At 43.8% G+C, this 102,500-nt stretch overlaps 6 protein-coding genes across 7 annotated transcripts in view; 1 reads left to right on the forward strand and 5 right to left on the reverse strand.

The window, feature by feature from the left end:
• Positions 1-12,950, reverse strand: part of LOC121959176 (brain-specific angiogenesis inhibitor 1-associated protein 2-like) — a 65,334-nt gene extending 52,384 nt beyond the window's left edge. The window contains 1 exon segment of the mRNA XM_042508387.1: positions 12,685-12,950. Coding sequence (XP_042364321.1) covers positions 12,685-12,759 — 75 coding nt within the window. The 5' untranslated portion in view covers positions 12,760-12,950.
• A 6,131-nt stretch (positions 12,951-19,081) lies between these two features.
• Positions 19,082-22,925, reverse strand: LOC121958787 (charged multivesicular body protein 6-like). The gene is made up of 8 exons (XM_042507907.1): positions 22,739-22,925; positions 21,656-21,765; positions 20,922-21,009; positions 20,743-20,829; positions 20,595-20,660; positions 20,432-20,512; positions 20,199-20,271; positions 19,082-19,575 (listed from the first exon to the last, which is right to left on the reverse strand). The coding sequence occupies exons 1-8, from the start codon at positions 22,799-22,801 to the stop codon at positions 19,526-19,528; spliced, it is 618 nt and encodes a 205-aa protein (XP_042363841.1). The 5' UTR covers positions 22,802-22,925; the 3' UTR covers positions 19,082-19,525.
• A 4,945-nt stretch (positions 22,926-27,870) lies between these two features.
• Positions 27,871-46,972, reverse strand: abca5 (ATP-binding cassette, sub-family A (ABC1), member 5). Its single transcript, XM_042507688.1, has 38 exons — positions 46,899-46,972; positions 45,793-45,962; positions 45,335-45,521; positions 44,253-44,426; positions 43,673-43,770; positions 42,807-43,033; positions 42,561-42,702; positions 41,497-41,685; positions 41,066-41,213; positions 40,269-40,446; positions 39,787-39,845; positions 38,801-39,087; positions 38,306-38,425; positions 38,090-38,228; positions 37,926-38,016; positions 37,285-37,424; positions 36,737-36,856; positions 36,456-36,657; positions 36,191-36,357; positions 35,799-35,926; positions 35,195-35,332; positions 35,001-35,114; positions 34,425-34,595; positions 33,765-33,878; positions 33,285-33,422; positions 32,975-33,043; positions 32,794-32,885; positions 32,515-32,638; positions 32,069-32,186; positions 31,832-31,923; positions 31,459-31,634; positions 31,095-31,170; positions 30,566-30,660; positions 29,874-29,993; positions 29,637-29,789; positions 29,381-29,460; positions 29,242-29,297; positions 27,871-28,325 (listed from the first exon to the last, which is right to left on the reverse strand). Exons 1-38 carry the CDS (start codon positions 46,909-46,911, stop codon positions 28,185-28,187), a joined length of 5,046 nt encoding a protein of 1,681 aa, XP_042363622.1. The 5' UTR covers positions 46,912-46,972; the 3' UTR covers positions 27,871-28,184.
• A 1,656-nt stretch (positions 46,973-48,628) lies between these two features.
• Positions 48,629-54,611, reverse strand: LOC121958841 (ankyrin repeat and SOCS box protein 3-like). The gene is given in 12 exon segments (XM_042507987.1): positions 48,629-48,784; positions 48,787-48,948; positions 49,685-49,824; positions 50,258-50,560; positions 50,944-51,162; positions 51,282-51,313; positions 51,315-51,463; positions 51,827-51,959; positions 52,036-52,148; positions 52,265-52,435; positions 53,339-53,543; positions 54,565-54,611. Coding segments are annotated over 11 exon segments (1,695 nt in total). The 5' UTR covers positions 53,541-53,543; positions 54,565-54,611; the 3' UTR covers positions 48,629-48,713.
• A 29-nt stretch (positions 54,612-54,640) lies between these two features.
• On the forward strand, positions 54,641-64,921 carry LOC121959364 (ATPase PAAT-like). The gene is given in 11 exon segments (XM_042508639.1): positions 54,641-54,817; positions 55,481-55,495; positions 55,892-56,075; positions 56,450-56,514; positions 56,517-56,640; positions 56,790-56,859; positions 58,199-58,390; positions 58,541-58,666; positions 59,215-59,374; positions 60,241-60,433; positions 64,115-64,921. Coding segments are annotated over 9 exon segments (1,257 nt in total). The 5' UTR covers positions 54,641-54,817; positions 55,481-55,495; positions 55,892-55,953; the 3' UTR covers positions 64,320-64,921.
• Positions 64,922-68,627: 3,706 nt separating this feature from the next.
• LOC121958845 (serine protease HTRA1B-like) lies at positions 68,628-87,282 on the reverse strand. 2 transcript variants are annotated; one of them, XR_006106866.1, is made up of 11 exons: positions 86,693-87,282; positions 80,878-80,977; positions 80,183-80,297; positions 79,942-80,031; positions 73,477-73,671; positions 72,408-72,440; positions 71,521-71,635; positions 70,955-71,012; positions 70,688-70,783; positions 69,071-69,343; positions 68,628-68,828 (listed from the first exon to the last, which is right to left on the reverse strand). XR_006106866.1 is itself a non-coding variant. In XM_042507992.1 (10 exons), the coding sequence occupies exons 1-10, from the start codon at positions 87,150-87,152 to the stop codon at positions 69,175-69,177; spliced, it is 1,431 nt and encodes a 476-aa protein (XP_042363926.1). In that variant the 5' UTR covers positions 87,153-87,282; the 3' UTR covers positions 68,680-69,174. The 2 variants fall into 2 exon arrangements, 1 of the variants encoding a protein (XP_042363926.1); XM_042507992.1 differs by having other exon boundaries at positions 68,680-69,343.
• Between the last annotated feature and the right edge of the window lie 15,218 nt (positions 87,283-102,500).

The raw sequence follows: 102,500 nt of genomic DNA on the forward strand, positions 1-102,500 counted from the left end.
CTGAGATTACATTAATAATAATAATAAATATATTTATTTTACTATAATGTCAGACTCTCAGAGCTTCATTCAAACAGCTCAGAAGAGGCTCTGAATGTTAAAGCGGCTGAGTGCAGCCCTGACATTATATATTATGCTTGGACGTGTGAGTTCCTGCAGTTTGTGTTTTCATGCTTCGTTATCAGACTCAGCAGTCGTTTCTTTACTTTAAGCCACATTCCTCACGTCCTGTTCTGCTCCGAAACTCCCGATAAACTCAGAGGTGTTTTTATTCCCACCAACTCTGACGGAAACGTTCCAAACGGATCAGACTGGATGTTCCTGAATCCTTCACCTCCCGAGCTTTAACCTCTTATTCATCGGTGTGTTAATGTAACACGTGAGCACAAGTTTAAGTCTCAGAACTTACACGTGATCCGCTTTTGAAGAGTTTGGACAAATATGGCTTTTTAAAATTGCCTGAAATACCACCTCATGCCACCTCTTGCGAAGTTTTTCTTAAATTGTGTTTCCATTGGCCGTATTTTATATTTGCAGTTTCAATTTGCGCAAGTTTAAGGTTGATGGAAACCTTCCTAAAGAGACGCCTGCGAAACTGCAGACCGCTGTCAGAGACCAGCGAACAAAAGCACTTCTGCTGCATTTCCAGCAGCTTTTTAGGCATGAAAAGAGGTTGTTTATGACAGAGACGTCGCTGCATATCTGCCGTTACAGTGCCACTAAAAGCAGGTTTTTACATTGAGACATTGCTGCGTTTCAGGCACAAAAAGCACTTTTTCTAACTAAAATATTGCTTTTCTTGCTGGGATAGTGACTGAAAAGGAAGTGGTTTTTGTGACCTTAGAGAGCAATCAGATCTGTGACAGAAGCCTGCCTTGTGTCACGTTCCAAACGCTGATTTGAGACATTGATTTAAGGTTACAGAAACGTACATTTTCATCTGGCAACTGGCACAAACGTGTGTGGATACAAATGTCCAAATACTTTAGGCCACATAGTGTAACATCCTTAAACCAGCCCCAGCTGGATTGTGGTGGTCTGCAAACCCATTTTGACTGATTACGCTCCGTCTGATCTGCACCTGACTGAACTGTGCTGCTGAGGACTCGACCTCGACCCCCGGACGTTTAACGGACGTTTAACGGACACCTGCACAATCTGATGCATCGCCAAGAGGTGTGAAACGTGCACACACAGCTGCAGTGAAACATCAGAGCCCCGGCTGCTGCACGCTGTGTGTGTGTGTGTGGGGGGGGCGATAAGCTGATGTAGAGACATTATGTCCATTTGCTGCTGTCCCTCATTATTCCGTGTCGCAGGAAATGGACATTATTTGCTTGTGCTCAGCCAGTGTGACAATCAGCGCTAAAGCTGCACCGCTCCAACGCCCACAGGAGATGAAATTCACCGCCTATCTGTGTGTGTGTGTGTGTGTGTGTGTGTGTGTTTGAACTCAGCCAATTTCCCTTTCAGATGAGCTCTTATCTGCGAGCGGAGGCAGAGTCAGCGCCCCTGTTCCGCCGCTTCACCAGGGGAAGAGACAGGAGGGAGGGGGCCACTTCCGCCGCCATATATGGGCGTGCTGGAATCCCCCCCCCCCCTGACAGGACAGCCCCTCTTTATTCAGAGCACGTCCGGCTCACACCGACGGGGTGGTGGGCGAGCAGGGAGGGAGGGACGGAGGGAGGGACGGAGTCATCACCGCCACCAGCATCGCCTCAGAGTGACGCGGCGGCTTTTATCGACGCTTTTCATTCACGCACGTGAGCGAGCTCGCAGGAAAAAAAACGCTGAGGAGCGTTCATTCACAAATATCAAGGTCAGGAGGAAAAAGAGATGCAAACGTTTCCTGTGCTAAGACACGACGTACGCAGGTGTGTCTGAATGTGTGATGTGCTGCAGAGCGTGCACCTGTGAGCGTGTGAGCGTGTGTGTGTGTGTGTGTGTGTGTGTGAGATTAAAGAGGATGCATCCTGCAGTGAGATGAAGGAGCATTTCACCTTTCAAGTCCAGGAAAAGCAAAAATAAATATGTGTAATGAGTTTTTCACACGACAGAAAAACTTCATGAAGATTTTTTAAAAATCCCCAAATCTATGAAATTAGGTTTCAAAATCGTGAAAAACTGAACAGAATTGTGTTCTCTATTCTGTGCTGCTGCTGAGTTAGCTGCTGACAAGAATCGGCACCCCAAGTCGCTCTCTTGTTCTGCAACTTGTTGGAGGCGTGCTCTTTGTGCTACTGCGTTAGCTGCTAACAAGAGTTTGTAGCTTCAAGTTGAAATGTCGTTTTTTTTTTTTTAGCTAATGAGTTAACAGCTAACAAGACTCATTCTGCATCTCAGGAGGTTGCATATTAACATGCTACTGAGTTAGCAGCTGACAAGAGTCAGTCGCTGGGCGTCAGCTCGCTCTTCTTAAAGGGCTGCATGTGTTTTGAGCTAACATTAGCTGCTAACAGGAGTCTGTAACCACGCAACAGCTCTTGTTCTTTGGCTTAGGGTGTGTATGTTACTGTGCTACTGAGTTAGCTGCTAACAAGAGTCTATAGCTGCACGGTGGCTCGTTCTTTGTCTCGGGGGATGTGTGTGCTTTGTGCTAACGAGAGTCTGTAGCTCTGTAGCAGCTCCTTCATTTTTATAGAGTAGGAGGATTTTAGGCTTTTCTGCCCGTCCTAATAAGGCGTGGACACATGAAAACAGGCGGTTTTACGTCACAGTTTCTCGTCTTTTCACGGGTTTTTAACAAATGTTTTGATATTTCTGTTTCTGATATTTAAAATGTGTTTAGAAAGAAATCAATTCATTTTGCTTTTCCCAGACTTTAACTCCGTCCCTCCTCCTCTCCGTCCCTCCGGTTCTCCTCAGATTACAGATTAAACGTCTCTGCTGCTGCTGCAGCGTGAGGAGCTGCAGCAGCAGCATCTTCCCCTCTCCTCAGTCTCTCCTAAACTTCAGTCCGATTAGTCGGAGAACAACAATGGATCAACGCTCTCGTCTCCGCTTTCATTTATTCTGTTTGGTCCTCCGTCTCTCTGCAGAGATCCGTCCCACTAACTGTCCTTTCATCCTGTGCCAGCCTCCTGCTCCCTGACAGCCTCCTCCTCTCCTCCCGACTCCCTGCAGCTCTGGTTAGATAACTTACAGATGTGCTAAAGGCTGCCGACGCTCTGCACGCGCACACACACACACACACACACACACACACACACACACACACACACACACACACAGCAGATGCCAACAGTTATGCTGTGTGACAGCTGAGAGAGTCGGCTGGTAACAGAGCTCAGGGTGAAATGTGGAAAATAAAAAGCACATAAGCACGTAAATGGCCAAACGTGCAAAAAACCTGTTTTTTTGTGTATAATTGACAGAAACCAGTGGAATATGTCGGGTTTGTGTACTGAAGCTCATGAGTTTTTTTAGGAGGACGAGATGTGTGTGTTTGCCATAAAGTTTATGGTTTTTTTGGGACAACAAGTGAAGCATATTGTGTTTGTAAACTAAAGTCCATGTGATTTTTGGGGTGATGAGTTGTGTTAGTTTAGTTCATGTAGTTTTGGGGGTGACGAGAGGAAACATGGCAGATTAAGTCTCTCAACAAAACATTTTAGATTTGAAACTTTTGTCGGCCACAGAGTTTCCATTTATGTGTCGCTCGCTTTGAAAGCGAAATCTTCAGTCTGATCTCGAGCACACAGCTGATAGCTGCGTGGTTTGTTTACATGCAAAAATAGAAATGCATATTTTTTGGATTGAGTGTGGACAGAAAGCTCCGATTTTTCAGGACAGTCAGGTACTTGTTTTCTGTTGGGACACGATGTCAAAGTACATCAGCTGGTAAAATTCGGTACGCCGTTCTGGTCCGACTCTTAATACCAAACTGTTTGGAACATTTTTACACCGAGCCAACCGCAGCTGACAAAACCAACGAGGCTTTTATGAATAAGATGTAAACGATTCTAAACGAGACCAAAACTACAACATTTAACGCAGGTTAAAGTGCACAACTGCACTGTTCCCCTCTTACATAACACAACCAAACATCCCACGACCCTGTCAGACGGCGTCACGGTGACGCTCGCCAACATCAAGGGCGCCCAGAGATCAAACCGCAGAGCGAACATCGGCCGCAGCCTGAGGATGAAGAAGATTCTGTGGGGACACGAAGCCGGCGACTAATCAGAGAGGAAGAATCAGCGGTTTGAAACAATCCTGTTGCAGAAATCCTGCCCGAGCGAGCGGAGCGTTTGGATTCACGAGCAGAGAGGCGAGAGTTTCACCTCAGACGACCTCGAACAAAAGGAAGACGCAGCAGAGCGGCTCCATCTGTCTGCACACGACACCAAAGCATCTTTTCATGGTGTGAAAGAGAGGAGAAAACATAGAGCTGAACCCTCCTCCTCCTCCTCCTCCTCCTCCTCTGCTGCACTCCATCTTTCCCCGAGCAGACGCCGTCTCTCACCTGCAGCTCTGCCTGCAGCCGTCTGCACAACACGCATCCAGCAGGCCATGAAACCAGATCAGCAGTGAAATATTAATGCAGCGCTGGCTCGTGTGCATAAACTGTATATGAGTTCTGTTGCCGCGTGTTGGAGAAATCAGCTGCTGACTGATTTTTGAAATGATAAAAAGCTCCGGAGGAGAAGAACTCGAGCAGATCGTCTGTGAGCGGCTGCGAGGATCAAGTGTTCGGCAGCGTTACTCACATTGGACGGCGATGCGTCCCTCGAGGACAGACAGTTTGGGCTCCACAGGAGCGCTGCAGTAGCCGCGTGTCACGTGAAAATATGACAATATTTACAGCGGCTCCGATCACTTGAGGACGCTCGCCAGTGACCATTAGCGAAACCAATACGCCGTTTCTGTGAAGCTTTTGTAAGAGACACGTGATTCAACAACTTCTGTTTTACAACCTTATTAAAGAAACGATTTAGGCCACATTTAGACGAGGACATCCTGACTAAAAACGGAAAGGTCTTCCCTTTGCATTTTTTAAAATCTGAAAACACCAGTAGTTGGTGGTGTAACTTTGAAATGACACACCACAGAAGAAGAACATGCGCCTGCACATAAAGGCGTTCTTCTCCAGAGCGGGGAGCATAAACGAACAAGAACACGATGGCGAACGCAGGAGAAACCACAGCTGTTGCTGTTGTTGTCCTGCTCGCCGTGCTGTGTTTCCAGATTGGAAATGTCAAACTAGCGTACCAGAGGATCAAAATGATCCTATTTTTAGAAAAAATATCGTACGCTCGCCACAGTTATGAGAACAAAAAGATTAAATTTATCACTTTAGTAAACAAGTATTCAAACGACTCACAGCGGCCAATTTATCGGTCATTAAGGCAATTTTGGATTTATCGGTCGCACATCGTACAGAGGGCAAAATTATTGTACAAATATGATAATTATCATACATCTGGCAACGCTGTCGCCACGGCTGTTTGTCTGAACCGTGAGGTGTGAAGTAATTGGTGCATTGCCGGCTCACGTTTGATCGGAGAGCTGCTGATGTGTGCACGAGCTCTGAGCAGACGATGGTATTTGCAGTAAACGTTTCGTTTCAGGTACGTAACGTCAGCCCACAAAGTAAAATCATTTTCTTGAAAGTGAGAATGTCAGATGTCTTTACTGATGAGGTCGGTCAGTGCTGAGTCACGGTGGTAGCGGACGGGTTTAGCTAACGTTGTCCGGCGTGAACCCGTGAAACGGCTCGCTTTAATCACTTTCAACGCGAATAACATCGAGATTGAACTCAAGAGATTGAAACACGTCTGAAACTAACAAGTGAGCAGCAGCGACTGATGTTACAAAGACCCTCAGGAGATCACATTTATGAAGGTTAATTATGTTTCCTGATGGTAGACACACACACACACACACACACACACACACACACACACACAGTACAAAGAGAGAAAATCAATAGATGGAGCAGCTGATCCGTCCAACACAATGTGCAGGCGGCCCCGCCCTGACACTCGAGCTTCATTCAACACACGGCGCCTGCAGCTCTGTTGGGATTACATCACTCGGCTGAATACACTCCTCAACAAACACACAGATGGTGCTTGTTCAGCAACCACAACAACCTGAGGACTTTAACACGCCGTCAGCGAGCGCGTCCAAACTTTAACTCCAGAGGGACGTCTGTCCTCACGCCTCAGTCCCACAGCTGAAGGGACGCTGTGATTCTGTGTCTGTGTTACAGACGGCGGCACGGTGCTGACAAACAGGCAAAAAACACACACAGTCGTGAGACACTGCCCACACACACACACACACACACACACACACACATTCATCCAGCAGTGTGAGTCATCCAAACATGACATTCAGCCTGCAGCAGGTCAAGGCTTCGCTGTTGATTCTCAGATATTATTTTCTGATGATAATAATAAAAAAAACGAAGAAAACAAACTGCACACGGAGCTGCTGGGAAATAAAATCAGAGACGCCTCGTCACGCTCACATCGATCCACCTGCACGACTAACAGGTGTTTCATCAGCGACATATCGCTGGACTCAGCAGGGGTCGTGACCCCAAAACAGCGATTTTAAACCAAAACATGAAGCTTTTCCAAACCATGAACATGACAACATTTTAACCCATAGACGGATTATTCAACAGGCCCACCAGGCACAGGACCAGGGGCCCCAAGTGTAAGGAGGCCCCTGGTCCTTAACTTGAAAAATGTCCCTCAAACAAACGTGCTGACCAGAAAGAGACACAAAACAACTACAAGGAGACATAAAATGAGTATAAAGAGACACATAACAACAACAACAGCAGCAACAAAGAGACACAAACTGACTACAAAGAGGCAAAATGCAACTACAAGGAGACACAACACGACCACAAAGAGACACAAAATTACAAAAGACATAAAATGACAAAAAGATGCATAATGACTACAATGTAAAACCACCACAAACTCCTGTATTTTTTCTGTAGGTAGTCGAGGGGCCCTTTGCACGTCTCTGCTCAGGGGCCCCGTCTCATGATCCGCCCACGCGTTCACCGCAGCGTTGCTGAAAGGTAAAGTATCAGCTACATAATAACGTATAAATGTAACGTACTCGTGATTTGCAGAAACGTACATTTTTCCGTTGCTGACGCTGAGTGACCGTCTGCAGTCGTAGGACGGATGACGCAGACTCACGTTTTTAGTCTTCGTGGTAAAAACACTGATATTTACAGACAGGCTTTAATGTCTCCGGCATCGGACTGTCCCCCTCTCTGTGCATCTGGATGCAGATTAAACACGTTTCCCAAAAGTCAGAGCTGCAGCGAGCCGTCTGAGCGCTTCCTGCCTCCTCGCTGTGACATTATGTTCCCGATCTGATCCTCGGCTCTGTGCTGCAACGGTTAATCGCTGACATTTCACCGTCTCTCGGAGGAGGAGAAACAGACCTGAGCGTTACCTAATGGGAGCTGACACCTCTGGGCCTCCTCGTCCTCCTCCTCCTCATCTTTAATGAATTAATAAAGAGCTGTTTAAACAGAGCCGCACACACGGCGCAGGAGCACCGGGGGGGCCATCACTGCAGCGCCCACCCACCACCTCCTCTACGGCCTCCTACAACCAGCACCTCCTCTACGGCCTCCTACAACCAGCACCTCCTCTACGGCCTCCTACAACCAGCACCTCCTCCCTCCTGCTGGCTCCGTAATGAAGCAGCCTGCTGATGGCAGGAAGATACCCCACTGCTGCTGCTGCTGCTGCTGCTGCTGCTGCTGCTGCTGCTGCTGCTGCTGCTGGTGCTGATGATGATGATGATGAAGATGATGATGAAGATGATGCATTTCTGCACGCTGGCATTTTTATTCTCGAGCAGTCTGCCTGACAACAAAAGCTCAGCTCGTCTTATTGGTTACGTCTCTTTTCCAATTAATCTTTAAAAATCATCAGCTGGAAAATAATGTACCTTTTTCTAAATAAACCACTGAACCACTTGAAGCACGACAACATTGGCTTCATTTTAAAATTAAATTATTAAATCTAAATTAAATTAAACATGGGAAAAAGGCAATGAGCAGCTATAAAAGAAATGTGCTGTTTGTGCATTTGCTGATGGTGTTTGTTTATATTTGTATTCTTATACTGCTGCTCTATAAAATCAGTTAGATGTTTCAAAAATGTGATTTCTCTCTGCAAAATCATTTTAAATATTTAATTATAATATTTAGAAATATCTTTTTTTGCAATTTGCAGAACATTTATTACCAACGTGCTCATTGCAGTTACATTTTTTTCAAATCAATCTAATTTTCTCAGCATCATTCAGAGGTTTAAATGCTTGTGAAAATGTGTTTGAAAGCAGCACAGGAAAACGGATGTGGATCCAGATGTTAAAGGGTTAATCTGTCATCGACCGATCATTAAAAACACATTCACACTAATGCACTTTCATCTTCCTCCTCCTCCTCCTCCTCCTCCTCATCGGAGTCTTTTCACAGAAACTCTGAGTGTGTTTGTGTGTTTTCATGCAGCTTAAAGTGGCTAAAATGACTCCTGAGTTCTCATGTCAAGTGACACCATCCTGCAGCCGTGAACTCCTGCTGACCCGAACTCCTCAGTGAGCCGCCGCCGCCCCCTCCTCCTCCTCCTCCTCCTCCTCCTCCTACTCCTCCTCCTCCTCCTCCTCCTCCTGCTGCTGCTGCTGCTACACCTCCTCTGAGTCAGGAAGCTCAGGCTCTGAGCGAGCGCTCTCATGGAGGCGGGTCGAACTCACATAAAGGAAATCTCTTGTCGTGCTTCCACTGCTGAAATCTAGCTCACCTGGAGAGATGCCCTGAGAGAGGGAAACAGGAGTAACACCCCCACCTCCTCCACCTCCTCAGCCTCCTCAGCCTCCTCTCCTCAGCCTCCTCAGCCCAACCTCCTCAGCCTCCTCAGCCTCCTCAGCCTCCTCACTCTCCTCAGCCTCCTCCCCTCCTCAGCCTCCTCACTCTCCTCAGCCTCCTCACTCCTCACCTCCTCAGCCTCCTCACCTCCTCACCCTCCTCACTCTCAGCCTCCTCAGCCTCCTCAGCCTCCTCACTCTCCTCAGCCTCCTCACTCTCCTCACTCTCCTCAGTCCCCCACCTCCTCAGCCTCCTCACCTCCTCAGCCTCCTCACTCTCCTCACTCTCCTCAGCCTCCTCACTCTCCTCAGCCTCCTCACTCTCCTCAGCCTCCTCAGCCCTCCTCCTCTCCTCAGCCTCCTCACTCTCCTCAGCCTCCTCAGCCTCCTCACCTCCTCACCTCCACAGCCTCCTCAGCCTCCTCAGCCTCCTCACTCTCCTCAGCCTCCTCACCTCCTCAGCCTCCTCACTCTCCTCAGCCTCCTCACTCTCCTCAGCCTCCTCAGCCTCCTCACTCTCCTCAGCCTCCTCAGCCTCCTCTCCTCTCCTCAGCCTCCTCAGCCTCCTCACTCTCCTCACTCTCCTCAGCCTCCTCACTCTCCTCAGCCTCCTCAGCCTCCTCACTCTCCTCAGCCTCCTCAGCCTCCTCAGCCTCCTCACCCTCCTCAGCCTCCTCACTCTCCTCAGCCTCCTCAGCCTCCTCACTCTCCTCAACCTCCTCAGCCTCCTCACTCTCCTCAGCCTCCTCACTCTCCTCCTCCTCAGCCTCACCTCCTCAGGCCTCCTCACCTCCTCAGCCTCCTCAGCCTCCTCAGCCTCCTCACTCCCTCAGCTTCCTCAGCCTCCTCAGCTCCTCCTCACTCACCTCCTCACCTCCTCAGCCTCCTCACTCTCCTCACTCTCCTCCTCCTCACTCTCCTCACTCACCTCAGCCTCCTCACTCTCCTCAGCCTCCTCACTCTCCTCAGCCTCCTCACTCTCCTCAGCCTCCTCAGCCTCCTCACTCTCCTCAGCCTCCTCAGCCTCCTCAGCCTCCTCACTCTCCTCAGCCTCCTCAACCTCCTCAGCCTCCTCAGCCTCCTCACTCTCCTCAGCCTCCTCAGCCTCTCACTCTCCTCAGCCTCCTCAGCCTCCTCACTCTCCTCCTCCTCACCTCAGCCTCCTCCTCCTCAGCCTCCTCTCCTCACCTCCTCAGCCTCCTCAGCCTCCTCACCTCCTCAGCCTCCTCAGCCTCCTCTCCTCACCTCCTCACTCTCCTCAGCCTCCTCAGCCTCCTCACTCTCCTCAGCCTCCTCAGCCTCCTCAGCCTCCTCAGCCTCCTCACTCTCCTCAGCCTCCTCAGCCTCCTCACTCTCCTCACTCTCCTCAGCCTCCTCACTCTCCTCAGCCTCCTCACTCTCCTCAGCCTCCTCAGCCTCCTCACTCTCCTCACTCTCCTCAGCCTCCTCACTCTCCTCAGCCTCCTCACTCTCCTCAGCCTCCTCAGCCTCCTCACCTCCTCCTCAGCCTCCTCCTCCTCAGCCTCCTCAGCCTCCTCAGCCTCCTCAGCCTCCTCACTCTCCTCAGCCTCCTCAGCCTCCTCACTCTCCTCAGCCTCCTCAGCCTCCTCAGCCTCCTCACTCTCCTCAGCCTCCTCACTCTCCTCAGCCTCCTCAGCCTCCTCACTCTCCTCAGCCTCCTCAGCCTCCTCACTCTCCTCAGCCTCCTCACTCTCCTCTCCTCCTCCTCACTCTCCTCAGCCTCCTCAGCCTCCTCACTCTCCTCACTCTCTCAGCCTCCTCAGCCTCCTCACTCTCCTCAGCCTCCTCAGCCTCCTCACTCTCCTCAGCCTCCTCAGCCTCACTCTCCTCAGCCTCCTCAGCCTCCTCAGCCTCCTCAGCCTCCTCACTCTCCTCAGCCTCCTCCACCTCCTGCCTGCCTCTGCTGGAGATCATATTTTAAGAACTGAAGAATGGTTTTTTTTGGCTAAAGGGAGGGGCAAACAACTTTAAATGGCTGTACTTTCTTGCCATAAATTGCCAAAATTAAACCATTTATCATGACCAGAAAACTTTAAAAACTGTTGCTATTATTGGATATTCTTTTTTTTTCCTCAAATATTTAGAAGAAAAAAATTGACATTTATTTTTTCTTTGAAGATTTTTGCAATTTTTTTACTTGACAAAATTTTGGCAATTTTTCTTTCTTTAAAAAATTTTTATTTTTTATTCTTAAAAAATGTCTCTAAATGTTTCTCTAAAAACATGGCTATTTTGTTTTCTTCAAATTTATATATTTTTAATGAAAAAAAATTGGAGATTTTTTTGCTCTTAAAATTCATTAATTTTTTTTTCTGTTTAAAAACATTTGGGTTCTTGTTTTTTACATGTCTTTGGCAATGATTTTTCTGTATTTTTTTCTTTTTCTTTAAATTTTTTTCCTTTAAAAAATAATTGACTTCTTCACTCTTGATATTACCGTAGTTACCAGCTGCGTTACAAAAACCGCTGTCTGTTTGTGACTGTGTGCACTTCACCGCCTGCGCCTGCAGCGCTCTGTCTCTATACAAGACCAACCTCTGAAAGTGACGTTCACATTCATCACAGACATAAAAACACGAGAAAATAGGGCTCAGGTTGAAAAATACCAAAGTCACTCTTTGAAGCCTGAAAAACACACCAACGGCCACTAACATCCGACTTTAAATGTGATGAGAAAACCAGCGTTCACCTTCAGGTCACATGACTCTGCAGAGGTCAGAAATATTCATCACCTCCAGCTCTGATCAGCTGTGATGGAAACACGGCACTCACACGGCACTAATTTCAGCTCCTTAAGCAGCGAGACACAACAACGAGAAACCGTCCGTCTCCCACAAAACCGCTCAAACATCGAACCAGAGAGACTCAACCAGTCAGAGATAAAAAAGAAGAAACCACCGTGACATTTTCACTGGCCTCCATGCTGCTTTCTTCTGTTTACCAGCATGACACACACACACACACACACACACACACACAGAGAAAGGCACACTCATCTGCTGCAGAGCCGTGTACACAGCAACAATGTTAAAATGGTAAAAGCAGGAACATCTACTTAAAGTACCCAGTCCAGAAAAATATTCTTTAAAAGTATAATATATATATTTTTTTATCATTTCATCATTTTTTTCAATGAATAATAAATGTTTTATTTAAAATAAAGAGTTGCAAATTAATTTTCTGTCATAGGTGTTTAAATCTTTGAATATATATACATATATATATATATACATATACATATATATATATATATATATATATATATATCACCAATTTTACCATTTTCACCAATCAGATATAAAGACATGCTATTTTTTTTAATCACTAAAACTGTCGGATAAATGCAGTAAAAAGTAAAATATTTCCCTCTGACATTTAAAGTACAAATACCTTAAACTGAATCCAGTACTCTATTACTCAGTACTCTCTATTAGTTACATTCCAGCGCCGCTTGACCCATTACTGTAAAAATCGCATCATTAATCAATGAATCGATCCCGGTTCATTCCTCGATCACACGTGCGACCTGAGAAAGTGATTTAAGACGTCACCGTGTCTCCGATGTCTCCTGACAGCGTCAAACAGACTCAATAAATAACCGATTAACCGATAAAATGATCTGCTGTGCGTGAGAGCTCTGGTACCGAGCGGAGATCCAGCGTCTCACCGGAGAATGCCGGGAATAAACGATCAATCCGTCTCGTTAAATCGCATCAAAGTTGTCCCCTGCGTGTCCTCTACCGTCTGTCCCTCCCGGTGCAGGAGCAGCAGGTGTCCCTCCGCAACAAAAACAAACCGGAGCTCCGGTCTTACCTTGTAGACATTCTCCGTGATTCGGTGCACCTCGTCGGTCCGGGACATCCTTGTTGGAGCGTCGGTCAGAACCATAGACTGACGGTGAGGCTGACGGTAAGAACTGCCGGTAGGACAGAGAGGACACGGTGTCTCCGAGCTGCAGCTGTCGGCGGGGACACAGAGACAGGCTGCTCCGTCCGTGGGATCCCGGCTTTTATAGGAAAGTCCTCCGCTGCGCCCACACCGGCTCCCCACGCAGCCGTCAGTCCGCGGCGCTCCTCCGGTTGGAGCGCAGAGGCGGACTCACCGGAGAGGGGCGGGGCCGCGTTCACGGGCCGCGGGAAATAAGAGACACGGTCTGAAAACTGAGGACAAGGTCTGTTGGTATGGAGACAGATTTGTGTGTAGTTTTCTGTAAATATGAAACAGTTTACAAAAATACACAAGAAAGATTTGTAAACTCACCAAAATATTTTGCAAATAGAAAACAGATTTGAAGATTTACTCAAAAAAATTTAAAACGTTTTTTTTTTAAAACCTGAACTCTTTCAATGTATGTATTTAAATACATACTAAAGATACAATATGAATTAAATTCTTTAAAGAAAAAAATCATCAAATGTTTTAAAAGAAAAAAACATGAAATGATGAATGCCAGAAAAGAAAAAAAGGAAAAAAAAACGCACAAATGGGGACTTGACCAAAGTTTTAAATAAAAAAAACATCACCGACTGTTAAAATCGCCAAAAATATTTTAAGAAAGATTTTTTTGAAAATTATTTAGGAAAAAAATCTCCAAAGACAGGAACATCAAAAATTTAAAAGAAAATGAGTTTTTCAAGAAAAAAAAATCGCCAAATTTTTCAAGAGGAAAATTTATAGAGGAAAAACATTTCAAAAAGTTTAACAAATTCCCAAAAAACACATAAATACCACATTAACTGTGCATGAATGCAGATCCCTGAGAGTAGAATTGAGATTCATGTACGGAGACAGATTAGTGTCAGTATTATTTGTGTGAACAGATAAACCATAAACTTGTAATCTGTAAACATGAAACTTAAGTAAATAAGTTGTATACTTCAAAAAAAAATCCTTGTGGCTTTGCATTCATGCGCACTGATTGTTTTTTCTTTTTTGCGGAATTTATTGCAGATCTGCTTTTTAAACATAAACCAATTCCCTTTAAATCATCTTTTATTTGCTCTGTTTTTAGACACTGAATTGTTTTTTTCTTAATTTTAAAGCTGTGGATTTTATGACTTGAACGTTTTCTCTGCTGCCTTGTGAAGCACTTTATTTTTACAGTGATATACCAATAAAGTTTACTGTTAGAATTCCTGAAGAACTCAGTAAATGTGATTCAAATAATCATTTAATTAGAACATCACCTGTATATTCTCCTCTGCTGCACTGAGGCATCATTTTTACTGCCAATTAACCCTCACAACACTGAGCAGCAGAAAGTGGGAATTTACAGAGAGTCCCTGAATGCAGCACAGCATTTTTTTTTTTTAAAAGCCACGCCTCCTCCGCTGTGTCACGCGCAGCCCACGCGCCGCCTCTGCTACAACCATTGAGAAGAGCTGACCGAGCGCGCCACCTCAGTGCTACAGTACCATTACCCGCATCCAGAGCTACACACCGCAGTACATCATCTACACACCAGTACCGCATCCAGTACATCATCTACACACCAGTACCGCATCCAGTACATCATCTACACACCAGTACCGCATCTACACACCAGTACAGTCATCATACTACACACCAGTACCACATCCAGTACATCATCTACACACCAGTGTGTCCACCTGCAGGTCTTACCTTGCAGTTCTGTCTCTATGCAGCTCTGTCTCTATGCAGCTCTGTCTCCGTGCAGCTCTGTCTCTATGCAGCTCTGTCTCTATGCAGCTCTGTCTCCGTGCAGCTCTGTCTGCTATGCAGCTCTGTCTCTATGCAGCTCTGTCTCCGTGTCTCTATGCAACTCTGTTTCTGTGCGGCTCTGTCTCCGTGCGCTCTGTCTCTATGCAGCTCTGTCTCCGTGCGGCTCTATGCTGTGTCTATGCAGCTCTGTCTCTGTGCAGCTCCGTGCTGTCTGTCTCCGTGCGGCTCTGTGTCTATGCAGCTCTGTTTCTGTTCTGTCTCGGCGTCTCTGTCTCTGTGCGTCTCTGTCTCCGTGCAGCTCTGTCTCCGTGCAGCTCTGTCTCTATGCAGCTCTGCTTTCTGTGCAGCTCTGTCTCTGTGCAGCTCTGTCTCTATGCGTCTCTGTCTCCGTGCAGCTCTGTCCCTGTGTGGCTTTGTCTTTATGCAGCTCTGTCTCCGTGCAGCTCTGTCTCTATGCAGCCCTGTCTCCGTGCAGCTCTATCTCTATGCAGCTCTGTCCCTGTGTGGCTTTGTCTTTATGCAGCTCTGTCTCTTTGCAGCTCTGTCTCTGTACAGCTCCGGCTCTGTGCGGCTCTGTCTCTGTGCGTCTCGGTCTCCGTGCAGCTCTGTCCCTGTGTGGCTTTGTCTTTATGCAGCTCTGTCTCTTTGCAGCTCTGTCTCTGTACAGCTCTGTCCCTGTGCAGCTCTGGTCCCTCTGGCTCAGCGGTCTCGGGCTGCAGTGCGTGGGATGACGGAGCCACATTGTGTTTGATATCAAAGCTCCGTACGGTGGGCCGGGGAATCCCACTCATCACGATCTGAAGGGCTTTCAACCACAACTCAGCAAGAAAAGCAGAAGACAAAGTAGAAGACAAAACAGAAGACAAAGCAGAAGACAAAACAGAAGACAAAGCAGAAGACAAAACAGAAGACAAAGCAGAAGACAAAACAGAAGACAAAGCAGAAGACAAAGCAGAAGACAAAGCAGAAGACAAAACAGATGACAAAACAGAAGACAAAGCAGAAGACAAAGCAGAAGACAAAGCAGAGACAGCAGTGTGAAGGGACAGTCCCGCCTCCTCTGTTCAGCGATAAAAAGCGGAGATATTTCTGGATAATAACGGGGACGCAGCAGCGAGGACATCGATTCATTCAGACGCTGCAATTAGTTTCCATAATTAAACACATTTCATGATGTTTGCTGACTGCAGATCAGAATCACAACGACGACCGTTAATCACAGTCAGTTCAAACCGTTTAAAGTCACAACAACGAGGACCTGAGACTCGAGGACCTGAGACTCGAGGACCTGAGACTCGAGGAGAGACGAGAAAACACAGAAACTAAAGTCTCAAATTTTGACCTGGAGAGAAAAAAGCAGCTACAGATCCTGATTAAACAAACATTATTAGGACTGCGCAAAGACAGGATTTGGACCACGGATGGATTACGAACGGGCCTCCTGGGCTCAGGACCAGGAGCCCAGAGAGTCCCCGGACTTTCACCTGCAAAATATCACTCAAATTAACACAAATCGACAAGTAAGAGACATAAAAAGCCCAAGAAAAGACACAAAAATACTAAGAGACATAAAATAACTACTGAAAACAACAAACATAAAGAAAACTGACAAAAAAACACAAAACGAGCTCAGAGGCACAGCATGACTCCGAGAGGGGACAAAACGTCCAAAGTGAGACACGAAATGACCTAAGAGATAAAAATGAAGACACAGAGACCCAAAGAAGACACAAAAACCCCTTAAGACACACAAAAAGACAAAAAAACCCACAAAAACACAAAGACACAATAAAGAGACACAAAATAACTACAGAAAAGTAGTGAAAATGGCACGTCTGAGGGGTCCCAGTGTCTCATATCTGGATCCAGTTAAAACCGGACTTGTTAGATCGAGTCTTTGAGTTTCACATGATGTGAGACGGCAGTTGGACAATGAGAGTATATTCAGCACACAGTGGAGGTGGAGACAGGTGGGCAGGACACACACACGCACGCACGCACGCACACACACACGCACACACACACACACACACACACACACACAGACACACAGGTCCATTCAGCAGTTGATGTGTCTCTTAGCGAGCGTCCCACTCACCATCGTCCTCTCAGTCTATTGATCTACGCCGTGATTCATCAAACGCCACGCGCTGACATTCAGCCTCCTGAGTGTGTGTGTGTGTGTGTGTGTGTGTGTGTGTGTGTGTGCCGCCCACTCCCACGCTGACGGAGGCTCCATTCAGAGAGCGAGCATCACTTCAGGCTGATGGGAAAAAAAAACACTTCAAGGCTAAAGATAGAACATTAAAACTTGTCTTTTATTTTGAAAAGCTCCCACTGAGGCTGAGGTCACGCTGTGTCCCCTTGAGGTCATTTGATGTCTCTTTTAGTCATTCTGTATCTTCTTTGACCACTTTGTGTCTCTTTGTATTGATTTTGTGTCTTGTAGTTGTTTTGTCTCTTTGTAGTCCTGTTTTGTCTCCTTGTCTCTATGTTGTCCTGTCGTGTCTCTTTGTAGTCCTGCCATGTCTCTTTGTAGTCCTGCCATGTCTCTTTGTAGTCCTGTTTTGTCTCTTTGTAGTCCTGTCGTGTCTCTGTAGTCCTGCCGTGTCTCTTTGTAGTCCTGCAGTGTCTCTTTGTAGTCCTGTCGTGTCTCTTTTGTAGTCCTGTTTTGTCTCTTTGTAGTCCTGTTTTGTCTCTTTGTAGTCCTGCCGTGTCTCTTTGTAGTCCTGTTTTGTCTCTTTGTAGTCCTGCCGTGTCTCTTTGTAGTCCTGTTTTGTCTCTTTGTAGTCCTGTCGTGTCTCTTTGTAGTCCTGCAGTGTCTCTTTGTAGTCCTGTCGTGTCTCTTTTGTAGTCCTGTTTTGTCTCTTTGTAGTCCTGTTTTGTCTCTTTGTAGTCCTGCCGTGTCTCTTTGTAGTCCTGCCATGTCTCTTTGTAGTCCTGTCGTGTCTCTTTGTAATCCTGTTTTGTCTCTTTGTAATCCTGTTTTGTCTCTTTGTAGTCCTGCCGTGTCTCTTTGTAGTCTGTCAGTCTGAGATCTTTGTCTTAAACCTGAAGACTCTTTTTTGTTCGGTGTGAATTCAAACGTTACTGAAACATTCTGTTTTTGTCATTTCGTCAGTGTGAATCTCATCGTTTCTCCCAGACGTGATTTTCATTTTCAACTTGAGAAGCAGGGACAGCCGTCAGTGTCTCAGTGTGTCCACCACGTGTCCAACCTGCTGCAGCGACTCAACACAACAACACTGATGATGGCGATCAGGTCTGACTCTCGGTCCGTCATCATCATGAGACAGGACAGAGACAAACGGGGACAGTTTGACACCCTCAGCTGTGAGGAGACGCAGCTCAAACACAACAGAAACTCTCTGTCGCCCCCTCGTGTTCAACATGTGAACATCGAGCTGCACTTTGGCACCACGGCGACCGTTAAAGACGCTTCTTTTGTTAAAGCAAGAGTGGACAGACTGAGGGACAGAGACAGACAGAGGGACAGAGACAGAGGCACAGAGACAGACAGAGGGACAGAAAAAGAGGGACAGAGACAGACAGAGGAAAGAGACAGACAGAGGGACAGAAAAAGAGGGACAGAGACAGACAGAGGAACAGAGACAGACAGAGGGACAGAAAAAGAGGGACAGAGACAGACAGAGGAACAGAGACAGACAGAGGGACAGAAAGAGGGACAGAGACAGACAGAGGGACAGAGACAGATTGAAGAAATGAATTGAGGCTGTGAGTCACTGTGAGATTAACTGATTTACAGATTATCTGGATGGATCTTCAGATGGACTTTAAGCCTCAGAGATGGAGGCCGTCGTGTTTCCTGACGCACTTTTACGCACGAGAACGAAGCGCACGGTGAAATAACGGCAGGAGGAGGACACTTTCTGTCCAGTTTCAACGTTAAACAGATTACGGGCTGTTGTTGAGCCCGCGGACGAGCTGACGGGCCTTTTGTCTGCTGACAGCGAGCTAATCCACGAGGGGAGCGCAGATTTAACGAGTTAAGCCGCTTGTGAAGGGGGTCACACCGAGGGAAGGAGGTTTCACCGCTGCACAGAAACCCACCAGCCAGGAGGACCAGACCTGCAGCGCACCGGCAGACCTGCAGGACGTCCACCACACGAATCTAACTTTACTGTCCAAAAGAGCCAGAGAGCAGAAAACAGCATCAAAGTAGAGCTCGATCAAAACCAGAGCCAGACCAGGATCCACCACACCCCCGACAGAGGACACATCTGAGACACTGATGTCCTAGAATCATATGAATGTCCAGAAAGTTCTAAAATCCTGAAAACATCCTAAAATCTGAGAACTGTCCTAAAATCCTGAAAATGTCCTAAAATCCAATAAATGTGTGTAATGAGACAGTGTAATGTAGAAATGTAGGACATTTAGGACATCATGACGCAGTCAGAACTGCTGCATCACTGGTCCGTCCTGGACGTCCCAGTGAAATCTGTGGACAGCTGCGTCTGCGGAGCATCGTGAAATCTGCTGTCTGTAGAGAGATGCAGCTGCAGAGTTTTTATTAAATGTTGTTTTTTAATTTTTAAATGAAAGGAGAAAAACACAGAACACAGTCAGATAGAAACTATGAGGGATGATTTTGGGTGAACTGTCCCTTTAAGACGTAGCTGCGCTCGTTTGGAGCAGAATTTAATTATGATTGAGACAAACATGCATTAAAGTTACGGCGAGTAGAAAATGATTCGGTGGTTAGGCACAGTTATCTGATCTCACAGCTCTTCGCGGCTCCCGTCAGCGTCTCTCCACCGTCCCCGTCCCCGCTGCCGTCCTCGGGGACGGACGGCGGGCGACGGCGTGGAGGAAGACGCCGCGGACCTGACGTGGGCCGCCGTCTCTTCACCGCCGGCCGCTGCGGGACGGATGGGTCTCCAGCGGGCGTTTGAGTGTTGCGGGTGGATGAGGAGGAGGTCCGGCAGGTCGGCTGATGGAGGTCACGGTCCTACGCTGCGAGCATCTCTCGCTCCGGATTCTTCCGGGGACGCTCGCGCTCTGAGACGACAACACGGTCACACATTACAGCTCTCAGTCCACGCTCAGACATATTAATACTGTCAAATATTAGTACTCAGTCTGCCAAATATTAATGCTCAGTCTCTGAAATATTATACTCAGTCTGTGAAATATCAGTACTCAGTCTGTGAAATATTAGTACTCAGTCTGGCAAATATTAGTACTCAGTCTGTGAAATATTAGTACTCAGTAGGTCAAATATTAATACTCCGTCGGTCAAAAATTTGTACTCTGTCAGACATATATTAATACTCCACCGGCAAAATATTAATACTCAGTCGGTCAAATATGAATTTTTTTAACATCATGAAAACACACCAGGTACACACCGGGACCTTTAAATCACCAGATTTCAGAGTATTTCAGAGAGAACAATATTGTGGACGATAAGACAAAATACTGAAAAAATACAATAAATACATTTCAAGAACAAACAGTGAAATAAAATAAGATTTCCAGTTTTATATGTCAACATAAATGTGGGAGTCTAACTTCAAAACAAATATACATATGTATATATGTATGTATATATATATATATATATATATATATATATACACATAGATATTATTATTAAAGAGAGAGCGAGTGAGAGAACAAACCTGCTTTCTTCTCGGAGACCTCTGGGACGTCTGGAAGCTCGTCTGCAGGAACATCAGGAAGCTCAACTTCTCCCTGAGAGAGGACACACAGAAAAGACACATAGATAGGACACAGAGAGGACACCGAGAGAGGACACGCAGAGAGGACATGTGATTGGGTCGGAGCTGCTCATCTGAGCCTTTGACCTCCTTTTATTTTGAAAAACTCTGGCAGTGATGGCGATGGGACGGACCTGAGTGATGGCCTCCAGCTCAGCCAGGACGGCGTCCTCGTCCTCCTGTGACAGCGAGCCGGCCAGCATCTCGTCGATTTGCTGCGGGGACACAACCGTCTCTCAGTAAACAACAAACAAACAAACAAACAAAGACAGCCTCCGGTGGCGTCAGCAGACTCACCCTTTGGTACTCGATGGCGTCTTGAGTTTCATCCATGATCCGCTCGACCTCCTCGATGGACATCACCTGAGGACGGACACACAGACAATCATCAACAGGCACTGGCACAGGCGGACACGTTTATGAAGACGCTCCCTCGATGTCCCACCTCGTGCATCTTCTTCAGACACTCGTTTCCGACTTTCAGCCCCTGAATGACCTTCGCCTCGATCTGAGCGAACTCCAGGTCCTGGACCTGAAAGCAGAGAGGACACGTTAGTTTCTCCTCAGAGCCGTCCGCCCATCCGTCTTTCTGTCCGCGCCCCGTCCTCTCCTCCCGTCTCTCACCATGCGCTCCAGGTTCCCGATCTGGTTCTCGGTCTTGTCCAGCAGTTGATCCTGGTATCGTTTCTTCTTCAGCAGCAGGAGCGCCTTCCTGTTTGGACGCAGGAGTCGTGAGATCGGAATCACAGTCGGAGAAAATCAGAGACGAATAACGAGAAAAAAGACACGATCTCTGAGGAGAACGCGGCTCTCGTCTCGTTACTTTACAACATCCTGTTTCAAACAACCGTCTGTTCGGGGCTGATTTTATACTCCACGCGCTGAGCTGGAGGTCGAGATATTCAACGTCGTATTTTTTACTTTTACTTACTGTCAAAAGTAATTGTTGTTTTTTCTTTATTTTTCTATCATTCTGATTTGATTGATTTACTCCTTTTTCTATCTGCAAGTTTCTGTAAGAGAGAATTTCCTGCTGAGGGGTCTATAAAGTCTGAACCGAACTGACCGAACTGAACTGAACTGAACTGATCTGATCTTATATTTTGAGAGCAGGGCTTTTTCAATGAAGCTCAGATTTCTTGGCGGCGTTGAGGGAAAACGCCTCTGAGGCGGCGTCGAAGATAATGAAAGATGTCGAGACACACGAGGAAAAAATCTGTTGTTGTAACAATAAACTGAACTAAATATTTTTATTTAGTGAAAACACTTCTGATGAATAATGGAGATAAATGTGACACAACCAGTCAGATGATTTGATTTGTCAGATTTAAAAACAGTGAATATTTTTATTAACTCACTCTTTTTTCCCATTTTTCAGCAGCTGTTTGGCCAGCAGGCGCTCCTTCTCCAGCTGCAGGCTGATCCTCTTCTGATACTGTCGCAGTTTATCTCTCTGCTGCTTCAGTTGCTGCAGCGACAGCAGAGACACGGTGAGTTTGTGCAGGGAGGATTTTTTTTAAAAAAGGGAAAATGTCAACAACAACAACAACAAAAAAAATATATATAAATAATAATAATAATAATAATAATAATTATAAGTATTATTATTATTATTATTATAGTTGTATTTTTTAATTATATATACATTTTTTCTCATTTCTAGCACTTTTTCCAGCCCACTTCCTTGTTTGTTTTTCTTTTATGACTTATTTTCAGCAATTATAAACAAGCTAAAAAATATGAAATAATGCAAGGATTATACAGATATTACCACTAGTTTTTTTATTTCGTCAGAAATATCAATGGTAATATACATCATCAATCTATTCTTTATCCAACTTTTTTTACTTTTTAAAAATATTCTGACTTAAAAAGAAACTTTAGGAAAACTATTTTTTAACAATAAACTAAGGGAAAATGTCCAGAAAAATATAGCCATAATTATTATCTGTGTCTTTTTATTAAATTATGTTACAAAGGAGAAAAGTACACACATTGTTTGTTTGTTTCAATTTTCAGCACTTTTTTTCTGGTTATTTTTTGTTAGTTTGCTTTTGTTTTTCTTTTACTTTTTTTGGGCATACTTTCAGGTAATTTCGTGTAACTTATTGAGAAAAACTACTTCCTAACTAACTTTTGGGCCACGTCTTTTGACGTTGCTCGTGTATTTTTTATGTAACAAATCAAATCTTTCTTTATTTAAATACGAGTAACACCGTTACTGTTTGCCGGTGTGTCGGTGCCGGATCAGAGATAAGCCCACAGACCGCTGGATTATCGCAGCTGTGTTTTATAAAGTGACCGTGTGAAGAAGTTTGGGGCAGAAACGTTAAATCAGCTGATTTCTGACGGATGTTTGGTGTGTTCGGGGCGGGGCTAACGTTAGCCGTTAGCCGTTCGGCTAACGTTAGCCGCCGTTAGCTCGCGCGGGCTGCACTCACCAGAATAGCTTTGTCTTGTTCTGTCACGCGGCTCTGCTTCTTTTTTCCAAACAGGTTTCCCATCGTGACTCCGCATCACAGCCGCTCAGCGCCGCACCGACTCCGAGCCGCCGACACAACTTCTCTCAGGCCGCTGTTTACCGCAGCTGCTCCGCCATTACCGCTGTAGTCATCCGGCGTCCACACCCACAGCAGGAAGGACGGCGGCCGGCCGGGGACAAACTAAAAAAAAATAATCAAATATTCTGAAAAAAACAAGTTTATTTAAATAACAAATATCGTGTTCGCCGTTAACGAGCCTTTTGTTACGAATACTCTGCGTGTGAAATAAAAGAATTTAAAATATTTTTAAATACACTACAAAATGAGAGGGTGACGGTAGATCCCGCCTTACTCTGCCTTTCTCCGCCTCTGATTGGTTCAAACTGACTACTAACCAATGAAACCAACGAAGGCGACGAGCACTAGCCAATCACAAGTAGAGGAGGGCGGGACGTGTCGTCTCCAGAGTCATGCACGTTTACTGCCCTCGAGCGGTCAAAGAGGATAACTGCAGCACGTCAGCTGACGTCAACAACAACAACAACAACAACAATAATCGTAATAATGTATCTGTATTAGCAATCCATTCTTCATTTTTCATTTGACACATTTTCTTATTTGAAACTAACAAAACCTTTAGAGAACAATTTTTAAAAATAAGTTAAGATATTTTATTATTTTGTTCCTGCATGTGATTCATAATACTAGTATCTATTATATTTCTTATAATAATAACAACAATAAAATCAGTGTTATTAATTATAATAGCAACATTTCCATTCAGTGGCAGCACTTGCACTGTATTCTTGTGATTTTCTTTGAACAACTTCTGTATTTTATTATATTTTAGTTATGATATTCTACAGTGTGTTACTTTTTGTTGTCTGTCAGGGTTTTCTTTGCTTTATAAATGAACAATAAAATTAATGACAATAATATTTTTTTTTGTCTAACATTCAGGCGGGGGCATCATATTGAATTATTTAATTAATAATAATAAATCATTATTTGTTAATATCTATATTTCTATCCAGTAGCAGCACCTGTGCTGTATACTTGTGATTTTCCTGTACAAACTTCTGTATCGTATTTTATTATAATATTCTACGGTACATCACTTTTGGTTGCATGTATTTTTCTGTACATCAGGGTTTACTTGTGAAGTAATTTTTAAAAAATTTTAAAAATGTATATCCTCGCAGGCTGAATTGAAGGACCAAACAGCATTTTTTTGTCCTGTCCATCAAAAAAAGGACAAAACAAAGCTTTGGATTAACATTTATTCATGAAAAGGTCGCTCATTAGTGTCCATCCAGACATGAGTGATACAGGAGGAAGTACAGCACACAGCTAAACCACCGTCTTTTAAAAAATAAAATCAGTGCACACAGAATCTTACAAAGATTGCATAATATAAAGAAAGGTTAGAAAATTTCCCAGAAATAGTGCAATTCAAACCACCACCAGGAAAACAAAAGAGAAAAACCTGCTCCGCTTTCTTTGGGTGAAACTTTCCACCTGGACGAGATGCAGTTTGCTGAGGATGCAGGACGGGACGCGTGCAAAACAAGCCAGCGGCTACATGTCACTGAAGGTCACCGACAACAAACAGCCTTCATTGCACTTGGGAACGCAAATAGAAAATACGTGTAAATGTGACATCATCCGTCCTCGCCGCACATGTGGACGCAGAGCCAGTGTTTGAGTCTGTCCAGTTAAAAAGGGAACGAGGCTACATGTATGCAAAAAAACATCAAAAACAATAATGTGGAGAGCATTTAAATAAAGTTTTCACATTAAAAAAGACTGTAGTTTGTGAAGTGCGTCCTTTAAAAGTAAAACTGATATTCAATCAGCTGAGCTTCACTGAACGGAGACACAGGAAGTACAAACAGAATAAAATAAAATAAAATAAAATGCAATGACATAAATTAAAACAGACACAAGAATCCCAAACACCTGCTGTTAAAAAAACAAAAATAAAAATAAACGATAAAGCGTCTGTGTCATAAATCTGAGACATGACGCAGCTCGGGACGGAAAAAAATTCATGCTCAGTCTAAAAAGCATCTTTAACCCTTTGAAACCTGAGCTAATTGAGTTGATTACTTTGAAAAACAATGGAAGGCAACAAGCGACTCCTAAAGAAATGACACCAAAAATTAGAAGAAATTAATAAAAATACAAGAAAATTACCTGAAAAAACCCCACAAAAACAAGGAAATTACCCGAGAAAAGGGCTTAAAAAGTAACAAGAATTCTGTAACATAATTTTAAATACATAAATGTTGATTGATATAATATCATGAATATTATTATAAATATTTTTTTCTGGAGTTTTTTCAAAATTTTCTAAACTGACTTTTTGTATTTTGCAGGACATTTCTTCTACTTTTGAAAAAGACAAAGCAATTTGCACAGAAATGTCTCACAAATTGCAAACAATAAGTCAGTTAAAAAAATTATTTTAAAAAAAGTCCAGAAAAAAATTCTAATTATATTAATGATATTATATCAATTTTAACATCATATATTTGTTATTATGTGACTGAAATTTTTCAGGTAATTCCTTGATTTGTTTTTCGTGTGCTTTTCGGTCCTCTTCCTTTTTTTTATAATCGCTCTTTGTCCTTTTAACTTATGTTTCTTAAAAAGAATCTAAACCGATGAGTACAGACTTCGAAGGGTTAAATACTGTGAGAGGTGCCTGAACGCAGCACAAGAAAAGTGATCCAGGTTTCAAAGGGTTAAAACGAACTCTCAGCTTCGGCCTCTGAATGGTTTTAAAACGAGTCTACGCTCCTGACAGAGGTGGACAAAACAAACGCACCCTGAGATGCTCACCATGCGGGGGTCAGAGGTCAGGGGTCAGAGGTCACAGTTTTTCGGGGTTCTAAAACACATTTTGATCAGATTCAAAAGTTTTCCAGAATATTTTCACACATTTCTGTGATTCATCATCATTCATCAGTCTTTTTACTGTCAGCTGCCGACAGACAAACCCGACACACGGGAACAAAACACTTCAACGCCGTGACCTTTTGGGGAAAATAATAATGAGAATGACATGTTTCATGAGGTCACGGTGACCTTTGACCCCCAAAATGTAATCCGTTCATTGTTGAGTCCACGTGGACTGAACTTGAGGTGCTTTTGAGATTTTGTAGAATCGGACAAACGGACAAAAAAACCCCGAAAACATTACGTCTCCGCCTTCGGCTGTCGCCGCTGCAGAAACATAAAAATAACGATTTCATTAAAGGTCCGTTTCCATGGCAACAGTTCTCGCATGAAAACGTTAAACTTTTGTTGCGGTTTGGCCTTTCGTTCACACTGTAAACACAAATTTTTTAAACCGCCGCCCCTTCTGTCGCCGTGGAAACTGGAGATGATACTGTGAGGACCACGGGTGAGGACAGTGATGCGGTCTTCTTTGTACTGGCCTGGCGTGCAGGCTAAGTACTGTGCGTCGGTAACGTGACGCACACGGGCCCAGAGAGACTTTTTCACAATGACTTCCATCGGGAAGCGTTACCACGTGAACGCAGATTATTTTAAAAGGCAAAGTTAAGACTTTTCCTTCGTCGTTCTCGTGTAAACAGCTGAGTCACTTCCTGACTGCATCAGCTGTCCCTGTTATTTTGTCCACCTCCTCCCGACAGGCGAAGTGACAAATATCACATCGCCGTTAACGAAATAAAACACAGCCCGAAACCCGAAACTGTCCTCAAAGTGTCTGAACTTCCCTTTAACCCTTTCATCGCCCTCTCACCTCAGCGACATGAGAAAATTACAATTTATCGGTTTGCTGCTCGACGTCGCACCAACGACACCTGCATGCACAAATACGGAGATATGGAGAAAACGTGGATTAACACACACACACACACACACACACACACACACACACACACACACACACAGCTGCGTGATTCAAAGTGGCACCGCAGTGAAACAGGAGCTCCACAGAGCGCTCGCTGCCAAACGTACATTCAACTATCAGAAACTCCTCAGAGCGCCCTCTGGCTCCGCCTCTCCGCGGCTGAGGTCATCGGCCCACCTAACGTCCGACGAGGGCGTGTGCTACATCGACTGGTGTGCATATTCAACACTTACGGTCCCAAACAAACCCGCAGAGAGGAAGGCCACAGGGCAAAGGGCAAAGGTCAACCACCAACGTCCGTCTGTCCAAATAACCAACACGGCGTCCTAAAGGATGAGACCAAACCAGGGGCACTCCACCGGATTTACCCAGGGGTCAAATGACGGGAGGACAGGGGACAGATGACGAGAGGACAGGGGACAAATGACGGGAGGACAGGGGCCAGTCACAGCGGCCCCAAACATGGTGGTAGGATTAGAGGACATTTCTCAGATTTTAGGACAGTTCTAGGATTTTAGGATGTTTCTCAGATATTAGGACATTTGTCGGATTTTACAACACTTCCGGGATTTAAGGACATGTTTCAGTCAGTTAGGTCAATTAGGAAAGGTTCGGGGGTCCACTCGGCACCCTGTCGGTAAGTCTTCGGTTGAGCGCCCCTGGTTTAATGCGTGGACGTTACGATGTGCATGCTGGTGTAGAAAGAGGAGAAGGGACGTGTTGTTCGTTCTCTGCAGCACCTCCTCTCCCTCCACGTGGATAACACAACGATTTCTGAAGAACAAACACCGAAAACGCAGAAAAACGAAACCGGGACCCTGGGAGTCGGTGAGGAGGTGCGTGGTTCAGAGATGTGCTGCTTTGGTACGATCGTGGACGGATTCCAGTTTAAAAAAAACATTTTCACAAACACGGACGAGAGCACACGTACTGTAAGGCGCCCCGCACAGGAGAACGCACGGAAAGATTACAAAGCATAAATATCATATATTATTTATCCATATACGTCGTCGTTGTTGTTCTGACTCCCTGTGAAGATTAAAAAACACCAGTAGAAAGAGATGTCGCATCAGCGTGTCGAGAGAGACCGCGGGCCCCTCGGTCAGTGCGATTCAGAAAACACGGAGCACCAGTGGACGAGGGTCACACACACACACACAGCTCAGACCGCAGAGAGAGGCCGCACACACACACACACGTGCACGCACACACACACACACACACACACACACACACACAGTCAGAGCTCGTGTGTGCCAGCGCCCACACAGCTCGGACTGCAGAGAGAGGCCGCACACACACGCACGCACACACACACGCACGCACGCACACAGACACACACACACACACACACACACACACACACACACAGTCAGAGCTCGTGTGTGCCAGCGCCCACACAGCTCGGTCCGGTCACTGCAGGGCGGTGGCTTTGCGTGGAGCGTCGTGGCGCGTGCTGACGTGAGCCCTCGTGCAGGTCGGTCCCGGTCGGTCGGCGGCCGGCTCGCTCGCCGCCGCGGTTCACAGCTGGTGCACGATGCTGTCTGTGTGGTTGGCGGGGGCGGGGCCGTCCTGCCGCAGACGCTGCCACTGGAAGGTGGTGCTGAGCGAGCCGACCTCGTCCTCCTCGCCCTCCTGCTCCTTCGCAAACTCCATGAACACCTGCAGGAGGAAAACGGGACTCAGATGTAAAAACATTTACAGAACAACCGTTAGGATCGGTGTCTGAATTATTAACACGGCTGCCGGTTACGTGAATAACAAACGATATTTTAGGCGCCAACAGCGCAGCACTAATTCAGACTGCAGCCTCACTCACGCACCTGTGGACTTACAGTCATTTCAATCAATATTTCAATAAACTCAAATCGATCTAAGTGTTCCTTTATAAAGTCACACCCACAGACACAAAACCAACCCCGCCGATGTGAGGCGCGTCTGCTTCCTAACAGTGAAAACACCACGGTTTGCTTGTTGATCTAAATGTTTTATCTTTTCTTTTTAAACGATTTGAATTGAAATAAAATTTTTATCTTTTTCATATTATATAGTATAAATATTATTCCATACATCCCCTTTCTATGCTTCAATAAAAGCATTTATTGATCGATTTAAGGATTTTTCTCAGATTTTAGGACGTTTCTCAGATTTAAGGAGGTTTCTAGGATTATAATATGTTCCTATAATTTTAGGACATTTTTCGGGTTTTAGGGTGTTTTTAGGATTTGAATACGTTTGTAGGATTTTAGGACTTTTCTCAGATTTTAGGATGTTTCTAGGATCTGAGGCAAATTGTGATTTGTCATAATGGGCTTTAGAAATAGAAATATTTGAAAATTGATTGTCAGACGTTTCTCAGATTTGACGTCAGTTCTAGGATTTGATGAGTCATGTGAGTGTCGGTGTCCGCTGCTGATCTCAAACACACGAAAATCAGCCTGAGAGAAAAGCAGCAGATCGTCACACCGAGGAGGAAAAATGTTCAGAGCTTTTGTTCATGAAGACCAAACGATTATGAATCAGACATCAGGAAAACGTTTGTATTGTTGTTTCCGTGACGAGTTCGTGAATCACTCACCTGCTCCAAAGTCGACTGGGAGAAGTTGTACTCCTCAAAGTTGAACGTTTGTTTTGCTGAAAACAAACAGAGATTAAGAAATGAACGACCCTGAGTGAGTCAGCAGGAGTGTGTGTGTGTGTGTGTGTGTGAGACTCACCGCTCTCTAGCTGAGAGAAGGACTTGGCCAGTGACTTGACGTCCTCCATGGGGATCTTGTAAACCATCAGAGTGGCGAAGCTGCAGAGAAATCATCATCAGCTGAGTCAGTCCTGCACATTTCTTTAACATCCGCTGTGTTAGAAGGGGCTTTTATTTTGAAGGGTATCAGTTATATTTCCTACTTCCCACAGAACCAGAAAAGTGTCCTCAGTAACTTTGTGTCTTCATTTAACCTAATTTAATTAACTCCTCACCTCTCCTGCCGCGCCGCGTGGGGGAAGATTCGGAGGATCTCCTCGTGCAGCAGCGCCACCTGCTGGAGCCCCGTCAGCTCCTCTCGCAGCTTCACCTCCAGACCGTAACCTCGACCGTACTTCCCTTTCAGGTGCTGGATGGAGCCGATACACCTGAAAGACGGACGCAGCGTTTAGAGATCGGACATCTGAACGCGTGATCTGATGGATTTAAACCAATCAGCGGCGAGCGCCGACCTCAGCTGGCCCGACACCATGATGGCGACGCGGTCACACACGGCCTCGGCCTCCTCCATGTAGTGTGTGGTGAGGACGGCTCCACGCTGACGGTTCTTGAAAGCAGCTCGGATGGCCCTCCTGCGCGCGCGCACGCACGCACACACACACACACACACACACACACACACACACAGGTAAAGCTGTCAACAAACTGTGACTGAAATAAGATTAAATAAGAAAAATTGATTCATTAAAAAGGGCTGACCCGAATGCTTCGATTGTTGCCATGGTAACTGATGTTGTAATCAGTATTGGAAGGCTCCCTTGTTCTACACCACGACCCCAAAATTCCCAAAATTCCCAAAAAGCCCATAAATCAAGACATAGTTCTTGATTTATGGGCATCTAACATATCTAGCATTAATTATGAGTTCCTCCAGACGAGGACACTCAGATTTAGTGAGAGGACGATTTCTGTGACTGCGACAGTTGGACCGCTGTGACGGATCACAGATTCAGAATTTAAAAAATCTCGAGCCCGATACGACAAAGGAAACTGATTTACGTCCCAAATCTACATCCTGTCCGTCAAACTTCCTGCAGCTTCCATTCATCAGGAATGTTTATCACTGAAGCTTCAAAGACAAGAACCTGAATTCAGGACGGCGAGAAACGTTTCGGGACGTTGTTGTGTTCTTGTAAAGTCTCACCACATGCGCTGTTTGGATTTGGGGTCCATCCCCGATGACGGCTCGTCCAGTAAAACGATCTGAGGGTTCCCGATCATACTCAGGGCGAAGCACAACTGCAAACACACCACAGAGGAGTTTATTTCTAAATGTTCGTCCGTCTCTTCAATTTAATCCCCTTAATTTGCAACAAATTAATAAAATGTTACAAGAAAATTGCCAGAAAAACAGCAAAAAACAAAAAGCAGCAAAAAAGACCTGAAAATACAGTTTCTGGACATTTTTCCTTTTAAGTAAATGCTTCTAAGAATTTGCGCTCCTTTTTTAAACATTAATTCTCAGTTTATTTTATTTTCTTGGAATTTGCTCATTGCCTTTTCTCATGTTTATGAAGAGAATTAAAACTTGAAATATTTATCTGAGGTGTTTGAACGCAGCACAAGAAAAACAGACGTCTGACCAGGTTTCAAAGGGTTAAAATCTGGTGGATGCAGAGGTGAAATCACTGTAGGTTTCTGGAGTCTTTGTCTGTTTAAAACCTGTTCCTCACCTTCCTCTTGAGTCCTGCTGACAGTGTCTTGGCTTGTTTGTGCAGGTGGTCCTTCAGCTCCAGAGCGTTCACCACACTGCCGACAACAACAACAACAACAACAAAACAACAATGACACAAAACAACAACAGGTCAGCAGCTTCACGGTGCATCTCAAACCTCCTCCTCCTGAAACACCGTAAACAGACTTTAAAAACAGGTTTCGTGGTGCGCAGCGTCGTCTGGAGCTCCGTTAATCGTCAGATCAGAAGAATCACACACATCTGGAGGAGGACGCCGTCCTGTCTGTCCACGCACCCATCTGTCCGCTGAGCTCTGGTCCTCATGATTAAAATAAGTCCTGGTGGTCAAAGTGCGGTCTCACCGTTTGATGATCCCTGGGACGTCGTGTCCTTTCAGGCCCTTGATGGCGGCGTAGATCTCCAGGTGCTCCTGCAGGGTGATGCGGGGCCACAGGGGGTTCACCTGAGGACAGTAGCCCACGTGCTCCAGAGGACTGTCCACGGGACGAAACTCCGTGCTGTAGTCTCCCATCAGCACCTGGACAGAGACAAAAGGACGTCACTTCATGGTTCAGCAGCATCTCACTGATGTGACCGCTCGTCTGAACATGTTCAGTATGTTCTACGTGTCCTCTCAGCTCCTCTGACGCTCGCCTGATTAAAGCACCCAAAGTTAATTATTTCATTTGATTTATGGAGACGTGTGGAGTGTCTTCAGTGTTGTGTGGACTGTACCTGTCCTGCGGTGGGGTCGGTGTCCCCTGACAACATGTGCATGATGGTGCTCTTTCCGGCTCCGTTGGGGCCCAACAGTCCGAGAACTTCACCTGAACAGACAGTACTTTTATTTTCATTTATTTCTTTGTGTGTTTGCGGCAGGATGCAGTTTAGGATCCGGGCGGTCCGACACACTCAGCTTTGGTGAGCAGGACGTTAAAGTAAGAGTCCAGGCGAGGAACAGGCTGAACGTACCTTTACGAACGCAGAAGGAGACGTTCTTTGTGGCCACTTTCCTCCTCTTGTTGAGAGAAAAACCTTCTCTTCGGCCTTTGTACTGTTTCCTCAGGTTACTCACCACCACCGCCGGTTTCTGCAGGACACAGTGAGGAGAGACGCCTTGAACTGTGATCAGGAGACACTCAACGACAGCTTTACGAGTCTCTAGTATGTGCAGCCAAATTAACAGCAGCAGCAGACGACGTTATGGGCATAAAGGTTTTCTGCGTAGCTTTTGTGCTTTTCCGATTTCACGAGAGGATCCAGTTCTCTGCGGCCTGTTGCTCCGAGTCTGAATGTTTTTTACGGGTCACATCGCGTCTCACAGGACATTTTAGATCATTTTTAGAGCTCAAATATCAAAAACTAAATTTCAGCTGTTTTAAGACTTTTTAGGGGCCTGCAGGGACCCTGTCGCTGACCTCCTCACAGGACTGACAGCTGAGAGCCTCCTTCACTCTGGCCTTCTCCATCTGAACATCCTCATCCTCGTTCAGCCCTTCCTCCGGGTTTTTCTCCACTTTGGGTTTCGACTTGGACGAGATCCTAGAAATACAAAATCATCTTTAATCATTAAAACTTGAACTAACACGAGTGTCAGGCAGAGGAGCTTCCACTGTTGATGTGAAACATGATTAAATCTGTTAAAAACAGAATTTGCAGAGTCTGTGTGTAATCTGAGTCCTGAATCTGATCCGTACCTGCAGAACTGATCAGTTTTCATCGTCCTGCCTCCGTAACGGATCTCCAGCCAACGCAGCAGGAACAGCAGCAGGATGCACTGCAGGTACGGCTGAACACGCACACACACACGCACGCACGGTATTATAACTGAACACACACTCCTCTGAACACAGCAGTATTTTAAAACAATATACGTACAGCAACGACGGCGATGAGCAGGTTTTTCCACAGGAAGTTCTCCTCGTACAGAGAGGGGAGGAAAGTCGCCTGAAAACAGAGATTTCACATCAACATGTGACAGAGTGACGCTTCATACATGACAGAAAACGAAGGAGAGCAGGTAGAGTTTATGTTTTTCAGACAAAAATCAGACAGATGGAGCTGCAGGAGGAGCTGCAGGAGGAGCTACAGGAGGAGCTACAGGAGGAGCTACAGGAGGAGCTGCAGGAGGAGCTGCAGGAGGAGCTACAGGAGGAGCTGCAGGAGGAGCTGCAGGAGGAGCTGGTACCTTGGTGATGCAGTTGAGGCAGCCCATCAGCGGGTACAGAGGGTTGAAGAAACACAGGATGTTGTGCAGGTTTCTGGTCAGTCCTGGGTTATCGTTCACAAACGACAGCTGCACCAGGGAGGCCGACACCACACACACCTGACGCACAACACACACACACACATTCATGTGACTCTCATGATCTGAAACATTAACCCTTTCAAACCTGGAGTGACGTCAGTTTTCTTAATCTGCGTTAAAACGCCTTTTTTAAAATAATTTCTTGCTTATTTGGGGTAATTTCTGTTAAGTTTCTCTTTTGGCTTTAAGTTCTTGTGAAGTTTGAAAGATAAAGTTACATAAAAAATGTCGAGAGTGTGAAGCTGCAGCTCTTTCAGGATCGTCTCATGTTAAACTAAAATAAGCCTGTTTACTTTATATTCTGGGTCTGAAGCTGTTTGTATTTTCAGTCTGCAGAAACAAAGCGTCCTGAAGTCTCACCATCATGGAGATGACCGAGAAGAAATCTCTGTTGCTTTGGACGCGAGCGAAGCCAAAAGAAAACACGTAGGTGAAGAGGATCATGGCCGGACCGAAGCCGACTATACACAGGACCTGAGAGAGGACACAGACAAAAAACTAACTCAATGGAAATATTACATTTTTTATAAATGTAAACAGCAATATCAACATCATGTATTGTAGACTTTGGGATGTGTTTGAGGATTAATTAAGCATTTTGTGCCACGTGCCTGTTACCCGAAAGCAGCGTTCACTTTAAAATTCAGGTGGCTTTAAAAGAACTATTTTGGCTTTTTTTATTTAAAAAAAGGTAACTTTTAAAAGAAAAATTTGGCCTTATGTTTTTGTTGATGTTTAAAGAAAACGTGCCTCCAAATGTTTGTTTTCTTTAGAAATTTTTGAGGAAAACATGTCTGCCAAACCTGCACTTGGTTTAGTTATAAACATAAATTCAGACGGAGAGATAACTGCATTGCTAATGAATATTAGATTAGAAAATACAACATTTGCCCTGAAAGATGTGACTTTTGGTAAAAACCACATGTCCACTGTCTTCTGTCCGACTCCACAGACGGATCATTTTGCGGTTTGAGCAGATACAGATAACGAGGTCTCGGAGGGTCGTGTGTGCGTACGCACCACAGCGGTGAGGTTGCTGTTGGTGAGCAGGTTTCCAGTGTGGAAGGAGAAGAGGATGATGGTCATGCAGGACAGGATGAGGTAGTAGAAGGGGATGTCCACGGCCGCCTGGCCGCACCAGTACGCTGACGGCACCAAACCGGAGATACGCAGAGTGGAGCGACACTTGATCTGCAGGCAAAGAAATACAGAAATATCAGTGACGCACCATAACGATTATTTCAACCGATACCAATGTACCGATAATTTCCAGCTTCTCGTGGCTGATAAGATACCGATAATTTCTTTTTTGTTTGAAGCTGATTTAAAGACTTTTGCACTTTGGATGGGAGTGCGGACATTCAGAGACATTGCAGGATGACATCTCCTGTATTCATTATTATTATTGAAAAAAGGCAGCAGTAATGGGACTCTGCTGTTTCTCTGAAAATGTTGAAAACATCATTTTTAAGAAGTCCAGTATATAAATCAAAGCTGCGTGTGTTGAAGCTGTGAAGTGTAATATTTCCTCTCTGAGTGATGAATTTACTGCTGCAGAGTTAAAAACAGTTTTAGTCACAGGGAGCGAGCCATCACCTCTCGGTCTCTTGTGTGGTCCATCGCGAAATACGCCGGCATCCCAGCAGCCAGCATTCCCAGTATGATGGCCTCGATATACACCAGCGCGTAGGACGTAGCGTCCGGGATTTGCTGAGAAATGTCACAGCGGACACATTTAATATCGCACAATGAAAACAGGACAGATGTTGTTGCTGCGTTTAAACACTCACGTAGTCAAAGGGTTTGGTCCAGGTTCTGATCTGTCCGCTGCCGTTCAGACCTCTCAGGAGAGCGTTGCTCAGGACGTTGACAGCCATGGGCAACGAGTGAACTGTGGTGCTGTTGAACGCAACGCTGTACCTGAAACCCTGTGAGCAGACGGAAAATAATATGTTAGAGAGCCACATGTCGACAGGTGAAGTCCGCTCTCTGTGCTTTTAATTTGAAAAGCATTCACTTGTGATGTGCTGTGTGTAAAGATGCACATTTGCTCAACGCTATAATCTGGTGCGTTGCATCAAATGGTTACATTTATGTTTTAAACTGTTCATGGTCCCTTTGAAATAAAATAAAATAAAATAAATCCCAAATTTAAAGGGCACTCCCTTAAGGTGTTCTTCAGATATCCCGTTTGAGAGAGTGAGATACATCCAAGGTTACAGTGACCTCTGACCACCAAAATCTAACCCTTTTTTTTTTCGGACTCTAACTGGGCGTTGGTGCCAAATTAGAAGAAATCCCCTCGAGGCGCTCTTGAAATAAGTGCCTCTGACCGCGGATATCTCCGGCGTGGAGGTGTGAAAATAAATGAAATGTGTCTGAACATAAAGCAACCTTGCTGGATCCGGTGACGTTGATGGCGGCGCTGTGAGGAGCTGCGGACATGTAGTCGCTGTGCTTCATCATGTCCACCTTGATGTCCTGAGACTCCAGGTTGTGGACGAAGTCAGAAATATCAGAACCTGTTGGAATAAGAAAACAAAAACACTGCTGACCCTCGAGCAGGACAGGAAATGAGAGTAAAGAGATATTCAGCAGGTCATTATTGTCGAGGAGGTCGGTTAAAGTTGCACCAATGAGACGGTTTTTATCGACTGTCGTTTATGGTGTAACTTTAGAGCCGTGCTGCAGCCCGTGTGCCGTCACAACATTTACAGCACACAGCGCTTTCTGACTGAGAGGAGACCTGACGTCTCACTGAGGACAGTCACAGACGTTCGTCTCACCTGAGGAGTTCTGCACCAGCAGGCTGGTGGCGTATCTCCGCGGCGACTGGTTCCTCTTCAGGAGGTAAATGGGCAGAAACTGGCGGTCTGGGGAGTGAATCTGGATGTTTCCTGTGGCCAGAGACAGAACGAGCACCGCCGCCACAAACACCAGGAACAACGCCAGACTGCAGGAGACGGCGAGGACACACAGGACAAATAAATGGATGACAGAGACACAATGAGCCTCACGCAAGAAAGAATATAGGACGTCCTGCACACTCACGTGTAAACGAAGGCCTTCCTCTCCCGCCGCATGTTGAGCATGTGCAGCCAGGCCACCGTGCTGAACTGCTGCCGCCACAGAGCGTGACCCGACACCACGTCCGACTTGCTGTCTGAGAAGGTCAGCAGCCGCTGGTCGGTGTCGTCCAGAGAGGCGTTGTCGCATTCGTCCTCCGCCTGCTCCCGATTGAACACGCTGTAGTCTGCAGAAACAAACAGATTCATCAGGGACGAGTTTTGGGATATTTCTTTAATGTAACACTGTGTTGGCAACACACTGACCGGCCTGGTCCACCTCAGCCTCCGCCTCCAAACGCAGGAAAACATCCTCCAGTGTCGTCATGGAAACCCCGTAGTTGATGACTCCCAGTTCAGGGTGACAGTCGAGCTCCGAGAACAAACCTGTGAAAGATAAATTAATCCACTTTGTCAGTTTAGAAGGCAACAAGCAACTTAACACCACATGACCCAAAAATTTTAATAAAAAAAGAAAAAATTAAAATAAAAATAAATCAGTAATAAAGTTACAAATAAAGGAAAAAATAGAAATACATGTTTAATTTCATATATATTATTATATTTTTTCTGTAAATTTATCTTAGCGTTCATAAAATTATAAGTACCAATGTAGTTTTCTGGACATTTTTTTCTTTTTTTGATAATTTGTGGGTCATTGCCTTTTTTCCCACGTTTTCAAAAGAAGTCAAACCAATTCGCTCTGGTTTCAAACAGCTCGTGAAAGGCGTCTGAACGCGGCTAAAACAAAATGATGTTGATTCAGGTTTCAAAGGGTTAAAGGAAAGTGTTTACGGCAGATGATGTGATCGGACCTGGAAACGTGTCCATGCTCTCAAACGGCAGAGTGAACGTTAACTCCGCCTCGTGCTGTCGGGACAGCTTCGCTTTGGGAACGTGCTGTTTGACCAACGATGTGATCTTTTCGGCCTCACATCCCTCACCGATGGACATTCTGCAGGACGGAAAAACACAAAGTTACAAAATGAACCCTCGGTAAGTCGCAGCGAAACACAGCGTTCACAGAAATAAATGAATCATGCTTTTCCTCATTAAGCGGGTAATTTATGAAATGACTCAAAAAAATGGGCTGACAGGATTTTTTAAAAAATTTAAATAATATTGTTATCAGGTGTGTCTCAACCATAGCACGTCGAACCTGCAGCTCGAATATATCTCGATATGTCGATATTCTGGCTGCTGTTTGGGGTTAGCGTGCGGCTGGATGTCAAGCTTTGTTTCTCCTCATGTTTATGTTGTGTAAAGTTTGTTATGAATACACGGTGTGTAAACTTGTTGAACTTTGATAAAATGTTGTTGATTAAAAAAAATAATAAAAAATGAAAGTGAGGTTTTGCCTCAGTTTTCGGGACTGAGTGACACTGATGTGTGACTCTGAAGCTGTTTCAGCACAGATGAAACAATAAACTACAGCAGAGGAGTGAGATCGACTCGCCTGAGGTGATATCCGACGCCACACTTGACCTTGAGGAACAGCGAGGAGCCGACACACTTGAGCTGTCCCTGAGAGATGACAGCTTTACGATCTGCAGAAATAAAAACATCGTCAGCGTCTGCGATTCTGACGCTGGTTTCTAACAGAGTGGAGAGAGGTCGTACCGGCCAGGATGTCGGCCTCGTCCATGTAGTGCGTGCTGAGGACGGTGACTCTGCCGGCTCTGCGGCTCTTCAGCAGCGACCACACCTGGTGCCTGGAGCAGGGGTCCATACCTGCGGTGGGCTCGTCCAGCAGCAGGATCTGACGGAGAAAACACTGATCAGAGAATGAAGCTCGAGGCGATGATACTGATGATGATGTCGGTGCTACTCGGCTACCTTTGGGTCTCCCAGGATGGCGATGCCCACAGAGAGCTTCCTCTTTTGACCTCCGCTCAGATTCTTGGCCTGAGCAGTCATGATCTTCTCCAGGTCCAGATCCTTCAGCACTTTGGTGACCTGTCGGAGAGGAGGAGAACCAGCCATCATTTTAACACCAAAAAAAACTAAAGCTGTAAGACAGAGGCTTTAGATCAGTGATACCAAACGTACGTGTGGCCCCCCAAACATTTTCTAATTAACAATGAAAATAAAGTGACTGACACTGGGAATTGTAAATGTCCTCAAGTTGTAAAAGTGTCCTAAAATCCTAAAAATATCCTAAAGTCCTAGAAACGTCCTAAAACCCAATAAATGTCCTCAAGTTATATAAGTGTCCTGAAATCCTAGTAATGTCCGAAAGTCCTAGAAACACGTACGGGGCAGCTGTGATTGGCCCCTGACCTCCTCTCACCAGGGACGCCGAGCAGGTCGAGCGTCCCTGGTTCACGTTACCTCGGCGTCGATGTCGGACGGCGGGATCCCTTTGATGGCTGCGAAGATCCTGAGGTGCTCCTCCACCGTCAGCACGTCGAAGATGATGTTGAACTGCGGGCAGATTCCCACCAGCTGCTTCATCTCAGAGCCGTCTGCGATCTCGGCCACCGGCGAGCCGTAGATGGTGGCCGAGCCGCCGGTGGGCGGGCAGATACCGCACAGGATGTTCATCAGAGTGGACTTTCCTGCGCCGCTGTGACCCAGCAGAGCCGTGATCTGACCCTCGTAGATGTCAAAGGTCAAACCTAAAACAATCAATCAGAAAATACACATCAACACAATAATGTCTCAGAATGTCTCAGCTTCAATGTTTATCACGTAGACGTGCAACAACACAGACGAAGCAACGGAGGGCGCCTTTACACTACACGGTACCAGCTCTACTCTACTGTACTTTACTCTACTGTACTTTACTGTACTCTACTATACTTTACTGTACTCTTCTCTGCTCTACTCTACTGTACTTTACTGTACTCTTCTCTGCTCTACTCTACTGTACTCTACTCTACTGTACTCTGCTCTACTGTACTCTGCTCTACTCTGCTCTACTCTACTGTACTCTACTCTGCTCTGCTCTACTCTACTCTACTGTACTCTACTCTACTCTACTCTACTCTACTCTACTCTACTCTACTCTACTGTGCTGTACCGTACTCTACTCTACTCTACTCGCCTTTTTGGTTTTCCATTAGGAAAAAGTACCTGGTACCTCGTACCTGCAAAGATTGTTTATTCTTGAAGCAAAAATGTTATAATCTCTAACCAGCTTTTATTTCTGTGGTTACAGTTCTGAATACTATTAAGTTGCATTTTGCATAATTTCAAAATGTTTATTTTCCTCTCTCAACAGAGCAGCAAATAGTAAGAAAACTGCACACAAAATACAACAAAAAACTACAACAATGTGTGAGGAGCCTCCGACCTGAAGAGAGTTGATGACTCACCTCTGAGAGCCTCCACCACGTTGTCCTTCTCTTTGTACACTTTCTGGATGTTGTTGATGCTGCAGCAGAAGAAGCAGAAAACATTTTTAAAAACAGCAGCAGAGTCAGAGACAGGAGCAGCTCCCAGGTTAGCGGCTCGTCCTGCAGGCCGTCCTGCAGGCCGTCCTGCAGGCTGTCCTCAGCCGGACGGACCGAGCATCCACTCCACTGATATTTTACATTACAAATATTTTAGTACGGTTTGTTAAACCAGCAGGAAACTTTTAGTTGAGTGTTCAAAGTGAAATGATGATCTCATAAAAGCATCCACATATATGTATGTATGTATGTATATATATATATATATATATATATATATATATATATATACATACATACATATATATATAAAAGCAACTTATTCAGAAAAGAGTGGAATTTTCCAGAAGCACTTATTAAAAACAGAAATTTACTGATGTTCATATGAAAGTTGAGACTTTTACCGGATGGCTTCTTTCCCTCTGAACTCGGGAGAAACCGGCTCGACGCACTCGTCCCCTCCGGGAGCGCCTTTCACTTCGCTGTCGTACACCGAGCTCACTTCAACGTAGCGCTTCCTGCGTTTGGACCAATAGGATGGCTTCAGGAAGTAAATCAAGGACCTCCTCATCCCAAACTCTCCTGCATTTCAGACAAAATAAATTAAATTTAATAACAGCACTCAAACAGGGAGAGGTTAAACTCTAGTGACCCCACAGGGAAACTGGGCCTGCAGGACTGATTCGACTGTTTAACAGCACTGATTTAAAAATAGTTCAACTTAAGTGAAATAATAATACTAAAAGTAGACTAATCAAAGAGGATGATGAATATAAAAAAAATAGATAAATAAACCAAAAACAGTACAAAATAAGAAATATAGACCGATAAAAGATGAGTAAAACGACAAAATGATATAAAACAATAAAGATAAGATCGATAAACCAGGATATATCTGAGTCAAAACCAATAACATAAAAAATTAAACAGAAATATAGAATGAATAAATAAGATAAAATAAAAAAAAAATTTCTTGAACTTGGGGCACGTGTCAAGTCATTCGGTAAAATGTTCCAGCAGACTGAAGCATAAAAGCTAAAAGCACGTTCACCAAAATGTTCCCTCAGATAATAGCAGATCCTGATGTTTTTAGGACTTTCACCCTTTATACTGAATTCACAGCGAACTGTGACTTCTGCGTGCCATTGCATCGCCAGTGATACAGTTATTTTTGTAAATTAAATGATGTGCGTGTTCTCACCAGGCAGCACCTGGTCCAGGTAGACGGCCAGCAGCAGGTAGAGGATGCAGTCCACCACCAGCATGAGCAGGGGGACGTACAGAGGGTGAGGGCCGTTTGCCAGCGAGGAAAACACAGCACCGTCTCCCTGAGCCTCCAGGTAAACCACCTGACACACACACACACACACACACACACACACACACACACACACACACACACACACACACACACACACACACACACACACACACGCACGCACGCACGCACACGCACGCACACGCACGCACACAGATCAGCTATCCATGGACACAATAATTATACTTCCACAATGAGATCCCATCATGGTGGTCCACAGGGCAGGACAGACGTGGTGTGTGTGTGTGTGTGTGTGTGTGTGTGTGTGTGTGTGTGTGTGTGTGTGTGTGTGTGTGTGTGTCTCTCTCTCTCACCTGTGCAATGCCGATGGAGAAGGCGCTGGGGGAGAGCAGGCAGAGGAGCCAGACGAGCGGCTGAGGGAAGTCCTTCATGAGGACGGTGAAGAGCGACAGGCAGCCGAACACGACGGTCAGCATGGAGCCGACTGTGCTGGCAAACTTTGGCTTCTTAAAGAGCGGAGTCAGCATGAAGGAGAAAAAGATCTGCACACGAGAGGAGCACAAAATACAACGCAGAGGAGGAGGAGGGAGGAGAGTTAGTATTCAAAAAAATAGATAACAAATAAATGACTAGATGAATAAGATCATATGCTATTAAATGCAAAAAATAACATAAAAAGAAATGTAGATTAATTATTGAAATGTGACAAAAATAAATATATATTTGAATATGCATATTATTTATTTACCTTATTATATTTTCTAACCCTTGTATTACTTTCCCAAAAATTAAACATAATAAAATAAATACATTTAAAAATTAACAATTTAAAATAAAAAAAAAGATAATCCATCTAAAAAGAAATATATGTGAAAAATAAATAGGAAATTAAAATAAATAAAGATCAGCAATATTGATGTAAATCAGGTTTGATTTTTAATATTTTTTGCTATAATGACATATTATTAAAAGTTAATAATTCATTTTAATTATTAAATAAATTATTTTTATTTTGTCCTCTGTATGACATGGCCAGACAGACCTAGGGGTTAAAGAGAAGAATTTATTTATTTACCTTTGTATAACTTTCCTTACAGCCTAGAAAAAAATAATAAATACAGAAATAAATGTAAAGATGAATTAATATATTTAAAACGAATTAATAAATTTTTAAAAAAATCAATAAATCAATTGGAAAATTAAATAGGAAAGTAAATAAATGAATAAGAATCTGAAATATCAATTGATGACATTTTTTCGATTAATGCCTACATTTTTTAGGTTCATTTAATGGTATATTATTAAAAATTTATAAACAAATATGCATCTATATACAAATATTCATGTGTCTTTGTGAGCCTTTAACCGGAGCATCACGTCTGTGCGGGTTTAAACGTCCCGTCACAGCTCGACTCACCGATGATATTCCATAGAGGAAGATGAGGAAGAAGATGACGAAGAAGTCGCTGTTGGGGAACAGGGCGGTGTACGTGGCGATGATGGACATGAGGATGGACATGGTGGTCACCAGAGCGGCGTACAGGAGGCCCCACGACAGCCTGGTGTACGACACAAAATCTTCAGCACATACATGATGACATGCGCTCAGAGAGCAGGTCTGAGCTCATCGTTTTCAGATCCAAAAGACTTTAATTTCACTCACCAGAAGGCCGAGTCGTACAGCCCCATCATGGTCATGGTGTCTTTGAGGCGGTGCTCCTTCTCAGCCGCCACGTTGACGATGAGGAAGGTGACGAATGGCGTGAAGGCCAGGACCAGGTAGATGGAGATGAGGGCGTGCGGGAATTTCGGCACCTCCACGGAGCCCGGCTGACCCATCATCACAGCCTTCAGGTTCATCTCGCTCCACACCGAGCGCTTCGTCTGCATCTGAGGCGCCGCAAACATCATCGAACAGGACCGTGAGTCGTGATTATCTTTATTATAGATTATCAACTATCCGCTCTACCATCTGATAATCACAGGACGTAGAGGTCCTGGCTCATTTAACCCTTTAGAGCCCATTTTAATATTACATACACTCTTAACGCTCTGTGAAACAAAGTGCACTTTTCAAAATCAGACGTTTTTTAGACGGAAAAAAAAGAATCATTTTCAAAATGCTCAGCAATTTTTTTTTCCATCATCAAATCCTGGGATATGTCAATGATTAGCAGCAACATTGATTTTTATACAGTATAATTTTTTGTTGTGCAGCGTTAAATACTCACACTCATATCACTCTGCACACAAAATGCGCTTTTCAAAATCAGGTTAGAAAACAATAAATATCAAATAATCATTAAGTTCCAAAATTTTAACCATTTAAATGCTAGGTTTTTGTCATGAAAATGAATGATTTTCAATAAAAAATGAAAAATAAAAAGCACCTAAAATGCAGCAAATATTCTCTAAGGGTTAATTTCCTTGGGTTTTTTTAGACCAACAGACCAAAAAATATGTGACGGACAAAGAAATAAATCAGAGAGCTCTCTGGAGAACGTGGTTCTGCTCTGTGGCCCGGCTCACCTGGATGATGGCTGCGTCGATCACAGACTGCAGGCGGATGAAGCCGGAGTACCAGTAATTAGCCGCTCTGCAGTTCACCGAGCTGGTGAAACAGTTGGCTGCAGGGAAACAAACACGACAACACGGAAATGATCTGACATTTGAAAACATACCAAACTATGCCCCCACTGTGTATTAAAAACCCAACCGTTTATAACTAACAAAAAACTAAGTAAAAAAAATACCTAATAAATTAATATAAATATTTCAAAAAAAATGCAATAAATAAATAAATGAAGAATTAAATAAAACAAAATTATAAAATAATAATAATAATAAAAATAAATAAATACATGTATAAAAATCTAAATAGAAAAGTAAGTTAACAGATAAATGCAATATCCATTTATGTTACATTTGATCAATAAATTGCTACATTATTTTTAATATTATTTTTGGTACATTTAATTAAATTAAATTATTATTATCATAAATCCAAATCAATAACTGATTAATTGAACAAATTAATCGAAATTCATAAACAGTCGCACCCTTAAAAATATGTTTAAAACTTGAATACGTATAAATCCGGAGGCTGTACCGATAGACTCAGTGTAGTCGCTGGGGAGGGGCAGCTGGTTGTACGGGAAGCGCAGCCGGTAGGACGTGGCCGAGCTGTCCATGAAGACGACGCCGACGTAGCTGGACGGCTCGTACAGGCTGGCGTTCTCCAGGTCCTCCTCGCTGGCAAACATCTCCAGACTGTCCTGCAGGTCTGAGGAGGAAAAGATGATCATCCTGTTACCTCCTCGTCTCCATAGCAACCCTCACGTCTGATACAACAGCAGCCTCAGTACAAGATTCAAAGGTCAAAGGTCAAGGTTCCAGTCACTCCCAGTAGACCACACACACACAAAATGAACTATTTATCGCAGTGTGCAACTATTTTCCATGTGCGGCTGGTGTTAATATATTTTTTTAATCTGCTGAGTTTTACATCTTGTTTTTACTGTTTATATTGTTCTTTGTTCTATTTCTCTTGTATAAACTTTGCTGCTGTAATAAAGCAAAATTCCCCGCTGTGTGTCAAATAAATACTAATAACTAACACTAAAAAAGGACGACCTCATCTCATCGAGGCTTATATTTTATCCTTACTTATCTTAGAAAACAGGCATATTTGGAAGGCGTGTTTTATTTATACATTTTTGCTGAATTATTTCCCTTAAAGATACTAAGATAATACTTATACTTCTATAAGATAATATTTTTGCAACTGTTTTTCCTTTGTTTTGTGTGCGATCTTTAAAGAAAACCGAGGCATTTTTCAACACCAGGATTTCATCTTCTACTTTTGATTAAAATTAAATAACTCATTTATGGTGGAGAGTGGGTAATGCAACTAATTTTTGCAGACTTGTTGCAACTTTTTCTTTCTTTATAAATGTTTGTTTTTTTCTTCAAATTGTTTTTGTAATTTTTGTTTTCAAAGAGTTTTAGCAATTTTTTCTTGTAAGATTTTTTTGCGGGTTTTTTTGCAATTTTTAAAGAAAACCAAGGCTTTTTGTCGAATCCAGGATTTCATTTACTTTTGACTTTCAAAGATTAAAGTTCTAAAATCTAATAACTCATTTATGATGGAGGCTGAAGGTTGGGAAGGCGTGAACGTGAAGGGCGACGTACGCATCTCCTGGGCCACCTCCTCCATGATGTGGTTGGTGATGTTGGTGATGGGCGTGTAGCCCAGGCCCTTGAAGAAGAGGTCGTTGCGCTCCAGCTCCATGGTGCTGATGCCTCCGTAGTAAACGTGAGGGTTGAGGATGCTGATGAGGATGAGGAGGCCCAGCAGGAGCAGAGGGAGGATCAGTTCCTGCAGACAGACACACAGAGGGACGTGCTGCTGTTACTGATGCTGCTGCTTATGAACAAACGTGGAGACGGAGCGACAGGTGCACCGTAAAAACGGTATCATCGGCAGAGTAAACAAGAACATATTTGAAATTATTTTCAGATAATTTTTAAGTATTTTTCTATCATTTCTTGCATTGAAGTCTTTTGTTGTTGTTGTTGTTGTTGTTGTTGTTGTTGTGACAGATGAAGCTACAGACAGCAGAGCGGAGACATGTGGGGGGACGGAGCACCTGGAGACTCTGCTGCTTGGTCCTCCATTTGATCAGCAGGTTCTTGTAGAGAAGACTTCTGGTTTGGTGCCAGACTCCGGCGTCTCGTCTGAACACGGGCTGCATACTTCCTGCATGCCTCATCTGGATGACGTACGGACGAGAAAGTCGTCCCCTAATGCTGGCCTCAGCTGCACGAGAAACAAAAAAAAAAAAAAAGAAAAACTAGAAGACATTCAGCTCACCTGATCCATTTTTAGAAAACAAGCTTCGTTCAGGATTCATACACATTTAAAGAAGCATTTGTCGACACCAGAATATCATCTTCTACTTTTGACTTTCAAACATCAGTTCACAAATCCAATAACTAATTTCTGGTGGACGAAGGGTCATGTAAATCATTTTTTGCAACTTTTTTTTCCTTAAATGTTTGGTAACTTTTCAAGAAAAAAATTTTCTTTAAAAATGTTTTTGAATTATTTTTTTTCTCTATATTCTTTATTCTTCAAAATTTATTAGCAATTTTTTTTCTTTAAATAGTTTGAATGATTTTTTCCTACTTTAAAGATTTTTAGCATTTTTTCTTCATTTTTTCTGGGTGATTTTTAAAGAAAATGGGTTTGTATATATATTTTTTATTCCAGGATTTCGTCCTCTACTTCGCCTCCTCTGATAAATAGAGAACAGTCCCTAACGTTGCTCTCAGAGGCAGCGAGCTGCAGCTTCTCTCACTGCCTCGGTTAACTGTTTCGGGGCTGTCTGACACTCAGGTGACGCTGTGTGGACAGCTGACATCATGTCACGTGCAGCAGGTGTCTCTCCGCAGATACACCTGTCGTAACGTCACCTGTCTCATCGGTTAGCTCGTTACCTTCAACAGCTAGCTGTTAGCCTGAGAGCTAACCCGCTCTGCTGACTGAAATCACGACACAACATCAAACTGTTGGTTAAAATTGTTTCCCGCGATGTCTGAACATTTACAAAAAACGTGCACGCGAGTCCGTGCACAAAACAAACCGCCAGGAACGAGACGTTTGTTTTAGCCGAATCGAGCTAACAGGCTAACAGCAACACAGCCGACACCGAGCTCTAAAACACACACAAACACACACATTTAACGTACTCACGTATGAAATACATTAAGGCATATCCTTCCTCAGCGGCGGGTCAGCGGCCTCACATTACACGCGATGTTTAATGTCCCAAAAATCCAAAAACGAGCAGAGCTGCTGCTTTCTAACGTCGCTACTTCCGCCTGTCAAACACAAGGCGTGACGTTAACCAATCAGAGCTGGTCTACGTGTGATTGACAGCAGAATGAACCAATCAGAGCTCGAACGAATGTTTTTATTGTCACATCGCAAACAGAAACATTTTAATATGAAAGAAATAACAAAAAAACACCTTTTAGAAGAGAAAACACATATAAACTTAAACTCTTTAAAATCTGTCTTGACATCAGTTTTTTGTTCTGCGTTCAGATGCCTTTTCACAAGCTATTTAACCCTTTGAAACCTGAGTAAACACTGTATATTTAAAAAAAACACTGAAAATTAATGTTTTAAAAAAAGGTGAGATAGATTTTTTTTTATCAAAGAATAGTGAAAATGCCCAGAAAATATATTCATGATTATATATTTAAAAGGTGTTTCTGAATATATATATATATATATATATATATATATATATATATATATATATATATATATATATATAAACTTTTTTTAGCACTAATTTCAGGTAATTTCCTTGTATGTTTGTTTTTTTTACTTTTACTTTTTTTGTGTGCTAATAATCAATTTTCTTAAACTTCTTACTAATTCGCTGCTAAGTTATATGTCAATTCTTGTTCCGATGCTCCTTGCCTTCCTCCCATGTTTTTTTAAAGAAATCAAGTCGGTTTGCAAACTGGTTTGATTTCTTTAAAAAAAAAAACACACACAAAAAAAAACAACACAGGGATTGAGCTAAGCAAAAATTGGGAAGAAATGTCCCACAAATTGCAAGAAATGTCTAAAAGGTGACCAGGGAAAATACCTGAAAATTAGTTTTAGAAGGGGGGAAATAATAATTATTTATTTTAGACATTTTTTAAAAAAACTACGCAAAAAATATCCAATTATATTTCTGACCATTATAATTATACATCTTATATTATGTTACAGAAAAAAATAGATGTATATTTTTTTATTTTCTGCACTTTTTGAGTAATTTTCTTGTGTGCTAATCGTTTATTATTACTGTATTTATATTTTAATATTTTCATGTAGTTGTGCTAGTACTTATTTGTACTTACTATAATTTTTCACACTGATGTCAGAGCAACTGTAACAAACCACAATTTCCCCTGTGGATCAATAAAGTATTTCTGATTCTGATTTACCTTACCTTTGTTTGCGTATTTTCAGGTGTTTTCTTGTAACTTTTGACTTATTTCTCGTCTTTTTTTTTGGACCATGTATTGTTAAATTGCTCATTGCTAATTTTTCCCCATTTTTGAAATAAATGAAACCAATTTTCTCAAAGAGTTAAACCATAACTGCTGCTGGTCCACAGAGACAACCGAAAACAGACATCATTCAAACGAGCGAAACAATGTTTTAAGTATAAAAGATTAAATATCAGAAGACAGATTGTTTTCATTATCGATTAATTTGACCATTACTTTCTTCTCTTTTTTTTAAAAGATTATTTTGGGGCTTTTTATGTCTTTATTCCATAGGGCAGGTTGAGCGTGTTAGGGGGAGAGAGAGGGGATGACATGCAGCAAAGGGCCGAGGCCGGGATCGAACCCGCGGCCGCTACGGCGAGGACACAGCCTCCATACACGGGGCACCTGCTCACTGAGTCTGAAACATCCAAAATCTTTCCACTTTATTCTCATGAACAAACAAAACAGGCATCAAATCCTCACAGCAAAGATTCGGCTTCGTGGCTCTGGGTCAGAGGACGTGTCTGTGCTGGTGCGTGTTGCGGTATCTCTGTATTCGGTCAGAAAGCGGAGACGGCGGTGTGAGTGTGTGTAGGAGGCTGCTGGGATGTCTCTGAACCGGAGGAAGTCGTGGAGCGGGGACGGCACCGGGAGCTGCTGGACCACATCAGTCCTCATCAGGCGATCTGGGCCCAGCGCGGACCGAACCTGCAGCCGACAGATGTGAGACAGACGGGGGACGGAGTCTGGAGGGAGGAGGACATAAAAACTGTCTGAGTATGAATACCACCCTGTGAAAATACTGTTCCAAGTAAAAATTCTGCATTTAAAATTGTACTTAAATAAAAGTAAGTATAATCAGAAAATGTACTTCAAGTATTGAAAGTACCCAAAATCTACAAATAACAAAAATATATTTAAAAAATACAAAAATACTCCAAATATTATATTTTCAATATTATATTTCTTTTTTAAAAAAGCACCTAGAAAAACTCACAATTATTTTAAAAAGAAAAAACACCCAAAATATTAAAATGACAAAAAAACAAAAACAAAAACATCCAAAAAGTCAAAATTATTTTTAAAAAAAAACAACAAAAAAAAAACAAACAAACAAACAACAAAACCCTCAAATTTAAGGACAGAAATATTTAAAATGTTTAACAAAATAGTTGGAAATTAGTTTTCTGTGAATTGACTGACTGTTTGGTGGCTTAATTTATAACAAAACATCATATTTTATACTTTACACTATTCTTGTGTTTTTTATGCAAAAATCTTCATTAGTAAAGTCACTAAAGTTGTGAAGTAAAAAGTTCAATATTTCACTCTGAAATGTAGATGACTAAAAGCATAAAGTAACATGAAAAGGAAATACTCCAGTTAAGTACAAGTACCTCAGATTCATGCCTGAGTAAATGTACTTGATTACATTTGATCACCGAGCACAGATTAATAAAAGCAAATCTGCGTGTAACGAACCAAAATGTGGTTCCCAGGTTTTCTCTGCTCGTCTTCGATCCAGGACGAGTTTCAGCGACGGAGACAAAGTCGACCAGTTTACAAACTCCAGCAGGTAATTTAACACTTCACTGTCCCTGCTCCAACCTGCTGGAAGCAACCTGAAAAAACATGGAGGACAGAAAGTTACTGATCAGCTGCCTCGTATTTAAACAAAGAGTCCGAAAATCAGATGCCTGTTTAGAAAAATATTGGAGCTCAAACTCAGGTTTGCTGTGACACACAAATTAAATTAATATTGTGTATCACAGCAGGCCTCTCTCTGAACTGGAGAATCTGTATCTTTTTTAAAATTTTTTAAATGGTTATGACATCATGGTTTTATTTCATCGCTGCAATAATCTTCAGTTTAAATAATTTCACTGGTAAATGTATTTTTGCATCAGTGTGGAGTCTGAGAGCAGCCACAGACTGTTTTCTCGCTCGTGCATAAATACTGAAATAAACTGAAAATACGCAGAATAATACGGATGGGTGACGCAGGATGTAACGTTAGCGGCGATGACGTGGCTGAATCGCCTCAGCTCTCCTCACATGTGAGGCTGCAGCAGCAGAGGAGGTTCCAGTCCGGCCTGCAGCAGCAGAGGAAGCCAGCAGGCTGCAAAGTGGACTTGGTTTAGAGCCACGCAGAGCAGCTCCCTCACTTCCTGCAGCGTCAACACACTTTTCCCACGATGACGTGACACAGAGCAGCCCCGGGTCAGAGCGTCGGGTCGAGGGATCCACCGGTGCTCCAGGATCAGCTTCAGCAGGTCCGTTTTGTCGGTGGCCAAAGCGTAAATCCAGTCCTCCTCGCTCAGACTCGCTCCTGCAGCAACCAGCAGCCTCACAGATTCACTGCAAGAGATTTCAATCACAATCAAGGAAACGTGGGTTTAACCACAGCGCGACTGTGTGAAGGTCAAATGTCCGGGTTCCCAATTTTTTTTTTTTTTTACCCCCGCCAAAAGAAAAAAAATTAAAGACAAAAAACTGTGGTTCTCTTTAATAATAAATTAAAAGAAAAAACATTTTGAGTTTCTCTAAAAATTTCAAAGAAAATTAAATCGCCAAAAAGGGGACTCGTGTTTCTTTACTTTGGCGTAGGAGAGGCTCTCACAACTTTAAATGTCTGTATTTTGTAATAATTTTACAGCCAGTTTTTAAAGAAAACATGCAGGTGTTTTTCTCTAAATTTAAATTTGTGTTGTGGGATCTTTGGGATGTGCTCGGAAACAAACCTGTGTGTTTTATTGGACGTGCAGCACAGGGCGAAGGACAGCGGGGAGCGGATGCCCAGGATGTGGGTGCAGTCCTGGGCGTCCGGGCTGTAACCCTCCCTCAGGAGCAGATCCACGCTCTGGCTCTGGTGGCTGTGCACGGCCACGTACAGCGGGCTCACCATGCCGTCACCGCGGTCACACACGCGATCCGTGACGGCGATCAGCCGCCTCAGGATCCTGGATTCACCGAGTTACAGACGGTTAAAGGGACACTTTCACTTTCTGAGGACACACAGTCACTCTTTAGGTCAACAGCTCACACACGTGACGAGTCAAAGTCGAGAGAGGAGTCGTACCCGATGTGGCCAAACTCGGCGGCGGCGTGGATGGATGGGCAGCTGGGGCCAGTCGTGACTGCAGGCTGTGTTGGGATCCGCTCCGTGATCCAACAGGAAATCCACGCACGCCCGGTGGCCCTCCTGGGAGGCGATCAGCAGCGGCGTGGCCAGATCCGCCGCCTGGGTGTTCACGTTCGCTCCTAACGTGACGACAAAATCAGACACTGTTCACGATGTGTTTTACACTAAGGGAGGGCCAATCAACCTGCTTTGTTTAGGGGCCATTTTTGTTAAATGACAGGGGGCCAGAGGCCGAAGGCCAGGGGACGGGGGACGGGGGACGGGGGCCAGGGGCCAGGGGACGGAGGCCAGGGGCCAGGGGCCGGGGGCCGGGGGCCAGTCACAGCAGCCCCATGTTTCGATTTCAGTAACTTCCAAGGATTTTAGAAAGTTTCCTTGATTGTGGAAAGTTTCTAGGACTTTATGACGTCTAATTTAATTTCATTTTAGGACATTTCTAGGAATTCTAGAATTTTTTGATGTTTCAAGGAACAGCGATTTACCAGCACTGACGAGGATTTCCAGGCAGTCCTGCTGTCCGTACTGAGCCGCCACAAACAGAGGGGAGATCTTGTGGTCATCCAGCGCCTCCAGGTTGCACACGTTGACCAGTATGCGCACAATTTCACTGTGACCCTAAGAAAATAAATGAAACAACATCAGGAAACCCTTCACAGAGTTCAGTGTGTGTGTTTGAGTTCCTTTGAGTCACCTTATAAACGGCCTGATGAAGACAGGTCCAGCAGGACGCCGTGTGTGTCCTGTTGGCCTCCGCACCTTTTCTGACCAGCAGATCCACCACGTCCTGGTACCCGCCGTCTACCGCTGTCAGGAAACAGAGAGATCAGAACTGCAGAATGAATTCATCCAATCACATCGACGTGTTCGGTCGGAGGTGCGTACAGGAGTGGAACAGGTGTGAGAACGTGCCGGCGTCATACCTGCGTACAGAGGACAGGACAGGTCGTTTGTGAGCTGGTTGATGTTGGCGTTTGCTTTCAAGAGGAGTCGGACGACAGCCAGGTGTCCATGCTGCGCCGCCAGGTAACACGCAGATTCCCCCTCGTGTGTCAGAGAGTTCACGTAGGCACCACAGCCCCGGGAGGAGCCTGCTGCGCACCGCCACAAACACAGAAACACCAGCTGAGTCTGCCTGAAACCTGGCTCAATAAAACAACTCTGATAAGAGCGGAAGTAGCTAATCCACCTGAACTACAAAACACTCTCTGGTTCTTTACGTTACGCACGAGACTCAGAATGATCACAAAAAGACACCAAACAACCACAAAGAGACTCAAAACAGGAAGAAAAATACATAACACAACGACAAAAAGACACAAAACCACAGAGAGAGACTACAAAGAGACGTGAAACCACCACAGAGTCTGTGCGTCTTTTTCTCCTCTGTAGCAGAGGTGTTGCGGCCCTTCACATATCTGTGCCCAGGGGCCCGTTATCTCACGATACACCCATGTATTCACTTTACTGTCACAGAGTAAAAAAATATTCACATTTAAATTGTGACTTTTTTCCCCCTAAAAATCCACTCAAACCACAATTGATGATGATCAAATAAGTTAGCAATTAATGTAATAATTGACAACTAATCAAGTAATCAAGTGACCAATTAATTGTTGCAGCTCTAATTCAAGATATATTTTTCTAGTACTGCGCCTCATGCTTGTTCTGTTTCGTGTTGTTTTGTATCTGTATCTTCTTGTTTGCACCTTTCTGTGTTCACTCACTGCTTTTATTTTACGCCGCTGAGCAGCCAAACACCATTTCACTCCTCTATGTGCGGTATCACTATCGAATGTGAAGATTTGTTGCTTTTTGTGTCTCGATGATTGGAAATTTGAATATTTTGGGGTTTTAAACAATGAGTCCATTCAACGACATCTCATGGCAGAAAATGAACTGTTTATTATCTAGAAACAAAAAAAACAATCGCTCTCTGTTTCCAGCTCCTAAAATGTGAGAACTCTGACTGTGATTTGCACAATGACCTTTCTTACCGCCCGCAGCAGACAAAATCTCCTGCACGCACTCCTTGCTGCCAGCGGCCGCCGCCTCGTGCAGGGCGTTCCAGCCACGGTTGTCTCGACAGTCGACGCTGAAGCCTCTTTTGATCAGCCTCCTGAGCCGCTTCCTGCAGCCTGAGCGAGCCGCAGCAGCAACACTGGAGACGGTGTCTCTGTAGCACTCTGTGAAGTCCATCGCCTGCTTTCAACAGTTACACTCATTATTTGGGTAAAACTCTGGTAAATTAACAGAGGGCAAATCCAAATGTGCTGTTGGAAGGTAACTAAGCACAAAACAGGCTATAAAAATATTAGACATTAATATTATTTTCTACTACTTTCATCAATCCTAGTCAGAAATATCAAATATTCAGGAATTTGGGGAATTTTTGCCCTTTAAATGCCAGGTTTTTGTCATGATGCCACTATGTTTTTTTTTATTTAAAAATATATATATATATATTCTCAATATACTACATGCTAGGTAGATTACTTTTTTTTAAGATGACAGCCTGGGATATGTTTATGATTAGAAGTAAAAAATGCAAAATAAAACAAAATAAAAATGCAAAATAAAACTTGACAGTCTGTGAAATGTCAATGATTAGCAGCAGCATTGATTGTGACTGCACCTTTGCTAGGGAATTATTATTATTGTTATTATTATTATTAAGTACTTTTTCCATCTTTTCCAGATTATTTTCTCTTTTTTTATTTTATTTTTTTTTTAAATACATTGCTTTACTTTCTGGAATTTTTGTGCTAACTTTCGAGTAGTTTCCTTGATCTTCTTAATAATTTATTCTTTTGTTAATTATTGCCTTCTTCACATAATTTATTCCAGTTTCTGAGGGTTATGTATTTTACTTTAGCATGTTTGCTGACACTTGTTTTACTTTGTCTTTCTATGTAGGACTTTCCCTTGCAGTGGAGAATTCAACAGAGTGATATGAGCATTTTTAGTGCAGTAAAGAGTCTGAATATTTATTTTTTTTATTTCCAAACGGACCTTAAAAACATTAAAACACAACTTTAGCCTCCAGGCTAACTGTTAGCTCGGTTAGCTCCCATGCTAACGACAAAGATTCCTAAACTCATAGTTTAACTGACCGTCCGTGAACACATCACAAGCTTTAACACTAAAGAGCGTCGCATTTATTACTGACGCGGCTCGTAAAGTCATTTTTTAACTAATTCAAATAAAACATTTGTTTATTTACCGAAACAGAGTCCGGATCCTCATCTCAGGAGTCGCTCTTCAATGACGTCACACACAACAACATCCCGTCGCGCGCCTGACGCGTTGCGTTTAGCTTTAGCTCGAAGTCAGAAATTCGCCGATTTATCTCAAATTTTACCCCAAAACCAGGTTTATCTGGAGTTTTTTAAATAATGTGAAGACATGCGAAGACGTAGATTCATAAATCGGAGGATACAAAGCTAATCGACCGTTTCAGCGGGCGGGATTTAAAGGTAAAGCGGGTTAAAGTAGCTGGACATTAGCAGGTCTGTGGTGTGTAGTTACTGTGTTGTTATTATCAAGCAAAGACTTGATTTAACATCTGACGGAAAATATCACGTTAAACCGACAATTATCATCCCCAAAATAACCGAAAACTGTCGTCTGAACATCGTCAGATCTCAGCTGTCTGATTTTTATCCGCTAAGTAACAAAAATGGGAACATGAACAAAAAAGCTAAACCTGTACCAACAAATCACAGTTTTATCAGTGTTTATTTATAATAATAGTTATTATAATAATAATTATAAAGTCCAAACTTGCTCACAGACAGTCGTGATTTCAATCGTCTCCTTTCAGTTTATCCTCTCAATCAGTTTTAAGTAAGTTTTTACAAATTAGTTATTTTATTTGGTGTGCAACAATAATGTAATAATATAGCGAGAGAAAATTTTTTTTTAAAATTAATTATATACAAATGCTTCTATTATAGTCTTTAATCTATAAACGTATTTTACCTTCTCATAGATATTATATATGAAACAATGAAAACAAATGTATAATTATAGCAGCTCCACAGCCTGGGGTCGGGGACAGTTTTAGGAGCAAATTTGAAAATACAGAATGTTTTTACTACATAATGTGCAAGATGAATCTTTTGGTTTTGAACCCACAGATTCAAGCACCAAAGGTAAGACATGATCTCAGTGAGCTACCTGATGAGTGAGATACTGGAGACGCTTCACACTGTGACTGAGCCGACCAGCAGGGGGCAGGATATCAGCTGTCTGTGCATGGAAGGGCAGATTTCAAACTGCTGCCAAAATTTCACTCATCGAGACGAAACTGTGAGAATCTGCAGACTTCATGCCGACAGCAGAGAGATGCTGATCATTAGTTTTTACAAAGATTGATTTGATCCATCAGTGAAAAACTGATGTTTAAGGACGTTTTTCCCACAGACTGCAACAGTTTTATAGATTTTCAATGTTTTTTTTTTTTATTTAATTTTTTTTTTTTTTTTTTAATAATTTGAAGTTGTTGGACCTGTCTCTGAATTCGTTCTCGTCCACTCTTGTCTCCTCAGTTGTTTCCTGCTTTGTGTCCCAGCTCGTGTCCTGGTCAGGTCCCCGTGGCCTCGGCAGCATCATGGTGGACATCGCTGTGAAGAGCTGGGTGTGTCAGGGACATCAGCTGGCCGACATCCTGCGTCCCGTTCACGTCAAAGACGGTCATGAAGAGGAGCTCAGTCACACAGAGGAGACAAACTGGTGAGACGTTTTTTAAGTTTCTCTGTCTGAGGAAAATGTGTCTTGTTTGTGAACATTTGTGTTAAACGCTGCTGAAAAATTACAATTTTTGGCATGAAAATTGTTTGAACACAGCACAATGAAACTGATTCAGGTTTTAAAGGGTTAAATCAAATTTAATATCTTTGAGCTTGTAAATGTTTTGTTGCACAAAACAAGACATTTGCTGAAATTACATTAGGATCCAGGGCCATGTTTTCTCGCTGTGCACTCGTTTTATTGTAGAAGATGAATCTAAAACTCTACGGACTAAAAAGACCGTGATCATTATTCGCAGCACAGCTGATTGATCTGTGAATTTTGGGTGAACGGCACCTTTAACTCTTCCCTGTCAGCGGCGCCCCGGTGCTGCTGGAGCAGACGGAGGAGGGCACTCCTTGCGTCCTGTTGCTCCGCTGCAGCTCCCGACGGCCATCAGCCGCCTGCTGGTCATCAGCGAGGCCCGAACCCTGGAGGTGTACGACGAGATGGGAGAGTACTGCGGGACGGTACGGGGGGACAGAGACGACAGTGTCCAGACGGACAGGTACACACACAGTCAGCATCACCTGGGGCTCGTGTTTTACATGTTTTTCAAGCTGGAGCGTATTTTCTTCTGATTTTGTGTCTAAATCAGTTAACGGAGTTCGTTTTTTACTCAGCGAGCGGCTCACGTTGTTGTTCCGGTGTCCACAGCTCAGACAGAGGACCTTTCTACAGGAAACAGCTGATCCTGGAGCAGCCGTCCTCCGCCTGTGAGCTGAAGGTGAGTCCGAGCACAGGCTGAGATAATACTCATGCTGGAAGAAGTATTCACATCCTTTACTGCAGTAAAAAACATCCAAAAAACTTGAAATTATAAAAAAAAAAAAGTGTTTTTGTGTCTCTGTGTCTTTGTGTCTCTGTGTTTTTGTGTCTCTGTGTCTTTGTGTTGTCTCTGTCTTTGTCTCTGTGTCTTTGTGTCTCTCTGTGTCTCTGTGTCTTTGTGTTTCTGTGTCTCTGTGTTTCTGTGTCTCTGTGTTTCTGTGTTTCTGTCTCTGTGTTTCTGTGTCTGTGTTTGTGTCTGTGTCTCTGTGTTTCTGTGTCTCTGTGTCTCTGTGTTTCTGTGTCTCTGTGTTTCTGTGTCTCTGTGTCTGTTTCTGTGTCTCTGTGTCTTTCTGTGTCTCTGTGTCTCTGTGTTTCTGTGTCTGTGTTTTTTGTGTTTCTGTGTTTCTCTGTGTTTCTGTGTCTCTGTGTTTTTGTCTCTGTGTTCTGTGTCTCTGTGTCTGTGTCTGTGTCTGTGTCTGTGTGTCTCTGTTCTGTGTCTTCTGTCTCTGTGTTTGTGTCTCTGTGTTTCTCTCTGTGTTTCTGTGTCTCTGTGTTTTGTGTCTCTGTGTTTTTTTGTGTCTCTGTGTCTCTGTGTCTCTGTGTTTCTGTGTCTCTGTGTGTCTCTGTGTGTTTCTGTGTCTCTGTGTTTCTGTGTCTGTGTCTCTGTGCCTGTGTCTCTGTGTCTGTGTCTCTGTGCCTGTGTCTCTGTCTCTGTGTCTGTGTCTCTGTGTTTCTGTGTCTCTGTGTTTTTGTGCCTGTGTCTCTGTCTGTGTCTGTTCTCTGTGTTTCTGTGTCTCTGTGTCTCTGTGCTGTGTCTCTGTGCCTGTGTCTGTGTCTGTGTCTGTGTCTCTGTGTCTCTGTGTGTCTGTGTCTCTGTGTCTCTGTGTCTCTGTGTCTCTGTGTCTCTGTGTCTGTGTCTCTGTGTCTGTGTCTGTGTCTCTGTGTGTCTGTGACTCTGTGTCTCTATGTTTCTGTGTTTTTGTGTCTCTGTCTGTGTCTGTGTCTCTGTGTTTTGTGTCTCTGTGTGTCTCTGTGTTTCTGTGTTTTTGTGTCTCTGTCTGTGTCTGTGTCTCTGTGTTTCTGTGTCTCTGTGTTTCTGTGTCTCTGTGTCTCTGTGTTTCTGTGTTTTTGTGTCTTCCATGTCTCTGTCTCTGTCTCTGTGTGTCTGTGACTCTGTGTCTGTGTCTCTGTGTTTCTGTGTCTCTGTGTCTGTGTCTCTGTATCTCTGTGTTTCTGTGTTTTTGTGTCTCCATGTCTCTGTCTCTGTGTGTCTGTGACTCTGTGTCTCTGTGTCCCAGCTGCTCTCTCTGGGGGGCCGAAGCAGCGTCCTGGTGTTTCGTGTGGTGGCGGCTCTGCAGCCGTGCGGTCCCCGCGGCGCCGGCGGCCCCGGCATCGACCTGCAGCAGGTGCAGAGTCTGGTGGAGGACATGGGAGCGAGTCTTTCTCCGGGAGCCCAGAGCCTCATGGACATGGTGCACTTCCAGCAGAAGGTGGGAGGAAACGAGTCACCGTGACCTTTAATGACCTCTGAGGGCAGCGGCGGGTCGTACCCGGCTGACCGCGTGCCGTCGGGTTTCAGATCCACGCGTAGGCGAACTTTGGTTTCAGCTTCAGCTCACAGCGACTGTGTTTCTCTGCAGAACCAGAGCGGCTCTCTGAGCGGCTTCCTGCCGCTGCTGATGGGTGGAGGAGTTTTCTCCGCTCTGACTCGACGAGCCGACGTCTCTTCAGCCGTCACAGAGCAGCGCCCCCCGGCACGCTCCACGGTATCACTCTTATCTGTGCACGAGAGATTTTCTTTATGCAAGTGAAATAAAAATATTTCAGAATGTATAAAACAAAACATTTAAAAATAAATCCAATTGCACAATAAATAAATCACATGTAGGGAAAAGACTGAAAAGGCATTAATTTAAAATTACGGTCTTAATTAGTTTTAAAATGTCTTAAATCAATCTTTAAAAAGTCTTAAAAATGTTCAGGTATGGGAGGTGGGAGTTTTATGAATTGTTTTTATTGACATTGCATTTAAAAGCTAACAAAAAAGAGTAACTTTGAAAATAATTATAATTATTTACTAAATGTGTCTTGTCACCAAAAAGTCACATTTTATGTTAGAATAATTATTTGGGAGAAATTCTCCCTAACCTGTATTAATTTATGTTGATTCATGTTTTTTTTTCTTTCAATTTTGGCTTCTGTAAAATTTGTCTTAAATTTATTTCAAGTTCTGACGTGAGTGAAGTAATTTACTCGGTTCGTCCTGCGGACATCAGTCTGGAGTTCAGTCTCTGTGTCGTCTGCGTGTCCTCAGCCTCCGCTCGGCTCCGTCAGGCCTGCAGGCGAAGCTCCGCCGGCTCAGAACGGAGCGACGTCAGACGTCTCCTCCGTGTCCTCCGTCTCATCCGTGTCCTCCGTCTCATCCGTCTCCTCGCCGGAGCTGCAGCTTCCTGCCGTCAACATCAACAACACAAGTAAGATCATCAGGTATCATTTTTGTCTGGGCTCAAAGTATCAACTGACAGAGAAACTTTACATTCACGCTGATGTCTTTGACCTTTACAGATACAGAAAGACTTGTCTGCTTTTTTTTGTTTTTCTTCATGTTGGAAATAAAGATTCAAATATACAGAAAAGAGAAGATTTTTTGTGATATTTTATACAAATAATTTAGTTCATCTCACGCCTTTTCAAAGAGAGATTCCTTTAATACTGACGTAAAGAAGATCATTTTTTTCTTTTACACTAAAACAAAACTGTTCAGATGTAACACAGACGATGATTCGGCTCTTTAACTAACTTTGCTGACGAGACGAAACAACGGTGCATCACTCAAACATTTACAAAAATCAGTTTTATCTGGAGCCACTTTGAGCTTAAAGTGTCTCATTTGGAAATAAAAACATTCATTCAGTCTGTGAATGAAAACACTTTAAAACAGCTGAAGACAAGTCCTGACCATCGTGTCATCATCCATCTTTCATTTTTTGTGTTTCTTGTTTTTTTATGAGTTTTTTGTTATTTACGGGTACAGTTGAAAATCAGACAGCAAAACAATAATTCACACTTTTCTCAACTCATCAGATTCTTTCAAAAAGTCAGCAAACAAACAAGAGACACAACAGACAAACAGCAAAAGCAAAAAATGCAAGAACAGCACCTACAAAAGACAAAAAATACAAATTGGAAAAATAAAATTATTATATAGGTGTCAGTCTTACAGACCATAAACTTGCTCCCTAAAATATTTATTTGCTTCTTGTTATTCAGATCTGAACGTGTCTGATAGATTTTTCTCGGTTTGAAATCTCAACTGACCAGTTTGCGCTGTCGTCTCCAGCGAGCGGCCCGATGAGCCACGCCCAGCTGGCGGAGATGATGTCACACCTCCTGAAGGGCCAGGGGCCCGGCGAGGCCCCGAGCTGCGGCCCTGAGCTGCTGCCCGTGCTGCAGAGCCTCTGCGGTCAGGTGACCAAGCTGAGGCTGGACGACGCCGCGGCGCTGCAGGAGAACGGGATGAGGAACGCAGCGTGGTGAGTGACGACCTCTGTGTGCGGTTATCGTCTGATGGCGGCGCTCTGCGTGAAGACGGCGCCGCATTGTGACTCAGTCTCAGATTAAAGAGCTCCACCCTGTGACAGAAAGACATTACTGCACTAAAACCTGACATCAAATTATTAGTTATTATTGTTAATATTACTTAAATACTATGAACACACTACTATGAAATGATAACAGTGCTATTTGTGGAGATATTATTATTATTTATTGATTGATATAATTTATTTGATAGGGAACAAACAAGCTGCAGTAACTGATGTTTCACATACAGATTAAAGCTTTTGCTAGCTTCCAATTTAGTAAAGAAAAAGGAAAAAAACCTGAAGATTTTAAGTTTACGTATAATAACGCGCACTGAATAACAATTAAAAATAACAGGTAAAAAGAAGAGAAAGAGGTAAACATTGACATTGAGGTTAAATAGAATTACGACACAAAAAGGCACAAATGTCACCATAACAAGCTCTTACAGTAGAAACATTAGAAACGCAGAAACACGTATCAGCGCGTGCCCGCTTCAGCGTGTAGGTCACTACAGGAAGGTGCAAGCTGATACGTGTTGGTGTCTTTTAAATGCACCTGCATCTTTTACACCAGAGTTTGGGGTTTTTTGTTAAAAGTTCCTCCTTTTCATTAAAAACCACCAAACAAGAAGCGTCTGTACAGAGAGGACTCGTGAGAAACCATTTTCATCAGGTCAGACGTCAGAGGACGCCTGTGAAAATGTGTCGTGCTGTTTTTATTTAGCCTCCTTCATGAGAAGATGACGTGACGTGATTGGTACCACAGGATTCCTCAAAATAAAAATACTATTTAAAAATGTATTAAATCTGCTCTGAGGGACTCTGGAGCTGCTTCCAGATGGCGGTGCGTTCAGGAGCAGCTGGAGGATCTGGTCTGGTCTGGTCTGGTCCGGTCTGGTCCGTGCGGGGACGAGGCGGACACAGAGACAATAGAGCTCATTTATCAGCAGCGCTTCATGTTTAAACCCTGCAAATGTTCACAAACTGCAGCAAACCTCAGTGAACTATCAGCTTGTTTCTTTACTTTAACCTTGTTTCGCCGATGCAGCGGCTCAGGATCAGCTGACTGCACTTTGAGACTTTGTAATCAAAAACTTTGTCGTTAGAAACTTGTTTTCGGTGTGCAGTTTGATGAAAGAGGTTCTTTGTGCGAGCCGAGCCGCTCAGAGAGGACAGCTGACCGGAGGACAGCAGCTCGGCGGTACGTCTCTCCACGAACAGCAGCAGGTTGAATATTAAAAAGTGTTAAAATGAGACTGCAGATAGGAGGCAGAGACAGACTCTTATGCACTGACACACACACAGATGTGGTTTTTAGAAAACAGGAGCTCATTTTGGCTCATTTCAAAGATGCTAAGAACAGTTAGCTCGAGTGAAATTTGAAGTAATACTGAAAATTTGTGGGTTTCTCTTTCTGTGAAGCTTTTGATCTCCCATGATGCTTCTGGACGTTTGCTTTCAGTGGTGCAGCTGCAAATATCGACAGGTTTAACCTGCAGCGGAGAAACTGTGGCAGTGACGTCTGTGCTGCAGTTTGATGCCGTCTGTTCTGTTTTCCTGCCAGAGCTGCAGAAACGCTGTGTGTGTTACTGTCGGAGCAGAGTCGGGACGAGAGGAGAAACGGTGAATAAAAAACAAAAAAAGGAAAAAGACAAGCAAGAGTATAAACTAAAAGCTGCAACTTATTTTTTAAAAATCAACACAATAAAAATGTAAAAATAGAAAGGCCTGCAAAAATGTAACAAATCTACTTTCTCGTTTCTTCAGTCCGGCACACAAGCTCCGACATTTGGCTTCCTCAGCACTTAAAATAATAAAAAAAGGATTGATGGACTTTCATATCGCTTCTCTAAGTGCTCAAAGACGCTTCACATGAAATGCAAAAAGAAAAATACAAAATACTGAAAGATGCTCACATGGATCAGGAGAAAAAACAAAAATACAAAATGAAGAGAAAGTGAGTGTTGACTAAGTTGATTTTTAAGTTTTCAGTGTTTCAGAGGTTTCAGGCAGCAGTGACAAAAGGCTCTGAGTGCCAAAGTGCAGTCTTTATATACCACATGCTCCTGATGAGCAGATAACACTCAGGTGCTGCTCTGCAGGGGAGGAGGAGGAGGAGGAGAAGGAGGAGGAGCACAACAACAAACAGAAAAGAGCTCCCCCTCCTCTTCACCTGCAGGTTCAGAGCACAGATTCACAGAGACGATTCCTCAGCTCAGAGAGGGACGCTCATGGGTGTCTGTGCTCGGAGACACTGTGACGTCTCAGTGTCTTCTCTGTCTTTCGAGACTGTGAGGAGCGACTGCACCAAAAGATGGCAGCATATTCAAAGTGGCGTCACACTTCAGGTCTTTAGGTCAAACTATTTGGCTTCTTGCACCAGAAATTTTGTTTTATTTGTAATATTGTGAGGAACTTTTAAAGTCACGTCTTTAATATCACACACAAAAAGCACTTCAAAATCAAGCTTTGAAAAATATTTTACATCAGTATGATTTTCTTCTTTGTTTGAGTTCATTTTTAACCAACATCAGTCTGAATCATTAATAACAAATATTCATTACTTTCAGAATTGTAAAGATTATCCAGGACAAACTCTGATTCACGGGAGACTTTTAAGAAGCTGATATTAAAATCTTTGCTGTGAAATCAGAGGAGATTTTTTGCTGGCGGCAGCAGACAGGAGGAGCGCGCTCAGTGGGATTCTTCTGGATCATTGAGGCTGAAAATCTGAGAAACCCCAAAACCTCAGAGAGAGAGAGAGAGAGAGAGAGACTGCAAAGAAAAAGGAAGAATGGCGTTTTGTGAAGTGAGTCGGTTTCGGTGGTCGGGACGAAGCAGAGTCAGCTGAGAGTCCAGCAGGATGCTGAGGTCAGCTCTGACTGAGCGGGTTCAGATTATTTACCGTCTGTGTTTATATTTGAGGTTTTGTTTCTGATGTGGCGCCATGAATCACTCACACTGACTGTCCTCACCAGACTTTTTTAACCCCTCGAAGCAAAAACTAGGCTTGAATTCTTTCAAAAGAACATGGGGGCAAAAAAAAGTAAATTTTGTTTTATTTTCATAATAAAACACAATTACGCTTTATGGCAGTTTTCACTCCAAAAAAAGGCAAGACTAAAATGCAACAATAAACAACAAAAACAACAGAATTAAATAAAATATACACCGGGGAAAAATCAGTGACAAAAGGTGTTTTTTAAAAGCCTGGGAAAAATCTTAAAGGGAAAATACAAAAAAAAAATAAATTTTTAAATAAAAAAAAAAACTGGGAAAAACTATAAACTAATGATAAGCATTAAGTATTTAAATGTATGTTACTTTTTTAAAATGGTTTTTACATTTTTATTAACTTTCTTGTTTGCTTTGTTTTTTTCTTTTCTTTTTTATTTGTTTTTTTAAAATAATTTTCTTGTACTTTTTACTAATCATGACTCTTATTTTTTTCAGTGATTTTCAGGACTTTTTATTGTGTGTATTCTTGTGTGTTTGGAAGTATGACTGTCTGTTTTTCTCTGCTGGCTGTAACACAAACTGCCCCTTGGGGACAATAATCCACCGTGACCTTGGCCTTAACCTTGACCTTGCTGTGACCGCACGTTGCGTGCTTGTCTCTCGGCTGTGCAGGGAGTTGGACTCAGCCATGGAGCGCCGTCTGGAGGAGATGGAGAGGAGGCTGAAGGAGCACGTGGACCGCCGCCTGGACGCTCTGGAGGAGAAGCTGGAGAGGGCGCTGCTGAGCGCTCTGCCGCACGTCGCCCTCACCCAGCCAGCAGCGGCGTCCACGGGAGCGCCGGAGCAGACCGCCGCCACCGCGCCGGCCATTCACTGAGCTCAGAGAGAACGAGTCACCTGGACGCCTCTCTGACCTCGAGTCCTGCTCTGACTCGACCTCTGAGTCACACACTAACAGCAGAAAAAGGGCTGAAATGGAAACAAAATGACACAATAATCACAATAATCTGCTGAAACGTAGAGCTGAGTTAAACTGCGAGCGACTCTTTAACGGTTTGGAGGAAAATAACAAACGAAGGCGACACTGAATAAACTTTTAGACTCTAACATGGACTGTAAGATAACAAAAAAGTCCTGTGTGTGCCTGCAGTGCAATCTGGGAAAGTTTATCCACATGAAAAAATAAATGGAAAAAGTCAACATCAAATTAACCCTTCAAACTAAGACTCCTTTTCTTATGCTGCTTTCAGACGACTTTCACAAATTTTCAGACCTTTGAAACCAAACGGGTTGGGTTTGGTTGTGAGTGGACAGGTGAAGTGTTCCAGGTGTGTGTGCAGAAGGTTTAACGGATTAAAATGTGTTTTAATATGACTGTAATGTATGAAATAATGTACATGTCTGTAACATAAAGCTGCCGATGACGTAAACTGATGGTTTTAATAACTGTGCTGACAGAAATAAAATATATTTATACTATGGCTGTCAGATGAGTCATTTTTTTAATTGCATGTTTTAAATTCCTATATTTTGTATTTGAAAACAGTTTGGAGGTCCATGATAACACAGCGAGGCCGTTATCGGGATTTTAGGACATTTTTTACGATTTAGAATGTTTCTATCATTTTAGCACATTTCTAGGATTTCAGGATGTTTCTAGGTATTAAAAAAACAATTTTAGGACACTTTCTAGGATTTTCAGACATTTCCAAGATCTTAGCACATTTCTAGTGTTTTAGGATGTCTTCAGGACTTTAAGTTTTTTGTTTGTTTTTTTTGTTTCGTTTTGTTTTGTTTTAACGATTTTAGGACGTTTCTAGGATTTAGGAACATTTTTAGGCCTTTTTAGGACGTTACTAGGATTTTAGGACATACGGTCTTTGGGCCTTATGCACTCTGGCACCTAACGGATACTAAAAGTACAAAAACAGGCACTTTATTTTTATTGTGAATTACTATCAGGGGTCCGACTCGGCTCGGGGTCGTGAGTTGAGTGTCACTGACCTTTGCCCTCAGTCGTCTCTGCAGTCGTCTCTGAGGCTGAGAGACACTCACTTTGCCATAACTCGATGTTTTACTTTTCCGTAAAAGCTGCAGGACACTTTGGAGCAGACATGAATGAATGAATGATGAGGAAAAGAAAAACATATTTTACGTTAAAGGAAGTGTTATAAAAGCATCGGTCAGCGAGGTAAACTTCAGTTATCGATGGCAGCGTTAGCAGCAGAACGTTCTGGCGTTCAGTTTGTATCTTTGGGCTCAATGCCGCCTTTTCTCTCTGAACCTCTGAGTCACAGAGTGCTCAAAGAGTCGACAGAGCTGATTTATGGACGCTCCGCGAGGTCAACGGACGATGGCAGAAAGAGGAAAATGTTGCTCAAGAGTTTCCCAAAAGCTAGAATCAGTTCGCCGATGTTTCCCGCCGGCGTTCCAGTAACGCTGACTCATAAAGGGGTCAGAATCGAACCACAGAGGTCACCGAGAGTCTCCTCATGTAGAGAACCGCTCTGCACAGAGGACATGTGAAGACGGAGCTGCCAGAGTCTAAAGAGAAGCAGAGGAGACACTCGATGCCAAAGAACCAGCCGCCAGCTGCGAGCTGAGTCAGCACACATGAAGTGGGTCACATGTTACATAAGCAGGACACCAAATTACTAAACGGTGTGCGGATGTTTTGTTGGACATGTGGAGGACAGACTGTGAGTCAGCAGAGGAGAAAATCTGCTGTGTCCATCAGGACAAACTGGGTCAAAGGATCCATTCACGTCTCATCGTCTCTGAGCGGGAAGAGACAGAAACCTCCCTGATCATCGTCTCAGGAGGCGTCCAGCGAGGACAGGATGTCAGACATTCTCCTCTCAGCCCCCCACAGTGTGCCGGGTGTAAAGTGACTGACACACTCACATCGTTTTTGTCCTTTTAGTCTCCAAAAGGTGTCAGAGTGCATAAAACAGCATCAAAATAGAGCTTGTTGATCAAAAAAAAAAAGCCTGTGGAGGATCACTCACACCTAGGGTTGCAGGGTTGCCACCTCCTCGGTGGAAAAATAAAGGACACCTCATAGCCCAATGCCAGAGGGACATAAATCAAGAAGTGGGTCTAGGGGTCCTGGGGAGGCTTTGAGTGTCAGACACTTCATTTCCCACATTCTGATAAAATTCGTATGTATAAATTTATCTGACAGAGCATCGGAGCGTGGGACATGTCCGCTGGAGCGTTGGACATTTCCGCCGGAGCATCAGAGCGTCAGAGCATCGGAGCGTGGGACATGTCTGCCGGAGCGTCGGACATTTCCGCCGGAGCGTCAGAGCGTCAGAGCATCGGAGCGTGGGACATGTCCGCCGGAGCGTCGGAGCGTCGGACATGTCCGCCGGAGCATCAGAGCGTCAGAGCATCGGAGCGTTGGAAATGTCTGCTGATGCATCGGACATGTCTGCCGATGCAATGGAGCGTTGGACATTTCCGCCGGAGCGTCAGAGCATCGGAGTGTCGGACATTTCCGCCGGAGGGGAGCGGGCCCCCTGCAGTTAGTGGTAGCCAATGGGCGCTATTAATAGCCACCTCCGTGCGTAATTAGAAACAATTTAAAGGCAAGTTGAGTATCCCTGCTTTCGTGACAACAACCGCTCAAAGTGAGAATTTGTTTGGCTAAAGATGACGATGATTGGTGTTAGTGGGGCAGGTAAAGCATTTTGGGTGCCATTGACCCCTGGTGCCCAGTCCTCGAGCCGTCCTTGGACTCGGGACACTGATTCAGCTTCCACGCTCTGTGAGAAAACACGGCGGCGTTCTTACATCAGCTGACCTCCATGAACCTGAACACACAACATATGACTGACCTCACAGTGTTCACTGGACTTATGTAACATCTGCACTCTACTGGGTCCACACACACACACACACACACACACGCACACAGCATTGTGTCATGCATTGTTGAGCTCAGTGTTTCAGAGTGTGAGTCGGCACAGAGGGACGACTCGGCGGAGAGCAACATGTTTGAGGGATGATGGAGTTGTTTTGCAGCTCGGCCGCTCGGGTCGACCTGGAATTCACTGACAGATCGACGTCGTTTCAAACACACGCATCTGTGAGGAAGTTTGTGACCGATTATTCGAACTTTAACCCTGTGAAACTTGAGCAACTTGGCTTGATTTCTTTCAAAAATGTGGTGAGGCAATGAGCATTTTACATGAAATTGCCTAAAAAAACCCCAAGAAATTACGAATAATTTGAAATATGTAACCAGTTCATGACAAAGAGAAAACTGATGTAGATCAAGGTCTTAAAGGGTTAAATATTCACTTATTTAGTTTCTTTGGAGCATCGATTATTAATGTCAAAGGATTTTTTGGCCACTTGGGGGCAGCACATCACACTGAAAACACAGTCCTGACATATTCTGGTTTCTCAGTAATTTTAAAAGGATAGTTCACCTTAAATTCAACACCAGATATCGGCTGTAGAGACGTCTGTGTGGAACAAGATGGACCTCAACTTACGTCTCATCCCAACTCGTCACAGACCGCCGTTTTGTCAGTGGACCCACACGTCTCAATATGATTCTCAATATCTTCCTGCATCTGTTACAGACGTTCAGGGACGGCAAAAAACGTGCAAAAATGTTCAGGTTAATAACGACAGATCTAAATTTTGAGATGTCTACGTTTTTTTTCTTTTGTCCTGCATCCATGTCAAGTGACTGTCCAGTGTCTTTTACTAAAAAAATATTTAAAAAGTCAAGCATTAATTTTATTCAAAGTGGAAAATGAAATTTTTAAGTTAACATTGGCAGTAAAATGTGTTTGATTTTTTTTCAGTTATTATGAAGATTATTTCACTGGAAAATTGTTCAAATACAATGTTTTTTTATCATTATTTTTTTAATCATTGCTACGCTCGAGGGCGGACACAGAAGACACCAACAAAACTTGATTTTCAAACACTACATTTCCTGCATTGCGGTTAATTTTTCTTCTGTAATTTGTGCCTCTTCTGCATCAGTTAATGGTGTAAATGAATTTCCCTTCAACAAAACTAAAATTCAAACTGAACTCGTTCATCGTTGAGTTCAAGTGAGCTTTTGACCTGAAGGTGTTGAAGAGATGTTGCTCTCACAAGAATGCGACTTACAGACGTACAAAGCTTTCAAATATTGAATATATGGCTACAGTTAGTTGGCTGTTTAAAGTTAGTGCAAAACTCGTTAGTGCTTATAGTTATTCTGAATCAGTGTAGATAAAAACCACAAATGTATTACAAATCATTTTATTCCCTGTTTTGAAAAATTGTCATCAAACACACAGAGACAAAAAAATACAATTAAAAAAATATTCCATTGAGAACAAACACAACTAAAGAGACGGAGGGTAACCTGCAGTGACCTCTGCGTGGAGACGGAGGACGTTATGACATCGAAGGTCGGAGATGATGGGGAAAAAAACAAAAAAATTTGGGATTAGAAGAATAATGAAACTAACATGAAGCCTGAAGGCTTCAGCTCACGGGGTCGTCGAGTTGGACCTGTGAGGAAATGTGTGAGCCGAACAGCATGAAGAGGAGCGCACGCACACACACACACACACACACGCACGCACACACGCACACACACACGTACACACACCTCACCCTGTTGGTTGCTCGGTTTTTCAGAGTGTTCATGATTGGCTGAAAAACACAGAGAGCCAGCTCGTGATTGATTGGTTGGTTGTTGGCTCGTTGGAGCTGAGAGGTCACGGCTCGATGTCCTCGGGGACGATGGTGAGGATGACGTCCTCGTTGCCTCGCCTCACCACCGTCCGCAGCGTCTCGTCCCGCTTTATGGCGCTGCTGACGTCGCTGGCTGAGGTGATTCGCTCGCCGTTGATGCTGATGATGACGTCTCCCTCCTGCAGGCCGGCGCTGTCCCCAGGAAAAAGAGTCAGTGAGTTATTTTCAGAAGGACATATCTCCTTTTCAACATTTCCTTATTTTATAACCTTTAGATAAATGTTGGAATTGTGTGTTTTCACAAACCACCGTGATGTTACTTTTGTACGTTATTTTGTAGCAAATACGAACAACGCTGCAGTTATCATGTGGTCAGGTTGGACACACACACAAAAAAACATTAGTTATAATCAGAAAGATCATGTTTTAATAAACCCGACTTCTACTTTGTGAGGTAATGGGGCGATTCAAAGCTTTTGTCACATTGTCACACAAATCATCAGCTTTTTGAGCCACTAATTTGGCAGGAAATGCAGTGATGTGTCAGTGGAAAAAAAATGCTTTTTGTCAAACTATTTTGCCAGGAAACTCGGCAATGTCTCTGTAAAAAGCAGTCGCTTTTTGTTGAACTATTTCTGCAGAAAATGAGTGATGTCTTTTTTTGTTGCATTGATTTGTCCGGAAAAAAGCAACAGTTCACTAAAACACCCTTTTTTAGGTTCTGTCCTCTCCACCTCCTGATAACAATGATGCATCACTTGAGAAATGTTGAAATGATTCGTATGAAGCGTAGAAATGTATTGTGGATTGCAGAAACGTACAATGCAAACATTTTTGTTCGGTTTGTTCCCTGAAAAACTTCCTTCGATTTGTGTTGTTTTTTAAGTCTGACGGCCTGTTTTCTATAGAGCTAACTTTGTTGTAGTCATGAATATTTAGTAGTAGAGAAATACTTCATATGAAGCCAAGTTTTCAGGCTTTGCTTTAATAAATAAATAAATAATCTGCCGCTTTTTGTTCCTTAAATGTGGAGGCCTGAAGGCAAAGAGGAAGCAGAACTTTGTGGACTGACTGAAGCGGTTTGTCCTCGCTGCCAGAGGGAGCTGGACGGTCTGGGTGGGAAACATTCACGACTGCATCACTGCCAGCTTTCAGCCAAAAGCAAAACAGCAGCTTTAAAACCCAAAGTGAACTTTCCACATCCTGCAGACGCACCGAGAGTTCACGTCTAATAATCGTGCTTTCAGCAGGATCGGACCCTCGTCCTGAAGAAACCTCCAGACAATAAAAACAAACTCCACCTGCTGTTTTCTCAGGTTTTCAACAAGCTTTTCATGTCCATCCCAAAAACATATTTTCTGCAGCAGCGAGTGTGTGCACCCGTCTATCTGTTCCAACTCCAAGAAAAATGTGACACTTTTGGCAGCTGATTCAAACTACACCCGGACGATTCCCGCAGAGTTAAACCCCCTCACATGGTTTTGACTTGCAGGTGAAAATGCAGCGTGTAGATCATTATTGGAGAGCGACACTCACTTCTCAGCTGGAGTCCGGCTGATGACCTCGATGACGTAAGCCCCCGAGGTGACATCGGGGAAGTCGGACTGCCTCTCCTTCAGCTCCTTCGCTAGTCTGACGGGACACAACATCCGCTCCTCGTTAAACTTGAGCAGTCGTATTTCACCGTGAATCCATCACGTTTCAGTTACGGTGGAATTTTGTCATAATTAGCATATTCATTCTTGAGTTATGTCACACTGACCTTTGACCTCCAAATCCTAATCACCAGAAACAGAAACTTACGTGGAAGTGAGACTCATCATTCTGACGCCGATGTATTTCTTCTTCTGTAACGTTTTTCCTGCAGAACAAAAGGAAACCTGCCGTGACTGATGATCTTCTCTCACTTTGTTCTGTTAATTCATCCGGATCCTCAAATTCACAGAAGTCATTCTATGAGAGACAGCTGTGCACATTTCCCCTTTGTCTCTGTCTTTGTCTCTGTCTTTGTCTTTGTCTTTGTCTTTGTCTCTGTCTCTGTCTTTGTCTCTGTCTTTGTCCCTGTCTCTGTCCCTGTCTTTATCTTTGTCTCTTTTTTGTCTCTGTCTCTGAGAGTTTAGATGCAGAAGTTAAAGTCAGAGCTGCGGACCTTTGTCTCTGTCTCTTTTTTTGTCTCTGTCTCTTTTTTTGTCTCTGTCTCTTTTTTGTCTCTGTCTCTTTTTGTCTTTGTCTCTTTTTTTGTCTGTCTCTTTTTTGTCTTTGTCTCTTTTTGTCTTTGTCTCTTTTTTTTGTCTCTGTCTCTTTTTTGTCTTTGTCTCTTTTTTGTCTCTGTCTCTGTGAGTTTAGATGCAGAAGTTAAAGCTGCGGACCTTTGGCCTGTCGGTCATGTGACTCTGCCAGAAACTGTCGGATCTTGTCTGACGGGATGGCGAAGGAGATTCCTGCTGTGACCTTCAGAGTGTTGATGCCGATCACCTCTCCGTCCTGCAGGACACACACACACACACACACACACACACACACACACACACACACACACACACACACACACACACACACACACACACATACATACACACATATTAATTGACCGTGAACGCCCCTCGGTGAGTTGGCCGTTAAAGTGGCGCCACATTGTTCCTCAGTGAGACGATCTTATAATCATCCTCAGCTGCGGCGTGCGTCCGTCCGCCAGCGATGACCTAAACTCTGTATTTACGTTTCTGAACTTCATGAGGTGTTTGTGGGAGTTTGTTCATATGAGATTACGTACGTCTCTGTTTCAACATATGGATGTTCTCCCACTAACGAGAGACTGAGACTCTCAGACTCTGGGACGCTGAGACTCTCAGACTCTGGGACGCTGAGACGCTGAGACTCTCAGACTCTGGGACGCTGAGACGCTGAGACTCTCAGACTCTGAGACGCTGAGACTCTCAGACTCTGGGACGCTGAGACGCTGAGACTCTCAGACTCTGGGACGCTGAGACTCTCAGACTCTGAGACTCTCAGACTCTGGGACGCTGAGACGCTGAGACTCTCAGACTCTGAGACGCTGAGACGCTGAGACTCTCAGACTCTGAGATGCTGAGACTCTCAGACTCTGAGATGCTGAGACTCTCAGACTCTGAGACGCTGAGACTCTCAGACTCTGAGACGCTGAGATGCTGAGACTCTCAGACTCTGAGACGCTGAGACTCTCAGACTCTGAGATGCTGAGACTCACAGAAACGACTTGTCTCTGTCTGTCACTCACCAGATTGACGAGTGGCCCTCCTGAGTTGCCGTACTGCAAGAAAACAAAGAGGCAAATAAAGAATGTCAAAGCAAAGAAACAAAGTTTGAGCATTTCTGTCGTGAGGACGCTGCTCTACAAACACCATTATGCTGCGTGTGAATGTTGACATTTCTGCAAACTACAGATACATTTGTATGTAATGATGTTGCAGATCTGTGGTTCACATGGTTAGATTCAGACACTAAAAACACTCGGATATGGTTAGAAAAACATCACGTTTGGGCCTAAAACACAATCAAAGAGAACGAGAATGTAGTGGCTAGGTCCTATACTTTTAGCCGCTACCGGCTGCTAATTGGGCTACTGTTGTTTCGACGTGTACTTGGAAAAGACGGTCCAGGCTCACAGGTTCCTCATCACACGCGTTTATTCGTCGTTCCGCCATCACATCAATAATCCGGCACTTATCACATCTGTAATCCGGCACTTAATAAACAACTTAAAGTATAAAGAAAACACGGCTATCTTCCCTGAGCACAGTCAAAAACTGATTGCTTCCACCCAATTGCAACCCCTGTTACTGATGCTCTCTGGATTAAATGTCTTCCGGCAATACCAAACCAATACACCCCCCTAGCGTTTGGAGGAGGTAATTACATACAACAGAAAATAAAATAAAATAAAATGGCTCCTACAGAGAAGATGAATCAAAGAGACAAACACTTTTCACGACATTATCCAAGCGGTGAATACGGAAATGTTTCGGTCGAAACCAAACGAAAACAAACATTTTAATGCCTAAAAAGCTGCTGAAAATGCAAAATGTGTCGCTTTGTTTGTTGGTCTGCAGTCTGTCGGGCGTCTCTACGTCACTTCAGAAACGTTGATGTGATACAAACATGCAAACATCAAATCTGTGGTTTGCAGAAATGTACAAAGCCAACATTTTCTTTTGTATCATGAACGTAAAGATGCAAATGATTTGTGTCGTGTTCTTTTCAACTTTGCAAAATTTGGAGACTTCATGAAAGCGTCAGTCTTTTTGTTTTCACGGTGTGTCTTTCTGTCTGCGTGTCTCCTGACTCACGTTGATGATGGCGTCGGTCTGGATGTAGTCCATGTCGGAGTTGCGTAGGCCCAGCTCTTTGCCGCCTCTCTGGGTGGTGCTGACGATGCCGGTGGTGACGGTGTTCTGCAGGGAGAACGGGCTGCCGATGGCGACCACGAACTCGCCGGGACGCAGGTCCGCCGACCGGCCGAGGAGCAGCACCGGCAGCTTCATCTGCTCCGACAAACACACACAGGAGAGAGAATCAGAGAGAGATGGCTGAAGATGGAAGATGATTGTCTGACTGAAGCACAGTTTAACTTTAAATTCTTTACTTTTCTTTGTTGTGTTTTAGGTTTAAAGAAGAGTCTGAAAAATGAGACACGATCCTCTAAACTCCTGAGATGCTGCAGGATCGTCTGAGTTTGGTGGAAAAAAACAAACTGAAAGACGCACAGATGATGAACACACACACACACACACACACACACACACACACACACACACACACACACACACACACACACACTGGGAGGTAAACAGCAGTTTGTTCTGCAGGAGCTGTTTGGAGGCAGACGCAGGTTTCCTGTGCGGTGCTGAGTCAGCTCTCAGTCTGGACCAACTTTCTCTTCAGTCACAACTCAAACTCTCTCTGACAAACTTTAAACTGTAAATCACCAAAAACAACGTCCTGCCTGCAGCCTCGTCTCAAAGTGTTGCAGCAGTATTTCAGGAATAATCTCTGTCTGTATTAACGCACCTGAAAGTGCATTTAATGTGTCGCTCATGAACGCTGAGCATGAGCCTGCTGATGCAAACAGGAAGCAGATACAACAGAAATAATGAAAAGTGAGAGATTTCTTTGCTTGGACTGATGACGAGGTGAAACTGTAAGTATGAGGCGATGAAGGTGGCAGGAAACAGATTGGGAGTTGTTGCAAAGCAAATAAAGTGAAATATCAGAGCGTTATTCACGGTGATGTGAGAGGAGGACACAGGAAGTATGAGGTCACTGCAGGTTTGTAGACGAAGCTGAACGTGACTGATAACAGCCCATCAGGAGGTGAACGTGGGCGTCATCGTTTAAAAAAATCATCAGCGTTTTAGAGACGTTTGATGGGTTTTAAAATGCCTGCATCATTTGGATGCGTAAACTTAGGTTTACACGGTGACGGTTCTTGCATGAATCGTTAAACTTTAGTCATTTCATGTCATAAAAATCTCCAAAAATCCTTCAATAAAAGCAGGATGGTGTTCATTATCTATTCTAAGTTTTCTCCTCTTTTTCTGTCATGATTCTCACCCAGGAGCCAAAGAAATCAGTCACCTCCACGGGTCGATATTACAGCCTGAGACGGGAACAGAGACCCAGAACGAGTCGATAACTCTGCAAGAGTTTTTGCTGCCGCAGCTCCGATGAACTGGATCAGAATTTGCAGCTTTTCCATCAAGTTACTGCAGATTCCTGAAGAGCTGAGTGTTTCTGACGGCTACTGGGAAGAGCCCAGTAAAGACTTTTATAAGTCATAATCTGCTTAAGTGGAACTTTATGACTCTCCAGCTGGATCAGGTTCACAGTGTCTCTCTCCACTTTGTTAAGACCTGGAAACACACTGCTGTCTCACACACAAACACACACACACACACACACACACACACACACACACACACACACACTGAGAGGCATGGACCAACATTTATGGAAATTAATTTTATTGCGTGTTTTCCGTGATTTTACTAGATTTGACTATTAAAGTCACAGAAAGTCACAGTCCCTCTCGGCAGGTGAAAATATAAATGTCAAATATATTTTTAGGAGCTCTGAAAACTCATTTTCATAATCAGCTTCTGCAAAATAGATTTTTATACAGAGAGAGAGATTTTAGTATTTTTATTTGGTGTAAATGGTAGTTGCTCTCATGCGTCTCATTGTTTGGCATCATTTTTGGATTTCTCAACAAGTTTTTATGTTTCTGTGCATCCTCTTTAACTGCGATAAAAATGTTTTTATGGAAACATAAAGAAGTCTTCTTTCTTTAAAGGTAAACTCTGCAGGACTGTAAGTTCCTGTTTGTAAAGACCCTCTCCAGAGAAACTGAATGTAAACTCCAGATTCACTGTCGTTTGGCGTTTCCCTTCGATGTTTTTAGTGTGTTTTTTCAGCGCTGTGTCTCTTGGATGCTGCTTACAGCCTGACATTTTTCATTAATGTATGTTTCTTGGGAAATCCTTCCAATAGCTCTTGTGGTGTCTATAATGTGTGTGATTGGATTTATCCTCTCAGCAGTTTCACACTCTTTTATTTCTAATAAAGATGCTCTGAAGCGAGGGTGGTTTCCTTCAGGGAATTTTTTGTTGCAGTACCAAGTTTGGTCACTGGGACAAATACGTTGTGCAGTATCCAGCTCGTTTAACACGTCTACAGCCTGATCCTGAGACGCTGTGGCTGCAGCCCTCAGCTGCCCTCTGATTGGCCGGCTGCACGGCGTCCCACTAACCTACTTCAGCTGCAGATGTGACGGCGAGCAGAAACACTGAGACATGAAGCAGCCGTGATGTTCAGACCCAACTTTCATCAGCGAGTGTGACAATATGCCTCTGTTTGTGTGTGTGTGTGTGTGTGTGTGTGTGTGTGTGTGTGTTTCCCTGCTGATGACAGACACATGTGTTGCTCATTTCCTCTGTGAAGTAACAAAAATCTGACCCAGTTTCTGCACTGAGAGAGAGAAAGAGGGGAGGACACATACTGTATCAGGAGAGAGGGGGAGGAACAACATGAGAGGGGGAGGAACAAGGTGAGAGGGGGAGGAAGGAGGAATGAAATGAAAGATGGACAGATACTTTAGGGCAGCTGCAGAGTGATGAAGAGACGGAACAGGTATCAACACCACAGGTATGTTCAACACATCAGTACATGACCTACACCTCGAGTGTGTGCATTAAGAGTGTGTGTGTGTGTGTGTGTGTGAGAGTGTGTGTGAGAGACAGTGTGTGTCCTGAGGTCTCAATGAGTCACGACATAATGACAAAGCAAACTAAAATGTGGAGCCTGAAACAGAGGCCAAAGTGTGAAAAAAAGTGAGAATTAGCTGCACCTCACCACACTTCATCCAGAGCAGGAAAATGAAATCATACTTACATGGATAAATAATAATAATCTTTGTTTGTATAGCAGCTTTTACACATAAAAGTGCTTTACATGCAAAAGTATTTCAGTCCGTCAGATTTCAGATGTAAAGTCATGCTTTAGTCGGACTGACACAATAATATTTCTAACGTCATGTAAATGCACGAGAGACAAAGTGGCGAAATTTGCGAGTCAGGAAATGAATTTTTAAAATCTGATTGTGATCCAGCAAAGTTTCTTGTTGTTTTTCATCACTTTGTGTTGACATAAATGTAAATAATGCACCTGGTTTGTTGTCAGTTGAAGGATTTGAAAACAAAGTTGAACTTAAACTCAAACTGTTCGAGTTTTCACATAATAAACAACAAATTTGCTTTTCTAATGAGGTGAAACCGCGTTGTTCCATAGAGACAGAAACAAAGAGGAGATGAACGGAGAGTTTGACTCGACATAAAGCTCCTCTGTTCTCCTGCATTGAACCAGCGTCTCATCTGAGGCCGCCGACCTCCGCCCACCGCCAAAATGACCGTGTTTCCCGCTCTGTGGTTTCCAGGAAGACGTCACTTTGTTCGGTGCGAGATTACAAAGCTGAGGCGCCGCTCATAAGCTAAGAGACACAAACACAGCGAGGAACAAAGCGGCGTTTCCCTCTCTCATCTTCCTCTCCTTCTCATTACTCTTTCTCTGCTTTCATCCAGCGAGCATCAGCCGACACAAACACCTCGCACCTTTTTAATAAAAAACTAGCTGCATTTAACCCTTTAGGGCCCAGCTCTCTGTCAGATTTTTGGGGGATTTTGTGGAAACTGTCCTTGCAGATACTTTTTGTGTGTTTTTATGTGAGAAGGTATTTTTCTGCAAAGCTCTGCTGTCACCACAGAACAACAGAGGTCAACTGAAGTTTGGTTTTAAACTCTGAAAGTGCTGAAAAACTCATTTTCTCTCTCCAGAAAGACAAAAGACAACCTGTCAGCAGGGTGGACAATACTGATACTGTCTGACTGGAGAACAAAAGAAGAGGAGCGGTTTATGTAGAGAGGCTGAGGAGGCGCAGGTGAGGAGGTGAGATGAGCAAAGTGGGAACAGGTGTGTGTGAGTGTGGCTGTGAGGGGAGGGGCGACGCGAGCATTTTGGCTTGATTTGTTTCAAAAACATGGAAAGAAGGCAATGAGCTTCTTCAAAAGAACTGACCCATAAATTCACAGGAAATTAGTAAAAAAATATGTGAAAATTACCCCAAAAAACTCTTGGGATAAGTGCTTAAATTATAATAATTCTAGTTTTTAATTTCAAATCTGTAATAAACTAATTACATTTAAAAGAAAGTTAAACAAAAGAAGGGGATGACCCAGAAAAAGTGCTCAAAAATTACAATGTGCTTCAAAATTATAATAATTTTATCTTTTAAAGATTTTAATCTGTAATGATGAAAATTATATCTTTATCATTTCCCCTACCTTTTTCCCCATTTTTAAAGCTTTATTCCCTGGACTAAAAACTGTTTTCTAAATTTACCAAATTCTTGCAATTTGTGGAACATTTCTTACCAAGTTGATTATTACCTGTTTTTTTTACCTGTTTTTGAAAGAAATGGCACCAGTTAACTCTGGGGTTAAAGGGTTAAATACTTATAAAGTTGGATTGATGCTGAATTTTAAGCATTAGTAGTAGAATCTGAGAAAATGGTCCAAGCCTCATATTGCTAAAAAAGCTGAAGTCAGTTATGTCTGGGAGAAATAGGCTGGAAAAAGACAAGATCTTATTTTGCATTTTTGTTCCCTCTGCGTGAGCACGAAGGCCAACGAAGTCAACAAAAGCTCGATCTCTCTCTGATAGTCATGAAGCTGAAGCTTATCAGGCCTGAGCGCGCAGCGACACGTCGGACGGCACGTTAACGGTTAACGTGAACACGTCACCTGATCTGTGTTTAACACTGACCTGCACTGTGCACGCAGACGGAGACATGTGTGTCAGCTCTATATTTGATGATTTTTATGATAATTATAAATAAACTTTTTTCCCTGGCTTTTTATCCTTACATTTTCACAAAAATAGTTTTCTAAATCTACTAATTTCTTCTGATTTCTTTGGAACATTTCATATCAACTTGCTCATTGACTTTTTCCCATGTTTTGAAAAAAATTACAGAAATTTGTTCAGGTTTCATGGGGTTAAATCCTAATAAAGGTTATCCAACATTTAAAATTGTGAAAAGAGAATCCAGATGAGAGTTGCGTCTGCTTTCCTAAGCACAGCTGGACTTTATTTCCTTCACTTTATTGGCTATTTTCTCTTATCCTGCCTATTTTTAGATGCACAACTTTAACCGTTCAGTCACTCAGCGGCTGCTTTAACGCTGTGGGTCTTCATGTTGGTGGATAAACTGGAGGACGGAGCGAGGTGAGGGTCTCAGACTCCTCTGGGAGATTTAAATCAACATGGAGAAATGAAATATTGAGCACTTTGATCCAAATCTGGCTTCAAACTGACTTTGTTTTTGTGGACGACGTTGTCCTTTTATGAGACACTCTGACCCTCTTATGCTAATTTTTTTTTTCCATTGCACTCATGTTGCGGAAAACCTCCCATCCTGAAGTGAACCCAGCCGAAAACAAAACAAAGAACGAGAAAACCCGAACGAGGCCACATGAAAACGTTCCTCCGTCTCCTGCCCTCCTCCACAGATATCCTCTTCCATGAGTCATCATTTTATTCTGCTCACATCAAACCAGCTGAAACAAAAACCAGCCGTCCCTCCAGGAATGCTCATGAAAAGCACACTTTCCAAAAACGGATAAATACCTGAATTAGTGAGGAGAGAGGAAAAATACACGTCTGTCTGAGGAGACAGAGGGCACGAGAGGACACAGAGAGAGGACACAGAGAGACGACACAGAGAGAGGACACAGAGAGACGACACAGAGAGAGGACACAGAGAGAGGACATAGAGAGAGGAAATAGAGAGAGGACACAGAGAGAGGACATAGAGAGAAGGCACAGAGGGGGACAGAGAGAGGACATAGAGAGAGGAAATAGAGAGATGACACAGAGAGAGGACACACAGAGAGGACGTTTCTGAAGAGACGTTTTGAAAAACTCTGACTCTCTCTGACGAGTTGTGTTTGTTCAGTAGAGGGTTCAGATGTTTTTGGGGTGATGAGTGGAGCTTCTTGTGTGTGTTTATTAGAAACTTTATGTCTTTTTTCAGGTGACGAGTTGTGTTTGTTTTTTAGAAAGTTCATGTATTTTTTCGGGGAACTTGCCGATTTCAACGTTGTCATGATTTCAAGGGAAATTTGGACGACTGAGTAAAGGGACGATGACTAGAAGAGTCAAGAGACAATAGAAAACAGGAATAACGGTGTGTCTCTGCTCACCGGTGCATCGATCTTGATCAGAGCGATGTCGGCCTTCTCGTCCACATCTTTGATTTTGGCGTCGAATGTGGCTCCGCTCTTCAGCTCCACCTGAAGGAAACAAAATGTATTGACTGAGTCACCCGGGATAAACTTTTTTATATTTGTCAAATGCAGAAAAAAGTTCTCCACAGTACAACAAACTACAAAGAATACAGTCTATTACGAAACCATACTCTACTACAGCGGCTGCTTTGCGTACCTTCACTCGGTGCTTGTTGGCGACCACGTGGGCGTTGGTGACGATGAGTCCGTCCTCTGACACGACAAACCCAGAGCCGCTGGCGACTGCCACCTCCCGCTTTGAGAATATCATCCTGAGCAGAGAGGGGAGCACGTTTCTGATTTATAACCTCAAACAAACACTAATCCAACTCAATCGCATAAATGAATGCAAACTACAGACAGAATTCTCCTTCTACTACTGATTTTTTTGATAAATTTAACTTCAAACGTGTTACTCAGTTTGTAAACTCAAACAAGACTGAGCTTGATGATGAGCTCTTGATAATGTGTACTTCATCTTTTCATATCTGCACACCTCGATATCTGAAGGAATATTGGCCACGTTTTCTGTGTTACATATTCTAACACAGAAGGTGAAGCTGATCGACCTGTCTCATATTTTATGAATGAATCTGTGAATTAAATATGTTTAATAAAGAAACTGCTAAAAGATGATGGTACAGATTATGGTGCTCGACAGTATTTCACAAGATCCTGCATCCTGGGCGTCGCTCTGCCCAAGACGACTGTGATTGGTTTAAAGAAACCAAAACAAGCCAGAGCGCGGACACAGCTGAGGAGATACAACGTTTGGCTACACGAGACGACCGTCAAACCTGTCAGAGTGGAAACGCGGGTCATTATCGGTGCGTTTGTGTGTTTTTTTCTTACTTGCGATAAAGTTCAATATGAACCACAGCAGGCGCGATCTTCTCCACCACGTCAGCGATGAAGTTGTATTTGTAGCGAAGACTGTCGGGATTCTGCTGAGCTGAAGGAGACAAAAACACACTGTCAATGAGCTGCAACACACACACACACACACACACAAAAATGCAGTGTCTGCTGTTATCGGGTCTAACTCGCTGTTTGAAGTGTGACGAGTGTGTGTGCTGCGGCGTGCTGCGATGCTGCTGTGTGAGAGCAGATCCAGATGTGGAGTTGTATAAAGTGTCGGTCTGTGAGCAGCTGCAGAGGCTCTGCTGACGCTTATAAAACAGAGGAAGTGACTGGTGGCCTCAGAAGATACGGACAAAGAGCAGCGAGGGCCGTCAGGATGTGCAGAGAGAGCTGTAACAGTCTGCAGCCGTCACCTCACACAACCTCGCTCTGCTCTCAGTCCAGCCGCTCCGACCTGCTGGGACCAGTCAGGAGACGCTGTCCTCCATCTGTGCACGGGGCATCCAGAACATGTTTTCTCAGAGCAGAGTGACGTAAAAGTAACACCAGGGACGTTAACGCTCAATTAAACAAAGCCGTGTTTGTGTACGGTGAAAACTATAACGAAAAGTAACCAGGGAAACAAGGTAGAAGGTAGATTTATAACTATTTGTCCTTGATCCTACTACATCTTTGGGGTTGAAGGATGAGTTGATTAAAATCAGCAGCTAGGATGAAAATTCCATCCGGTTGCCCGAGCATGTTGCTGCTGGTGGCATCATAACAATTCCTGCATTTTCTGAATCTGCATCACACTGGATTTCCACTGTGGCGAGTAAATACAGAATCAGGCGCATCATATCAGCACAGAAGAAGAAGTAATAGCTCCATTTACTCCCGTTTAAGTTCAATCTATTTGCTCCGTTTGCTGTGAATGATCGGAGCCGGACGGCACACAGATGTGGTGGAAATAAGGGTCAGAGTCTTGTGTCCTTTCGGCTCTGAACAAGGTCCGCCTATCCAGTGCAACAGCTTTATCCGGGATGTTCGGGGTTAACCATGTCTCTGTGAAGATGTGTGCAGAGTGGTCTCTGATTCGTTGCTGAGTGAGTCTCAAACACATCTCATTGGGTCAGCTTCGCCTTGATGCCGGCTCTCCTCCCTCTCTTCGTCTTTCAGGCCTGATCAGGGCTCTGGTTTGCAGAAACATATTTTGCCAATATTTATCCTGGGGACCAGGTTGGTTGGACATGCTTGTGTAAGCTGACTGACTCCTGCACTCTCTCCGAAATATTCTGCTGCTGTCAGACGAGGTTTTTTTCAGGTCATTGTGCCCCTTTAAGTCTCATTACTTTTTGTCAAATTAAGTCAGAAGTCGTCAAGTTTATGACTTCAGTCTGACTGGACTTCTAGTCATGTGACTGCATAGCAGAATGAAGTCGGACTCACACGACTCGAGTCTTCACCTCAGACTCGCGAGGACGTCCTCCAGCGCTGCTTCTGACTGAGCAGCTGTTTGTTGTGAATGTCCAGCTCTCAGACACTTGTGTGCGTGTGTGTGTGTGTGTGCTTGGCTGGGGGGGATTAGTGGTGCGCCAGCTGCTGCAGCTTTGAAGTGAACTGAAAGAATCCAGTCAGTCTGACAGAGAAACATCCCAACCTCAAACACACTGCAGGTGTCTGCGGCAGCTCTGAGGTCATGAAGGTCGATTCAGCTCAGAGTCAGCGAGTTAAACTGCAGCAGGCAGATTCACTGCAGACAAGGACAGCTGAGGGCGAGTCAGCGTTTTGAAAGTCAAAAGTGACTCTAAAGTCTTTGCTCTGAAGTCCAAAGTCAAGACCCGAGATCGAAACTTTGAATGTTAAAGTCCAAAGTGAGAAATTGAGACTAAAGTTATCGAATTTGAGACTTATGTCCACAACTTTCATAGAAAGTATTTCAGGACGAACTAATGCTGCAGTCACGTGATGTCAGAATTTTGTGGTTTCCGAGTTGTTTAGTCGTTCTTCCAACTTGGTTGTGTTGATGAGCTTTGAGGTCGTAAAGTGGAAACAACATGGAAGCAACAAAGAAGATATATTCTACTTTTATATATGTTAATATTTCATCTAGGTGACTCTACATGGACAGCAGTTAACATTAATACCATATTTTACGCTTTTTATTTACATCCCTTTGACTCCTCAGTGAGATATGAAGATATCATAACCAGTGATGCACCATAATGATTATTTCAACCGATACCGATAAACTGATAATTCCCAGCTTCTATCGACATTCCATCGACAACATCTCATATTTGAATCGAGGAAAAGTTATATCGCGATTGATATCGTTATCGCTTCATCGCCCAGCCTTAGATGTAAGTAACAATAAAAAAGGATAACAACAGTATATTCTTTAATCAAAAATATTAAAAAAAGCTGATGATTGCATCTGCAAAGTTTGTTTTGTTAGCTGATCAGTGTGATCTGTATTTGAGCAAAACTGGCTCTTCATCGCAGCCGTTTTTAAACACAAAAAACCTCCTGAACGCAGCTCAAACATGCCATTCCCCAAAAAATCTAACAACACCCTGTTTTGAACTTTATCCGAAATCTCATTAGGAGCCGAACGAGCCTGTACTGGGAAACATTCCTCCAGTTCCTGAAAGAGTTGAGTCACCGTGCAACCGTGTTTTGTTGACGTTGTATCCAGGCCTGTCAATCTGAGCGAGAGCGCGCACGTCTGCACAGGAAGCAGAAATAACAAGGAAAAAAATAATAAGAGGACCCCTTCAAATGTGGGTTAAATAACCTCAGCTGACCTAAATCTGTTTAACAAGTTACACAATCAGCTAATCGGCTCCAAGAGATGAATCATTACAGGAGACTTAACACGCTATGTGTGTGTGTGTGTGTGTGTGTGTGTGTGTGTGTGTGTGTGTGTGTTACTGACATCTTCCAGATTTCTTTCCTCCACTCAAGAAATTTTCAGAGGGAGGCGAAGCAGAACGTTCTCGGTTGGACAGATCATAGATGGGAGGAGAGTAAATAAGGACAGTAAAGGAGGAGACGAGGGACAGTAAAGGACGAGGAGAGAAAGCGCCTCAAAATGAGCAGAGAGGAGGACAAAACATTTAGGAGAAAAACAACTTGCTGGTCTTCCTTTTCTCTTTGATCAGCAGAGCGACACGTGAGGAGACCTGTTAGATATTTGTGTGAAATTCTGTCATAATTAGAGTATGAATAATTGACTTGTGGCCAAATTTGAAGAAATTCTCAGTGTGTTTTCTTGAAATATTGTGTTCACAAGAACAAGAATTATGAGATTACAGTGACGTTGACCTTTCAGTTATTACCACCAAACTCTTCTCAGTTCATCGTTGAGTGCAAGTGGATGTTTGTGCCAAATTTGAGGAAAATCCCTCAAGACCATCCTCAGATTTTGCATTCACAAGTATCTGACAGATGCAAGGTCACTGTGACCATGACCTTTGAACACTAAATTCATTGTTGAGTCCAAGTTGATGTTTGTGCCAAATTTGAGGATAATCCCTCAAGCCCCCTTTGAGATATTGCATTAAAAAACGAGACAGATGCAAGGTTACAGTGACCTTTGCCCACCAAACTTTCATGATCACAAGAATGAGACAGGTGAGGCCACAGTGACCTTTGATCACCAAAATCTGATTAGTTCATCATTGTGCCTGGGTGGATGTTTGTGCCAAATTTCCCTCAGGGCGCTCTGGAGATATCGTGTTCATAAGAATGAGAATTATGAGGTCACAGTGACCTTGACCTTTGACCTTGACCTTTGACCTATGATCCCCCAATTCTTTTTAGGTCATCCTTGATTAAAAGTGGATGTTTATGCCAAATGCTCACAGTTAAGAACTAAATAAATGTAGAATGCAAAATGAAAGAAGTAAAGCTATATCTATACATGAAATTTTTTCGGGAGATATTGTGTTCACAAGAATAACATGGACGCAAGGTAACAGTGACCTTTCACCACCGAAATGTAATCCTTTCATTGTGAAGTCCAAGTGAACGTTTGTGCCAAATATGAAAAAAAAAATTCTCTCGAGATGTTTAGAAAATATTTCATCTACAAGAATGAGATGGGTGCAAAGTCAGGCTGACCTTGACCTTTCAGTACCACAATCTACGCAATTCGTCATTAAGTCCAAGTGGATGTTTGTGCCAAATTTGAAAAAAAAAACCAAAAAACTTCTGAAGGTGTTTTTGAGACATTGCGTTCACAAGAATGAGTTAACCGAAAGCATAAAGACGAGGAGGAGCAGCCTCTGACCTGACTGAACTCCACTAAGAGCCTGAACCAACCTCAGCAAACGAATGTGTTCACAGCTGCAGCTTCACACACACACACACACACACACACACACACACACACACACACACTCAGGGGCACACTGTTTATTTTTGCAGCACAGGGGAGGCACTCTGCTCGCCTCATTTCAACACATTATGACCCTGTTAAGATAATATTAAGAGTGTGTGTGTGTGTGTGTGTGTGTGTGTGTGAGGGAGAGAGAGAGAGAGAGAGAGAGAGAGAGGGAAAACAACCCCAGTTTCAGAGTTTGGTGCAGTGTGGAGGCGCTGATGTAAATCTGACAGAGACAGAGACAGAGACAGAGAGACGGACAGTGTGTGTGTGTGTGAGGACGGGCAGAGATGCACCAAGAAACCAAATAATTATTCATTTAAACCCACTACTGTAGTATTAAAAATACTAAAACATAATTTTTTCCCCATTTTACATGAGTCAAAGTTAAGCATCATTGTGTCAGATTTTAACCTGCAGCTTCAGACAAAAATCACAAACAACCAAAATGCTTCTTGTTAGTTTACTTCCTGCTGAGACGACACACCTGTAGAACGCACAGGTGTGTGAGAGGAAGCATTAAAGGTCCAGTGTGTCGGGTTCAGAGGCCTCTGCAGGCGACGTCGCAGACTGCAGCCAAATAAAATGTCTCCAGTGTGTCAAACATAAAGGAAAACTTCGCTGACCATAGGGGGCGTTGATACGTCGATTATATCGGATGTATCTCGGCTTGTTCAGTGTGGGATGTTTAGTATGAAAATATCACAATTATTGAATATGATGCGTACATCATTTTTCAAGTCATTTTGAAATTTGTTTTATTAGATTATTTAATTTAATTATTTAATTATTTAATTTTATATAACTTTATTATAGCAATACATTACTTAACTTAATTATAACAACACTTAATTGTACTTAATTGTAACAAAACATTTATCTTTGTCATAACACTACTGTATTTAACTTTATAACTATGCTTCCTTTTTTAAATTTATTATAACAGTACTTTATTTTACTTTATTTTAATGATATTTCATAGAATTTTATGTTAACAGTATTATATCTAACTTTAGTATAACATTACTTTATTTTTACTTTATTATAACAGTACTTTATCATGAGAGTACGTAATTTAACTTTACTATAAATGTAAGTCATTTCACTTTATTATGATAGTGCTTTATTTAACTTTATATATCAGTTTTATTATGAGAGTACTGTATTTAGTTTTATCATAAAAGTACGTTTGTAAACTTTATTATAACAGATATATTCACTATGAGAGTACTTCATTTAACTGTAATAAAACAAAACTTTATTTGACTGTATTATTTAAGTACAGTATTTCATTTTGTTTTATGGTGTGTTCATTGACTTCATGAAGCTCATTTGATTCTTTTTCTGAGAAAGTTCATTCTGCTGCTGAGGTCATTCAAGTTCTCTCTCTCTCTCTCTCACACACACACACACACACACACACACACACACGGTTCTCACCTTTGCCGCAGGCTCCTCTCTGGATGAAAATCACCGGCGGCTGCTGCAGCTTCGTCGCCCGGTTGCTGACGCGCTTCAGCTCGCAGACGTTCCGGTAGGAGACGCCGTCGCTGCCGCACACCGGGTCGGAGTTGGTGCACACGCACATCCCGGCCTTGCCCCTCCGCCTGACGGTGGCGGACACCTCCACGCCGTCGGTCACCACGCACTCCATCCCCTCGGCGCACTCGCGGTCCCCGGTGCCGCCGCACTGCTCGCCCTCGCCGGACGCGCACACCGGGCAGCAGTCGCAGCGGTCCAGCACGTCTCCCGCCAGGCAGTCCGCGGGGATCGGCGCGCACTGGGACTTGTCGCACTTCTCGGGGCAGCCGATGGCGAAGCGTTTGGCTATCCGGGACCCGGTGATCAGGTATGGGCACGCGAGCAGCGCCGTTACGCAGAGGACGAACCGGAGACGCATGATGGGACAGTCCTGCAGACACTCAGAAAGATGGACTTTGAAGTGATTTTCGGTGCTCGGTGAGAGTTCTGCTCGGCTCTCCGGTTGTGTGGAGGTCACAGTGTGGAGGTTCAGTCTCCGGTTGTCCCGGTTTATAAAAGCAGGATAAACATGGAGGCGATTGGTGCGCGCGGGTGACGTCTGTCAAGGGGGAGGAGGGGGAGGGGTGTGTGTGTGTGCGTGTGTGTGTGTGTGTGTGTGTGTGTGTGTGTTGTTGAATTTGTGCATGGTGCAAAGTGACTGTGCAACAACTTATTTTCTGTATATAATACTATCCAACAATGTAAAGTCATTAAAATTCTGAAAATGAATAAATATTTGATTGATTTATGATCAGGACTGTCAGTCAGTCATTTTCTGTAACCGCTTGTCCTCATAAGGGTCGCGGGGGGGCTGGAGCCAATCCCAGCTGTCATCGGGCGGAAGGCGGGGTCACCCTGGACAGTTCGCCAGACCATCGCAGGGCCGACACATAGACGAACACTCACAGTCACACCTCAGGGCAATTTAGAGTCATCAATTAACCTGAGCTGCAGGTCTTTGGACTGTGGGAGGAAGCCGGAGACCCCGGAGAGAACAGATCTGATCAGGACTGATGTTGGTCAAAAAATAAACTAAATGAGAATAGAAAGTCATAGTAATATATAATGATTTTTTATAGCCTGATTTTGATAGGAGTGTGAGTAATATTATGGCGGGCCCTGAAGGGTTAAAAATATAAGATAAAATAATAAAAACCAGGAGGTGCTCAGATGAAATGTGGATGCAGTGTGGATCAGATACATGTGTCATTTACTGTTTATTTTATATTTATTTAAAAAAAACAGAACTGTGACATGTGCTCTATGAGATATCTCTCTGTTCCTAACTTTTTATGTATTTTATTTTATTATAAATTTAATTATTTCTGTCAATTAACGTCATGTACGGCCTCTCACTGTTTACTGGAAATTACATCACATTGTCTGTCTGTCTCAGTTGTTTTTATTCACTCAGTCTGTCCCTCTAAATGTCTCCACTTCCCTCAGACTGTCCCACCTGTCCCAGTCCCCTGACACTCATGTCCACCTGCTCGCCTCATCAACCCTGCAGGACATTAACGTCCCATTTCCTCTCCGTCTCTCTGCCAGATTGTCTCCAGCAGAGTCAGTATGGACAGTTTCTGCTTGTCTGCAGCAGTTTACTGTTGCATTTCACTGTCTCCTCAGTGCAGTCTCAGTCTGTGATCTCACACTCTGCACGTCCGCGCTGAGAGCGGCTCTGCAGCTATTGATCTTTCCATCAAGAGAAACCATTCAATACATCGACACAAAGGTTCAGATGGCTTTTGGGACTCATCTGTTTTGAACATTTTCTTTTCAGAATGAGACTTTTTTTGTTGAAGTTTTACAAGGAATATTTTTGTAAAGAGAAACTTCAGCTGTCTTTCTTTGCAGCCAAACCGCCAGAAAAAAGTGTTGGCCATCTTATGTTTCTGCAACCACAGGTAAATATACATTTTTTTATATCAAAGTGATGTAGCATATGAGCTGATTTTCAGGGGAGACACCTACTAAGCTGCAGACCATCTTTAAATACCAATAAAACCACTTGTTTTAAACAGCCCATTCCTGTTTTTCCAGAAGCTGTTTAGCCCCAAAACACGAATGTTTTATAGCAACCTGTGGCTGTTTTTCCTGCATCTTTTCGGACCCTGAATGTGGGTTTTTCCAGCAGCTTTTTAGCCCCCAAACATTGGTGTTTTTTCCTGATGCAGGGCTGTTTTTCTAGCTGGTTTTTAGCCCCCAAACAGGGGTGTTTTTAGGTAAGCCATGGTTGTTTTTACCAGCGTCTTTTCAGCCCCCAAATGTGGCCAATTTTTAGTGACAAGTTGCTGTTTTACCAGCTGCATTTTAGCCCCTAAACTTTGCCATTTTTTTCTGGAAGTTGATGGTTTTATCTGCGGATTTTCCAACAAATCTGTTTAATTACAGCATTAAACATGTAATTTCTAAATGACTTTTGCTCCATGATGTCATGATGATGACATGATGAAATCATCTCATTTCCCCTCAGAATGACACAGAATTTAAGATTATAAGAAAACCAAAGTATGTTTGGTTTAATATTCACTTAAACTTCAGTCTCACTTTTTATCCGTGGTATTTCTGCGCTGTGTTTGTGCCTCTTCACGTCACTGAACCATGGTTCAAAACGAACGGTTCAAAACAAGCAGTTCGTCCGTCAGTCTCAGTCAGTGATCTTTATTTAACATAGAGCCGTCCTGTCATCAGCAGCATGATGCAAAGCTCTGTTTTGGAAACTATCAGTCGTTAACGCTCGATAACAAAACGCTTTCTGTGACATCAGTTGTGACATCACGTGGTTATTATGTCATGATTCAGAGAAACTCGATCTAATGGATCCGTGCAGCTCTGCGGGCGAAACATGGTTGTTTTTCAGGTACCTGTTGCTGTTTTTCCAGACCGTTTTTCAGGACTAGTACCTTGAAAAGTGATTCTTGTATATGAAGATGTCACAGATTTTTCCAGCAGCTTTTTAGCCCTCAGATGTGGGTGTCTCTTATGTTTGATGAATAAATGTTTTTTGTGCATAAACCTAACCACATGTTAACGCCAGCGTTGTTTAAATACAAAGTTTGATTCTGTTTGTAACAAAACTCCACAGCAGACTGTGTGCATCTACCACAGGCCTTTTCACTCAGCTCTCTGTTTCCGGTCCTTTTTCAGTAAATATTTGCACATAATGAACTAACAGTCGGCTCCACAGTTGTCCCTCCCTGCTGTGTGATACGACGGCTTCCGCTCGCCTCACTTCCTTCCCGTCCGGCTCGACTGCAGAGCGGCTGCTGCTGTGTTAGTGTTGGAGCTGAAGCCAAGAAACGCAGCCAGAGTCTGAGTGTGTGTTAGTGTGTGTCAGGAATAAATGTGGTGACATTTAAATCTGAGTGACAAAGAGACAGAGAGTGAGAGTTATTATTTATTCCCGCAAATCATAATGTTTTTGAACTAACTTCAAACAGTTTTTTTTCTCAGTCTTTATAAATGTGTTTCTACGTGTATGCATGTGTGTGTGTGTGTGTGTGTGCGTGTGTGTGTGTGTGTGTGTGTGTGTGTGTATGTGTGTGTGTGTGCGCATCCTTCTTTGTGACATGCATGTTTGGCATCAGAGCGACTTTAACGAACCACAGTTTCCCCCTGGAGATCAATGAAGTATTTCTGATTGTGATTCTGAGAAGCACTCTGAGTTTTAGATCCTGACACTGAGGACATTTTGCCTCACTGCACTGCAATCACCTGATTCTCCTCACCTGAGCTCCTCCGCTCACCTCCTCACCTGCTCCTCGTCCTCATCAGCCGCTTGTTATAAAAACTCACTCAGACTTACTTTTTCTGTCAGAATGTCTGTCAGCACACAAGCAAAAAAAAAAAAAGACTGATTTGGTGACAAGTCAGGACATTTCCTGGTGTAATCTTTTCTGAACCATAACCTCCATACTTTCTGACATTTCTGCTGCCCTGAAATAAGTCACACAAACGTCAAAACTCGGCCACTTGGCTATCATCAAAATGTCCTGATTTCTCACACGTAATTACGACTTTGGAGGGCTGTTCGTGTGCTCATAACTTGTAAATACAATATTTTAGAGGAGCACATGAAGGCAGCATATGATGACCCGGGAATGAGACCGCCTGGCTGTCCCTCCATAACAAAATCTACTGAAACCTGCAAAGTTCACAAGTTAACATGTTTGTTTCATCCGTACAAAAACTGAAGCATAAAAATTCATCCAGTACTGCAAAGAACACTACAGATATTTCCTGCTTGGTGTCCCTGGGATGTTGAAAGACTTTTTTTCTTAAAACGCTGCCTTTATTAAGAAGAAAAACTGCACAATTAGTTCCACATTTTTTGTAGCAGAAGCCAAACGCCTCTGTGTGGCTCGATGTGAGGAGCGGCTCGTCCTCTGGAGGTCATCGGTCAGATTTTTGCTCTCTGACTTCGGTTTAATAAACGTCCTGTTAGATGGTTTGATCCCCCTGAAGCCTCAGGGCCGTTCAACTGCTCCCGAAAAGACATGATGCATAGCAGATTTTCATCCGTCTCTGTCTCTCTGTTTGTCTCTGTTGATGTTGCCACCCTCATCGCCATGGAGACGATCTCCGGAGTGGGAGAGCGAGCTGCATCGATGATCTGAAGACTGAATAAAGCGGAGGATGTTCTCGATAGTTTCTTATAGTTCTTCAAAGTTCTTGAGAGTTTCCCAAATTACTTTAAAAGGTTAGGGGTGTTTGGGGGATTCACATGGTCCTTGACGAGGTTCCAGAAGTCCATTGGGAGTTTTCAAAGGTCATTGAAGAATTTAAGCACCTTCCAGGGACCCCTGAAAGTGTTTCAATGAGACTTCAAGTCTCAGGGGTCTTTGAGGAGGCCCCATGGGTCCCCTTGGTGTTCTCTAACAGGACTCTCTGGGTCTGTGCAGCCTGTAGCTCCTCAAATCCTCGCTCCTTTTTTGCTATATTTTCGATGTTTTTGACTCCACGGCCCCTTCTGTTGAAGCATGACTTTTCTACAATAGAGAAGCATTTATCAACATCGGGAAAAGTTGTTCAGAGTTTGGACTGAATGCAGCAGTCTGCGAGAGGATCTCCACCAACAGCATACACCGACCGTCCACTCAGACCAGAGGGGAGAGCTGGTATCGGGGCAAGGCTGACCCGACTGACCGAATTCCCTGAAAACTGAAACACTGGACTTTTGTTCATTTTGTCTTAAAAGTTGAGTTCACTGTTGAGGTTGGAAACAGAGATTTAGAGTATTTATCATGACTCAAGTCTTTAAAATGAGTCATTATTCATATTGAGAACTTATAAAATGTGATTAATGAAAGAAAGCTCAGGTCCCAGAGGATTTGGCCTCTCTGCCGCTCCAGCGTCGCTCGGACAGATCATCACTGGAGGCCGTTCAAACACTCTGCTCTGCTCTTCCTGGAAACCCAGAGCCTGTGTGTGTGTGTGTGTGTGTGTGAAACATCAATCTAACTCAACTCTTGTTGAGTTAGTCAGCAATAATGTTTTGATTGTTTGATTTGTGCCTGTGCGTGTCCGAGTTGGAGAGCGAGAACGTGAAAAAGACAATAGAGGGAACAACAAAGCCAGAGCTGGCATCTGTTAACATGCAGCTGTCGGGCGTGCGCGCGCACACACACACACGCGCGCGCGCTCGTGTTTGTGTCTGAGTGTGTTTGTGTTTGTCTCTGATGACTCAGTCCTCCTCCCATCCGTCTAAACAGTCCACTGAAGTCATCCTGTCAGACTCGAGTCTCATCGTGTTTGTGTTTTCAGATTTTGGTTGAAAGTGAGTAATCACAGAAACGTTTCTGATTCTGATTTTGTTCTGCATGAAGAAAAACGGTGACGAATTGGATGTTTTCCGATCAGACATTCAAAAAATCTAAATCTGAAACAGATCAACAGGATAACTGGAGACACGTCCTCTTCCTGTGGAAAACTGTCCAAGTGGTTTCAAAAATCTTAATCCTTGTTTAGAAAAGTCTCCTGGTTGTATCCTGCTGGATTCAAACACAGATCCAGACCTGAGACCGCTACTGTCAGCAGTTTGTGGTCCATCCACAGAAATGTGCTGCGTTCACAGGGAGTCAGGCCGTCAGTGGACTGTCCAACACGCTCTCATCCAAAGTCGTCACATTTTTCACATTTATTTGTCACTGCTCTGTCAGTGGACTTTCACATCTACACATTATGCTCCAGGTGTCCTCCTGCATCTACTTCTTTTGCTCTAAGATGACGCCAACCCCAGGATGTCAACAAAAGCACGTGGTTGTTTTTTCTCCGGGTTCTTCAGCTTCCTCCCACAGTCCAAAGACGTGCAGGTTAATTAGTGACTCTGAATTGCCCGTATAGGTGTGAAGCTATGAAGAACCGTGACAGCTGGGATTGGCTCCAGCTGCATTGCGACCCCTAAGGGGACAAGCGGTTTTGGACAATGAATAAATGAATGAACTTCAGTTTGTGCAATCTGTGGGCTAACCCCTAACCCTAACCCGAAACCCACCCACTGACATCTTTTGAGGAAAGTAAAACCCTGTGCCGCTGAGGCGCAGGTTCTCAATCTGGGATTAATATTTGATCTCACACGCATGTTGCTGCACTTAAAGTCAGTAAAGCTATTTTGACTTTGATCTCAAGGCTTTAGGGCTGAATTTACAGTACCAGGACTCCACTTTATGTTTTGCTCTCATGTTGTTCTCACTGGCAGCGTCTCGGCTCATTCCTTAATCCTGCGCTGGCAGCTCTGGTTGGTTTTTGTCTCTCTGTGAAGGAACACTTGATCTTTTCCTCTGAAGTCTCTGAGCAGAGGCTCATAAACTCAGAGCCAGCTCCGTCCGCACTCCCATGCGTCTGGATAGCTGCTGAGCGGAGGCTTCGAGAGATGGATGAGAGTCGGGCGCTGCCTGAGCGTCAGTAACTGCTGAGGATGAATCACAGGGCGGAGACTGACGCTTGTGTAAGAAGAGAAAGTGGTTCTACAAAATGTTTGATCGTCTGACATCAGGACGCCCTGACTGGAACACAATGTTGCTTTCAGAGTGGAGGAACTTTTTTATAGTTCAAAGAACCCGCTCTTTTTATTGTGTAGAAGAACTGCAAGAACAATTATACTTCTCAGAACGCTGTTCAGAGGAACTGAGAAAGTACACAGCTACTTCCAGCAGATTTATGTGTCTGTCAGGAGTCAGGCTAAAGGAGGACCCAAAATGCGAAACACAAAACAGGCTGACAAGTGTGTTTTTTTTTTTAAATGACAAGTTCTGCTATAAAGCGTCCAGACGGTTCTGTCAACACCACCAACGTTATTTATATTTCCTGTCGATGTGAAGTGAGTTACCACCAGAGTACATCCAGCCTAAATGGCCAATTTGGCACAAATGTCTGATTGGACTCAAAGTAAACAGATTGGACTTTGATGGTCAAAGGTCAGTGAGACTTCATAAATCATTTTGGCCAAAACTCAAGAACTCATACTGTGAATATGACAAAATGTCATGCAAATTTTGAACAGGATGTAATGATGAAAAACTTTGTGTCCGTTTCATTCTCGTGTATGCGATATCTTTGAATACTGTGAGAGAATGTCTTAAAAACTGGCACAAACACAATGTCCACTTGGATTTAATAATGATCTGGTTCAAATTTGGTGTCTAAAAGTCAAGGTCACTGTGACCTTGTCTGTCTCTTTTTGCGAATGGGATAGCTCAAGAACTCCTTAAGGGAATTTTTTTAATTTGGCACAAACAACCACTCGGACTCAACAATGAACTGATTAGGATTTGTTGGTCAAAGGTCGCTGTGACCTTGTGTTCGTCTTATTCTTGTGATATCTCAAGAAGGCCTCAAGGGATTTCTGTTAAATTTGGCACAAACGTCCACTTTGAATCAAGGACAACATGATAAGAATTTGGTGGTCAAAGGCTGACGGTCGAGGTCACTGTGACCTCTCAGATACATGATTTTGGCTATAATTGTGCTGATTGTAGAGATCTTCTGTGGGAAAATGTTAAGTTTAACTATAACTCGACTGGTTTGTGGAGGCATGAAACCGCGAGGTGGTAACTCTGGTTTTATCAGGACATGTGGCTTATGAGCAGAGTGAAGGCTGCTCGCTCCAAAAGAGCCATTAACGGGGCGCTCTGTGGTTTGGATCACGCTGATTTTGAATAGATCTGGTCTTAAAACTGTCTCTGCCTCATCTGAGAAAGCCAACTTTTACACAACAGTATGAAATGATTACAGGACAGTGAAAAAGTTATGGTCGCTTTCAGAGGTGTTGTCAGGAGTTCTTGGCTTGTAAAATGTGAAATAAATGTCTCCCTTTAAGGATTTGTTGATGTGGCTCTCACAGCGTGGTGTTTTATAGCTAAAGTCAGTGACATGGTATGATGTCACTGTTGCCTTTCCAAAAAATGTATTTCACATTTCACTTTAGTTGTTCTCGGCTGCAGATGTTCTGTATTTCAAACGCAAAAAGAAAAGTGGAGTACATTTTTAAAATGTATCATGTGTAAACAAAACAAACTCACCCAGAACATGTAACCTAGTTTCTGTGCAACTGCTCAGCATGGCGAATGTAAAATGGAGCTCTCGCTTTTAGGTTTGCTGTAACGTTTTCTGATATTAAACTCTGCCCTGAGAAACATCTGGCCGAGATGTCACTGCCTCTGCGTTCGGCCAGTTGCCCTGTGGAATAAATAACTTGAGGGGAGTTCCTCTCAGCGGGCCACACGACCTGATTTGGAAAGATGTTTGTGGATATTTTATCAGCGCTGACTGTAACAGCTGGAGAATAACAGATGTTACATAATGAAGAGAAGGCAGTGTTTGGACATAAGTGTCCTGGCTGCACAGATGCCCACACACACTGACTGATAGCATGATGTTACATTCGTTTTCAGGATCCTTTTCATAAAGGAACGTAAAATCATGAGAAGCTGCTTCATCGTGAACTCAGAGTTGATAAATCGTCAAAAATACAAATACATTATAAAACTCTGAAAAGACTTGAAAAACTAAAAAGTAAAACCGTCTGACATCTGACATAATGTTCCCATAACACTGGATAACATTACCCACAAGTTGCAACAATGTTTTAAAGAAAATATTTGTATCTAACATTCAAAGAACATTTTGACTAAGACATAACGTTTGAGCTGCAACACTCTGAGGATGTTTAGGTGATGTTGAGAGGTGACACGTCATAAAACGTTCTTTTATAAAATGTTCCTACAATGTTACATGTGAACAAAGAAATAACATTTTCAAAGCAACATTCAGAAAATGTTATTTCTTTGTTCACATGTTACAACATTCTCAGAATGTTTTAGAACCAAAAGTTGCTGGATGTGAAGACTGTGAGTTTTCAGTCGATTACGCGACAGTTCCTGCATGACCGTTAAACGTTTGTTGCCGTTTGGCCTTTCGCTCGGATGACATCACCGTTTTGTGGGCCTGAAACACAAACTTTTAAAACCGGGATTCCAGAGTTTAATCTTCTGAAAACGCCAACCATTCTGTCGCCGTGTAAACTGGCACATGCAGATCCTGCGAGGACGGTGACATCTTCGCCGCACGTCACACGTCATGTTTCGGACAAACAGCCACGGCGAGCAGGAGGACAACAACAACAACGGCAACCTGCTGAGCTGTTTGTGCTTCTGACTCTACTGAGCTTATTAACTCTGTCGCTTCTCGTGCATTCGCCATCATCTTCTTGTTTGTTGATACTCACCGCTCTGTAGGAGAACGCCTTTATGTGCATGGTCTTCTTCTGTGGTGTGTCATTACAAACGTGGCCTAAGATTTACTTAAGACTGGGGATCCCGCAGGGTCAGTTTTTACATGCTAGATTTTCTTTAAGATTATTTCCCACCAAACGTGACTGTGTGATCACGCTGAGCTCAAGTGAATAAAGATGACAAATAACAAACATCTTCCTCCTTAAAAGCTGTAAAAACTGTAATCACAATGGTAAAAATCAAGATAATATAGAGGCTGAGCACACGATGCATGAACACAGAAAGTCTCTTTTTTGGCTTTAATGTGGAAGAAAGAACAACAAGCTTCAAAACTGTACCAAAGGACTGCAGAGTGTTCGACAGGCGGCGGGCGCTGTGCGTCAGATCAATGTCTTCTTCTCACTCCGTGATGCTCTTATGTAACTGTGAGGTGTGACCGTTGTTACCGAGCTGTGGGACTGAACGTGACCTCATGACCAGCAGAGCCTCCGCCCGATGAGGAACAGCCTGAAGAATGAGACTTCCTGCTGCCATAAATCAGGACTAAGCGCCCGAGATGAAGAAATATGTGAGAATCACAATTTTAGGAAAGAGTGGAACCTGGTGGACAAACACAGAGCTGCATCGTCCCCCAAACAGGTTTTAAAATGGACGTTATTTAACACTATTAATCATGAAAAAGCAGATTTTATACGCTTATAATTTGTTTCATAAAAGCAGAGCCAGACTGAGCAGATTCTGAATCTTAGGCCAGATTATAGTTTTATTTGAACTCTTAGCTGAGTTTTATATAGTGATGTTATCATTGGCAAAAAAGACACCTAAATCCACTGAAAATCATTTTCAAATGTCTTTTAATAGACAGAGCACGTGGTCTCAAACACACACTGAAAAGGGTCAAACAGCTCATCATCTTTGTATCAACTCTTTAGAAAGAACAATGCAGGCACTTTACCCGGCTCGCGTCTGACGGGGACGACGGTGGAGGAGGAGGGTCGTGGGCGTGCAGCACCACTTTTATAAAAGTCAGTAAACAACATATAGATGTAGATTTTTTTTTTCCTCAAACGCATCTCGTCAGTAATAAAATCATCAAAACTACCCACAACCACACAGAGCGCAGCCTCGCAGCAACAAGAACAGAACAAGAACGAGGCTCCTGAGTCCCAAAACCAACATTTACAGACCAGCAACGTGAGTTTGGTTTCATCTTTAAACTAAAAGACACATCAGCACCTGATGGAGTCACAGAGGAGCCCAGTCATGAGTGAAGCTGGTGAGAGGAATAAAATCACTTCAGTCCTTCTTAATAAGTCGTCTCATCTCGTACGTTGATCAGAGACACTAAAAGACTTTTCAGAGCTCACGATGTCGAGTCCCTAATCAAAGTCTCCGGTCACAGCTTTGGTTCATTTACAGCTGAAAAAGTTACAGTTTTCTCTGTATTTAAGTTTTTGAATTCATGTTGCTGATTTTAAAAAGAGTTTGACTTTTTCCTTTTCAGAAACATTTTAGAAATACGTAAATACGGTTTCTGTAGGTGATGCAAGATGGAAAAGGAGAATGTTGGCATCGTGGGTTTCTGCAAACCACAGATCCGTTATTTTTGTATGTTGTACATATCACGTCTACGTTTCTAAAGTGAGTTTTTTTTTTTTTAGTTCTTAAGTGAGTTTCTAGTGGGGGGGGGGGGATGGTGGGTGGGGAGGGGACGGTGGGGGGGAGGGGGGGGGGGGCGGTGGCGGTGGGGGGGACGGTGGAGGGGACGGTGGGGAGGGGGGGCGTTTGGGGGTGCCTTGGAGGGGATGGTTTGGGGGGGCGGTGGATGGAGAGACAGCCAGGACAGACGGCTGCTGACTGTTCAACACCAGCTAACTACGCTGGATGTCTTTTAGTGAGTCATCGCTACACTTGCAGCAGCTTTTTGGCCAAATGTTTGCTTTTGTGTCTTGCTGGGAAAATCCAACATCATCTCGACAGAAAATAACGACATTTAGTTGAAGATACGGAGAGCAAACCCCAACGTTTAAGCCCAGCCCCAAAATTTAACATCTGTCCGATGTAAGAGTCCAACACGTTTCTGACATCATACTGACGTCCGGTGCCAGCTGGGGTTAACCTCAGTGTTAAAACGTCAAATTTCAAAATATCAGTAAGGTGATAATATGTACACGCGTTCGTGGTTTGCAGAAAGGTATAAAGCCAAAACGTACTCTGGCAGTTGGTTTGAAGGAAAGTAGTTAAGTCTGCATCTCCTCTCTTTGTGATAAACATTTGGTTAAATTTAAGGTTTAAGATCCAGTTCAGTCTGGAAACATTACAACTAGACGGTGCCACATTATTTTCATTTTGGACTTTCCAAAGTTTAACTCAACACAAAAGAGCAAGTTCAACCGAAGTCAACCGTTTTGGGGTGTGAAAAAATCCTCCTGGTTTGTAAATATTTCTTTAAATCTAAGAACAGACTTGAAAAAAATATTATGTCTTGAAGAAGTTTGTTTCTTCTTCTGAAACTGCAACATTTTAGAGATTTAAGGACACTGAAGACGATGTGCAGACGTCTCGAGAAATGCGGTGAATCTGGACTTTGGAGCTCTGAAGCTGTAAAACATGTCAGAGAAGAGACGGTGAAGGTTCTCCGGGAAAAATACGAGGATTTATGAGTTTTTAATATTAAAAACCGCACTGAGGAGAAGCTGGATTAGTCAGTCCCTCAGAGTCCACACGGACGCGGACGCTTCCTGTTTCATCTGTAAAAAACACGAACTTTGGTTCTTCTCTTTCTGACTCGAGTCCTGAACGCAGCTGGTCGCAGTGCGGACACAAAGCTCACGGTGAAGTCTGGATGCATGACGGCGTGGAGTCCAGCAGCTCGGTGAGAATAAAATCCGGGAAGACAAAGTGGAGGAGAACGCCGCAGAGGAAGGAGGTGCGACAGAAACACTGGTCCCAGGAGGTCTCAGGAGCATCAGAGAGTCAGTCAGGTAGTTTCTGAAGCACGTTTGTGTGTCCGTCACGGATTGTCAAATCAGGGTCATCTGCACGTCCGGACTCTCGCCGGCGCGATTGTTCAGCTCCTCGCCGCCGCCATCAACAAACCCCAGCCGGGCGACGTCGCTGCGCCGCTTCCACGGCGACTCCTCCATCACTTGGAGGACTGCAGCGTCTCCTGCAGCGACAGGCGGGAGCGCGCCGACGGCAGCGGCATCATCACCGACTGGACGCCGCTCAGCCTCCACGGCAGCAGGCCCAGGAAGTTCTCCTGGTGGTGCGAGTCCAGCGTGAAGCTGAGCGCCCGCTGAGGAGCGCTGTGGGTGGAGCGGCTCCTCGTCGACGGGGTAGTAGAAGGTGGAGCAGGACACTGGGGACGGAGAGGAGAGGAGGTCGCTGCGCTCCTGGAGGGAGAGAGAGAGAGGAGGTGAGAGGCAGCAGAGGAGGACGGTGTGGACGGATGAATGGACGGAGCGCAGCGGTGACTCGATGGATGGATGATGGAGTGCAGAGGGAGGAGAAAATAAAAGGTGAAGGGAAAACATGTTAAAGCTTCTGTCTGTCATTCTTTACACGGTGCATTTTGGTGATTAAAAAAAAAATTGGCGATTTTCTTTCTCTCTAAACCTTTTGATGATTTCTTTTTTTGGATTTCTTTTGAAGTTTTATTTTTAATGATGAAAATAATGCAGAAAAATTAAAATACAGATTTTTTAAAATCGCCAATTTTTTTATTTGCATTAGAAGAAATGAAAGAGAGCAGCCAAATCACAGAGACATGAAGTGGACACTGTACGTCCACCAGGACACAACGCAGAGTCACTGCAGGACGTTTCCCACAACTTTCAGGACTCGTTCATCAGCTGTCGACACCCAAAACTACGCCGGCACTGAAACATGAGACACTGACAGCAACGGTCAGAGTGTAACAGGAGCTGCTGAACTGGCCTGAAAGGTGATCGGTTTCGTTTAGTTTATTATTTTATTGATGATCACATTTTACCTGCCAGCTTATTGCTGAGTCACACATTTATCCGTCTGAAGGAAAAACCAAACGTGACCAAAACAACCCCCCCCCCCCCAAAAAAAAAAAAAAAAAAAAACACACACACACACAAAAAAACCCCCCAAAAAAAACCCCCCAAAAACCACCAAACAAAAAAACAAAACACCCCCACAAAACCAAAACCCCCCCCAAAAACCCAAAAAACCCCCACCCCAAAAACACCCCCCCCACCAAAAACCCAAAAAAACCAAAAACCAACCAAAAAAAAACCCCCCCAAAAAACCCCCACACCCCCAAAAAAAAACACCCCCCCCCCAAACCCCCCCCCAAAAAAAAAACCCCCCCCCCCCAAAAAACCACCCCCCCACCAACAAACCCCACCCCAACACCCCCCCCCCAAAAAAAAAAACCACACCCCCCCCCCCCCCAAAAAAAAAAACAAAACAAAAAAAAAAAAAAAAAAAAAAAACCCCCACCCCAAAAAAAAAACAAACACCCCCCAAAAACACCCCCCCCCAAAAAAAAAAACCCAAAAAACACAAACCCCCCCAAAAAAAAAACCCCCAAAAAAAACAAACCAAAAAAAAACCCCCCACACCCACCCCCCCCCCCCCCCCCCCCCCCCACAAAAACCCCCACCCCCCAAAAAAAAACCCCCCCAAAACCCCAAAAAAACCCACCCAAACACCCCCAACAAAAAAAAAAAAAAAAAAAAAAAACAAAAAAAAAAACAAACCCCCCCCCCCCCCAAAAAACCCCAAACCCCCCCCCCCAAACCCCAAAAAAAAAAAACACCAAAAACAAACAAAAAAAAACCCCCCACCCCCCCCCCAAAAAAAAAACCAAAAAAAAAAAAAAAAAAAAAAAACCCCACCCCCCCCCCCCCCCCCCCCAACCCCCCCCCACAAAACCCCCCCCCCCCCCCCCCCCCCCCAAAAAACACCACAAAAAAAAAAAAAAACCCCAACCCAAAAAACAAAAAAAAACACCAAAAAACCCCCCCCCCCCCCAACAAAAAACCACCACCCCCCCCCAAAAAACAACACCCCCAAAAAAAAAAAAAACAAAACCCCCCAAACCCCCCAAAAAAAACAAAACCAAAAAACCAAAACCCAACACAAACCCCCCCCCCAAAACAAAAACCCAAACCCCCCAAACCCCCCCAACCCCCCCCCCCCAACCCAAAAAAACCAAAAACACCCCCCCCCCCCCCCCAACAAAAAAAAACCACACCAAAACACCCCCCAAAACCCCCCCACCCCCCCCCCCCCCCCCCCCCAAAACAAAAAAAACCCCCCCCCAACCAAAAAAAAAACCCAAACCCCCCCACCAAACCCCCACAAACAAAACCCACACACCACAAACCCCCCAAAACCCCCCCCCCCCCCCCACACAACAAAAAACACCCCCCCCCCCCCAAAAAAAAAAAAAAAAAAAAACCCCCCCCAAAAAAAAAAAACCAAAAAAAAAAAAAAACCCCAACACAAAAAACCCCACAACACCCCCCCCCCCCCCCCCCACACACAAACCCACACCCCCCCAAAAAACCCCCCCCCAAAACCCCCCAAAAAAAAACCACCCCAACCCCAAAAAAAAAAAACACCCCCAAAAAAACCCCCAAACCCCAAAAAACACCCCCCCCAAAAAAAAAAAAAAAAAAAACCCCCCCCCCCCCCCCCCCCCCCCCCCCCCCCAAAAAAACACCCCCCCCCAACCCCCCAAAAAACACCCCCCCCCCAAAAAAAAAAAAACCACAAAACCCCCCCCCCCCCCCCCCCCCCCCCCACCCCCCCCCCCCCAAAAAAAAACCCCCCAAAAAAAAAACCAAAAAAAAAAAACCCAAAAAAAAACAAACACCCCCCCCCACAAAAAAAAAAAACCCCACCCCCCCCCCCCCCCCCCCCCACCCCCCAAAAAAAAAACAAAAAAACCCCCCCCCCCCCCCCCCCCCCCCCCCCCCCCCCCCCCCCCCCCCCCCCCCACCCCCCCCCCCCCCCCC

This window comes from Plectropomus leopardus, chromosome 19, assembly GCF_008729295.1.
Source record: "Plectropomus leopardus isolate mb chromosome 19, YSFRI_Pleo_2.0, whole genome shotgun sequence".
In the NCBI taxonomy this organism is placed as follows: domain Eukaryota; kingdom Metazoa; phylum Chordata; class Actinopteri; order Perciformes; family Serranidae; genus Plectropomus; species Plectropomus leopardus.

What these genes read in the sequence shown, in the direction of transcription:
- LOC121958845 (XM_042507992.1), bottom strand. Translation starts at nt 87,152, where the DNA reads ATGCGTCTCCGGTTCGTCCTCTGCGTAACGGCGCTGCTCGCGTGCCCA. An exon ending in CCAACAAGCACCGAGTGAAG is followed by an intron (nt 80,032 to 80,182) that starts GTACGCAAAGCA and finishes TGTTTCCTTCAG; the next exon opens with GTGGAGCTGAAGAGCGGAGC. An exon ending in TGATCAAGATCGATGCACCG is followed by an intron (nt 73,672 to 79,941) that starts GTGAGCAGAGAC and finishes TTGTCGGAGCAG; the next exon opens with ATGAAGCTGCCGGTGCTGCT.
- abca5 (XM_042507688.1), bottom strand. An exon ending in GGCGTCGGATATCACCTCAG is followed by an intron (nt 37,425 to 37,925) that starts GCGAGTCGATCT and finishes TCCGTCCTGCAG; the next exon opens with AATGTCCATCGGTGAGGGAT. An exon ending in AAATCCAAACAGCGCATGTG is followed by an intron (nt 29,994 to 30,565) that starts GTGAGACTTTAC and finishes GCGCGCGCGCAG; the next exon opens with GAGGGCCATCCGAGCTGCTT.
- LOC121958787 (XM_042507907.1), bottom strand. Translation starts at nt 22,801, where the DNA reads ATGGGAAACCTGTTTGGAAAAAAGAAGCAGAGCCGCGTGACAGAACAA. An exon ending in TCGGGAACCTGGAGCGCATG is followed by an intron (nt 20,830 to 20,921) that starts GTGAGAGACGGG and finishes CTCTGCTTTCAG; the next exon opens with GTCCAGGACCTGGAGTTCGC. An exon ending in AGCTGGAGGCCATCACTCAG is followed by an intron (nt 20,272 to 20,431) that starts GTCCGTCCCATC and finishes GTCCTCTCTCAG; the next exon opens with GGAGAAGTTGAGCTTCCTGA.